Below are 142225 nucleotides of genomic sequence, written 5' to 3' on the forward strand. Positions count from 1 at the left end.
GGTGGGCTCATCTTTAATATATTTAATTTCACATGTCCTATAGGTCATGCTATAAGAACACAAAACCTGATGCACTCTCTCACCTATGAGTCAGATTCTTCCACTGAACCTTTGACCACGGTTCTTCCAGCCTGCCGCTTTGTGGAAGTCGTTACCTGGAAGAATGAGGAGAAGGTCAGGCAGACTCTGAGGTGTCTGTCAGGAAGAATGCAAAACTTTCTTTGATGGACTTTGATGGACTTACAGCAGACCATTAAAACTGAGGTTAAATATTCAGCCTCACTGATTTGTTCAAGTACTCGGCTGTGCCTGATTACAAATTTGAGGTTCTCGCACTTTTCTACATTGCAGTTCAAGTTAAAATATCCTTCTTCTTCATTTTGGAACACATTTAGCTTTATCTCTTCTAATAACTGGCAAAGCATTAAAGCACACCCACACAGTATTTTTCTCGTGATGATGTCAGGGATTTCAGAGAAACAAAACTCAAAGTGAGAGTATTGTACATTATTGTTTCCTGGTTCAGGTGATAATTCTCACTGAGGACTAATCAAGATATAATATCTGGTGTGTTTTTGAATGCTTAAATGATTCAAAGTTTAATGCTGAGTGGCTTAAAAAAATTAATCTGAAAATGGAAAAAGGACCTGATTGAGAATGAGTGAAAAAGCAGCCAATGACCCAAAAAATAAAAAAAATTGAAAGACCTTCAGAAATCCTGATGAACTATTACTCAAGACCACTTAAAAAATTTACAAGAACGGCTGGTTGGCAAAATTGAAAGGAGCCAGCTGAGGTGGTTCGGGCATCTGACAAGGATGCCCCCTGGGCGCCTCCTGGGTGAGGTGTTCTGGGCATGTCCCACCGGGAGGAGGCCCCGGGGCAGACCCAGGACACGCTGGAGAGATTATATCTCTTGGCTGGCCTGGGAACGCCTTGGTGTTCCCCCGGATAAGCTGGAGGAGGTGGCTGGGGAGAGGGAGGTCTGGGCCTCTTTGCTTAGGCTGCTGCCCCCGCGACCCGGCCTCGGATAAAGCGGATGAAGATGGATGGATGGATGGAAATGATGAGCAGGTCAAGACTTTTGCACAACACTGTCCTCATATAGACTGGTCGAAGGTTTCCAGCTGGTGCTACAGAACCTTTACAGAACCAGGTTCTTCACCACACAGAGCATCTTTACTTCCTGTCGGCTGATGAACTGGAGACCATGGAGATCAAGTACAGCAACGTGTCCCTGGCATCATTCATTAATCCTCCTCAGCAGCTGATTCTTCTTTGTAGTATAAAAGGATGTGAAGAGATTTATTCTAAAGACACTTCTTCAGCTGAGAGTCAGAGAGTAGAAACACACACGCTGCAGTTTTTACTTGCAGAGCGCTCACACCAGAGTGGGGGCCCTGTGATGTGCGCTCTGTTCTTGCACTTGTCTTTATTTATATACAAAAATAATACAACAGTGAATACGTCTATTGATAGACACAGAAATGTTAGTGCGTATGTAGGTGTATGTATGTGTGATTCTGAAGGACGCGGCCCCTCTTGTTGTTAGGGAGCATAGATAAAAGTGTCCAGCTCTCCTCCTCCTGGTAGGGAGTGAAACTGCTTGTTCAGCGCTGTGGGAAAGAATTTATAAAACAGAACAAGTCTTGTAGTGGACAACAGTCTAAGTCATACAAGGTCATCATGCTGTATTCTATCACATGTAAACTTATATCATTAAAAGCTTATACTGACTACTAAGTACAATTTTCCACTGACAAAGGACACATTTCTTTACAGTTTCATTTACTTCAATTAAGCACAGGCACCTGTTCCCTTTAATCTCTTCAGCAGTTGAAGTGTTACAGAGCGCTAAGATTAACTAAAGTTTCAGCTTCACGAAATTAAATCTGTGTAACGTGATCATTTGGACAGAATAAGAGAAGGTGATGAATCAAAGATGACTTTTTGAACCTGAAAAAGGCCTCGACCTCATCTCCAAAGCTTTAATGTAGCGTTAATGTTAGTGCACTTCACTGTGTGTGCACAGTGTGCTGCTCTCATTTTGTTTTAAAATATTAATTCATGAGCTGCAGCTCGTTTGCTTAACTGACAGTCGTAGCTCTCAATTCTGCTGGTCATTCAGTCAAACTGCTTATGAGATCTATACAGAACTACAACACTACAAAGAGTGTGTGAGCATCACTGTCATGCTGCATTCTGTTTAAACCTGCTGATGGCAGCTTAAAAGTAACATTTAAACTCTTTTTTTCAGACTCATTGTGGTTACATGACAACATTACAATGGTGTTTTGCAGAGTATACACTAATATTGACTCACCCCAGCTCTAAAGTAGACCTTATGAAGGCAATATAACACTTTTCAGTTTGCCCACAAAGCACTTAAGAACATCCAGAGTGTTCCTGCAATGACGACAGTGATTTCAGAGAAACAAAACTGAAAGTCAGAGTGTTGTACATTAAGGTTTCCTGGTTTGAGTGCTGAGAGCTTATAAACATGTAATGTCTGTTTGTTTTTACTGAAATAAAGTCCTACATAGTAGATACGCCTTCAGTGGTTAGCAGAAGTGATCACATAACACACACAGCGCTGTTTAGAAAGCTGTGAGAGTTGTGGTAAAACCAGGAAGGAGGGGAGGAGTTAGGCTGACCACATGATCAGGAATCCTCATAAATTCTGTCAGACCTCCCAAAACTGCCCTTTTTGATCAGCGCATCAGCTCTGCTACCTCGAAGGTAAGTTTCTTTGTTTATTTGAAGCTTTTCTTTGAATTATAATCCAGTCACAAGAAGGAAAAATCTGACTTATTCCTTCTTGTGATTATAATTACTAGAGAAATGTCACAAGGGTTAAAGATACAAATAAGAGTTTGTGGGGCAGCTCAGACAGTCAGATGGGGGAAAAAAAACCATGGCTGAATCAGCACAAAACACTCAGGGTTAAAGCTATTAGACAAAAAGAAGCCAAACTATTAATGTAAATGTGTTAGTTTTTCATACATCTATAAATCTCTCTATATGTCTATATGAATACAGAGCTCTCTCCCTCTGTCACGATCTCTTGGTGAGTGCAGATCGTGTGAGGTTGGTACGAGGACCCAAACATAGACCGCAGGGACAAGGTAGTGGTTAACTAAGGGCGTGCTGTTTATTTAGGCAGATTTTCAAAATGTGAACTCAGACAGGAAAAATCCAAAATAACAAAAAACCAAAACGAGAAACACCTAAACTGGGAGAACTAAATAAGTAAACACAAAACACTAGAATAATCTTGGAGGCAACACGGAAACACGAGGAGGGATTCACTGGAAGAAACACAGACAACTCCCGGGAGGAACACAACACACCGACGAAGACCAAGGCAAAACTGACACAATAAATACACACAAGAGGGTGATCGGGGAAGTGGAAACACACGGGGGGAACAGCTGGGACAAATTAAAGGTGACGAGACAGAGCGACGCAAAGCAGAACACATTGAACATGGGACGCAAGACTGTCAAAATAAAACAGGAAACACACAGGCTTGACACAGCAGCCGGCGTGAACAGGGAGGGAAAAGATGAAACACGAGGAGAGGAGCAGGGCAAGACAGGTGAGACTAAACACGGTGACACGACTAAGACACAGAGCGGGCAAAAAGAGATGAAAACATGGAGACACAAGACACACGGAGGGGCGAGAGACAAATGCAAACACACGGGGAGGAGACAAACACACAAGAGAAACCTCAGGGAATAAATCCTTATAAAGGAAAAACCAAAAATCTCAATACAAATATGATACAAAGAGCAGCATGCAATAAGCTTAGGATGCTCCTGACACCCTCTCTCATGTAGATGCACGGACTACTCAGTATTTGGGTAAAACTATATTACATTTTGAATATGAATGGCACAACATGACTGCGTCATTTATATTCCCAACAAGTCATCTCACGGCATTCAGTTTCTTTTGTGTAAGACCTTAAGAGGAACAGAAAGTTGAGTCAGGAAACTTCTGTAAAACTGCAGGGCGGTAACCTGCTTGGACATGCAGACAACAGTGAATGATGCAAAACAACGAGGTGTGTCTGTCATGATATGGGGCTAGCAGCTTTCAGCGTCATTCAAAGTGCTGTAAGATTGTAATATTGTAACACGTAATATTGTTTTTTCTCAGGTTGAAGTCATCACATCTTATCAGCGTGCACTGAATGCACAGTCAATCAACCGTGTATCTCAGTGTATACCATCTATACCAACACCACTGATGTTGCTTGACCTCAAAGTCAATTCAGCATGTACCCTTGGGATCCACAAAAGGCAAGAATCTTATAACAGTTTGGATATTAACTATAACTGTTTCTAAATAGTATGCAGTTAGGATCATAGGTATTGGGAGAGTTTTTCCTCTGTATACCACCACAGTGAATTAAAGCAATCAAGATGTGGTTGAAGTTCAGACCTTTAGCTTTAATTTAAGGTGTTTAACAGAAGTATTGCATAACCTGAATTGCAGTCATTTTTTACACTTTGTTGTAAAATTACAAAGTAATACTTTTAGATCTGTTTTCATAGACTGCATTTCCTCAAATCAAGTTGAAAATAATCTCAAATCTTTGTCTTTTTTCAGGCCGGAAAGGCAAATGAGAAAGATGAGAAAGCTGGCACGTTACAGCTGCGAGGCTGTTCGCACCAAAGGTGGGTTGGAAGTGAAAAATCTAATGTAGTGTACTATTTTAAAAAACAACTGTAAACTCAAAGTTTGTCTGGGTGTTTGGGTGTTCTAGTGGAGCGTATTATTACATGATTTACATGTTACATGCAGCCCTAGTTTTATATATAATATATATCACAGGTTCTGGTTAACAAACTGCTTCTGAATGTCACGTAGAAAGAGACAGGCGACTCAGTCGCAGACTCGGTACGGCAGTTCAGTGCGTTTATTTACAATGAGTGAGCAAATGTGCCAGGGAGTTAGTGGTCCAAGGGGGGGTCCAACCTGTCCAATATTTACAGTGCTCTCAACCACACAACTGGTGGGGTCCAAAACCTGTGCACAGAGATAGTGGGAGGTCAGGCAAAGCACAACGAGGGACAATGTCACACAAACACAGAGAAACGATAGTCAGGGTTGCAGTTCAACAATCCAGCGAAGACAGGATTCAACCTCAGCTTAATAGTGGTCTTATCAGCCAGGTGGTCAGGAACAGGTGGAGCCTCACAGGTGCGCACAATCAAAGGCGGGATGAGAGACGAGCCCAAGGACCCGGGGCAAAACACCAGACACAGAGAGCAGAGAAACCGAACCCCTGACACTGAAAGTGTCTCTGTGGGACCAGAATCATTTTGTTTTTACATTTTGAAGTTGTGAGCAACATTTAATTACATAGAGAGACAAATTATTTTGAAAATTAAGTCAAATCTTATTTTGAATTTGACTCCAGCAAATTATTGTGTCTGCACTCAAGCAGCTTGTTTTTTTCTTGTCCAATGAGAAGCTTTGTTTTGTTTTGTAATAGTACAAACATAGTAAAAATAGATTTTTTTTTTTTCAGTTTAATATCATTGGATTGTGTTTTTATTTATTTCCAAAGTGTTTTAACCTTTCGGGAAATGTTGCTTAACGTGGTCGTTGCTGCATTGTGACATCTCTTTGATCATTTGGACAAATCAACCTTTGAATTCCAGTTTCTAGCAGCTGTAAATGTTCTCATCACGCCTTTTTGTCCTCTCTTTCTTTAGTGAAGAGATCTGCACCCTGGCACCAGAAAATAGAAGATAAGTTCAAATTCACTTTCAAATACAAGTTATATAAATTTAAAAAATCAACCCAGATCAGCACCTTTACTAGCAAAAAAGCGCAACAATTATATTTTGGAAATCTTTTACAAAAATCATTTGCAAATGGCAAAAAGTTTGAATTCAAAATTAAAGAAGCTGAAAACTCTACCCATAAAAATGGCCATAATAATCTTCTTGTATCCAAAAATAGTCACTTCCTCAAAAGAAAGTTGTCGTTTCCAGATGATCTTGCTGTTAAACCAAAAAGAAATCCTGCCTATCCAAACTCTATCAATCCTTTCCATTCAAAGATTCTCCACATATCTGGTAATCAAATTATTTTTTTCTCTGAAGTTCAAATTTTCAATACACACATTTTTTCCGAGATGTTGACAGCAGCCGAAGCAAAACATCGAAATAAAATTCTACCAAATTTACACCACAACAAACGTAATACTTGTAGTACGGAAGAGCAGCAAAAAATGAAGCTGTTTAAGGATGAAAGTGAATCGATTTGTCAACAGAATAAAAAGGAAGAGAAATTTTATCATTCAATCAAAGAAATGCAGAAAACAATTCCAGAAAAAATTGCAAGTGTTGATCCAAACAGATTTTTTCCATTTCTGAAAGAATACCTTCAGAGTAATGAACAAAAGCAGTATGCATTTGCTATTGTTGTCATGAAACATAGTAAAAATATCATTGTATCTCCAGCATTTGAGCCAGATTATAAAAAAAAGGAAATTCCTGGAAAAATAAAGCACAGCGAGCCTCGTTTATGTGAAGCTTTGGAACCTTTTTTGCAACAGTTTGGAATTTTAGTGGAGGATATTCTGATTTATACATTCAATAGTCCTTGTTTAGGTTGTACTTGTGTCTACTTCTCGAAAAAGCTTATCTCTGGCGCTTTAAATATGGATTTTCCACAACTGTAGCATTCACACAATTTTACGGATTAAGTGGACAAAATTGCTTCCAAACTCTCACCTGCTCATCTACCAACATGTTAGGTCCATGCGGTGCATTTTATAAAAGCATTGAAAGATGTAAGTGTGATCCCTTCAAACTGAAGTCTTTCACAGTCACATGTAAAATCTTTCAAAATATCAGGAAACTTAGTGAAAAAGAAGAAAAAGAGAGCTGCCGTAAGAAAATTGAATCTTATGTGTCTGTGCTGAAAACACTGGCAAAAAACTCCTTTTGTTCACGTGAAACACATTTACAACGTGGTGAAAACACAATTTATTCTTTCGTATTTCCCCCAATGATCCAAGATGCATGTAGAGACAGTCTTTTAAGGGACTGGTTAAGCACTGGTGAACGACAGTGCCATGTCAAACATGAGACAAAAAATCACCCTGAATTTTAAAGTTGGGTTAGTTGAAATTATTAACCAAAATCTTAAGTCCTCTTGTGGGAACAACAGACCTCTAAAGCTTTGCCACATCCCTCTGAATCTGCAATGATTGAGACGACTCTAAAAAAATCTAATTAAAATAATTTTATGTGTCTGTGCTGAAAATAATGCAAAAATTATCCTTTTGTCCACATGAAACACATTTACAATGTGGAGAAAACACAATTTGTCTTTCATATTTCCCCCAATGATCCAAGATGAATGTAGAGACAGTCTTTTAAGGGACAGGTGTGAACTGGTGAACGACAGTCAAACATTAGAGAAAAAACACATGAATTCCAATTTCATAATAGTTGTGGGAACAATACTCCCTCTAATTTATAAAATTATATATCTATAAATCTAGAATTGGATGTATAATAAATAATGTATATTCATTTATTCTAAATAAATGAAAAAAATTAAAAAACATTTTTTTAAAAAAATATTAAATTATATATCATAAGATATATAATTTAATAGATATTTATATACGTCCAGAGTAACAGCCGTAGACCGCAGTTTGCCGCCTGTCAGGTAGTCAGTAATCCAGGGGAGCTGAACTCTGAGAGCAAACAGCCTGGTGACTGTAACGTGCCGAGGGGCTCACGTGGATCTGTGGCTGAATCTGGAGCTGAGACTGGAGGTGTTCAACGAGGACTCCTACGAGGTAGCAGAGCTGATGCGCTGATCATTAATGGCCGAGGCTGCTCACACCAAAGGTGGGTTGATGAGTTATAAACTGTAACAATATCTTGTAGCTTGGAACAGAAAAATCTCATCTTTGTTCTCTGTCTTGCTGCCTCCTCCTGTTGGTTTGTGTGTTAGTGAGTGGCAGGATTCTCCAGTCCAGTGAGCACAGCTCCATCAGCTGGTGGAGTTCAGTCAACACACCTGCTCTCAACAACCAGCAGTGTGCTCAAACATCGGTTTCTCCTCCATCCTACACGATGTTTTACACTCCAGAAGCAGTAAATCAGGATTACATCACCTCTCTGTAGAAGGAAACTCTCCTAGTGTCCTTATTTTGGATTCTTGTGTCCTTCTCAGTTCCTTCCTGGTGTGTGTGCTGGACTGGATCCTCTGGCTCGGTGCCATCCTTTACTTAATAAAAATCATTGAAACTTGTGTCACTCGTCTGAGTCTGCATTTAAATCCATGTGTTCTGGTTCCCCATGTCAAAGATGTGAGCCACAACCACAAACCAAACTAAATTTAGTAAAGGTGAACATTTCAGGGGGAACAGGTTTTAAAACCATAATAAAACAAAAATCCAAATTCCAGTAAAACAACAAATCTGCTAGTAACAGATACATTAATGAATTTGTAACTTATAAAAATTAGCTTGCTAAATTATGAAAAAAGTCCAGCACTCCTACAAAGTTCAATTTTTGAGCTCACAATAATAAAAACCTTCCAAATGTTATATAGTTACATTTCACAATAAAGGTATAAGCCAAACCCAGCATCAGCGCTGTCAAATCTAATTAGTTCTCAGAACTCGAAAAAATTATGCAAACTCGCTGCCTCAAAAAAACTAAGCGAGGCTTACTTAAAATGACTAAGTTAGGGCAACTTATTCATTCTAAACTACCCCATACTAGCAATTTATTACAAAGCAGCTGGTGCCTCCTGTTGGACACGAGACCACATCAATTGTTCTCAAACTTTTTACATCATTCCCCACATGTCAGAAAGAAATAGTTTCACTCCCCATCTAAACAAAACAATGACAGAAAAGGCTAGCAGCAACTTTATTTAGATAATAAACTTATTCACAATAATTCCTTCGCTAATTTTTGTTTTCAATAAACAACTTTCATTTCAAAAAACTATTTGTAACTTTTGTCACTAGACTACTTCATTAGTCTGCACCACTTAAAGTTAAACAGAATGTGAACATTGCCAGACGTCTTCATGCATTCTTAATCAGATTTATTAAATAAAGTAATAAATCAGATTTACTTACAGCTAAGTAAATCTCCAAAAGATAATTCTGTTCATCTGGATGCAGCATTTTCAGTGGGAGAAACATTTCGTCACTCATCTAAGTGACTTCTTCAGTCTCAGCTGACTGCAGGTTTCCCCAAACCTTATAAACAGTACATTTGCATAATGACTGAAACCAGCCCACTGAAGGAACAATGGGCTGGGAGGTCAGTTCCTTCATCTTAATTATGCAAATTCTCCTGACCATTGATCAACAACCACTGATCAATGGCCATGAGTACCATTAACAGAAAGTTCACCCCACTTTGCAGTTATGTATTTGTAAAAAATGTTTGGAATCATGTATGATTTTCATTCCACTTCTCACGTGTGCACCACTTTGTGTTGGTCTTTCACGTGGAATTCCAATAAAATTGATTGATGTTTGTGGCTGTAATGTGACAAAATGTGTTAAAGTTCAAGGGGGCCGAATACTTTTGCAAGCCACTTCATATAATATATAAGTTCAAACACACTCAAGGTATGCAGCAGGGCAATGATTCGAGTCCACTTCTGAATTACCTCAACAAAACAAAACATAAATAAATACATTAATAAAAAAATACAATTAAAAAAACAGACAAACAAAGGATTTGGAGAGGCCTAGCCAAAGTATATTCTAAAATACTGGTGGTAAAATGAAAATATATAGGGAAGAATTTAAAGTAAGAGTTTAGCAAAGACAAAGTGGGTGTACAGTCTGTTGTTGGTGTAACAACAGAGGAATAAATCAGCTGAGCCTGTCGATCTTCAGGACCAGCAACCTATACACATCTGTTTGGCTCTCTGAGGTAATGCAGAGCTCAGATGGAGCCAGTGTGGGTGAAGGGAATAGCCCAGCTTTAACAAACTTGGTGTTTAGGTGTGTTCCTTGGATCCGCTGATAACATAATCAAAAACCTGTGCATCCTTTCAAGTCAAATCTTACCAGTCACACCTGTTAACGGTAGCTCTTCCATATATCGGTGCATTTACTAATCAAACGGGTTAATGAGGGGTCTGGACAGTAGGCCTCAAGTGACTCTTATACTTAGAAGGCTGGCGTAATCGGTAAGAGTTATTTATATAAATAAAGATTACTACTCAGATTTCTTGTCCTATTTCACAGAAGTCCACAATGTCCACAATTTAGACTTTAATTGCAGGATATTTTATTAGAGCAACTTAGTGAGGGCAAAGAAAACTCAAAATCAAATAATAATAATCAGAAAACAATAATAAAGTCAGCTGAATCATTTTATCTCATTAACCTACTGTAGGAGCCTACATGCAGTTTAATTTGAAATGTATGCTTTTATTTTGATAGTGCAGAAAAACAGGAAATTGGGCGAGAGGAGAGTGGAGCCACATGGTTTTTTGACCTGGCAATCTCTCTTCATTTTGAATTGAGCTTTATAAGTTTTCATAATTTGGAATTCTGTTGCTGTGTACCTGTTTGGACTTTTGAAGTAAATATTGAGAAACTATCAAGGAGCGGAGCGTCAAGCTAAGGCTCCATTCGCAGGAAACCTACATTAGTCAAAAAACTGTAAGTTTTAAATTGCTTTGCCCTTTTACAATTTGCTGAGGTGCATGTGTATTGATTAGTTTGGAATTTTGCTGCCCATGGATGAAGTCAAAGGAGCTTGCAAAGAAAAGTGTCTGGACTTCTTTAAGTTACTTGAAGACGTTTCACCTCTCATCCGAGAAGCTTCTTCAGTTCTAAGGTCAAATGGTGGAGAGTCCCAGATATAAACCTAGTGGGAGTATCCCCCCACAGGGGGACAAAAGGACCACCTGATGATCCTCTTAGCGATTAGAGGATCATCAGGGGGTCCTTTTGTCCAACCGTCTTAGCTGTGGGCAAAAAGATGACAATCAATAAAATTCTAAAAGATAATTTATTGACAAATAATCAAAAGATAAAAGATAAAACAGTCCAGTGTCCCATTTATGAATCAAGTAAAACGCACAGTCCCAAGGCCAGAGCCAGCTATGCCACACTGCCAGTTGCACTCCACGTGTTGAACCTCAACAGGGTTAGAAGTTGTCTTCTGAGACCCACCACCCTGCAAGTATATAGCCAGTGGTCACTCCAGCCTCTGTGTGGCATATAATAGGCCCTGGCCTGCACAGAGAGACAAAATGACACATTCACTATAGAATTCATAGCGCAAAACCCATCCAGCCCAAACATATCAGATTTCATCACATTACATACCTGCACAGAGAGACAAAGCACAGCAGTGTTTGTAGTGTGGGCTATAAGTAGACCAGTGTATCAGTAACACCTGCCTCTAATTAGTCCAACCCCATTACAGCCATTGGCTCACCAAAAATGTGACACACACACACACAACCACTCCCAACCCAGTGCAACTTCACGCAACAATATGGAGCTGAATTAACACAGGCACATTAGTCTACCATATTACAAATACAAAGAACCATGAGCTGTGTTGTGTGACTGCAAGGCCAGCTCTCTTTCGGCCATGCCGGAAGGAGCTGTGCATTTTATAGCTTTATAGACTCTACAATAATGTCATAAATGAAATGCATTGAATTGATTGCTTTAAAATATCAACTTAAGCTCTCAAAAGTCAACAAAAAGCATAAAATATATAACATAAACTAACTGTTAACTTCTTCAACAGGTTTGACCAGCCCACAACCCCCCCCCACCACCACCCACCCACCCTCACCTTTACTACAGAGCCCTCTCCCCACTCCCCTACCTCCCTCCTCCTTCCAATCATCTCCCAGTGTCACAGTGGAACAGGTCAGGATACAGGTCAAACACAACAAGCTGAAAGTCAGTGATGCTGCTCGGTTTGCAGTCCTGAACATCACGGCACAAGCAGGATTCACTGCACTGTTAATGTTAGCTATGTTATATTGCTGCCTCTGTTCGGTTGTGTCGAGCCAAACGGACTTTAACGTGTGTTTGAACGAGCTGACGGTTCACTCGTTAAGCTGAAAGAAAGATGCTTTAATCACAGCAGTCACACATGTGTCCACTGTACCATCTGGAACTCTTCTTGTTTACACTCGTAACAACACAAACACTAAATCCTCCTGTTTGTAGCAGTGTGTACACCTGAGACTTTAACCTGTCTGTCTGTCTGCACTCTCTCTCTGTTTCTTTCTCTCTGATTGTGGAATAAAAGTATGAACATGTGTTTATAAGTTACACTTGTGTTTGAATCCTGCAGCTTATCACACATTTGATTTCCATGTGTGACAACTGCAAGTGTCCAGAGTGAGGACAGACTGAGGGACCCACTGCTGCACATCATCTGTGAGGCTTTGCAGCCCTGATGATCCACCAGGACAAACTCAGCAGTGTGTGAGGAAGAGGAGGAGGAAGAGCCAGCAGCAGCTGACAGATGGAGAGAATAGACAGACTGTTCCCTGTTTGTGAAGGACTGCTAGAAAAGTTTAACATAACTGTCTGTCCTGAATCAGTCTCATTAAGTAATATTAATATAATTATATCAGTGTTTTCAGTGTGGGAGAAAAATATCAAAATCCAAAAAACAAAGAAAGAAAAAACATACTGTGTACAAACAAGCTCTCATAAATTTTATTTAAAAAGCAGACTTCTGTTACTACTCAGTAAGATATAAACTCATGATCACATTCAGTGTCTGACAAAAACAAAAAAAGGAAGAATTTTCCAAGCTCAGGTGTAAATCCATGTCATTTAAGGTCACACGTTTTCACAGCTTTGCCAGGATCAAAGTTTAATATTCAGAAACCTAAAGTCTGTATCAGCAGCAGAATGGAGCTAAAAATAAATGTTGGTTCCACTTCTATGAAGCTTTGAGTATTTTGGATTAGTAGCACTGCTGTGTTTGTTGCATCATATTGCTGTAATTGTTTATATGCTTTATATATTCTGAGGTAAGTTGATCTATAGTGTTACATCATATTCTATAAGGATGTTATGTGTTTGTAGACTTTCTGCCCAGTTTGACCCATTTAGCAGAAGTCAGCCTGTTTAAGGCTCTGATATCTATTCTGTATGACTTAAAGCAGTTATGACATGGTCTGATTTTCTCACCCAATAAAGGAATGTTTCATAAATCAGCCTACTCTTCATTCTATCAGAAACAGTTATCACAGCTTGTACATTTTCTTTTTACACATATATGTAAGCATTGAGCCAAATTTAGTAATGCCAACATATTAAAAGAAAAATATTTGTCTCTTATATATGATACATATATATATACACTGTCAAAGATACTTGAGTGTCTTTGAGTGAAGATTTAAGGTGATAGGACATATAAATAACTGCAACTTGAATCTGTACTGAAGCTCAGTGTTTGACACAGAGTTCATGTTCACTGCTGTAATAGCTAATAATGATTAATATAATAACTATAATATTGGCCATATTATATTTCCATTACCACAGTGAGATGACTTTAGTCTCATGAACAACATTAGCTAATTGTTATTTACTAACTAATCTTAAAATGACTGTTCAGTACAGAAATGAAGCCCAAAAATTATGTTTTACAGTCCTGTGGTCTCAGCCTCAGATACTTATCAAATCACACAAAGCTCATGTAGAAACAAATGAACAAAATATGTTCTCCTCCATTTCTGTCAAACAAACTGTATGAAACGGTGTTACTTTTTTCAGTAACGAGTAATCTAACTAATTACTATTCCTATCGTTACAACGCCGTTACAGTTACTAACAAGAAAATGCGGTCTGTTACTATTTTTCAACAAACAGGCGGTTGAAGCTGTGTTCAGCTCACCACATCTTATATCAGTTGCACGGAAGTAGCTGTAAGTAATCTGGGCGCTACAGCTTTAAGCAGCTGCGCGCTCCCGCGGATGGTAATCACGATCACTGTCTAGCACAACAGCTGGACATAAGGGGGCAAAACAATCGCATGAGTGCTGCTGCTTGACTGAGGAAGAATAAAGTAGTCGCGGTGAGCCAATCACATGACCACTTAAAGACAAAGCAACAAGGTGATTTATACCAGTTTATAAATTGTGTTGATCGGCCACGTAAAACCAGAGTCATGATAAACAAGATATACGCGGCGCTTTTTCCTCAATAGTTTCATCACGTTTACTGTCTAAAGACAGCGCGGCGAGACCTCTCTGCTTATGAGCAAAAATTAAAAAACCCGGGATGTTTTAAGAGTGACGGCGAGAGAGAGAGAGAGAGAGAGAGAGAGAGAGCAGAAAAAGAGAGAGAGCGAGTTTTGAGATGTGAGAGATTTGAGGCGACTGCTGTCTCCAGGTAGAAACAGGAGTGATACACCTGCTGCTGTCCGACCTGCAGGTATCAGGCTGTGATGTTCTCCTTTATAGTGGACACAAATTTTTGGAGTGGCACAAATAATTTGTGGCATCTTATTGAAGAACAGCTGATTGTTCTGTAAATAGTTTGAAATGGTTCTTTAAAAAAATCAAGCTAAAAGGTAAATGGATGCAAGTAACTTTGTTGTTTGCAAAACTTGTGCTTAGGATTTTAAAATTGACATTTATATTTGCATTCAAAGTTATGGAATATGATCATTAAACATGTTTGTGGTTGTTACAGTAAAAATATAACTTTTTCTACTCTGAGTTTATGTTTTTTGTCTGATTTTAGATCAATTGTGTTAATACAGTTTGTCAAAATGAAAACATAACTGTAAATTCAGACACCTGAGATTGTGCTGAAAAGGATGATACCAAACAAGGTAAAGTAAATCGTTTTTAAAGGTGAAATGTAGAGGAAAAATCAAAAGTAGTTAAAAATGGCCAATTATACCCTGGACCCCAGAGGGTTAAACGGTTTTTAAAGTAACGCAATAGTTACTTTTCAAGTAATTAATTACTTTTAGAATATCAGTTACTAACTCAGTTACTTTCTTGAAGAAGTAACTAGTAACTATAATTAATTACTTTTTCAAAGTAACTTGCCCAACACTGCTGAAAAATCACTAAAAACGAGTCAAATATTAAACACATCAAAACGCAGCAGTTCAGTCATATTCAAATTACAACTAATGGCCATAGGAAACTTTTATTAGCTGAGGAAATAAAATAAATTATTCAGGGTTTATTTTAAGCTTTTCAAAGTTTCAGTTTTAGTTCAGATTTTTCTTTTTTTTGTTGGAATGTGTTGTTAGTCAAAACTTCGAGACAATTTAAACTTGTGTTATCTTGCCAAAGCACCATTCTGATGAAAACGCAACATTTGACTCCCAGCTTCTAGTTTCCAGCCCCGTGTTATTTACAGTAGTAACATCTCTCACGTGAACGCGTTAGATGCTGAACACAAGTTTGCGCATGTAGGTTTTTACAGGATAAACAGGTTTATTACAGTCAAGTCTGTCGCTGTACACTGACAAACACAGATACCACAGATGTTTCAGAGACATCACTTTAAAACCGAGAATGAAAATGACTTTCATTTTCCTCAACACCTGAGCAGGGAGGCTGATGACATCCACTGACTGGTAAATAACCAAACTCAATCTTTAATCCTGTGTTCCTGTATGACATTACATTTTGTATTGTATTTACTTTTGTTAAAGAATTTTATTTATTTATCTTTTCTTCTTTACTGCATTTCCAAGCTAAAAGCAGGCTGTTTCTTTGAGCTAAATCTCCTGTTTGTTGACTGTTTAAGGGAATTACATGGGAGCAACTGCGAGAGGAAAAAGCTGTGCGAGATGCACATTTGACATTAAATCAGAACATGTTGGTAAAGCATAAATGCCTGGCCCTCGATGAGAATCTCATTTGCCAGTGAAACTGAATGTGAAAATCTGAATGTGTAAACAATGTCAGGTTTTACTGTTCTGGTCATAGCTGTTATTTATTAAAGTTTGTCAATGAGTTCATTAGATTTCTGTTTACTGTGCCGTCTACATCCACAGATTGAAGTGCTAATGTCTCCAAAGTCTATAATGTACTGCAGTAACTGCAATAAGAAAGAAAATGAGGGGTTTTTTTCAATATCACTTTATTTTTACACCAGTTTCTGTTCTGAAAAGGCAAGCAGCATAATTAAGAACGTGTCATTGGCATGAAAGCTCACGTTTATGAGAAACAAGTGGAGTGTCTACGCCCAAAAGCAAATACAATTTCCTACAAGGCATTCTTCTTTTAGACAAAGAAACTCACAGTGAACCACTGTGTCTCATCTTAATTAGTTTCACACTATCTGAACATTAAAATGATCGATTCAAAGTTTTTCCAGATCATCTATATCCAAGCAGCCTCTCCTAATAATTCTGCTCCTAAAGCACAAAAGAACGACCGAAACAAATCAAGATGGTGTCTTCTGAAGTTTGTCTTTTTACCACCAACTCCTCTCTTAATGTCGGCACATGAAGTAGGAAAATAGATCATGAAATAGCAGTGTGAGGCCGGCAGATCACATCCTCCAGTGCAAGGGGAGTTTTTGATGTCCATCACAAACATTAATGAAGAAAAATAGTTTCACTTTTCATTTAAACTAAGTGTTGAAGACTTGTTTTTAACACAGGGATTATAAATGTGCATCCTGTGAGCCAGAACCACCAGTGGTTCCAGTTTAGCCTGCAGGATGCCTTAGCAAAGGATGGAGACGTATTTATAGCTCTTGATACATTGTTTGAATCCTAAAGACAAATAGTGGTGCTGGTTAGTCATAAAATACTGTAAACCACTGTGATCTGCAAACTGTAATGGAAGCAGTGGAAATTTATTTTATTTCAAATGTTCTTCTGACGTCACACATAAAACATCTCATACTGTGGATAATTGTTTAAGCTTTTTTAACTTGGGTCTGTTTTGACTTTTAACGAAAGACAAAAATGTTGTGTTTTATCTACAACTTGAAAAATGAAAAATGTTCAGCTGTTCATAGGAGAGATTTCGTTGTTTGCGTGATGCAAAAACAGCCTTAAAGGTAATCTTCACAGACACAGAGATGACAGGCTCTGGTGAATACTTGAGTTAAAGAATATGTCTGAGATCAGTACTTATGAAATTGATTGTATACAAGACGGGAAAAGCCCATCCAACCCCCTGAGCATGATGAAATGCAGCACGCAGAGGCAGGGGCAAGAACAAAAGGTGAGCACAAGAAACAAACAGATGCACTGACAGCTGACAAGGAGGACGCAGGACTTTATACACATGTGTAGAACGGGTGGGGCAGACAATCACAAAGGGCCCGAGTGGAAGCTCCGCTATATGCAGTGTTGGGAAGGTTACTTTTAAAATGTATTCCATTACAGAATACAGAATACATGCCCCAAAATGTATTCTGTAACGTATTCCGTTACGTTACTCAATGACAGTAACGTATTCTGAATACTTTGGATTACTTAATATATTGTGGCGAGTTCAGACAAGGAGGAGACGGAGGTATTGTTTGGTCTTGCTTCCCGTGAGCTAGCCAGGGAGCACAGCCGTTTATTACATTTGCAGAAGAACACACTGCCACTAGCTAACTGCTCAGCGCGGCAACCACAACACACATAGGGCGCCCTCTGACCCCGGAAGGACACACCGTCGCAGCGAGAGGGCGTCACCCGTCACCATGGCAACATACACAAAACATAACTGTACAAGCAGAACCCCGAACAGCCCTGACCCGCTACAATATTATCATGCTTTTTACAACAACGTGAATGTACTATTGCTGTGTGATTTATTACTATTACTGAAGGTCCGCGACTCCGAACTGTAGTAAAGGGACCTCTGACTAATGCTGGGCTCACACTGTGCGATTTTTGGCCCATTTTGAGCCGATTTTTGAGTCGTGCGATCGTTTTTTGGCCTTCATCGTGCGTCGTGCATCGTGTAGTATACGTGGGGTAACGAGAAGCGATTGACACCTCACGACCAGCTCCCGATCATCAATCGCTTGGTCGTGAGGGTGTCACCGCAGTTTGCCACACTGCGCACGCGCAAACACAAATGTCAGCGAAAAAGACGGCGTAGCACGGCAGTGCAGCGTGTGATCTGGACACAAGCGATAGAGGCACAACCTGTAGAACCATCCGAGCCCTTTCGATGTGGCCTCACAAAATTATCACGACCACAACAACCGTGAAAATAGTTGGATCGACACTGCTGCTCAATCACAGCTGCCTGACCAATGTTTTTCATTAGCAATTTAGCAAAGTTGATGGTGGTGGTGTGTCTGTGTGAGTGAAAGACGGAGAGGGAGAGCGAGCGACAGAATTTCTGTTATAACCTTCATTTTTATGGACGCACAGTGTGAGCACTCACGTCGCATCAGAACATCGGGCCGTATAGTGTGAGACCCTGCATCGTGACCTATGAACTTCTAACCCCTGCGAGTCAATCGTACAGTTTGAGCAGGAGCTGAATCGCGCGACTGAAAAAATCGCACAGTGTAAACCCAGCATAATACGGCGGGGTCCCTGTCGGCTGGTAGCCGAAAAATAGCTCTACTTTGTTGTGTGGGTCAACTTTTCTTGCGACAGACAGAGAGAGGCGTTGAAAGGCTGCTCCAACGGAACTTGTTGTTTTCGGAGGAAAACACGAACACAGTGTACAGTCGAGTCTTAATAGCTTACTTACAACTGGGCTCGTCAGGCACTCTTCTTGGCTGCAGTGGTTATTATTATATTTACATGCTTCCAGCTCCCGTTTTTGCTCGATGACTGCTCGTACCTTTCCACTCCCCTTTTTCTCCCTCCTAGCGCTCACAGACACATAACGTGTATGGCAGTCCATTCTCCCAGCAGCACGGACTACACTGAACATGATGCTACATTCTTTAGAGCTATGCTTGTAGCATTCTGCCTGTTAGCTTAGCACAACAACAACAACAACGAAAAGGCGCTCTCTCACTCAGGAAACACACAGTGGCAGAGAGAGAGAGAGCGTCGCCCTGTAACCATGGCAACCGTAACGCTGCCGCCTGGAACAAAAGAAAACAGTCCTGACCCGCGACAAAATGAAACAGGAAAGTACCCCAGTGTATTCCATTTATTTCAACAAAGTAACTGTATTCTGAATACCACCTTTTTAAACGGTAACTGTAACGGAATACAGTTACTCATATTTTGTATTCTAAATACGTAACGGCGGTACATGTATTCCGTTACTCCCCAACACTGACTATATGTTACTGTAGGGTGGGGGTAGGGAACTCCAGGCCTCGAGAGCCGGTGTCCTGCAGGTGTTAGATGTGTCCTTGATCCAACACAGCTGATTTAAATGTTAAACTACCTCCTCAACATGTCTTGAAGTTCTCTAGAGGCCTGGTAATGAACTAATCATTTGATTCAGGTGTGGTGACCCAGGGTGAGATCTAAAACCTGCAGGACACTGGCTCTCAAGGACCAACGTTCCCTACCCCTGCTGTAGGGTCTTTACCTCACAATATAAAGTACATTGAATTGAATTGAATTGAATTCAAATGAACTCCCTCATCAGTGTAGTATATATCATGCATACATAAAAGTATGCAGCACTTGGTTACTTATAGCATTGTATTGCTATTATTGTCGAGACCCCCCTTATCTAAAGCTGACCTTTGCGTTTGCTCGTGAGCTCTGGGTGGTAATAAAGGAAATAACTGTGATGCTCTTCCACCAGGCTGCTGCACCTGGACTTCCACAGAGCGATCTAAAAGAGGCAGACTGGAAGCAGTGCAGAGGTGCACAAAGAGACCACCTTGAAGGGAAATCAAGTCTAAAAAATAGGTATGATTTTTTTTTACTTGTACGGGCAGTTTTCCACTTTGTAACCACACATTCTACTTTTTCTAAGAATGTCTTGGGCAGGAGAAGTTGGAAAAGGTTACCAAAGATATTGTAAAACATATCCTTAAGTCACTTTGCATTATATCTCTCACATTCAGTCTGAACACACCTTCATACGTCTGACTGGAAGATTTATGACTTTAGTTTGCCTAACTAGCTTGACACAGCCATGACTCTGCTAGTAGTGTCACGAGAGCTGACATGAGATTTTAACCCTTTTTGTTGTGTGCACACATGAGGGCACATACATATAACTTGTGGAAAACTGCCATGTAGGGCCTTTAGCGGGCTGTATGAATAAGCGAAGAGGAAGTGACATATTGAGAATATTCGACAGTACAGTGCACTCCAGGCAGTCGCTGTTTCGCAGGTTTGGGCCCTGGAGCCCTTCTTCTGTGCCTGTAGCAGCCAGACAGCTAAAATCATTCTTATAGAAGTAAGTATCGGGGTCAACTGTACTGGGATGGGGGTCGTGGACTCAGATCCCACCACCCTTTAGTCGTTCAGGGCAGCCTGTGCACTTCTTCAGCCCTACATAGCGGGGCTAATAGCCCCTTACACACATACTTTCCAAAAGGATAAAGTTTGTATCAGGTTCAGCTCAGTTTAGTTCAGTCTGTTTGAGTTTACTTCACCGTAACACCATTACAGTCACGTTAACTGTTTTACTTTCTCTGCAGCTGATCATGGACTACGCTGAAGGTATCTTGTCACTTACCACAACCATCAAAAAGATGGCTGACACTATGAAGTCCAATAAGGAGCGCTGCAGAAGGATTACAGAAAGAGTCAAAGCCGTGGAAAGGCTGGTTTTAAACATCACACAGAGTGATCCAAGCCAAATATCTGATACTGTTGATGGAGCTCTGAGGGAACTCTACGTCATCTTGAATTCTGCCAAGGATCTGATAGCAAAATTCTCACAAACCAAGTCTGTTAAGACCTTCTTCAAGGCTGGAAATATTGAAGAAAAGTTCAGCGAGGTGAACCAAAGGCTCACAGAGAACTTCCAGGTCCTTTCTGGTGCTCTGCAGATTGAGCACACCACCATGCTGCAAAAGGTGTATGAAGCTGTTTCGAGACAAAATACTGAGGAAGAGGTTTGCAGTATGATGGCTAATACTAGTCTCACACCCCTGATGCTTCCCTCTTCTCCAGTGTCAAGTCCCACAGCTTCTATATTTCCCCCTTCTCCAGTGTCACGCCCGCTATATCCTGAGCTTCCTCCCACACCTGTGTCCAGTCCTACAGCTTCTGTGCTTCCGCCTCTTCCACTGCCCAGTCCTATAGGTTTTATACTTCCACCTGCTCCATTGTCCAGTCCTACAGCTTCTATGAGTCAGCCTGCTCCATTGTCAGGGTCTCTATATCCTCAGCTTCCTCCCACACCAGTGTCTAGCCCTACAAATCTTATACTTCCCTCCATGCCAGTGTCTGCACCTTTTGCAGCCCAGCCTCTCTACAATACTACAACATCTCACTTTATCGTTAACAACAACATAGCCTCCACCCCTGTCATTCAAGCCATTTCCCAGGGGTCAGTCACTGACAACGCGAACACCATGCCTGTCTTCAGAACTGTTCGCTCAAAACCCACCAGCTCATGTGGTCAAGAAGCTATGTTAAACTAAAAAAAACCCACAAAGGTTTTCCTAAGGAAGTTTGTTTAACTTGTTTACAGTTAAGAATGAAACTAAACATAAGACTGCAGTCAAGGTCAATTTGGGACCATCTTGCAATGGGTTCACATCAACCACATCGTGAGTGAAGCCTTCTTTTCGATGTCAGCTACACAGTTATGCTGAGTTTTGTGACTATTTGGTCATTTTAATCTTTAAAGCGGACCCATTATCACTCATTTGTATTTGTCTGTGTTTCTCCTGATTGGCTGCCATTGTGAACAAAGTTGGTGCAGCTGGTGGCTGGGACTTCTGCCCGACATGACCTTATTAGGGTTATACCCTCTCACTGGTGTCACATGCAGCAAAGAATAGAAAAAACACCATGTGAAGCATCATGAAGGCTGAGCTTTGTGCTCACAGAGATTACTTGTACTTACCCAGATCATCATTTGAAACTTTGGTTTAAAAGTTTAAAATGAGCATCCACCATCGAAACGCGACATATAAGTGGTCACATCTGACTGCAAAAAACAAATATACAAGCAGCTAAAATTCAAATATTGATGCTCTAAGTGACAGCATGGTGTGTGTTTACATCTTTTATATACAATCTGTGGTTACGACTTAATAAGGCAATTTTATGATTTAAAAAAATCCAGAAAGGCTAGCAGCTAATAGATAATAATAAAAAGAGTTGTGAGTACTTTGTTTTGGGAAAATATCTTCTTAGATTGGGGGGAATCACTTCTGTAATCTCTCCTGAAACGTCTTCAGCCTGTAGCATAGTTATGCTTGGTGACTGGGAAATAGTGAATGTAACTTCAGTCTTGGAAAATTGTTTCGTGTAAGAAACTAGTGCAAGTAGCTTCTGTTGCTTTCTGTTGCATTTCTTTTCAGTTTGATATATTTTGCTTTATTATTCTTAAGTAATTTACAACTTGTTTTGCTGGTGAACCTATAATAAATCATTTGTACGTTCATCCAATCAAATTCAAGCTGTCTGAGCATTTTATCTGAAGACTTTATGGATTCAGCTGGCCATCCTCTCACCTCTCATCCAGTTACGGTCACTTCTGCTGCCAAAATAACAGCAACATTCCAGTTTGCTAAAACACTAACGCTGAGGCTTCAGAATGAATCAAACCTATATTCAATCATTCATTCAAGTTTATAGCGACAGAAAGTTTTGCAATAAATAAAAATACTGTCTAAATACGTTAAGCACTCTGTTCTACATGGAGTGATTTTACAGTTATCTTTAAGTCCATCTCTTAGAAGCTAAATGTAATCTTTTACTCCATTCAGTGTACCTGCATGATGGTTATGCACACCACTTACAGCTGTGAGATTTTCATTGCAATGTTTTGCAAACATCACAGGTATTACTACTTTAGAAAAATCACTGCATGGCGGATAACACATATTTTGGTGACCATTTTCCTGAAACATTTGGTACTCACTGTGTTTAACAGACACATCTTGACCAAGTAGAATGTGACTTGTTGGTATTTCAGTGTATTTTTGCTCTCACCTGGCTGGCTGTCAAAAAGTTAATGAGATATTCTGATCAGTGTTAAACATAATTTACTATCAGCAAAATCACATACAAATAACTCACACCATTATGGAATTATGGTTCTGTGTTCAACCATCAAAATCCCTACTTTCAAATCATGCAGCTTGATGGTTTGAGTTATCTTCTCACATTCACACTGTCACCCACTAATCTACCAAAGTTGAAGTTGGATCATGCGCACACACAATATTCAGACATGTGAACATTCAGTTTTTCTAGTGAAACTAGATTTCTCATTTATATACTGATCAAAGAATAAATAATAAAAATGCTTTATTATTAGGAAATAAGGAGAAGCTCTGTTTTCTTAATCACATAAGGCTGGATGAGAGGACTTTCTTTTTCTTTCGCATAAGAACTTCAGAGAAATAGAAAGTTGAGTCAGGAAACGTCTATAAGATGAGGGAGGTATCCTGTTTGCACATGCAGAGAGTGAATGATGCAAAAACAATGAGGTGTGTCAGTGATGATATGAGGCTAAGAGCTTTCAGTGTCATTCAAAGCTGTTGAAAACATCAGTGTACACCCACACCAAGTTCTCGAAACTCCGATGTTGCCTGACTGAAAAGTCAAAGAAAATCAACATATACTTTCTGTGATTCACAAAAAGCACACATCTTATAACATCTCAGTTTGGATATTAACTGTAATTGTTTCTAAATAGTGTGGAGTTAGTCAGTATAAGTATTTGGACATCTGTATACCATCTTTGCTTCTGTATACCACCACAGTGGATTCTAACCTAAGCAATCAAGATGTGTTTGTTTTTTTCCATATACTGTATATATGATCTATTGAAATCTGAGACAATATTTTAAGGTGGGAATGGAGGTCACATGTTTCTCCTTTCTAAATGATCCAAAATGTAACAATAAAGACTTCTTGCTTTAGCAAAACCAAGTGGTAGTTAAAACCTAGACACTAAGATCAGTTCTGGGGCCTCCTGCTGGACACAAGAACAAATGAAAATCAGTTGATTCCAGTTTCAAAATAAACTGCTAACAGAACAGAAACACGTTTGTTCTGACAGAAAGAGAAAACCTGCGTTAGGATGTTGTGACTGGATGAACAAACCAGCTAAATAAATCATTGATGTGCTCAAAACTGTTTGTGTGTGCGTCACAGTGAAAGTGGAGAGCTTCTGTACATTGGATGTGCAGCTGTCAAAAGTCAAAAGGTCAAATTTCAGGTCAAAAAACTCTCATTGTCTCAGTCTTTTGTCTTCTCTGGGATCTTAATGATGTCACAGAGAAACAGTATCAGTGATATCCACAATGCCACAGGCACAGAAGCCCCCCCCCAACTAGTTATTTAACCCTCTGTTTATAATGGGCAACCAATGAGAATGTTGCTTTAAAGAGGGGAGGAGCTAAAACATGTCAGCTCAGCTAGGTGATGGACTGAGCAGCTGCATCAAGGCCCAGTATAAGAAAAAAGTTGATCTTGAGCTCTTATCCATGCAAAGCTACTATAGTAGATTCGACTAATAAAAATACAGACCTGGAAATGAGCAAAATAACCCCAACTCCAATATTTTTAGCTGTAAACGTATAACCTACACCTGACAGATGAAACATAACAAGAAATGCTCAGTAAAACAGGTCCTGATTGCCAAGTGAAAAACTTGGACGTGAGGTGGGACTCTAGAAAAGCAAAGTCAGCCGTGGCTCGTATTTAAGTTTGAGGCGGGGATGACCTGACGCTCCAGCTCACTTTCAAGTGTCGCCTTGTGAAGGATGGACTGACAGAACTCTGGCATGTTGACTTTGCAGGCCTATGTCAGCACGAGGTTCAACTCTGGAAAGTAACAAACACATAAAAGTGTATTTTTTTGTGAGTGTGTGTGTACCCCTGCCGTCTGTCCATGCTGTTTATTTGTGCCCTTGGTCTCTCCCCATTCTTTTCATTGTATAGTTTTTTTTTTTAGTGGGTTTGTCATTCCTTTTGTTTATAAGGATCATTTGTGTTTAAGCTTCATTTTGTTTGTAATATAGGTTGTATTGTTTCTATTTATCCTGATGTCATTTGTTATGTCCTCCACCACTCTCTGTTTGTCTTTTGCCTTCCAAGTCCTGCTTCTTAGGTTATGTTTGGCTATGGCCTCTGTGTGTCTTGTCTATATAGTATTTAGTTAATCTCCTTTTATATTCCTATTCTGTTCCTCCAGTCTTGTCATTGTGTGTGTGTGTGTGTGTGTGTGTGTCTTTGACCTGTGTTACATTGTTCCTCATGTTTTGAAGTCTCCCTGTGTTTCCTACTGTGTATATCAGCCTAACATCATAAAACATGATGAGTGATGCAGTAATGCACTTTGGTATTTTGGATATCTGAAGTATGTTAGCGTCATACTAGATCTTTTTCTGTTCCTTTCTTTATGGAGCACCTTTTTGATCTCCTTTCAAGTAAATATGGCCCCATCCAAATTCAAAAAACCAACAAGGTGGCTGCTAATACAGTGTCTAAAACCACTAGATGATGATCTGTCTTTTATATACAGTTTGTGGCAGCTGTTCCCAAACTTAACAGCTTGCACACATAAAATTCATCCTCCCAGCAGAAGATTATTTAAATACAGATGATTCAACCTCATAGTCAGTGCAAAACCTATTTACTGCATACTCCTTTGGTAAGTTGTGTTTGTTTGCAGTAGTGCTGTTGCTCACGTTACCTGTGAATGCTGAACACAAGGTTACGCATGTTGGTTTTTACAGGATAAACAGGTTTATTACAGTCAAGTCTGTCGCTGTAGACGGACATAACACAAATGCCAGAAATGTTTGAGACATCACTTTAAAACCTGCAAAAATGAAATTGAGCTTCATTTTCCTCAACACCTGAGCAGGAAGGCTGATGACACGCACTGACCGGTAAAGAACCAAACTCAATCTTTAATCTTCTGCATGGTATTAATCTTCTCCTGTATGTCATTAGATTTTATATTGTATTTATTTTTATTTAAGAAGCTAAATCCTGCCCTTCAGTAACTTTAATTTTGTCCATTTTTAATCAGTTTTGGCCTGCCAGGTTCTAGCCGGGTGTACTGAGGCAGTGCACTAGGCAGACTGAGAGATGAGACTATAATGGGCAAAGAGAAATGCGTGTATGCATTTGCCTTGATACAATTTTTGTTTTCAGGAAACATATTTTTGTCTTTATTTTTTTTCTGTTTTAATTCACCCAGCAGCAAAAAGCGGAGTTTTGCAGAGATCAGAGGCTGTAGAGACTCACTGTTTGTTGACTGTTTCAGGGAATTACACGGGAAATACTGTGAGAGGAAAAAGCTGCGTGAGACACATTTTGCATTAAATCGGAGCATTTCAATAAAGCATACATGCCTGGACCTCGATGAGAATCTCATTTCCCAGTGAAACTGAAGGTGACACCCCTGTTTTAAACTATCTGACTGTGGATACAGCTTTACAGTCCCAATTCTAGCTGTTATTTTCTAAAACTTGCCATTAAATTCTTCACATTTTTATTTACTGTGTCATCTTCCTCCACAGATTTGAAGCTTTAATGCTTCAATAATCGCTAATGTATTCCTTTTACTCTTACACCAGTCTTGGCCCTGACAAGGCAAATAGCATAATCGAGTAGCTGTCATTAAAAAAATAAAATAAAATCAGTCTTGTAATTTAAAACTCTTCATCATGTCCTGCCATGAATGCTTTCTTAATGCTTGCATTTTTTAAAGAAACGGGTAGAGTTTCTACACTGTTAAAGGACTGATTCAGTTTTTCCATCTATATCCAAAAGGCCCGTCCTAATCCCACTTAAACAATCAGAGACAGACACAAATCGAGAAGGTGTCTTCTGAAGTTTGTCTTTTTACCACCAAATTCTCTCTTTATGTCCACTCATGAAGTGGGGGAAATGGATCACGTATTGACAGTATGAGGCCAGCAAACTTTTCACAACATAGTTTCACTTTTCATTTGAACTAAGCCTTGAAGTCTTTTTTTGAATGCAGGATGCTGTTGCACAGGATGGAAATTTCTCTCTAGCTCTAGATGTGCTGTTTGAATTCTAAAGACAAAGAACAGTTGTGCTGGTCAATTATGAAAGGATGTGCAAGTAAACGTTTCGTACTTCTGTAATCTGCTGAAATGAAAGCAAAAAATATCATTTATGACTGAAACTGCACCCAATTTTCCTGTGACATCTCACGCTGTTGTTGTGGGAATAAGATGTCTTACACTGTGGTTTATTGTTTTAGCTTTTTTCAAAATTTGGGGTCTGGTTTGGGTCTGTTTTTAATCTAAACAAAACCGTTTTATCCCCAGTATGAAAAATAAGCTGTTGACAGGAGGCTGTTGTGGTTTTCATGCTAAAAAAAATGCCTTATCTTAAAGGCAGTCCTCACAGACAGACCGAAGAGCCGATTCTGGTGAAGACTACTTAAATGATGTGTCTGAGATCAAAGCTTGTGATGCTGATTGTTCATAAGATGGGAAAAATCCCATCAGTTGTTGAATTCAATTTGCTCCAAAGAATGACAAAAAAATATATAATCTGACTTTGCTGAAGCAACCGCAGGAAGGTAAAAATCTCTTTAAAGAGAGATCTGAGAACAAAAAAACATTCAACACACATTTGCCAGACAAGAACTTTAAAAAGTATTCGAAAGGCAGTCGAGTATTTGCAGAAAGTTTGCGCCAATGCAGCACACAGAAGCGCTTAAAGAACAAAAAGTGAACTTTCAATGGCTAATATGAAAACACCCGAGTTGCACAAAGTACAAAGGGCTAAAACAAAACAGGTAAAAAAGCAAACTGATGAACTGAGAGCCAACAAGGAAAGAGTTAAGACTGTATACAGCATTGCATACAATCATAAAGAACAGTGACAAAGGAAGCAAAAACATCGGAGGCATACAAACGAAGTTGTTATCAAAAAACAAGGACAGATGATTAAACTGATGAGCAGGAAAAACCGCGAGAACAAATACAAGAAAACATGTGAAACAAAATATGAAGACACCCAAAAGAGAATTAATACGATGCCAGGAATGCCTCCAAAACCAGACTCAGGGTTGAGCTTTGAATACCTTGGATAACTTACCAGTTCCTCATAATAATTAAAGCGAGAATATAGTAGAAGGGTGGAGTGACAACTGTTGGTTTTAAAGGAAAAGAGAAAGAGAATGCTTGAATGGTAAATGGACTGATTCTTATATAGCGCTTTTCTACTCTCCCAGAGTGCTCAAAGCACTCTATACAACATGCCTCATTCACCCATTCAAGCACTTCTAAACACAAGTGCAAACTAACCTACATTCACACTCCGATGAAGGCATCGGAGGGCAATTTGGGGTTAGTATCTTGCCCAAGGATACTTGACATGCAGACTGGGAAGACAAAGATCGAACCACCGACCTTCCGATCAGTAGCTGATCTGCTCTACCACCTGAGCCAAAACCACGCCATAACTTGAAACTTTGTGTACACTTTGTCCTGAAGAACTAATTTTTTTCAAAGAATACAGGCGGGCTCAAAATGTGATTTTGGCCCACAAGTCCAGCGGATGAGTGGCATCTCCACATAGATGTGGCCTATATCATACATATAAGATAAATAAATGAAAGACTGCTGTGGTTGAAACTGGAAAAAAAGTATTTCCATCTCTGACCTTTGCCTTTGCTCATGAGCTCTGGGCGGTTAGGAAATAAATAACTTTTATCCTCTTATGATCCACCAGGTTTCTGGGCTTGGACTTCTACAGAGGGATCTAAAAACAGCAGACTAGAAGGAGTGCAGAAGTGCACAAGGAGACAACCTTGAAGATAAATCAAATTTTAAAAAGGTAGGATTTTTTTGTTTGTATAGGCAGTTTCCCACTTCATGACCACACATTGTATTTTTCTAAGAAATTTGGGGGATTTCCCAGACAAAAGTGGAAAACGTCGCATATCCTTCCAGTTACTTTGCATATAAGCTGTCACATTCAGTCTGAACACACCTTCACACGTCCAACTGAAAGATTTCTGACTTTAAGGAGGTGCACAAGGAGACAACTTTGAAGAGAAATCAAATCTTTTTTTTAAAAAAAAGGTTTTTATTTGTATTGGTAGTTCCCATTTTGTATTCACACATTGTATTTTTCAGAGGTGTGGACTCGAGTCACATGACTTGGACTCGAGTCAGACTCGAGTCATTAATTTTATGACTTTAGACTTGACTTGAAAAAATGTTCTAAGACTTGTGACTTGACTTGGACTTTTACACCAATGACCTGGGACTTGAATTGGACTTGAACCGGTTTACTTGAAAAGACTTGATATTTCACCCCAAATATAAAATTTAACATATTATATTTAGCATATTATATAGAGATTGAAAATGTGACGTCATTCAGGGGTAAAACCGCAAAGGATTCTGGGAACTCGTGGCAAGAGGTACTAGCGCACGCAGGCTTTCAATTGAAATCAGTTACACAGCGATAAAAAGAAACACAAAAAATGGCAAGAAGCTGTTGTATTATTAACTGCAATAGCCGGTCGCATGACAGCCGACGGGTAAAGAGATCGGTTGTTATCGGATTACGTCGTTGAAGAGAAATTGTTCGAGCCATGTTTCCGAAGTAACAAAGAGGCGACTGGATTGCAGCCATTCAAAGATCAAATATAACGTCCCAGAACACTCCAGCTCACAGGTTAGTCTGCTCAAGCATTTACACGAAGGTCAGTCTGCTGTTGTAGTTAATGCGTCATTTTCATAACATAATTGGTGATATAGGTTACAAATAAGTCTGGCGCTGAACAGAAATTGTCGCGCTATTTCACTATTCACTATTTATTGTGCATAAATAGTGAATTGTCCTGACACAATATTGTGTTTCGCTTCTGTTATTATGGTACATTGACAAAAACATATACTTTTATTCACAGGGTAAAACAGTTGTTTTGTATCACCAATTGCCCAGTACGATTACAGCATACAATATTATTGTCACTGCTACATTTCTGTGATGCGAACCAGAAATTATTTCCACTACTAATTAATTACCATTGAGCTCAAAGGTCCCATTAATAAACGGTTAACGAATGTGTATTTATGACGACGATTTGTGAGACTGGTAAACTTATGATATGTACGATGGTCTTTACTTTCTACACGGTGCATTTCAAGGTCCTGTACCCATCCGTCGGTAAACTGTACCTGGGCTTGTTGCAGTGACCTGAAGTTACTAAAAACTTCACGAGTGTATGCACTCACTCAAAGAACCGTATGATTATAAATATGCATATAAATATGCTACGATGAGATAGCTGACTTCATCTAACTAGCAAATGTTGTCCAGGCTACATTGGTGATGCAGTTTTTTTTAATGTGTATGATATTTTTGTCATGCGATTTTAAAGCCAGTCCTACAACCGCATCCAAGAATAACATGCAGCTTATCTCAGAACCGTCGGTGAAAATTATTCTAGGAGCTAGGTTTAATTGAGCTGCATTTTATAGAGGTGCAATTTCACAATTTGTGTATATTTTCTAAGTTCACTATTTCGTCATGTGTTGAGAAAAACACAGATTTAAAAATTACATGGTCTAATATTTACATTTAGCATAACTGCAACATTATTTTTTCGTTTTTTTTTAAAGACTCGAAAGGACTTGAAATTCAAAATTTCAGACTTGTGACTTTACTTGGACTTTTACACCAGTGACTTGAGACTCGACTCTGACTCTCTCTGTGTGAGGATCTAAACGTATTCTACGCTAGATTCGACGCAGCGAACACCATGAGACCGGACAGTGTGCGCACCGCGGATGACGTCAGTGCGCACACTGTGTCTGAGGAGGATGTGCGGAAGTGCTTCAGGAAGGTGAACGCACGCAAAGCTACTGGTCAGGACGGGATTCCCGGCCACGTCCTCAAGTCATGCGCGGCTCAGCTGGCTGGAGTGTTCACGCACATCTTCAACCTTTCCCTCTCTCTGTCTGTAGTCCCAGCCTGCTTCAAAATGGCCACCATCGTCCCTGTACCCAAATCCTCCACCATCTCCTCATTGAACGACTGGCGACCTGTAGCCCTGACCCCCATCGTAAGCAAATGCTTCGAGAAGCTGGTCAGGGACTTCATCTGCTCTGCACTACCCGACTCACTGGACCCTCTACAGTTCGCATACCGCCACAACAGGTCCACTGATGATGCCATAGCCCTGACACTACACACTGCCCTGTCACACCTGGAGAAGAGAGACACGTATGTGAGGATGCTGTTTGTAGATTACAGCTCAGCATTCAATACCATCGTTCCCTCGAAGCTGGACAGGAAACTGCAGGATCTAGGACTGAGCAGCTCCCTCTGCAGCTGGATCCTTAGCTTCCTGTCTGACAGACGCCAGGTGGTCAGACTGGGCAGCATCACCTCATCCCCCATTACACTGAACACTGGTGCTCCACAGGGGTGTGTACTGAGCCCTCTCCTGTACTCACTCTACACCTACGACTGCACAGCCACCAACAGCTCCAACATCATTGTGAAGTTTGCGGACGACACTACAGTGGTAGGTCTTATCACCAACAGTGATGAGACAGCTTACAGGGAGGAGGTCAGCGCCCTGACCCACTGGTGTCAAGACAACCATCTCACCCTCAACGTCGCAAAGACAAAGGAGTTGATAGTGGACTTCCGGAGGTGCAGAGAAGTACACACCCCCATCACCATCAACGGCGCTGCTGTGGAGAGAGTGAGCAGCTTCCGGTTCCTTGGTGTACATCTGGCTGAGGATCTTACGTGGTCAGTACACACAAACAAAACAGTGAAGAAGGCGCAGCAGCGCCTCTTCTTTCTCAGGAGACTGAAAAGATTCGGCATGAGCCCCCGCATCCTCAGGACCTTCTATCACTGTGCCATTGAGAGCATCCTCACTGGATGCATCACCACCTGGTATGGCAACAGCACCGCCTACAACTGCAAAGCTCTCCAGCGAGTAGTGCGGTGCTCTGAACGGATAATTGGAGGTGAGCTTCCCTCCCTCCAAGACATCTACAGGAAGCGCTGCCTGAGGAAAGCGGGGAGGATCATCAAGGACTCCAGTCACCCCAGCCATAAACTGTTCAGACTACTTCCATCAGGAAGGAGGTTCTGCAGCATCCGGTCCCGAACCAGCAGACTGAGAGACAGCTTCTTCCATCAGGCCATCAGACTGCTGAACACTTCATAGACACCTCAGCTTCACTACTGGAACTTCAACATTATGCACTCCACACTGTATATAAATGCCACTTGTTTTGCACATATTCAACTCTGTATATTTTATATATTTTATTTTATTTTTTTTTTATTTTTTTTACTATTTAATTTGTAAAAATGTGTATACACACACACACACACACACACACACACACACACACACACACGTAGGAAAATATTTAGTATACACATCCAGAAATGCATACACTATTATATATTGTACATATATTTATTAGTTTCAGGTCGGCCATTCTTGTATTTTGCTCGTTTGTGTTGTTGTGTTTGCACATCTCTGTTGCTTGTGGGGCTCGCACACAAGAATTTCACTCGCATGTGCTGTGCCAATGTGCCTGCACATGTGATGTGACAATAAAAGTGATTTGATTTGATTTGATTTTGATTTGACTTGCCTGACATTACTTGAGACTTGACTTGTGACTTGAGGATAAAGACTTGAGACTTACTTGAGACTTGCAAAACAATGACTTGGTCCCACCTCTGGTATTTTTCCAAGAAGGTGAAAGGGGAAAGGGTTGCAGTGGCAAAAACAAAACATATCCTTCCAGTCACTTTCAGTCTGAACACACCGTAATACGTCTGACTGGAAGGTTTATGGCATTAATTGGCTTAACATAGGCACATCCCAGCTTATCATGAGTGCTGAAATGAGATTTTAACCCTTTTTGTTGTGTGCACATACAAACTTTATCCTTTTGGAAAATTTCAGGTTCAGCTCAGTTTAGCTCAGTCTGTTTGAGTTTACTTCACCGTAGCACCACTACAATCACGTTAACTGTTTTACTTTCTGTGCAGCTGATCATGGACTACGCTGAAGGTATCTTGTCACTTACCACAACCATCAAAAAGATGGTTGACACTATGAAGTCCAATAAGGAGTACTGCAGTCGGATTGCAGACAGAGTCAAAGCTGTTGAAGGACTGGTTTTAAACATCAGACAGAGGGATCCAAGCCAAATCTCTGATACTGTCGATGGAGCTCTGAGGGAACTCTACGTCATCTTGAACTCTGCCAAGAATCTGATGGCAAAATTCTCTCAAACCAAGGCTGTTAAGGGTTTCTTTAGGTCTAGCAGCATTGAAGAAAAGTTCAGCGAGGTGAACCAAAGGCTCACAGAGAACTTCCAGGTCCTTTCTGGTGCTCTGCAGATTGAGCACACCACCATGCTGCAAAAGGTGTATGAAGCTGTTTCGAGACAAAATACTGAGGAAGAGGTTTGCAGTATGATGGCTAATACTAGTCTCACAACCCCCCTGTTTCCCCCTGCCCCGGTGTCAAGTCCTACAGTTCCTATGCTTCCCTTTGCCCCGATGTCAAGTCCTACAATTCCTATGCCTCAGCCTGCACAAGTGTCAAGTCCTACAGTTCCTATGCTTCCCTTTGCCCCGATGTCAAGTCCTACAGTTCCTATGCCTCAGCCTGCACAAGTGTCAAGTCCTACAGTTCCTATGCCTCAGCCTGCACAAGTGTCAAGTCCTACAGTTCCTATGCTTCCCTTTGCCCCGATGTCAAGTCCTTCAGTTCCTATGTTTCAGCCTGCTCCAGTGTCACACCCCCAACATCCTCAGCTTCCTCCTACACCTATTTCTAGCCCTACAGGTCCTATATTTTCATCCATACCAATGTCTAACCCTACAGCTGCCATGCCTGTCACCTACGTTATGTCCCCTATGTCGGTGCCTACACCTTATGTGAGACAGCCTGTCTACAATACTACAACATCCCGCTTTATCGTCACCAACAACATAGCCTCCAGACCTGTCATGCAAGCCATTTCTCAGGGGTCAGTCACTGGCATCAGAACTGTTGCTCCAATCACTCTTCCAGCCCAAAACACGCCCATTGTGTCAGCTTATGTGGTCAAGAATGCTTTTTTACGTTAAAACAAGACAAAGGTTTTGCTAATGGAATTTGCTTACACTGAATACAGTTAAGATACTGCTTTCAAGAGTGCAGTCAGGCTCAACTTAGGACCATCTTGCTCATCTTCACATCAACCACATGTTTCCTGGTTGGCTGCCCTTGTGAACACAAAGTTTGTGTAGCTGGTAGCCGGGGCTTCTGTGCCTGACATGAACATATTATGGTTATTCTCTCTCACTGGTATCCTATGCAGCAAGGAATAGAAAAAAACTGTGTGAAACTGAGTGTTTAATTGAGCTTTGGACTTACAGGGATTACTTGTACATACCCAGATCAACATTTGAAAGTTTGGACATGTTTGAAATGAACATCCACCATTGGAACAGGATATATGACAGAAAACCTGCACGCTCTTTGGACACAGCTTGCTAATTAAGCTAGCTAGCATGAGGTGATTATTGTGCCCTCCACCCTCTCATTCACTGGATCATCCAGTGGTCACATCTGACTGCAAAAAACAAATATACAAGCAGCCCGAATACAATCACTGAGGCTCTAGCTGACATCATGGTGTCCACATCCATCGTTTATATACAGTCTATGGTTACAACTTAATACGATTATTTTATATGACCTTGTGTATTTTTATGATGTATTTTGAGATATTCAGGAAGACTAGTAGCAACTACATAATAAACAAAGATTACTGACTTTTTGGGGAAAATATCTTCTTGGATTTTGGAAAAAAAAAAAATCACTTCTGTAGTCTCTCCTGGAAGGTCTTCAGCGTGTAGCATAGTTATCCTTGGTGACTGGGTTTCACAAACTGGTGACATCCTACCCTCTTTGTTTTAAATTTTTCACTATTAACAATAGTTTCTTTTTGATAATAATGTTTGTTACATTTGTAGTGTTTGTTTTTCTGTTGCATTTATTCTGGTGGCTCCATAGGATAGTTTGCTGGTTTGCCAGACAAGCAAAGGACTCGTTATTAAAGCCTGGGAGGATTGTAAACCCCTTTGTCACATATGGCATCTGCTGCCAAAAATCTGCCAAATCAAATATGTGGAGCTACCCGCTGTAAATAAGTGAGTGGATGGAAGTAGCTTCTCTTCTTTTCTGATGCATTTGTTTTGCCATTAGAAATATTAAAGCAATATTATTTTTATGTAGTTTACAACTTGTTTTGCTGGTGAGTCTATAATAAATCAAGAAATCTCCATGTCTGCCTGTTCTTTTTTTATCGTTCTCAAAAGCTTCAAGCTGTCTGTTTTATCTGAACACTTCAGCTGAACATCCTCTCACCTCTCATCCAATTATGGTCACTTCTGAAAATAACAGCAACATAACAGTGGTTAATTTATTCAATTTTAGGGTGACAGAAAGACAGCAGCAGAAATACAGAGTAAGAAGCGGAGAATGGAGGCTACAGAAAACAGCTACAGCTCAAAAGGCTGTTTCTTTATGTGCAGCCAGTTTCATGGTAGAAGAATGAAATTAATGACAGAGGTAACGACATGACCAAACCAGTTTTTTAAAATGAAACTTCCTGCACAGTAAGTCGACCTGTTTTATTGAAATCCCTCACCTGCAGTAGCGAGTTACAGGTTGTTGTGAACTGGATGCTAGAATACATTATTTCTGCTTCAACATTTGTTATTAAAGTTAATACTCTTTTTGATTATCTGTTGAGAACTTTACGTGAACCAAACTGTCAGTGAAATGCCTGATGTGTCTGGTGTAATATATCCTGAATAATGAAGAAAACTATGGATGTTTTTGTCTTTACACCACATTTGACTCTGACAAGACAGACAGCATAATTATGCATATACATGTCATTTTCATAAATCAATCTTGTCACTTAAAACTCTTTGACATTTCCCAACATGAATGCTTCCTGTATGCTTGCATTTAGGAGAAATGGGTGGCATTTCTAGGCTCGAAGGTAAATATCATTTCCGTGAAGGCATTCTTTTCGAAAAACAAACTCACTGTAAAGGGTTAAAGGTACAAATGTGCATGCAGCACTGTGACTTATCCTGCTTAGTTTTATACTAGTTGAACATTTAAATGTTCCAAGTTTATCGATGTAATCTATATTTAAACAGCCCCTCCTGATTACCCCCTCCTAATGCACATATAGCTCTCTGTCTGAGACACAGACAGTCTCACATCAGACACCAAGAGGGTATCTCCCAAAAACTGCCCTATGACCAACAAATAACTCTTCATGTCCCTGCATGAAATGGGCCTGTGAGGCCTGCAGATCATGTCTTCAAGGGAGCTCTTAGTGTCCATCACAAACGCAGGTGAAGAAAACTAGTTTCACTTTCCATATCAGCAAAGCAGATTTTGCTGATATCACTTAAGCAAATTAAGTAATAAAATATAGTTTTCTTTTTCTTTAATTGATTGATGGATTGAAGAATTTATTGCAGTTGCCTGCCAGCAAAATTAGATCTCTTTATACATATAATACACAAACATCACAATGGGGAAACAGGTCAGAACAGTTAGCACAAAGAACATAATGAAATGTATAACACAGAAGGTAATGGGGTAATGCATATAAAACGAACACTCTTCCTATTTTCAAGTTACAAAAAAGAGCTATAAGAATTATAAACCAATCAAACTATATAGAACCAACTAACATTTTGTTTATTAATCTGAATACCCTGAAATTTTATGATTTAGTTGAATATAAAATGGCACAGATAATGTATAAAGCACAAAATAACTTGCTTTGCCCCAGTACTCAGAAGCTGTTCAAAGTCAGAGAGAGTCAATATGACTTAAGGGGAACAGATTTCTTTAAAAAAAACAAGATAAGGACAAATATAAAGCAGAGATGTGTTTCTGTTAGAGGAGTTAACCTGTGGAATAGTTATGACAGCGATTTAAAAAGGTGTAATTCATTTTCCTTGTTTAAAAATATGTTTAAAAATAGAGTATTAGAAAAATATATAAATCAAGAATGAAAAGAGCAAAAAAAACAAAAGAAAAAAAACAAAAAAACCTCTTGATTCTTTTGCTTTGATGTAGTTACTTATCTAAGGTGGAAAGTTTTTTGGGGTTTTTTCTTGTTTGTTTTTGCTTTGTTTTATTATTTGCTTCGAGCCCTGTGTACAGGAGCTGCATGCAAAAAGATCTTTTGTTAAAAGGGTTGGTGTAATAAGCAAATGCTTCAGCCAAAACCTTTTGATTAGCCTTGTCTCATGCTTTCTTGCTTTGTGGTAGATCTTTGTTCTGTCTTCACTGAGATATTTGAATGCTAATCAATAAAATCAAATCAAACAAACAAGACTGTGTCACTAGGGATGGGTATCGTTTAGGTTTTATCCGATACCAGTACCAAACCAGTACTTTTGAAACGGTGCCGGTGCTTGAACCGGTGCTTAAAGAATGGAGAACACAAACTTTGTCCAAAAACCTCTCATGTTTAGCTGTTTTTTTGTAAAAAGACAAAGTACTCTTTCCAACACTATATACTAACTGAACAAATATACTAAGTGAACAGTTAGCATATCTCTGTATTTAATGACGCTAATCTGTTGCACATCCATTCAGACTCAGGCTTTCTGCATAGCCGGTTGATGCAAGTCCTTCCTTACTGTCCAACCTCACATGCACATCACATTCACTATAAGGATTTTCCTTTGCCATCACTCTCATTGCCAAGTCTCCCAGTAGTGCTGTCTACTTCCTTCTTTTTTAGCCTCTTCCTTTAAATACTTTACTTTCACCACCAAGTTTCCTTGCCTTCTCTCCTCTGTCCAGAGAATACAACAAACACCTTCTTGGCAGTTTCCGTCACCACTCCAGCTGTACTTTCCCAGCACACAACAACCTTGTTGTTTATTCCTGCATGACTTCACATTCTTAATAAGATGACAGGAGAATACAGTTACTTCAGTAAAATTATTAATATGACATTAAGATAATAGATTACAAGTAAGAAGCTGACATTTAAAATCCTAATTAAGTAAAAGTTTTTCATGATTATTATATTTATCTTTATTATTTTATACTTTATAAATATCATCAGCATAATACTTGGGAAAACTTTGAGTACTTTAGCAGCCTAGCAGAATTGTGACAGTGAGTAGAACTGAATATGAAGTAAAAATATGAGCCTTTTTATTGTAAATATTAACATAATATTTAATTATCTGTTAAACCAACCACATTTAATGAGCAACACATTCACAAAAAGATGAGCAGCCCAAGATGTCTTAAGGAAAATAACAGGAAAGGTTTTCCACATTTATTACATCTACTGACTTTTACATCACAATCAATTTACAGATCAAGGTCGATCTATGAAGGCACAAACACTTCACCTGCAGTCTGATTTGGACATTAAACAATGCGACTGACAAAATTGGAAACTTTTATTTTACTGCATATTGATTGAGGAAGCCATATCCTTCCACTGTTTACTAAAATATGTCTGCATTTTTCAGTGTAAGACACTTTTAGATGTTCAGAGTTAAGTGTCATGCCTGAGATACTCGCTCACAGATTTGCACTGAATTGTCAGCAGACTCTAAAGACCATCTGGGGAATCTGCTGCTGTTACCTACAACTAGCCAATCATGAAGGCAGTCCTCTCCTCAGGGACCTGCTATTGTGGCGCCTCTACTCAGGACCAGTTTAATATCAATTCAAATAGAGACCCTCGACATCTATCTAGGTTCAGAAGGAGGTTTTGATTTGGGACTCACAAAAGGAGCTGGCTTGAAAGTGAACAACTGGCACCTTCATTGGCTCAGTACAACTCATAAACACATACAATCACAGTCAACCAAATTGCACACTAATAGTGCTTTTTAAGGGTGAATAGATGGAAATCAAAACAAAATAAAATAAGACACTGAAACAAAAAGACTGACTGAATTGTCCTTTAAAGTTTGTTGAAACCCAAACAGGTGTACTGTAAGGGAAATGTCCCTGTGCAGAACCTATTACCTACTGCCCAGGAAGGACTAACAGTGCATCGGCTTATCTGAAATTCAAGGTAGGGCTTGAATCAGTTCTTCAGGCAATCCCCATAATCCGATCACATGGCTGGTCACACCATTTCACCATCATCCAGGATCTCTTTTGGACTGGGCTCAGTGGTTCTCCAGAATCCTCTCTAGCAGTTCAAAGAACAATCAACACAAATAGTGCACACCAATGAATTTCCATTGCATTTTGTGCTCATTAACCTCTTTTCCTCCAAAAGGATATTATCAAATATTATCCAAATACTTAAGAATCTACTTGGATTCCAAATGTATTAATAACAAATGGTATTTCTTTTAGCTTTAACAAGTAACCAGAGTTACAGTCACAAATTATTTTATCACAATTATGTCACAGTAAAGAACATAAGCAGCTTAAACAGTAATAACCACTGTTTACAATGAAAGTGACATTTATCAATCTTACATCTTAACAAGCAAATGCAACTTAATTTACAGTACAAACACTTGAAATGTGCTGTTTCTATTAAAACTGAACCATTTTAATACAGACAGAGCAAGTACTTATATTTGAATACCTCCCTGATTGTGATATGGCTTGGGGGGCAAATAGCAGCTAGCATCACACCTAGCATCGGCAGTAACATCAGTAGCTTAAAACGTTCAACACTTACACCACACTGTATGAACAACGAGACAAATAAAACGACACAAAGCTCCCGATTGTTTGTTTTCCAAAGGTTTCTGAGCTTAATCGGTTAGTAAAATAAGCTTAACAGGAAGCTAACGGAAGGATTTGACTCACCGGGAATTTCCAACACAAATAACTCGACTGATGTTATTCCCTTATTGGTCAGAGTTCGGGGCCTAATAAAACAGTAGTTTAATAGTATTGATATGTAAAAATAATTTGGTCTCATTAACTGGTTTGCAGCACCGCATACCGAGATATTTTCTGCCCGTGCTCACACACACTTGACCGTCATTTGAGGGAAACTCTCACAGGAAGAGACAGACACTGCTTCCTGCGCACGAGACGCAAGACTGCATTAAAGCGCCCCCTTGTGACAATAGTAGGCTATAGCTTTAGATGACAAAACGGGATTTTGTAGGCCTAAATTTCGCGCAGTTACACTGTGCTATCAAGTTGCTTGACCATTACACAACTTAAATTTAGTCCCAACTTATCACATATGATTAGGTGGTGTATTTGTGAATCAATACAAGTTTGTGACATGTTCTTTTAAACGACTCAACCTAATAAATTAACAAGACACTGTGCTACATCGAGAAATATAGAAACCAGGATATTATTATTATTATTATTATTATTGCTGCTCAACAGTAGCCGGGGGTGGAGCTTAGCAAATGCGTCAGACGCATTTAGAATGCGTTTTGTTCAAATGAATGTTGTCATAGCATCTATGGAAACAAACACATTTTGAAGAATGCTGGCAGAGCTGGTACATGCACTTTGGATTACAGAGGAGAAAAAGAGAGGAGAGGAAAGAAAAAAAGATTATTTTTTAAGGTAAGGACCGCTCGACAAGTGACATTTGCTAAAGTGGAATTATTAAGGGGACATGCAGTGTTCACGTCAATGTTAAACTTTTCTAAACACAGTGTGGAGGGGCTCGGAGTGGGTAATCTGGTGCGCGTGCGAGAGGTGGTCCGGATTGAGTGGTGGCTGGTTGTGGTGCCTTCTCGCGCGCGTGTAAAGAGGCTCTGGGTGGCGTAATCTTGTGTGCATGGGAGAGGTGGTCCGGATTGAGTGGTGGCTGGGTGTGGCACCCTCTCGCGCGCGTGCAAGAGGGGCTCTGGGTGGCGTAATCTTGCGTGCATGCGAGAGGTGGTCCGGATTGAGTGGTGGCTGGGTGTGGCACCCTCTCGCGCGCGTGCAAGAGGGGCTCTGGGTGGCGTAATCTTGCGTGCATGCGAGAGGTGGTCCGGATTGAGTGGTGGCTGGGTGTGGCACCCTCTCGCGCGCGTGCAAGAGGGCTCTGGGTGGCGTAATCTTGTGTGCATGCGAGAGGTGGTCCGGATTGAGTGGTGGCTGGGTGTGGCACCCTCTCGCACGCGCAGGAGGGGCTCGGAGTGGGTAATCTCGTATGCCTGCGAGGATGAGCTTGAATTGTATATGATGGCGTGGGAGCAGGGCCATTTCGCGCATACGTTCCTGAGTGCGCATGCGAGAGGTGTCCTGGATTGAGTGGTGGCTGGGTGTGGCACCCTCTCGCGCGCGTGCAAGAGGGCTCTGGGTGGCGTAATCTTGCGTGCATGCGAGAGGTGGTCCGGATTGAGTGGTGGCTGGGTGTGGCACCCTCTCGCGCGCGTGCAAGAGGGCTCTGGGTGGCGTAATCTTGCGTGCATGCGAGAGGTGGTCCGGATTGAGTGGTGGCTGGGTGTGGCACCCTCTCGCGCGCGTGCAAGAGGGGCTCTGGGTGGCGTAATCTTGCGTGCATGCGAGAGGTGGTCCGGATTGAGTGGTGGCTGGGTGTGGCACCCTCTCGCGCGCGTGCAAGAGGGCTCTGGGTGGCGTAATCTTGCGTGCATGCGAGAGGTGGTCCGGATTGAGTGGTGGCTGGGTGTGGCACCCTCTCGCGCGCGTGCAAGAGGGCTCTGGGTGGCGTAATCTTGCGTGCATGCGAGAGGTGGTCCGGATTGAGTGGTGGCTGGGTGTGGCACCCTCTCGCGCGCGTGCAAGAGGGCTCTGGGTGGCGTAATCTTGCGTGCATGCGAGAGGTGGTCCGGATTGAGTGGTGGCTGGGTGTGGCACCCTCTCGCGCGCGTGCAAGAGGGCTCTGGGTGGCGTAATCTTGCGTGCATGCGAGAGGTGGTCCGGATTGAGTGGTGGCTGGGTGTGGCACCCTCTCGCGCGCGTGCAAGAGGGGCTCTGGGTGGCGTAATCTTGCGTGCATGCGAGAGGTGGTCCGGATTGAGTGGTGGCTGGGTGTGGCACCCTCTCGCGCGCGTGCAAGAGGGCTCTGGGTGGCGTAATCTTGCGTGCATGCGAGAGGTGGTCCGGATTGAGTGGTGGCTGGGTGTGGCACCCTCTCGCGCGCGTGCAAGAGGGCTCTGGGTGGCGTAATCTTGCGTGCATGCGAGAGGTGGTCCGGATTGAGTGGTGGCTGGGTGTGGCACCCTCTCGCGCGCGTGCAAGAGGGCTCTGGGTGGCGTAATCTTGCGTGCATGCGAGAGGTGGTCCGGATTGAGTGGTGGCTGGGTGTGGCACCCTCTCGCGCGCGTGCAAGAGGGCTCTGGGTGGCGTAATCTTGCGTGCATGCGAGAGGTGGTCCGGATTGAGTGGTGGCTGGGTGTGGCACCCTCTCGCGCGCGTGCAAGAGGGCTCTGGGTGGCGTAATCTTGCGTGCATGCGAGAGGTGGTCCGGATTGAGTGGTGGCTGGGTGTGGCACCCTCTCGCGCGCGTGCAAGAGGGCTCTGGGTGGCGTAATCTTGCGTGCATGCGAGAGGTGGTCCGGATTGAGTGGTGGCTGGGTGTGGCACCCTCTCGCGCGCGTGCAAGAGGGGCTCTGGGTGGCGTAATCTTGCGTGCATGCGAGAGGTGGTCCGGATTGAGTGGTGGCTGGGTGTGGCACCCTCTCGCGCGCGTGCAAGAGGGGCTCTGGGTGGCGTAATCTTGCGTGCATGCGAGAGGTGGTCCGGATTGAGTGGTGGCTGGGTGTGGCACCCTCTCGCGCGCGTGCAAGAGGGGCTCTGGGTGGCGTAATCTTGCGTGCATGCGAGAGGTGGTCCGGATTGAGTGGTGGCTGGGTGTGGCACCCTCTCGCGCGCGTGCAAGAGGGCTCTGGGTGGCGTAATCTTGTGTGCATGCGAGAGGTGGTCCGGATTGAGTGGTGGCTGGGTGTGGCACCCTCTCGCACGCGCAGGAGGGGCTCGGAGTGGGTAATCTCGTATGCCTGCGAGGATGAGCTTGAATTGTATATGATGGCGTGGGAGCAGGGCCCTTTCGCGCATACGTTCCTGAGTGCGCATGCGAGAGGTGTCCTGGATTGAGTGGTGGCTGGGTGTGGCACCCTCTCGCGCGCGTGCAAGAGGGCTCTGGGTGGCGTAATCTTGCGTGCATGCGAGAGGTGGTCCGGATTGAGTGGTGGCTGGGTGTGGCACCCTCTCGCGCGCGTGCAAGAGGGCTCTGGGTGGCGTAATCTTGCGTGCATGCGAGAGGTGGTCCGGATTGAGTGGTGGCTGGGTGTGGCACCCTCTCGCACGTGTGCAAGAGGGGCTCTGGGTGGCGTAATCTTGCGTGCATGCGAGAGGTGGTCCGGATTGAGTGGTGGCTGGGTGTGGCACCCTCTCGCGCGCGTGCAAGAGGGCTCTGGGTGGCGTAATCTTGCGTGCATGCGAGAGGTGGTCCGGATTGAGTGGTGGCTGGGTGTGGCACCCTCTCGCGCGCGTGCAAGAGGGCTCTGGGTGGCGTAATCTTGCGTGCATGCGAGAGGTGGTCCGGATTGAGTGGTGGCTGGGTGTGGCACCCTCTCGCGCGCGTGCAAGAGGGCTCTGGGTGGCGTAATCTTGCGTGCATGCGAGAGGTGGTCCGAATTGAGTGGTGGCTGGGTGTGGCACCCTCTCGCGCGCGTGCAAGAGGGGCTCTGGGTGGCGTAATCTTGCGTGCATGCGAGAGGTGGTCCGAATTGAGTGGTGGCTGGGTGTGGCACCCTCTCGCGCGCGTGCAAGAGGGCTCTGGGTGGCGTAATCTTGCGTGCATGCGAGAGGTGGTCCGGATTGAGTGGTGGCTGGGTGTGGCACCCTCTCGCGCGCGTGCAAGAGGGCTCTGGGTGGCGTAATCTTGCGTGCATGCGAGAGGTGGTCCGGATTGAGTGGTGGCTGGGTGTGGCACCCTCTCGCGCGCGTGCAAGAGGGCTCTGGGTGGCGTAATCTTGCGTGCATGCGAGAGGTGGTCCGGATTGAGTGGTGGCTGGGTGTGGCACCCTCTCGCGCGCGTGCAAGAGGGGCTCTGGGTGGCGTAATCTTGCGTGCATGCGAGAGGTGGTCCGAATTGAGTGGTGGCTGGGTGTGGCACCCTCTCGCGCGCGTGCAAGAGGGCTCTGGGTGGCGTAATCTTGCGTGCATGCGAGAGGTGGTCCGGATTGAGTGGTGGCTGGGTGTGGCACCCTCTCGCGCGCGTGCAAGAGGGCTCTGGGTGGCGTAATCTTGCGTGCATGCGAGAGGTGGTCCGGATTGAGTGGTGGCTGGGTGTGGCACCCTCTCGCGCGCGTGCAAGAGGGCTCTGGGTGGCGTAATCTTGCGTGCATGCGAGAGGTGGTCCGGATTGAGTGGTGGCTGGGTGTGGCACCCTCTCGCGCGCGTGCAAGAGGGCTCTGGGTGGCGTAATCTTGCGTGCATGCGAGAGGTGGTCCGGATTGAGTGGTGGCTGGGTGTGGCACCCTCTCGCGCGCGTGCAAGAGGGCTCTGGGTGGCGTAATCTTGCGTGCATGCGAGAGGTGGTCCGGATTGAGTGGTGGCTGGGTGTGGCACCCTCTCGCGCGCGTGCAAGAGGGCTCTGGGTGGCGTAATCTTGCGTGCATGCGAGAGGTGGTCCGGATTGAGTGGTGGCTGGGTGTGGCACCCTCTCGCGCGCGTGCAAGAGGGCTCTGGGTGGCGTAATCTTGCGTGCATGCGAGAGGTGGTCCGGATTGAGTGGTGGCTGGGTGTGGCACCCTCTCGCATGCGCAGGAGGGGCTCAGAGTGGGTAATCTTGTGCACCTGGATTTTATGTGGGAGCAGCGCCCTTTCGCACATTAGCGAGAGGGCGCTGCTCCCACGCGTTTTTCCTGTCCCTGCAGGAGCAACAGGACCTGCCGGACGAGCATGAGCAGCATTCTTCACCTGATGGAAGAGACAGGAGCAGCAGCCATCATTAATAAATGCAACATCATATCAAAATAATAAAATCAATCAGTGTCATTCATAAAGTTGAAGTTGTGTCACTTCAGTCTTCAGCACTTCCTCAAAACATGAAGAAATCCTTTCTCCTTACAAATATCTCTGCCTAAAGGTTTTATGACAACATGATTCTTTGATTAAAATTCATTGTTTACGTTTATTGGTAAATATTGACCCTTGAACCACATCTTCACACTTCAACAACACTGATACACACTGTGAATGTGTATGCCAGTGTTGGTGGTCATCTCAAGTTCACTGTACAGATAAATCCTGTGAGTCTTTGGCACACCTTTGCCTTCATTGAACGTCTTCTTCCTTTTGATCAACTGATGGTCAAGCGTGTGGTGTTCCTGTGGATAACCAATCCTCCTGACATCACCACCGCGTTGCTTTTATAGGAAAATATGTGAAAGGAAAAATGACACAACAGCAACAAAGACAAAACAATGTTTACAATTATCCATCCATCCATTCGCTTCCGCTTATCCTTTTCAGGGTCGCGGGGGGCGCTGGAGCCTATCCCAGCTGTCACAGGGCGAAAGGCGGGGTACACCCTCGACAGGTCGCCAGTCTGTCGCAGGGCCAACACACAGGGACAGACAACCATTCACACTCACTCGCACATTCACACCTAGTGGCAATTTGGATTATCCAATTAACCTATCCCCACAAGCTGCATGTCTTTGGACGGTGGGAGGAAGCCAGAGTACCCGGAGAGAACCCACACAAACACGGGGAGAACATGCAAACTCCACACAGAAAGACCCCGGCCTGATGGTGGAATTGAACTCAGGACCTTCTTGCTGTGCGGCAACAGTGCTAACCACCATGCCACCGTGCCGCCTCTGTTTACAATTAAATACATGAAATACTTTTAGGTTCATGGTCATTCAGTTGGCCAAAGAACCCATCTACTTATACAAAAATCCAAGAGCAACACAATGTTTGGAGTAAAGCACTTTTAAGCGGTGGTTAAATATACAAATAGATTAGTAAATAGTGACAAAGTAAATTTATGTTCATGTGTGTGTGTCAGTGTAATTCAATGTAGTCTGATATTTTCAACAAACTTCAGTGCTCTTTGAAAATTCCCCAAAGTATGCTTGTCATGGTCCCCGTGTCTCTCTGGCTGGCTCAAGCTGGCGACAGGTTTTTCTCTCTCTCTCTCTCGCTCCTGTCTGCCTGGGCGGAGCTCGTTACGGGCTCTTGCTCTTGGCCCACGCACCTGTGTGATTGTCACCACCTGCTGCTGGATCTGGCTGATTCTCTCAGTTGCTATTTAATGATTAAATAGCATTGATTTAACTGTACATATCTATAGCACTGAGATGTTCCCCGTTGTAAATAAACTGTCTTCTTTTGTTTGCAAAGAACTCTGTCGAGTCCGTATGGTAGCCATGACAGTGTTGTTCAGAAGAAAAAGGAAAAGATGAAATCTCTACATGGGCCAAATCTGAGTCAGGCTAGTTTGTTTATTAAGGATGTTCTTTGTTTCATACAGTAAAACAAAAACAGTTTATTATGCTTTATTTAGTGAGGAGGCAAAGATTTGGGTTTATGTTTAAAGGAGAAAAACGTTGCTAAAGTGAAGTAAAACAGGCTGATAATCAAATAAAGACACAGTGCGGAAACGGAACATGATAAATGTCAGTGTTACACATTTAAAATATACCACCATTCGTCTGTGTTTAAGTATCCTAATATCTTAGACCGTATTTAAATTCACTGAGATATTAAATGAAAACGATCCAGCACTTACGTACAGATATTTTTCACTCTAGCAGACACTTGTGTTAAACAGATCCTTTAATTTTAGTACAGGTTCTGTAATGTAAGTACAGAAAATTAAAAAGTAGCTCTTCTGATGACATTTCTGGGGTCTCCTCCTCCTGTGTGACCAAACATAACATGTATCAGCTGCTCACTATCATAGATGGTGTCCAGAAACAATAGGGACTTTCTAAATAACTGCCAAACTTTCTGTGGAAATCCTTTTCTTGGTGTGTCTGCGTGTGTATGAGACAAAGAGACAGTTAGAATCCATATTAATTTTATGTGAAATTAAATATTAAATTGAGTGTTTAGAGCAGTCTGAAGCCTCGGTATTTAGCTTAAAGGAAATACTTGTACAGACACAGACCTTTTATTTTTTTAGTGTGTGGCTAAAACACAGCTGACCACTTTTGCTACACTTGCTGAGAGACTGAAATCGTTATTAATCAGGAAGCCTCCATCCCCCACAGTGATTTCTACTTCTGCTTCCAGGATAAAGCAGTGTAATCCAGGCCTGTCAGAGGAGCACAGGGGACCAGGAAAGGCGTGTTTATCTGTCAGACAGAAACAGGAAGCAACGAGGAGCAGTGCCACAGTTCAAGGCGATAGAGGCGGTTTCATTTTCTTATAGCATTTAAACTCGGCACACACCTGCACAAAGACAGGAAGACAGGTAAACTAGCTTTCTGCTTTCTTCTTATCTTGCTCTCACAGCAGGTCTTTTCCCATTTGATGACTCTGTGAAGAAACAAGTTTAAACATTTACAGAAAAGCTGCACTTCCTGCCGTGTAGTGATTCTGTTGTGTGTACGTCAGGAAGTGTGCGTACTCCAGGGTCGTTTTTTCTTGTTCTTTGATTTTGTTTAAACTGAACCCTCAGTGAGAATTTGAGGGAAATCTTCTCTGAGTGTCTGCTGCAGCACAGTTTTAACTCTTTCACAGAGGAAGAATGAGGGGGGAGTACATCAAAGTGTTGGACACCTGTTACTTTCAGATTTCTGTTTGAGACTGGATCAGTTTAAGCATAAACATCACGGTTCAGGTAAACAAAAATCATTGGGTATTGTGTAAGAGCGGTCAAAACAGAGAAGTTAGAGAAATCCAGAGGGACTATATTTGCAGGCGCGTCTGTGGTTAAGTCTGAAAAAGTCTAAATTATTTCAGCTCTTCAATAGTTTTCATTAGCCATTTTTAAAATGATGGTTGGTTTCTTCATTTCAATTTAGTTTTAATTCATTCCAGACTCTGGAAATCGATGCATCACGTTTCTCTACAAAAACGATACTAATGCTTAAGGAAAAGAGCTATGATTCTAGATCGAAGTTAGACCTGTTTGATTTTTTCTTGTTACTTCAACTCATTAAAAATAAATAATATTGTACTCAGATTTTTTTTTTCAGTTTCAGTTTATTCTGTATAAACTGTCCATCCTCTCATTCTCTTTAGCTTGTCATGGACTTTGTAGATCCCATCCTGTCCATCGCCTCACAGATCTATGACCTGGTTGAGAATGTGAAGGCCAATAAAAAGCGCTGCCGACGTGTTTGTAACCGAGTCAAAGCCTTGGAGGAGCTGGTGAAGTCCATCAAACAGACGCCTCCAGGGGTAGAGAAACCTCTGAGAGAACTGTCCGTCACGCTTCAATCAGCACAGGAACTTATCAGAAAATATGCCTCAGCCAATTTGGTGGAGCGCATCCTAAACTCCAGCAACCATGGAGACGAGTTCAACAGTGTGAACGAACGGCTCAACGATGCCTTCCAGGTGCTGTCTGGAGCTTTGCAGGTGGAGCAGGGGAACATGCTGTATGAGGTATTTAAACAGACGACCAGAGAGAAAGAAGATCAGTTGGATGGGAGGGAGGACGACGCAGAACTGAAGACATGTGAGGGGAAACTGATTATGGATTTGCTTTTGTAGAGAGATTTGAGCAGAAACAATTAACTACTTGGTCTCAAATGTGATACTTGTCCATTGTTATGCAGGGATGAGTGGACCAAGAGAGCAGGATCTTTACCAGAAAGTTTCCTAATTTTGTTTACAGCTAACAAGTGTGTGTCTATGAAGAGGACTGAAAGTCAGACCCACAATCTTAAAATGAGTTCTTGAGTGAATTGGGAGCCAGTGCAGCTGGAGCAGCAACAGATTTGGTCAGAAGCCTTTCAGCAGAGATCTGAACAACCTGCAGACAATCCAGGGAGCTTTTGCTTAGACAAGTAAACAGTGAATTACAATAATCCAAACGTGATGAAATAAGTGCATTACTAACATTTCCCCATTCTAGAGTGATATAATGGGACTTAACATTGCAATATTTCTTACGTGATATAAACAAGAGTGAACCAAAGATTTATAAAGAGAGCCGGGGATTTATAATTACTAATAATTAAATGCAGAGAGGTGTATAAACATTTAGTGAGTGAAAAAAAGTGACTGAAGAAGAAACACTCACTGCATCATGGGAATCTCCCAGCAGTCCACACCTATTGCAGAATAACTAAGGGAGGATTCAGGGTCACCTGGTCCAGCCCTAACTATATGCTTTAGCAAAAAGGAAAGTTTGAAGCCTAATCTTAAAAGTAGAGATAGTGTCTGTCTCCCGAATCCAAACTGGAAGCTGGTTCCACAGAAGAGGGGCCTGAAAACTGAAGGCTCTGCCTCCCATTCTACTTTTAAATACTCTAGGAACAACAAGTAGGCCTGCAGTGTGAGAGTGAAGTGCTCTAATAGGGTGATATGGTACTACAAAGGTTCCTTGGAGCGTCTGCAGATCGTTCAGAATGCTGCAGCAAGACTTCTGACGAAAGTTTCTAAATATTCACATATAACACCGTTGCTTAAGCAGTTACATTGGCTTCCTGTCGAATCTAGAGTCCATTTTAAGATTTTGGTTTTAACTTTTAAGGCTCTTCGACAACAAGCACCACCATATATTATTGAACTTTTGCAGCCCTATGCCCCTAGTAGGTCTCTGAGGTCGAGTAGTCAGGGCCTACTTGTCATTCAGTATACGAGACTGAAAACTAGGGGTGATAGAGCTTTTGCTACTGTGGCCGCTCGACTTTGGAACTCCCTTCCTCAGGACCTACGATCCGTTGATTCATTGATTACTTTTAAAAAACAGCTAAAAACTTATCTTTTTAAAATTGCTTTTTGTTAACTTTGTTTGTTTTTTGTCTTTTAATCTGTTATATCTGTAAAGCACTTTGTGATGTCTATCTAGAAATGTGCTATATAAATAAAATTTTACTTTACTTTACTTACTTACAAGGTCATTAAGAGAAGATGGGGCCTGATTATTTAAGACCTTGTATGTGAGGAGCAGGATTTTGAATTCTGGATTTAACAGGAAGCCAATGAAGGGAAGCCAAAACAGGAGAAATCTGCTCTCTCTTTCTAGTCCCTGTCAGGACTAAAAAGTCCAGCCTGGAAGTAATAAATGCATGAAGTAGTTTTTCAGCGTCACTCTGAGACAGGATATTTCTCATTTTAGAGATGTTGCACAAATGGAAGAAAGCAGTCTTACATATTTGTTTAATGTGTGCGTTGAAGGACATGTCCTGGTAAAAAGTGACTCCAAGGTTCCTCACAGTGTTACTGGAGGCCAAGGTAATGCCATCCAGAGTAAGAATCTGTTTAGATACCATATTTCTAAGACTTTCTGGGCCGAGTAAAATAACCTCAGTTTTATCTGAAATCAGAGGCAACAAATTAGAGGTCATCTATAATTAACCTTACTGTGTGAAGAAGAACTTATATGAACAAAGTTGAGGCTTTTAGATAGTTATAATTCAAATTGGCATGTGTCAGGTATACTGCATTTGTCCAAAACGGCTGTAAGCTGCTTAGCTACAGCCTTTTTATAAAATCTTAGCAATAAACTGTAATTTTGAGATTGGTCTTTATCTGCCAAGAAGTGAAGGACCAAGCTTGTTTGTTTTGGGTTTTTTTTTTTTATCTGTGGATGACAGCATTCTTAAAATAAGGAGGGATTTGGCCAGAGAGCAGTGAGGTGCTGATTATAGTGAGCACTCAGGGACCACTAGCCTGAAAGACATTTTTCAACAAAGACACAGATAAAATGTTGAGAACAGGAAGTTGTTTTTTTTCTTTCAAGAAAAAACATTTTCACAATATTTGAGGTAAAGCAGGAGTAACGATATCAGTAATGTTGTCAAATTAGATCCTAGAGTTTGGATGGGGAATCAGAGTATGGCTTTCTCTGTTTGCTCTTCAGTGCTCCTGGACTACATGAAGGATCAGCAAGAGAAAACCAACACCATGCTGAAACAGTTTGAGCATCTTAAAGTCAACGTGGAAAAAGTCGTGGAGATGTGTGAGTGCAGCACATATAGAGTTTCATTATGGATAAAAACAACTAAATCTGAAAAAACAAAAGCCCACCTGACCCCGTCAAAATCAGATGAATTTCTCATCTACAGACCATTGGAGTATATAGGGATGGGTCAGCCTCATAGGGTAACGTGAATTTATTTATTTAAAAGGGACAGCGCAGTTTAACATAGTTCAAGTGCAAGCCATGAAACTGATGTGCCGCACAGGTTTATAGCTACTGCTAATTTTCAACAATTGTCCCTTGTTGGGCTTACAATCTAAATAGATACATTTTACAATAAAACATACATTTTCATAAAACCAAACTACATCATAAATACAATTACAGTTACTCGACAATAATTTTAAATAAAATTAAAATCATTAGTTAAAATGACTACATCTTTGATTTCCCTTTAACCTTCAATGTAAAAGATCTAATGTCTGTAATCAATTTGATATCGGTTGGAAGTGTGCTCCACAGATGGCGAGCCTTTATAGAAAAAGCTGACTGACCGAATGTAGATCTGCGATATAATATCTTGCAGTTGCCGTTCACCTTACTCCTAGTAATACGAATACTTATGAAGTATTTAATTTACTTCATAAGTAAATTAAATATTCAGATGAAAAAGCCATTTAAGCTCTTTTAAAAGGAGTGATTAAAAACTTTACATCCATGTCACAAATTAACAACTTGTCCTGTATTCAGGACAATTTTTCCATAACTAACTTTGGCCATTGGGCTCTATCAGTGTCTGACTAAACTGCAGCAGTTTAATGTCTGTGATGCAGACAAACAAAAACAACGACTGGGAATCTGGATTTTTAATCACTGGAGGAAACTCCCAAAAGGCTCATACCACCATGAATTTGGGCAAACAAAACAAACAAACTGCTGAACTGTGAATGGTTTATGTTTTGGTTTTTTTGCCTGTTTTACCTTTTTATTATTTGTTATGTGTAGCACTTTGTGAATCTGTCTAGAAAGGTGCTACATAAATTTAAAAAAATGTATTATTTATATAATTTACTGACAAGTTTTTTTTTCTTCTTTTTACAGTGAATAAGCCCAGCATCACTAGTGTGGACATCCGAATGATTAAACCACAGGAGCTAAAGTACAAACATCCCAAAAAGCCCTTCATGGAAACAGCAACCTCAGAGGTCTACAAAGGAGAATATCGTGGATTCACAGTTGCCATCAAGAGATATATCGACCCTGTGAACACCAACCTAGGGTCTGTGCCACAGTCCAGCTGCATACTGAGAAAAAAAATTATTTTTTTTTATACATAAAATAAGCAGTTCTATATAGTCAGAAGCCACCAATGAACTTAAATTCATTTGCAGACTTTGTTTATTCAGAAATACATTAAAATATTGGCTAGAAGAGAAATCTGTCTCCTAGAAACAAGGATTAAAGAATAATTTGATATGAAGGAGTTTAAACTAAACTTAAATTTGAGCTCAAACATTAGAATACTGTTTACGTGTATTTACATCGGTATGTATTCATTGTCACCATAAAGGGTTGTTTTTTTTTTACCATTTGCAGAAAGGTGCAGTCCATTTTCAACAAAGAAGTCGACACCATGAAGAGATTTGAGTCGCCCAACATCCTGCGAATGTTTGGTATCAGTATCCTGGGTGAGAATGGTGAGTTGAATGTAGCCTGTCAGTAACGTTGCAGACAGACAGAGGTGGTAAAACTTAGAGTCTGCAATGCAAAAGTCTTTACTTTGTCCCAGCTGATGTTTGGGAATATATGGTCTCATACAAATGTTCTTATTGAAGGATTCTGGTGGCATCCTCTAGGTCATTTGGTGCCAGCAGGTACCCATGTCATTGCTATCTGTCAGAGCTGATGAGTCTCCTGCAGGGAACAGTGCCATGGAGTTTGCACAAGCACTTTGTAACAAAACCACAGCAGACCCGATGATGTTTGCGTGCTTTTTAGCATTAACTTTATTTACACAGTCGGTCACTGTTTGCAGGAACCTGAGGTGAAGAGACAACTATCTGACAAGGACTCAGGGAGAAGACGCAGACTATATACAGGAACAGGGATAATAAGGCATTCATAAACTCAATCAAGACATTGTGCTTGTTTGACAGAGCATATGATAAAGACTGAATCGTTCTTGTGGTCCTGTATCTGTTTAAAAAAACAACAACAAGAGACAAGGAACAATTGGACCGTCCAATTTCCTAACATGCCACAGTTCCTTGTAGCATGTTAAGACATTGGACAGTCAGTGGCTATACTAAAGTTATCTTATGTTATAATGTTTTTATTATAGCATGCTGATGTCAGTTTTCATGTCCCCGTATATTGTTGTGATATCTGGGTAAGGTAAAGTTTTTACTGATTTTTGCATTTGGTGTGGCCTTGACCCGATTTTCATCTAAACAAATAGACAGACAGGCAAACAAATAAGGAAATAAGCAAATGGGAATGATTACATACCCCCTCCCTTTTGGGGGAGAACAAAAAAGAGAAGTAAAAACAAAGAAAGTCACATGAGAAGCTACAGTCCCCTTAAAAAACAAGTTTTCACAGAACTCTGTGCAGTCCTATAAAGACTTTCTGTAAAAATAAAACAGGAAGTAAAACAGGAAGTAAAATGAAGTAATTTTTCAAAATTATGAAGGAAGTGAAAATTAGAGATTACAACAAAAGATGGGGAAAAGTTTGCTATGAACTTGTAATAACTTGTCCTTGTGACTACCTGTAGGACCCAACCCTCAGTTCTTCATCATCATGGAGTACTGCGAGAAAGGAAGTCTTCGTCAGGTTCTGGACTCTGACTGCAGGCTGTCCTGGATCAGGAAAGCTCGTATGTGTTTCGATGCAGCACAAGGACTCTATCGGTCAGTGTTTCTGCTTTATTGACAAATTATTATATTATAAATAATTATTATAATTGCTTTTTTTTTTAATCTTAGAAAGCACATTTAAAAAACTCCAAACCAAACAGCAGGTGAGTCGCTGAGCCTGAGATGAGAATGTGTAGTTTATCCACTAATGTTTTTAACTGTCATATTTTAGACTACACAATACAGAAGAAAAATCTAAGGTGCACGGGTGCATCAACAGCAGCAAGTTCTTGGTGGCTGAAGGCTACACCGTCAAGGTACTGAGGGCAGTGCATGCTGGGATTCCTTGCAGTCCAAATTGAACAGCAGCAGCACTGATGATGTTGTTGTTCTTTTTAGCTCGGAGGTTTTGAGCTGGCAAAAACAGAGACATCTCTGAAAAAGGTGAAGAAATCTACCAATGACGACGCAATCAGGTCCCTGTGCTACTACTCTCCCGAGAGGCTCAACAACATCAACCATCCTTACAGCAAAGAGTGTGAGATGTACAGGTGAGCACCAGCCTGGGATATACTTCCACTCACACCAGCATTAAATGAGTTTTTGTTCAGCTGAAATGATGTGAAAAAGTTTTAGCACACTTACTGATTTATTATTTTTTGAATATTTGTCACGATGGCATGTTTAAATTTTTATATTAGACAAAGATAAGTTGAGCAAATCCAAAATGGTGTTTAAGTATGTCACGGTCTTGGTTACGAATGACGGAAGAAGGGAGCGGGAGATCGACAGACGGTTTGGTGTTACGGCTGCAGTGAGGCAGACACTGTACCGGTCTGTCGTGGTGAAGAAAGAGCTGAGTATAAAAGCGAAGCTCTCAATTTACCGGTTGATCTACGTCCCTTCCCTCACCTATGGTCACAAGCTGTGGGTAGTGACCGAAAGAACTGTAGTAACTGGATACAAGCAGCAGAAATGGGCTTCCTCTGAAGGGTGTCTGGCCTCTCCCTGAGAGATTGGATGAGAAGTTCAGCCATCTGGGAGGGGCTCAGAGTGGAGCTGCTGCTCCTCCACATTAAATCGAGCCAGTTGAGGTGGTTCAGGCATCTGACACAGATGCCTCCCGTGTGGCTCGTCAGCAGTGTTGGGCAAGTTACTTATAAAAAGTAATTAATTATAGTTACTAGTTACTTCTTCAAAAAAAGTAACTGAGTTACAATATTCTAAAAGTAATTAATTACTTGAAAAGTAACTATTGCGTTACTTTAAAAAACGTTTAACCCTCTGGGGTCCAGGGTATAATTGGCCATTTTTAACTACTTTTGATTTTCCCTCCACATTTTACCTTGTCTGGTATCATCCTTTTCAGCACAACCTCACGTGTCTGAATTTACAGTTGTGTTTTCATTTTGACATACTGTATTAACACAACTGATCTAATATCAGACAAAAAACATAAAATCAGAGTAGAAAAAGTTATATTTTTACTGTAACAACCACAAACATGTTTAATGATCATATTTCATAACTTTAAATGCAAATATAAATGTCAATTTTAAAATGCGCAAGTTTTGCAAACAAAGTTATTTGCATCCATTTACCTTTTACCTTGATTTTTTAAATAACCATTTCAAACTATTTACAGAACAATCAGCTGTTCTTCAATAAGATGCCACACAAATTATTTGTGCCACTCCAAAAATTTGTGTCCACTATAAAGGAGAACATCACAGCCTGATACCTGCAGGTCGAACAGCAGCAGGTGTACACACAACACAAAACTATCCACAACACTACACACTAACTACACAAGACAACACATTAACTACACACTCCAAACACGCTAAACGTCACAGATTTCTCACATCTCAAAACTCTCCCTCTCTCTCTCTCTCGCCGTCACTCCTAAAACTTCCCCTGTTTTTTTGTTTGTTTGTTTTTTTGCTCATAAGCAGAGAGGTCTCGCTGAGCTGTCTTTAGACAGTAAACGTGACGAAACTATTGAGGAAAAAACGCCGCGTATATCTTGTTTATCATGACTCTGGTTTTACGTGGCCTATCAACACAATTTATAAACTGATATATATCACCTTGCTGCTTTGTCCTGAAGTGGTCGTGTGATTGGCTTACCACGACTACTTTATTCTTCCTCAGTCAAACAGCAGCACTCATGCGAATGTTTTGCCCCCTTATGTCCAGCTGTTGTGCTAGACAGTGATCGTGATTACCGTCCGCGGGAGCGCGCAGCTGCTTAAAGCTGTAGCGCCCAGATTACTTGCAGCTACTTCCGTGCAACTGATATAAGATGCGGTGAGCTGAACACAGCTTCGACCGTCTGTTTGTTGAAGAATAGTAACGGACCGCATTTTCTTGTTAGTAACTGTAACAGCGTTGTAACGATAGGAATAGTAATTAGTTAGATTACTCGTTACTGAAAAAAGTAACGCCGTTAGTAACGCCGTTACTTGTAACGCCGTTATTCCCATCACTGCTCATCGGTGAGGTGTTCCGGGCATGTCTCATGGGGAGGAGGCCCCATGGCAGACCCAGGAAAAGCTGGAGAGCTTATATCTCTCGGCTGGCCTGGGAACACCTTGGTGTTCCCCCGGAAAAGCTGGTGGAAGCAGTTGGGGAGGAGGTCTGGGCTTCTCTGCTTAGGCTGCTGCCCCTGCAACCCAGCCTCGGATAAGCGAAAGAGTATGGATGGATGATAGAAACTAAACTGAAACTAAACATAAAAATTTGAAACTAAACTGAAACTAGCAAACTCACTCTGGAAACTAAATGAAATTAAACTGAACTAAATAGAAACCAAATAGAAAAACTATAATATCCCTGATTTACAAGGTGGAACTGCTGGTGTGTTTCCACAACATCATCCTGCTGCATAACCTGGGTGAGTTTTAGGGCATGAACTGATCATGCCCTAATGCTTTAGAAAACGTTCCTTCTAAAACGTTCCTATTTTCATTGTTGTCTTTCAGCTTTGGAATCGTCCTGTGGGAAGTCGCAACCCGTAAGAAACCCTTTGAAGGTTTGTATCTGCTGAAAATCAACTTGTATTATCCTGGTATTAAACACTTCAAATAAGGCAGGTGGACTTCATTTTCTTTTGGGAAGACATTTGAACTGTATTCCAAGACGCTTATTCTGCTCTAAAAGCTGATTGAGCTACTATCTTAATGTCTCTGTATTACTGTAAGGGCTTTACTTAAAAATATACAAGGTGAAGGTGATTGCTGTGGTAATTTGGAGCTATATAAATAAAATTTAATTGAATCGAATTGAATAGATAATGGCACGGCATGGTAATGCTTGCTTCGGCAAGCGCGTACGCTAAATTGGATACGATACAGAGAAGATTAGCATGGCCCCTGCGCAAATTCGTAATGTCTCACAGAGCTGTCACACCTTGGCACATGTGACAGCAGTGGCCCAGGCCTTGATTCATACCTTGGTTCATGTGAAGTTTAATGACTCACATGCATACAGAAGTGAAATGTCTTCGCAAACCAAAAAGAAATCCCATCGACTTCATTTTGAGTGCCTAACACTACCATGAACCTGGATCACTGAGAACTTGTGCAGTCAGGCATCTGTACCAAGTTGTCTGTACATGTTTTCCAGGTTTTTCAGATGAAGAAATTTATAGGAAGGTGTTAGAAGAGAAGTGCAAAGAGCCGCTTCCCGATGACTGTCATGCAGAACTGGGCCAGCTAATAAACGAGTGCCGAGACTTCGATAGCTTCCAGAGGCCTTCAGCTGGAGGTGATAATAATAATAATGACTCCATCAGTATGTTCAGTTATCTTTCTGTGACTGTCGGGGTTCAGTTCACTAAATTTCTAACAATATTTTGTCTTCTGTAGTACTGGTGGATAGACTGCGCAGTGTGGTGGCACAGTTAGAGGACCAATGAAACTCTTCATCTGCCTTTCTGCTGGCCAGGCTCATCCTCAGGGGAGGAAATGCAGCTTTGAATAAAACTGGACTTTAACTTGTGGGCCACTAAATTGTATTTATATTCTACCTTTAGGGTACCTGGGTCGTTGACACAGTGATTTCAGTTTTGTACCTTTTTATTAGTGTTCTCATCTTAGTTTACTTTTGTGAAGATTTTGATTTTTGTTTTGCATTTCTATTTTTTCCCCAGTTCTTCTTGGTGTGTGTTTATGTGGTTCTCAAGTTTTGGCTTCCTTACTCCCTCTATTCTGTGTCCAGTCAGGCTGTGTCTGCCCTGATCCCACGTCTCTGTTCCCTCTGTTGCAGTGCCTGCTTGTGAGTCTGTGTCTGTAAGTTCAGTCTGTGTTTCCTGTTTTACTTTGAAAGTCTGTGTCTCATGTTAATGTGTCTGGTTTTGCTTCCTTTGTCTCGTTAGGCCTGATTTGCCCCAGCTGTGTTTCCCTCCTGTTTCCCATTCCCTCTGTGTATTTAAGCCCTGTGTTTCTCTTTGTCCGGGTTGCGATCTACCCTCGTTTCATGCTGTGTGTTCCGCCCGCCCGTTCAGGTTATTGTAGTGATGGGTAGATGAGGCCTTGTGAAGTGTTTCAGCACATTCCCCAAACAAATCAAATCAAATCACTTTTATTGTCACATCACATGTGCAGGTACGTTGGTACAGCACATGTGAGTGAAATTCTTGTGTGCGAGCTTCACAAGCAACAGAGTTGTGCAAAATACAATAATGTAAACAAGCAAAATACAAGAATGGCTACATCTGAAACTAATAAATATATGTACAATATATAATAGTATATGCATTTCTGGATGTGTATACTAAATATTTTTCTACGTGTGTGTGTGTGTGTGTGTGTACCGTATTTTCACGACCATAAGGCGCACTGTGCTAAAAGGCGCAGTCTCAGTTATGTGTGCCCTTACTGTATTTAACACACACATAAGGCGCACTGGACCATAGGGCGCATACAAGTACCGTATGCGTATTTAAAAATAAAGCGGGAGCAAACCTGAATTCGGTACCTTACTCACATTTCTATTGCCGGTAATCGTCATCATCAACAACACACAAGCATACAAGTGTGCATATTTAAAAATAAAGCAGGAGCAAAACTGAGTTTGGTACTCACATTTTTATTACCAATAATCGTCATCATCAACAACACACAAGCATACAAGTGTGCGTATTTAAAAATAAAGCAGGAGCAAAACAAAGTTTGGTACTCACATTTTTATCATCAATCAAACCCATCGAAGTCCTCATCCTCTGTGTCTGAATTGAACAGCTGCGCTAAATCTCCATCAAACATGCCAGGTTCACTGTCTTCACCGTCAGAGTCACTTTCCGTGCCGTGCGGCTCCTCGGAAACGATGCCGGCTTTTGCGAAAGCTCGAACAACAGTGCCAGCAGACATGTTAGCCCAAGCATCTACAATCCATTGGCAAATTGTGGCGTAACTCGCCCGGCGCTGCCTTCCACTCTTAGTGAAACTGTGGTCTCCACCGGTCATCCATCGCTCCCAGGCCGCTCGCAGCCTTACTTTGAACGGGCGGTTCACACCGATGTCCAGCGGTTGGAGTTCCTTTGTCAGGCCTCCCGGAATGACAGCAAGCTCACAGTTCATTTGCTTCACAAGTTTTTTCACATCGGCTGTGAGATGGGCACGCATAGAGTCACAGATCAACAGCGATGGTGATGCGTGGAAAAAACCACCTGGTCTCCTTACATACACCTCCCTCAGCCAGTTTTTCATCATTTCCTCATCCATCCAGCCCTTTTCATTTGCCTTAATGATGATTTCTGCTGGAAACTTCTCTTTAGGCAAAGTCTTTCGCTTAAAAATCACCATAGGCGGCAGTTTCTGTCCATTAGCATGGCAGCCAAGCACAACAGTAAAAGAAGACTTTTCATACCCCGTTGTACGTATCGCTACCGTGCTGGTCCCCTTCTTCTCCACAGTGTGACTCACCGGGATGTCAAAAGTGAGCGGGACCTCGTCCATGTTTGTGATGTGGCTGGGCTGGATGTTTTTGTCGCCGATGTGTTTGCTGCAGTAGGAGCGGAAGATGGCCAGCTTTTCCTTATAATCCGCTGGAAGTTGCTGCGCTACCGTAGTCCTGGTCCGGATGGAAAAATGGCACCGTTTCATAAAACGAAAGCACCAAGACGGACCTCCTTGGAAATGTTCAATGTTCATCTCTTCAGCTAGTGAAACTGCTTTTAGCCGAATGGTGACCGTCGAAACACTTCTCCCGCTCGCTCTTTGCTCGATGATCCACCGCTCGAGTCTTTCCTCCAACTCGAGCCACCTCGCCTTATGTCCGCGGAAACTCAGCTGCGTTTTCTTGACCTGCCGGAGCTTGTTTTCCAGCTTCCTCCATTTGCGAACCATCGATTCGTTAATCTTAAATTCTCTCGCCGCTGCTCGATTTCCATGTTCCTCCGCGTAGCTGATGGCCTTCAGTTTAAACTGTGCTTCGTAAGCGTGTCTCTTTGCCATTTTCAGGGTTGTTAAAACAACGATGTCCTGCATAATGCACATACCTGTTCTTTTATACAGGTATGTGCGATTGTCCCGGTATATACGATCAACGCCCACACTTCACCCTTTAACGTTCTCATGGTGTTCTCTACTACGTCCTCCTTACAACACATAGGGCGCACCGCGCTATAGGGCGCGCCGCACTTTTTGAAGAAAATCTAAGACTTTTAAGTGCGCCTTATGGTCGTGAAAATACGGTACACATATTTTACAAATTAAATAGAGTAAACAATAAATAAAATATATAAAAATATACAGAGTTGAGACATGTGCAAAGCAGTGGCATTACTGTACAGTATGGAGTGCATAATGTTGAAGTTCCAGTAGTGAAGCTGAGGTGTCTATGAAGTGTTCAGCAGTCTGATGGCCTGATGGAAGAAGCTGTCTCTCAGTCTGCTGGTACGGGACCGGATGCTGCAGAACCTCCTTCCTGAGGGAAGTAGTCTGAACAGTTTATGGCTGGGGTGACTGGAGTCCTTGATGATCCTCCCCGCTTTCCTCAGGCATCGCGATGTCTTGGAGGGAGGGAAGCTCACCTCCAATTATCCGTTCAGAGCACCGCACTACTCGCTGGAGAGCTTTGCAGTTGTAGGCGGTGCTGTTGCCATACCAGGTGGTGATGCATCCAGTGAGGATGCTCTCAATGGCACAGTGATAGAAGGTCCTGAGGATGCGGGGGCTCATGCCAAATCTTTGTATCGATACTGCGTCGACACAGTGTTGCTATTTTGCTCCATACTGACACCTGCTGGACCTTAAATATCATTGCAGGCAACTTACTTGAGACTCACAACAGACACTGATTCAATGACCTAGTCATATTTGTATACACTGTCCATGGAATCATTTTATATCTTTTACATTGCAAATATTGTAGACATCTTTAAATATATTGTGAATCACATTAAGCAAAAATTAAAACGAAAGTATTATGAATGTAATGTTACCCATTTAAATGTAATTGACTCTTCAGAAAATTGACTATTCAGAAAAATAAGTTTATCCAATGTTTTTGCCTTCAGTCTATTGCGTTTTTTGGACACCATCTCCCTAGCTTTGGAAAAAAACACGCTCACAGGGCACAACTGTAAAGCCAGGTGGAAAAGGTTCAGATAAGATGTCCTCCTAGTCCCCCAGTACGTTAAAGGATCCTCTGATCTTGGAATGTTCCTCTCCAACATTCTCCACAATACTAAGGGATTGGCTGTCCTTTATAATAAAATTCAGGACTGCCTGGTCAAAAACAGTCTTCCTAGATGCTTGATTTCAAAATAATAAAACACATATTTAAAAAAAAAAAAATGATGATAATGCTGCTCAATGTCTATATAGGACAACCTGTGTTCATTCTCGGTGTGTTTGTCTCCTCATTTTCATGTTTGGCTCTGTAATGCCTAAACACTGAGGAGGTGCTTTTGTTTGTGTAAGAAGCTCCGCAGAACAGATGCGACATTTAACCTGCATAAAATGAAATAAATATTTTATACTGCAGGTCATATTGCTGTTTTTCCTGTTTCCAGATAGATTACACTGAAACAAAGACAGACAAACAGTTACCTTATTTGCAGTTAAAAGATCAAAATGATCCCACACAGCAGAAACATTTCTTTCTCTTTCGGGCTCCATTTTTTTATGGAGAGATATGTTGTTGTTGTTTTTTTTTTACCTTTGCGAGAGTAATTTTGTGGGGTTTTTTGTTGGCGACTCATTCCGTTGGCAGATGCGGATGCGGTACCTTTTAAACACATTTTGGCGAGTTGGCAATGAGCGAAACAGCAGCTGTATCGATCACGTGACTTTTTCTTAAAGTGACGCGCGCGCCGATACAGGTTTGCTCTGTGAGCTTGATACAAGCGTCGGTGTGTCAGTGTTGCTAGACCCATCACTAGGTTATTGTTATTTTCAGTTTAGTATTTGTATTCTCAGTTTTGCTAGTTCTCTGTTTGCCATCTAGCAATAAATCTGAGTTTGAGTTTACTTTCTGCCTCTGAGTGTCTGCGCACTGGGTCCTCCTTACCACCACTCCTGCCTGCACACAGCCTTCAGTTGACAGAAGATCGCGACCAGAACATGGACCCCCGCAGACATTTTCACCTCGGAGTACAACGCTGAGATGAAGCGGATGGTGAGCCTGCTCGACCGCATCGCCCAATCCCCAGATTTGAGGACCATGGCAGTCGGGCTGAGTGCAGTGGATGCCATCATTCGGCATAACGTCTGTTGTCCTGGTGCAGCCACAACAACTTGGTGTTGAACGCCCAGACGACAATGGAGAGACTGCAGCATGTTGTGCGCTCTGCTGAGAAGGTGATTGGCTCCAGACTCCCATCTGTGCAGGACCTGTATACCTCTAGGACACTGGGGCGTGCAGCTTCACAGCTGACCCTTCTCACCGTAGACACAGTCTGACCTGCTCCCCTCAGGCAGGAGGGTCCAGTCCATTCGGACCAGAACCTCTCGTCATAAGAACAATTTCTTCCCCTCTGCTGTTGGACTGATGAACAATAACCATAAGACTGTTCCCACCACAAACACATGACCCTATACTGTGTTCTCTGCATCTGTTCCATTTTTGCACTGATCATCACCTGCATTCATGTACGTATCAATCTGCTTAGCATTTTTTATTTTATTTAAGTGTTTGTCTTATAGTATGTTTCACACAAGGTACCGCAGCAATTTCATAATGTTGTAAGTCTGTTAAACATCTGGAAATAAACCCTTTCTGATTCTGATTCAGCTGCACTTCTACACTAAAAGTTTTGGTAAAATGCTCCCACCTAGTGGTGAAAGTTCTCATCATCATTTACAGACTGTTTTAAAAAATGCACCTTTTTAAATACAGAAAATATTTTGACCTTTGATAAGTTATATAACGGGACTCGCAGACGAATTACTAAAAAAAGTAACTTAGTATTACTTTTAGTGATAAAAAGCAATAGTTTGTTTTGTTTTTTTTCCTTGTCACGCTGATGTTGATGTACTCGGAGCTGCTCAGTCCTGCAGTTTGTCAAAGCCGGGCCTTCAGGCACACAAGATTTGTAATGTGTTTTTCTGAACCAAGACACCTGCAGTCCCTTTAAACAGTAAGCATGTCTATTAATGCTCACTCTTTCTAAATATTTAGCAGCAATGATATTTTAAGCCGTGTTTAAAACTTTTATTTAGTTCACTCCTGAGTGTTTTGCATTTAATAAAGATCTTTTTAGATTTTTAGCTCGATACCAGTTTCAATCTTTGAAATAAGAAGGATACTTAAGCGTATCACCCCAGTCACCCCTCAGGTGTTCTCGTACCCGTTAGTGCATGAACTTGCATTAGAGAACTCTACTTTTCCTACCACGGTCTGTATGTGTCATCTACAACTTTATGTACTTTATGCGCTTTCACAGTGGTCACACTATCTTGCAAATTTCTAAGACTTTGTTCAACATTGACAGTGTCTTTTAACTCAAACAGGTAGACTTCTGCCACTCCTCTGGGGTGAAGCCCTCCAAATGCAGAATCTTCTGTACTGCAGGTATAAAAACACCCATTCCAGTCTTTTTGTCAGCTATGAAAAAGTAATATTTTTCAAGTGGAGAACGGCATGAATGTTTCATTTTACACCTTACGCAAATATCTTGGTGGTGCATTGGATAATTGCATTTAGAACAGAGCATAGGGTGAGTTTGATAAGCTCCAAAATTGCTGTGTGCAACAGGCTGTCTGTCTCGTCGTGGTGCTGAAAAGTTGGTTCCTGGGGCTGGAGATTCAAGGGACCGCAGACTTTTTTAAGTGCTATTTGTCCAGAGTTTTGGCAACCCAGTCGAGATCCGTTGGCTCTCAGACATTGGTACAGAAAACATTACTTCTTTTTTTTTTTCCTCCAGAGAATCTTGCACTCAACCTGATGTTTTGTTTTGTTTTTTTCAGAAATGTAGATCTATCTAGTCATCATCAGGTTTTATATCACTTGAGTGTATGAGGAATATGTAGTTTCATTTAATAATGGATTCTTTGAATTGTACATAAAAATGAATTTTACTCATGGCTGGTAAAAATGATTTGTATGCGTATGCAGAATAAAATGTTTTTATGGATACTTTTATTAAAGCTGTACCGGGCACCAAACATAACTACCAAAAAAAACAAAAACAAAACAAGTCACGGATTTATTCAAAATCTGAGTAGTGGTATGCTTTTAATCCGTTTTTTGACAATGTGACTCTGTTTCACATACCATCAACTTAAAAATGACTTTCCTGGCTCTTTGAACACTCTCTAACATGGGCTATTGTTTGCAAAGACCAAAAGTTTGTCGGTGTGTGACATGATTTCCTTTACGGAAAGACATGAAAATTAAGGAAGATACATGAAAAATACACACTCCTTGTTTTTTGACTTCTGAGTCATGACTTACATCCTGAAAGATCTGTTTAAACTGTAAGGATCCAGGGAAGTTCCTCTAATTCACAGAATAGGGGTGAAAACTTCACATTCTTTTTCTTGTTGATGTAAAAACAAATGAGAATTAAAACCCTGTGTTGCCCCAGGGCTTTTGAGTCACCGAGATATTTGAAAATATTCCTTCACACACTCCCCTGCTGCCGATACTGTAGTAATACAGCGAGATGATTGTTTATCTTATTGTCATCTATGTTTCAAAGACATTATGTTCTGATTTTATGGAGTTGCATTTTGCCCTACCCTTTCAAGAGTATTGTTAAAGTTTATAGTTATAGTATGTTTTTATAAATATATTTATAAAAGACCTGGGCTGCTTGCTGAAAAATGGGACCAGGGTTTCCCCCACACTGAGGTGTGGCTTGTAGTAAACAACAGGTTCAGCTTGATTCACATAACGGGGGTTGAAAACATTCTTTGTCTTACCGATGTAACAGACAAAAACAATGAATACTAAGGACCTTGATGAGCAGGGCTTTTGAATGGAGTCCTTTAATGCAGTTTCATTACACACATAAGATAAGATAAAGATATTTTAAGATCTGTGGTTATCTGCAGAGACCACGTTGTAGAGCAGGGGTCCCCAATCCCAGTCCACGAGGGCCGATGTCCCTGCAGGTTTTAGCTCTCACCCTGGGTCAATACACATGAATCACATGATTAGCTCATTACCAGGCCTCTGGAGAACTTCAAGACATGTTGAGAAGGTAATTTATCCATTTAAATCAGCTGTGGTGGGACACATCTAAAACCTGCAGGGACACCGGCCCTTGTAGACTGGGATTGGGGACTCCTATTTGGACAAAGAGACAGATGGTATGAAAGAGGAGTGAAAGAAGCCATCTATGTCCACTGTGAACACAATCTTTGGACAGAGATGGTGGTTTACCACACCAACTGTCTGCCATCTACAATCCAGTTTTGAAATCCCTTCCCAGGTGCCACTCACATTCTGAGCCTTTTGACCTCAGGAAATCACATGATCGGGTGGATCTAGGTCACACAGCAGGTTTCCCCCAAAACCTTGGCTGATTGTGACCTACACCCATTTTCACACCTTGGCTCATGTGATTAGGTAAACAGACCATCAGGGGGTCCATGTCTCTCTCCACCATTTGACCTTAGAACTGAAGAAGCTTCTGGGATGAGAGGTGAAACTATGTATTAGTTGCTTTTTTTCCTGAACACCAGCAGGAGACTGACTGAGAGAAATGCCTTTAGTCATCCACTTTGAGCATTCTGAACATTGAATGTTCAAATCCATACTTTATTATTTTTTATAAATAAGTTAGAAACGATCTTCGTTTTATATTTTCATTTTGCTTTTCTTACTACATTAGTATAACCACTGAATCGCTGATTCCACACGCTGACGCACGTGTGCAGGTGAAGAAGCCGAAACTTTCCTATTACTACTTTTAAATGCAAAAATTTTCCACATAATAATATAATACAGCGTTTCGTTATCTTTTGCTTTTTTATTTTCTATTTTCATTTAAATTTGGAAAACAATTTCAGGTCAGAAGGATAAAATTTGATACTCTGAAATCACACATCGACGATCCTCTGTTGACCGGAAGATAATCGTCTTATTTACAAACGATCTTCGGCAGTGACGTCGCGGCAGGCTGGAGCGGGCGGAGCGGACTGGCGCCGGGAGATTCGAGCTCTGAAGGCGGGTCTGCCTGACTGCATTAACCGCTGTGAGAAGAAGTAGTAACTCGTCAACACAGCAGCTGGACCCTCTAGATTTGCTTCTTCGACTTGCTACTGCCATGTTGCTAACTACTGTGGAAGTTGAGACCGGGATCGGCAGCTGTTAAACCCTCACAGGTAGGTAGGGTTCGCTCCTAACCGCGCCGCGACGACTACCCGAGCACAGCACAGCCAAGCTGGCTAACAGCGCTAATAACGAGCCTACTAACGTTTACTCTTCTTTTTTGTGTACGTACAATAGTTACCATTACCTTTGGTAATACGCCAATATGTTTAAGCACTAAGCATAAGAGTAAATTTACATTAAAGCGTTTTTACTGAATCGCTCCACTCCAATGCTAGCTAACTTTAGCTCCGTGGTTATCTGGAGGTAAAACGGAAATCACAGAAAACAACAGGTGTTCTCTCCAGATTGTAAAACGTTGCTCTTGTGCCGATAAGTAACAGTCAAGGTGAAGCTGTGTGGAGTTTGAATAGCAGTGACTGTTGGCGGTTTTCTTGCTCCGAGGCCTCTATGACCTCGGGCTTTAGTTCGGGGCTCAACCGAAGAAGGCGCCTGCGTCTCCCGGGGAGCGCAGCGAAGAGTATCCGCTGGAACGACATGGTAGACACTTTTCAGGAATGGTTTTTCAGCTGTTTGTTGATAATGACTGCTTTAACTGTAGGTTATCCACATTTTAGCTTAGTGATGCTTTTAAAATCAGACCTAACGCGTTGTTCCAATCCTCCTCATGTCCACAACCGACTTTAAGGCTTTGCCAGGTTAAGATGCAGATAGATCTTTTTGCGTCACCTAAGTTTCCCACCACAGTCTTGTAGTCTTCCTCATCACTCTTTCTGTTACATCCCACTGCTGCAGAATAATCAGACAATTTCTGAAGGTGGCAGGTCTCTGTGCAGTAGCTGAAGTCTGTGGTGGAGAGGCGCTGGTCCCTGCAGGGACCAGGGTTGCTGACCACATTGTCTCTCACACACTGTGTGTGTCCACCTCCCTCATCTAAGCTTATCGCCTATGACAGATGGTGTTAAAGTCACTGGAGAAGTTAAAAAATATTATTTAAAAAAAACAAACTTTTTTTTTTTCTTGAACTGTGCTTGTTAGCTTGTCCAGGTGGGTGTAGAGATAGTTGAGCAGGTAGAGACTGGCTGAAGGGGGTCACAAACGGGCTGATCATGGACCTGTGCTGATAGTGCCACAGGTCTGTCTTGGGCAAAGCCACAAGGTATGTGACCTCTGTGACCTCTTCCACTGCATGGGGACCTTTTCCATATTCGGGCTTGTCCTAAAGATGCAATGGAACCACATAACTGGGTAGCGCAAGCTCTGAGGACTACTGGCCCCATCTGACTCTGCATCTGGTCAGCAGTGTGGTGACAGATGGGGGGAGGAGTTGTAAAATTCGGAAAACGCAGTGAGCCTGTGAGGAGGGGCAAAAATGTGGGAGGGTTGAAGGTGTATGGGAGGAAGGCTCAGTGTGGGGAAGGAGGGAGCTGCAGCCACAGGTTTTAAGCTGTTAAAGAGCAGAATTGGTTCACAGATTTGGTTTGGCTCACTCCACTACTCCTGGGTAGCCTCTCCACTCCAGACTTCACTCATGATGTGCTGCTTCCACTCCACATTATTTCTGTAGTTTCCGTTGGCATGCATTTGTTTTCACTTCCCTTTGACTTGTTCATACGTTCTCCCTGCTGAAGGCTATATTCTTTGTTTTAAGCAGGACATTTGTTACCCCCCCCCCCCCCCCCCCCTTTTCTTGTTTGGATAAAACTTGACAGTCTCTGTAGTTGAGATCTCCTCATTCCAAGTTATCGCAGGCAGCCTCTGGTTTTTTTTTTTTTTTTTTTTTTTTTCTTTCCTTCTTCTTTTGTGCCTCTTTAAGGTGGCCCCCAGAGACAAAGCACATACAAACTCCAAAAAGCACGTGCAAACTCCAAAACACAACGGAAGTGCTCCAGAACGCTAGGGACAGTGTTGAGCTCGATTTGTAAAATAAAGTGCAAGTTTGTTGCAAACGCTTGGAGTTGGATACCGGCAGAAAACACCTGCAAGAATAGAACAACCACGCTTTATAAGAAAGGTAATGTGCAAACTGTTGTTTGTTTGATATGTTTTTAATTACTATGAACACTTGGTTTATGGTGGAGTCAAATCTGACGTTAGCTAACAGTCAGTGTGCTTTGCTCAGAGAGAAGCTCAACACTGCCCCTAGCGTCCTGGAGCACTTCCGCTGTGTTTTGGAGTTTGTACGTGCTTTGTCTCTAGGGGCCACCGTACCTCTTGACTAGCGGGACGTACCTGAGGGTGAGGAGAACCGAGCTGTGATCTGTTTCCAATGGACAACCTGGTCAGGTGCACGAGAGGCACTAGAAATTTGCTTGTTTACTGTCCAGTGTGCAGGGATGAGTCAGATTAAACATGTGAAAGGTTTTGTTGTGGAATTTGGCTTTTTAGGGTTTTATAAAGAATAAAGTTTGCAGGGATCACCCAGTGGAAACTTCTATAGCAGAAGGGAAATAAGGATTATTGTTTAAAGCCGGTGGGTTTAATGAGCCACACAGCGCAAACTAGGGCTGATATATATTAGGGGTGCAACGATATTCGTATCGATATTGAACCGTTCGATACAGTGCTTTCGGTTCGGTACGCATATGTATCGAACAATACAAAAGTTTTTATTTATTTTATCAACTTTTCTTCTGATGATGCCGTCTCTGTTGAGTGCTCAGTGGATCTGCGTTTGACTACTTCGCCCAGGCTGCACTGTCGAGTGCAGATCCACTGAGCGCAGCGCAAGCTAGCAAGACAGAAGCTAAGCTCGTTGCAACATGGCAACTGCCTCAATGCTACCCGAAATTGAACCTCCCCCACCCTCATTCAGATCTGGCGTTTGGAACTATCTTGGTTTTCATGTGAGGTATGACCCTGATGGTAAGCGCGTCATGGACAAAAGTAAAACAGTATGTCGGATGTGCCATGCAATGCTCAATTGGTGGGAACTAGTGCATTAGCGCAGTTTGCTTGTTAACGTGTTGACGCCGTCCAGCCCCACGCATGGGGCGATCCGCGGTAACTCGTTAACGGAGTTTTGCGGCGTTATGGCGTTAATGTCATTTTAACGAGATTAACGTTGACAGCACTAGTGGGAACACAACGAATATGACTGCACATTTATTCCGACAGCATCCTAGTGCAAAGACAAGTGGAAGCAGACAAAAACAACAAGCACGCATGCTACAAACTTTACCCGAGTCATTTAGACAGCCGTTAGCACATGATTCTCCTTATGGGGACCTGATATGTTTAATATGCTGCTGAGAATATAGCCCAGAAGAAGCGTATAGTATAGCTTTTATTTTGGAAAGAGCCATTTCTCTGTAATAAACTCTCTTTTCCAAAGATGAGATAAATCTATCTCGATCAGATAGATTTATTTATTTATTTTTAATTATTTTGTTGTTTCAGCAACATTAAATTTTAAAAACTGTACTTTTGAGTTAAAATATATATTTATAATTTTAATAAATGTGAAATTAAAAAGGCATGAACATCGAAAAACTGAAAGTTTGTGTTTGTGGAAGGCGCAGTTTTTGGCTTTCCTCATATTCCAAAACGTGCTTAGTTTTGAGGTGATAAAACACATGACTTGTATTCCCTTTCTTCGCTATTACTGTTGCCCAGCATAATTTGCAAATGATATTTTTCTGCTCAACCTCTGACTGCTTAAACCCAAACCAGGTCCATATGACCAACGTTGCACCGGTCTTCTTTATGCGCACCACCTCCTCCACCCCACCTGTAAGCTCCATGATAGCTTGCAGCCACTGCGATGGTTTCAACCAAAACAGGCGCATCAACATGAGCTATCACGGTACAGCGATACAGTAAAAATCTCTACCATTGGCCAAATTCATATAGTTTCTACTGTATACCGTTTACCCTACACTTAGCCGTTTGGACGAGTTTACACATCAGCCACGATTAGTCTGCATGTAGTTGCTGAACAGAAAATAATGTAGTTTCCTGTGTTGTTTTTTTGGCTTTTTGATACACATAATGCTACCCTGCAGATGGAGGCCATGGAGGTAGACTCTCCTGTGGAGCTGCAGGGGATTGGGCAGCCAGAGGGTGGCGTTGCAGCTCCTGCAGGCGATGCTGAGAACGCCAACGCTGCTCTCGTCATGTCCGACTCTGGCAGCAGCACTGAAGTAGATGATGATGATGATGATGATGGCAGCGCCGAGGGACAGGCGGCAGCTTATACTCCTCCAAGGCTTCCTGCCACTTGGGCGTTTAGTCAGAGGGCGGTGGGCGGGGCTACATCTACGCCGCCAATACGAAGGAGAGTCAGGTAAGCTGGACAGCACAGAAGAAACATCACATGTGCTTTGTGTGCTTCATCAAGGTGATAAACCTGTGTTTGTGGTGCAGGCAGGGCCTCAGAGTGCACTATCCGAGCCAGACTGCAGCGCCTTCTAGAGGCTTTCCAGACTTCCTGCTGCGAGCGCCGGCTGCCAGCACAGCAGAGCCAGAGTCGGGCAGCGCCACTGAGATTAGTGAGTCTGAGGATGAGGCAGAGGGTGAAGAAGAGAGCACGGCTGCTGCTGCAGAGGCCGTCGACCCTGTGCCACCTGCTGGGTCTGACCTCAGCGCCACTGTCCAACCTGCTCAACCACAGGAAGCCGCTACGACCAGTGAGTCTCAGCTGAATCCATTTCAAGAAATCACCCTGATTAAAGCTTTATCATAAAGCTGCAGCTGGGCTTATGATACATGAAGGTAACCAATGAGCGTCCACGATTATTTTTATCTCCGTTCAGACTCCAGTGCCACAGCAGAAGCCGAGAGGGCAGAAGCTCAAGTCCAGGGTGTTCAGGTAGCTTTCAGACATTTTTCTTTTGTGCTTGTGCTTTTTACACATGTAAAACTATTTTTTTTTTAATATATTTTAAAATTGTTTTTAGGATAACTTTATTAAAAAATTATTTGGTTGTAAAAAAGAAAAATCTCAGGATTAGTATGCAGTTACTGCTGAAGAAAAGTCGCTTTCCTTATGTTTGCTGTGATGTTTGGTGTCTTCTTAAAGTGTGCTTGGGTTTACCACACACAGAGTGAGTTGGTCCTCAGTTGGTGGAGGGGCCTGGTCACCGACCATGGGGTACCAGCCCTCGCTTCATCCTCTCTTAATTGGGTTCACAAGCTCTGTGAACTTGTAGTTATCATCTGCAGTGACCTATAACCACCATGACACGGATGGATTACACTAAATTGTGTCTTTTAGCTGTTTTCCAAAGTGGTCTCACTGTCTTCATTCTAGCACCCACAAAAACCAGGGTTTCTTTATTGCATCAAAAACAAAACAAGAAAAATATGTTTACCATCATCATTTTGTAACAAGTGTAGTCTTGTACAGTATTCCTGGACTGGAAATTGTCCTCGGAGAAGACCAGCTCCGTACAACACCAAGTCACTGATGCGTTCTTTGATAAGTGTGCAGTTGGTGTTAAATTTCCTTCCACAACAGTAAAGTCTTAGAAATCCAACTTCTGCTTAAATATTAATAATTAATTAATTAAAGGAAGACATAATGTCAAGAATTTATGTCAAAACTATTTATGCATTATGTGGAAAATATATCAACTCAAGCCTCACGCGGGTGCTGATGCGTTTCTGTAATGCCACTTTCCACAACAAGGTGGTGCAACAAGTGAGTGTAACCTTACTTTGAGCCTTTGAAACACATCGACAGGCTAAAAAGGACTCGCATTCACTGATAAAACACTGTCCCCTGTTTGTTTGTTTGTTTTTTGTTTTGTTTTTTAGGATATTTACAAAAACGATCATTAACTGTTGATCCTCCCTGCTTCCAGGTGTCCTCAGCAGTTCTGTCTCCCAGTGACGAGAATGAAGGTGACACCTGCACCATCTGCTTCGAAGCGTGGACGACGGCCGGCGAGCACAGACTCGCCGCTCTGCGGTGTGGTCACCTCTTCGGTTACACCTGTATCCAGCGCTGGCTGAAAGCTCAGAGCCCTTCTGCTAAATGTCCGCAGGTGAGAAGGAAGAGAAATCCCATCGACCACCGGTGGAAGATTGAAGGTTAAAATATATTTGATGGTCTTTTGTTTTTGTTTTTTGTGATTTTAGTGCAACAAGAAAGCAAAGCGTTCCGACATCGTGCTCCTGTATGCTCCAAAACTGAGAGCGCTTGACAACACGGAGCAAGAGAGCTTAAAGAAGTGAGTGATCGCCTTCTCTGCTCTCTGCACCATATCCGTTTAGCTGTGCTAACGAGGAACACTGCTCTCCTCCAGCAGGACGAATCCTGAGTGAACTCTGTTTATAAACTGTTAAATATTTGCTTAAGAAATGAAAGATAAACCATTAAAGAATCATCACTTTAAATTGACAACAGCTGTCTCACTGCAGGTGCAAGTAAATTCTATATGTATTAATATTTAAAAGGATAATGTCTTACATTGGACACTGATAGATCAAATGAAAGAATCTGTTTGTAATCTGCAAACAGGGACTCTAAAAGATCTCTAGGTAGAGTGGTCGCCCCATGATCGGAAGGTCGGGGGTTCAAATCCACTGAGCTACTCTGAGGTACCCCTGAGCAAGGTACCGTCCCTACACACTGCTCCCCGGGTGCCTGCTTAGTGGCTGCCCACTGCTTCACTGAGTGACTGGGTCAATAAAGTATACACTATTATTATTATTATTATTATTATTATTATTATTATCATCATCTTATTGGGTCATTCCTCCACCCGACCCCCACAAAACTGGGATGCTGAACACAATGTCACGTCTGTCACTGTTATGGTTTCACTTCGGCTGTAAGACCACCTCTCGATTAAGTCACAGATTGTTCATTGAGAGATGTTGCAACAGTTTGAAAAACATGAGGATTTGTGGAAAACACTTGGATTTTGACTTCTCTTCCTGTATCAGCGCTGTAGTGGCCTCACCTGTTGTTCAGGAGAACACTGCAGTGACTACCTGCAGGTTAGCAGCTAGCATAAACAAGCGACTGTAAGATGATGTTGCGGTGGCATGCAAAGCAAACAGTGCAGAGGGTGTACTGGATTCTTAATGGCATCAGCAGAAAAGTTGCTTTGCCATCATGTTAAAAAAAAATCTAATTACAGTGACGGATCACAGAACCTGCAGCCAGCTCACAGTTGCCTGTTTGACAAGCCTGACAATGAAACTTAGGTCACGATGACAAAGCAAAAGAATGAATCTTTCAGTTTTTTCTTGCACACTTTTTCCCAGTCTGCATTCACAGGCCTGCTGTCAAAATGGCAAAAATTATGAATAATTGTCTAAAGCCAGCTTCAGCTGTCCTTGTTTGTGCTGTTCTTGTTAGATTTCAGTAGATCAGGATCAGTAACAATATAGTGACATGTTAGGTGGATTTAGTCTGTGGGTTGTTAGTCCCATGACTGATTCCCAACAACGTGTTTGTAGGTCTCTGGAGCAGGAGCAGTCGCTGAGGAGGAAGGCTGAACTGGAGTCGGCTCAGTACAAAATCAAACTGCAGGTCGTCACCAACAAATACGGACAAGCACAGCAGGAGCTGCAGGTATTTCATGTGTTTTTGTTTAAACACAATCAAAGTGCGTAAGTCTCCCTCTGCTTTAGTTTAGTGAAGAATGTGATGCTAATAATCTGCCTTCTCTCCCTCGTACAGGAGCTGAGAGCCCTCATAGCCGAGACGAGCAGGAACCTCTTTTCTTCCACGTCCTCGTCCTCCTCCCATGTCCTGAGCCTGTCTCAGAGGGCGGACGGCTCCAGGTTAGCTCAGTACAGCTTCTCCAAGGCGGTGCTGGTGTCTCAGGCCGGAGGCTGCAGGGTTTTATCGTACTGTGAACCTTTGAGCTGCCTGCTGGCCTCTCAGCCGTCGCCTCACACCACGCTGGTGCCCGGTGAGACATCCTTCTTTCCACTTGACAAGTGTGATTCTTTATCGCTCACACCAGACACGAAGAACAGTTTCACCCAGCATTAGTTGTGTAAATGTAGTCGCGTTAGACATTCACACATAATGAGAGAAGTTCCACTAATAGATCACCCGAGTTAGAGTGTGTGCGTGTGCGTGCGTGTGTGTGCGTGCGTGTGTGTGCGTGCGTGTGTGTGCGTGCGTGTGTGTGTGCGTGTGTGTGCGTGCGTGTGCGTGCGTGTGTGTGTGTGCGTGTGTGCGTGCGTGTGTGTGCGTGTGTGTGTGTGTGTGTGTGTGTGTTTTGAATCACTCAACTTCCTATTTTTCCTCTTTTCCTCCATTCAGGGTGCGGGGTAAAGAAGGTCAGTGTGGTGAACATGAGGGCGAGTCAGTACGTTCCCATCCACAGCAAACAGATCCGAGGTCTGTCCTTCAACAGGCAGAACGACAGCCTGCTGCTGTCTGCTGCATTGGACAACACTATCAAACTGACCAGGTACGAGCACGTCAGCATCTCCAGCCTCACAGAGGGTTGAGTCGTGCGCGCCTGTGAGTTAATGTGTTGTTGTTTTTTTCCAGCCTGCTGACCAACACGGTGGTTCAGACCTATAATGCGGGTAAACCAGTGTGGAGCTGCTGCTGGTGTTTGGACAACAGTAACTACATCTACGCCGGCCTGAGCAACGGCTCTGTGCTCATCTACGACACGAGAGACACCAGCACGCACGTGCAGGAGCTCGTGCCGCTGCGCTCCAGGTACACAAAAAACATAAAAAAGCAGAGCGAGTAAGACCAAAAGTTTTATTAAACCACGGTTTCACAAATTCACTCAACTTAAAAACTTTGAATTGTGGGTGTGTGATGTTTCCAGATGTCCGGTGGCATCTCTGTGTTACGTCCCGAGGGCAGCGTCCAGCTCGTTCCCATGTGGGGGGCTCCTTGCTGGCTCTCTGGAGGGCGGGTGTTTCTGGGAGCAGGTGAACGAGGCCACCTACAGGCCCCACGTCCTGCCCCTGGAGACCTCTGGCTGCACCGACATCCAGGTGGAGACGGAGAGTCGACACTGTCTCGTCACTTATAGGCCCGGTAAGACCCTGACCCCTCAGTTCCTGATAGAACACCACGGAGTGTAGGTAAAAGATGGAGGCGGTGTCACGTGATCTAAACTTTTCACCCTCTCATGGCACCTTTTGAGTAACCATCGTCTGTCCTGCAGGACGCTCCAATCCGTCTCTGCGCTGTGTTCTCATGGCGCTGACTCGAACCCCTCAGCAGGAGTCGAGTGAGCTGCCCAGCTGTTCCTGCGAGCCGGTGCAGACGTTCAATGCCGGCTCGTCCTGCAAACTGCTCACCAAGAACGCCGTCTTCAGGAGTCCAGACGGAGGCGGGACACTGGTCTGCGCCGGGGACGAGGCCTCCAACTCCACTATGGTCAGTCCTTTTACATTTGTCTGTTATTTGAAAGGGCAAATTATTATTTTATATTTTGATAAATGATCAGCTTTTATTTTAATTATTTTAATGAATTTAGTATTTTTTATTCATATTTGTTTTATATAAAATATTTGTGGTTTGCTTCGTTAAATTATTTTTGCATTCTAAATTAATTGAAATGTATACATCTAAATACCATATCATTTTTGTTGGTTTTTTGTGTAATTTCAATTATTTTAAATACAATTTAATAATTTAATAATTACATGTATTAAATGATGTATTAAAATAAATAAATGTATTAAATTAAAGAAATATATTAAATGATTTTATTTATTAAATGTAATAATTATTCAATTCCAATTACATTTTGTAATATTTAGTAACATCAAGTGTCCGAGAGTTTATGTTCTTTAATCCTTTAAAGCCGTAACTATTTTTAAATCCCGGTAGCACTGCAACCACGTGAGCTAGCGCAATAATTTTTTTTTTTTGCATATGAAACCAGAGGAGTTGTACTTACATCTTATGCCATCAGCTTGTCCTAGGTCATGGTTTCCTTCCACATATAGCTTTGCAAAAACTGCATAAAAAGCACTTGCGGCAACAAAAACATAATATTCCAGATGCTTTGCTGATCGGATCAGCTGTTCATAACACTTCCTATGTTGGAATAGACGTCAGCGTGACCTATTGCATGGCCGCCATGACCTGCCCGAAACCGGAAGTGACGTCATTTTCGCGGAAATGTAGTTTTTTTTTACCATCAGGGCCTCATGAGCCTATACTGGTGTTTTTAAAAGTTATGTTTGAGTTTATGAGTTTCTGTGTCGTTTCTGGGTTGCTTGGAACTCATATTGCACTGCTGGAAATAGTTTATTTTGATGCATATGCTGCTTTTTTGCAAATTTGCATTATAATATTTATTTTCGTTTTTCCTGCAGTATATAAAAATTGGTGTATTTCAAAAATAAAACTATGAAGACACTTAAAATAAATGTCCTGTTGTTGGAAACTATTTTGTGCAACTTTTTTGTATTTACAGTTTTGAGGGATAAGCCTCTTAAATTTCTCTAACTAGAAATATATGATAAAAAAACAAAAACTATTTTCAATTTTTTGTAGTTTATTGCACTTTTTTGCAATTTATGTAATTACTATGCACTTAATGCATACATATTAAAATTTAGGCTGTAATGGTTGTATTTATGTATATCAACTTGAAATGCTCCCACAAATGGCTCCACAGCATGTAAAAATATAACATAAGCTCTGGCGGACTTGGTTCTATGGTAGGTCTTAAAGGGTTAAATATTCCTTAAAAATTAAGGAAAATCAGTGATTCTCTTTTAACCCAGATTTTTTTTTTTTGATTGAATAATTTTTAAATTTAATTTTTATTTTTATGAAATATTACCCCAAATTCTTTTTAATTGTGCTCGTATTTTGAGCACAGTTATTTTAATTGCTTGGTAAAGGTGTGCAAACTGTGGGTGTTCACAACAACCTGCTAAGAACTAAAGAAATCACAAAGGAGGTTTTTGGTGCAACGCCCTCTTTAGATCCCATTTCACCTCCACAGGCCGGAGGTTGCCACAGGGTCTCTGACTGACACTGAGGCCTTAGCTAATCACTCACTCACTTAACACCTTACTTATGTGCTTGCATATTTAGTTACTGACCTACTTACACAATTAATTATTTACTGAATGACTCACAGTCACACTTACTGAGACTTGCTTATTTGATAGTTTAGATAATTTTTTTTCTTGAATGTTTCTTTTTAAACTTATATATGATCATTTCTGATGAGTCAGTTTCCAGTTTTGACTTTGCCAAAGGTGATGTTGTCTTTAGATTTTAAAATTGTATTAATATTCTTATTTTTTCTTGATTAAGCTTGAAGCTTAAATGTTTCCTTCTGTCTGATTTGTCATCTCGGTCTCCTTTTCCTCCTCAGGTGTGGGACGCCAGCAGCGGCGGTCTGCGCCAGAAGCTTCCGGCCGACCTCCCGGTGCTGGACATCAGCCCGTTTTCTGTGAACGGCGAGCACTTTTTGGCATCGCTTACGGAGAAAATGCTGAAGCTCTACAAGTGGGAGTGAAGTGGGAGGAGTGGGTGAACGCGACAAGAGCAGAAAACCAAGAGACAAACCTCAGTCCCACGAGGAGAGGACGCTGTCTGTGAGGAACTGTGGGAAATTTAATGCTGCTAAACTTTTACCTGTGCGTTTACACCGCTGAACAGGTTACCGCGAGTGATCGGACTGAGGAAGCGTTTCACACTCATCGCTTCTTCTTTTTGAAGTGATTCAAATTACGCAGGCGGATCATTTCTGTTCACCATATGAGTGTGATTTCAGGAGCCAAAGATCAGATTAATAATGTCTGTGTGTGAAAGAAAACATGAATGTAGCCCAAACTCGTCTATCTTTGTCATGAAAGTGAGTTCGGTTAGTTCAAGCAGGACTTTCCAACACCTGATGCTAAATTTATCAGATTTTCAGAGTTTCCCCAAAAATTCAACATAAGCCCCCCTTTTCTTTTTTTGTCCGCCTTTTAAAATTTTCAGGTTTTCATTTCTGTCAAACTCTGTCCATCTCTGTGGCTCGTTATCGGAGTCAGATTTTATTTAGCCCTCTGACACGGATCACAAAGTGCCAAAGTAATCTGCTGTCGTTTAAAAGTTTACTTTCTTTGTCTTTTTAAAGGAAGTTGTATATATGTATATTTGCCTCCAGTTGTTTGTGTACGCCTTCAAAAGTTAATAATAAAAATGTGTTATTTTTAAATAAAGTCGAAATGTTGGATTTAAACTGCTGTGTAATTTATTTATTTTTTTAACTTGTGTTCATATGTAGTATTTTTATTTTTTCCCCCAGATAATTTCAAGGGATTATCAGCTGTAGAAAAATTTCTTCTCCATTGGATTATCAGAGAACAGATCAGCTAAAATTATGATCTAGACTGATTTATGCTGAGGATCAAAGATGGATGCTGAACAGAAACTAGATTTAGTTTCAGATTGTGAGACTTTGAGTGTAAAATTGACCTGTGAATAGGTGTTGGTAGTTTCTACTGTTTCCCTGCTCTTTGACATTTGGTCTCTCAGCGTGACTATGGCGCTTACGATGGAGACTGACCACCAGATCAGTTGTTAGAGCCTCCTACATGAGATTAATGTGCTGACTAGAACTCTGTGGCCTGTCACCGTGGGATGGTTCAGTCTAGAAACTTTCAGTTTTTCTGCCAGCTGAGCAAATCAGCTAGATGCTGCCTTCATGGACTGCTCGTACATCTTATCATCTTAAAAGCTTTTTGTTGGAATTAAAAAAAAAATTTAAAAAAAAAAAAACTCCGACAAACGCTCCTCTTTTAAGGGATTTTTCTTTCTGTTTTTTATTGTTTAAAAAAAATTGGGCACTTCAAAACTATGACAATATACATAATTTGTCAGTTTTGAACCAAAAGTCTTGCGAACTGTAAAAAACTGGCTACATATAACCAGTGTTGGGACTAACCATTATTAAGTAATGTGTTACAGTAACTACGTTATTATTGTGGTGACGAGCACGGTAACTAGTTATTATGCCAAAATTAGGAACGCGTTAGTCGTTACTGGGATTACCGCGATAGTCTTGGAGCTTCCACAGATTAGCAAGTGGTGGAGGAGGGAAAGGGGAGGCAAGAGGAGAGCCGCTGGTGCAAGTGTGAACTGAACTTCACGTAAGAAGTTATGACCTGCAGTCTATCTGGGTCAGATATAAACCAAGTTTAGGTGGAGTTTATTTTCGTTATGCTGACTTTTTCCATACTGCGTGCTAGCTAGCATGACAGAGTTTCTACAGCTGGGTGGGTGCTATGATGTTACTGATGTTGAACTTTATTTTGTTCATAAGATTAATTATTAGAGTTTCCAACCGTCCGGTAAAAAGCAGAATCGTCTGGTATTCAGAGAAAATATTATGCATTCCTATTGAGGTGAAAAGGAGCAGTTTGTCCCGTAATTCAGCTACAATGAAAAAGACACAAAGCTGCAGTTATTCTGTGTTTACGCTGCACAGCTGCCTCTTCTTCTCTCATTCTCTCCCCTCTCTCTCCTGTTTCTACTTCAATCATGAAAACTGATCAATGATCAGCTGATCAGCTTTTCTCTCTTGTTTATTTATCGTCCACTTTGTGCCAGAAAGAAGAAACCAGCGGATGTCGCGCTAAACAACAGCAGCACGTTTAAGCTTGATCAGCTGTTGTTAGAATTTATTTAATATTAATTTCTAGTATCAGCTGATGTTTGCTGGAGCCACAGCTGTAAAGGCTGCTGGTCATGATATGGTTTGGTTATCTGGTGAGAGGGAAACATGAAGATGAAACCAGGAGATGTTCTTACTGAATCATCAGAGCTGAACAGGTGATGGAGAAACAGGTTTACCTTTTAGGTGACATGAATGAGTTGAAGTTATGAACTGTTTCTGAGAGACAAATAACACCAGGATCCTTTTTCTACGTAGCTGACAGCTGGTAACTGTGCAGGGGCGGGTCTAGCAAAGTTTTGCCAGGGGGCCAGGTAGGGCATTAACAGGGAGAGGGGGGCACAAAGAAATACTTTTATTTCTTATTCTCATTTAAAATGTCTTGCTTTTAAAAAATAATTATCTGAATCTTACAACAAACGATTGATAGATTGATACATATATACCATCAGAACAGTGAACATCACTGTCACAACAGTGTTTATTTTCATTCAAAGGCTTTATGATTTTTACTATAATGGTGGGCCGGTCTCTAGTCAAAATTCCCGGGCCGATGTTTTGTCCCAGTCCAGCCCTGTATGCAGCTCATCTGCAGTCTGGTGTTACCTACATCTTCCTATTCAGAAGGCAGAATTTCAGAGTTCCGAGTACAATCGAAAGCACCACGACTGCAGTTTTTGTGTTGGATGTAAAAGGCGCACATGACGCTGTGACTTAGGCTAGAATCATGGCGGCGGTCAACGACGGTCCAGGCGTGGGATTTCTCTCGTGGAAATATGCACATTATTTTTTCCTTTCTATTGGTAGGTGGCACAGTGCACTTGTGGCAAGTAAGCAAGCTAGAAGACTGGCAAAGTTATGGAAGCAACACATTAACAAGAGAATTCTGAGTAAAACCAAAGTTACTTTCCCTAGTAACTAGTTACTTTGAAAGTAACGAGTAACTTGAAGTAACTGAGTTACTTTTGATAGAAGTAACTAGTAATGTAACTAAGTTACTCATTTAAAGTAACTTACCCAACACTGCATATAACAGTTCCTTTGTTTTGAAGAAAGTACACTGAACTACACCTACATTCTGCTTCAGACATTTATCAACCACAAGACGAGACCACATCATTCCTGTTTAAAGTAGTGCTTTCAGTCATCCTAAACCCACGCTCAGTTATCTGTGACTTATTGATTTATATTGCACAGACAGTAAGAACGGCATGCAACATCATTTCAATGCACGTTTGACTACTGTTTGTCCTTGTGTTATTCCTAAAATCTTAACTTTCTTATTAAAAAATATCCAGTCTGAACTCAGAGCTTGATTGATCCTGGGTGCCACATCACTTAAGTTTAAGTGGTTTCTTGTGTGCAGTACCACAGCTTTGGACACAGCTTATAATTTTTACATGTTTTCAGCTGTTCTTAAAGGTGCATGTAATAAGAAAACAACATTTTAAAAAAACCTCTGCGACTAGCATTTTAGTTGAAATTCCTACTCTAATTATTTAATTATTTTGAATTACCGGCTTAAGCTTATCATTTCTAATTAGTTAATGTTTTTATGTGTTTACCTTAAAGGAAACCGCAGAGTCGCTGTGTCGCGCTATCCTTAGCACAGGGATAGGGTAAAATGGAGGCAGATGATCGTATATGGTGACCCTTAAACGGAGCAGCCAAAAGAAGAAGAGTTCTGTTAATAAAGAGATCCACCATACCACTCCTGAGGGCTGAAAATGCCCAGCTAATGATATTTAATGATATTTGAGAAACACTGAGGTTTTGTTTCTGTTTCAATGCACACTTCGAAAAGTCTGCATGAAAATACCAATTACAATTATTTATTTCCATAACATCCAATATAACACTTTCATTTTAAGACATGAATCAGTTGAAAGTGCTCCAAACTTACCATTACATGTGTGTTTCACGTTCACACATCAGAGTGACTGAGAACGTCGTGCTGTGTTCTTTCCTGAAATAAAAACCATCCCCTGAAAACAGCCTGGATCCATCTCCGTTCTCAGGCTGATATGAATTTGAAATCAAATAAGTTATTGTGATCTTAACAAATGCAGCAGTCTTGTGACTGAAAGGTCTTTAATCATAACATACTTCCAGGCAGAGGAAACATGACCAAATGTGCAGCTTTAATCCGGACTGGGAGGTGTAAACAGATCTCACCAATTAAACTGGAACAGTAGTAACTGAACTGCTCTGAACCACACTGTATGATGTTTAGACATCAAGTTTACACGCAGTGTTCACAGGTTTTAATTTAACTAATTAACTTTATAAAAGATTAAACTTTACACTAAACTAATATCATAAAGAATGCCAGGAAGAGACATTTCCATGGCTGGATGACTCACAGCATGAACACACGAGGACTTATTAAATATTTATGAACTATTCACTAGAAGAAAACAATCTGTCTGGAACTTTATCCTCAGTGCCCATATTTCCGACAGCTCCTGAAAGCAGCAGCAGGCTGACTGGCTCTGTGAAGATGGCGGACTGCATACGTGTTCCTCTGCTCCTGCTCTTGATGTGCATCTTTTTGTTTGTACATCCGATTCAAGCTCAAAACAAAGCTATTTCCAAGCTTATTGCCGGTGTCGATAAAATGCAGAACCCAGTTGGAGGTCCGGTGCCCGCGGCGGGGAACCCTGGAGTCGATGAGAGGAACCAAGGCGCCGGGGCCTCGCTGTCTCGGAGGCGCTCTACCGGCTGGAAGTTGGCTGAGGAGGCGGTGTGCAGAGACGACCTGACCCGGCTTTGCCCCAAACACTCCTGGAACAATAACCTGGCGGTGTTGGAGTGTCTCCAGGACAGGAAAGAGGTATATTCGCGGGAATGGTAGCTTTAATCCCGGAGAAAGAGGCAGGGTGTGCCTGCAGAACGAGCTAAAGCTAGCTGCTAGCAACCAGACAACGTCACGCCAAACGCCAGGCAAAATTACAGCAATTTATGATTTTTTGTATCGTTTTTAATGTAACACCCAGTGCATGAGAGGACTCAAAACATTTTCATAGTCATTGAAGTTTAGTTTTCAATTCGGCGCGCTACAGTGCCAGGAATGCAAGGAACTGTGTCTCAACTGAATGCTTCAAATTGGAAAAGTGAGACGTGGATAAGAAAAAGAGAAACTGGTTACCATTTAAATAAAAGTTGGACTATTAACAGGCCGAATTTATCTGAATATATTACCGACTCAGATTAACTATAAACTTGGATCAGAGTACCTATAGGGATTTAATATTGGGCTAAAACTGGTGGATTGTTGGTGCTCTACGGAGTAGTTAAAACACCACGTATGTTTCGGATTAGCTAGCGGTTAAATGTCAAATTATCAAAGAAAAATGCTCCTTTGCTGGTATAACAGTCCGCAGAAACCCAGCGGCACTCTGGCGTGGACAGATAGGTAACCGAGTAACTTTTTAAACCGAGTGACTTTACATTAAAGCTGTTAACTGTTCGGCAGCAGTTGTCGCTAGCTCTGGTAGCCTTGGCGAGATGCTAACCCAGATAACGTTACCAAACCTGCTGCTGGGTGATTTTAAGCTTTTTGACTTTTAATTTCAGACCCCGGTGGTGATTGATAGGGGTGTTGTCCACCTAGTGTGCGGTTGTTATGTGTTAAAGATTGATGTGAGACAGACTGAAGTGTTAGGACTTATTTTGTCTGATGGTTTCCCCCCTGGGGAAGGCTGTTGGTGGCCTCTCTGTGCAACCCCGTTATTCTCTGTGGTTTTGGGGGTTGTGAGTGTTGACTTGGCGCTGTTAAAGGTACCTTTTGTAATTACCCCCTGGAAATGTGATTTCAGCTTTGACCACAAGAGGCAGCGTTTTATGTTGGGATGTTCTTAGATGTGCACCAATCTAAGAATAAACGTTTTTTGTTTTTTTGTTGTTGTTTTTTTTACAGTAAAAGTCATTTAAATCTAACCTTCGTACTCTTGCAGTAGCAGAGGAAGCTTGTGCTGAAAAGGAACCCAAAAATGCTTTACAGTACAGTGAGATATTAAATTGTGATGTTATCTTTAGTTCTAATAGAAATAAAAGTATATGTATTTTTATATATGTGTATCAATATGAAGATAACAAAACGGTTAATAAAACTCTGTAAGAAAGGTTTTCTTTTAGATTATCACAGTGGCTGGAGTTATGTACATCTGATGACTTTAATGACTGGCCTGGTTAAACAGGGAAGGTACCTGGTTTGACTAGCTGCATTGATGTCTAATCAGAGCAACACATTGACATTATGGATAGACGGTAGGATGATAGTTTTAGTAAAATTAGGATAAATAATAAATCTCCTCATCTTTGGTCTTTGAGAAAATGTGGGCATCTTACCACGGCTGTTTATGTCCTGCAAATAAATCCCTCTTTCATTCTCAGGAAGCTGTATGCCTTTATAAAACAATATGTAGAAAAAAGTAATGAGCTTTTTAACTTTATAATGCATTTTCACTTTCCAGGCAGTTGTTGGCTCTGATTGTACATAATTTAAAGCATTTTACAAAAGGGGCATAAGAACTATTCATTACAGTGGACGTGCTGCAGCTGGAAAGCACGAGGCCCTAATTTGCGAACCTATTCACCTATGAAATTAACTTAACTGGAGATCTACCAATACATTCTTTTCAAGTCCAGTTAAAAATATGGATATCTTGCCTTTGTCTACCTTGTCATACTGAGTACCAGACACCCTTCAGAGGAAACTCATTTCAGCTGCTTGTGTCCTCTGTCTCATCCTTTTAGTCTTTACCCACAGCTCGTGGCCGTAAAGAGTAGGAAGATAATCAGTAAATCCAGAGCTTTGCTTTCACAAAGATATTTGTTCCTCTGCACGGAGCCTGACTGTGTACGCCACTGTAAAAAATGAAGCATCTGAGAATACGCATTTATTTTTATTAGTAGAATGGTAAATAGCACAGCTCTCAGGTCTCTTTTCAGCTCAGTGTGAGAGCCTCTCACTGTCCTTGTTTCCTTTCCTTGTATCCTCATGCATCGATCAGTGCATGAGCACATTTTTATAGTCGTGCTGGAAAAGTACCAGCCTGAAAAAATGGAAAAGCTACATGAACATGTGGAAATTTAGATGTAAAACACAACTCCAGGTCAAAGTACATGAGCACATTCAGCATCTAATACTGAAAAGCGTGTTTGTGTGTGTTTGTCTTTTGGATAATGCCAAGCAAAGACCACAGTCCAAGCATCGCTATTTCTTTATGTTACCACCCACATTTTGATTTCTGAAGGACATTAATGCAGAAACATTTACCTCACAAATATCACTTTTTTATCATTGCTGTCACAAATCCCTCCCCCAAATAATTAGATAATAAAAAAGTATAAAAATAACAACAACATAGAATTGATTTGAATCGACTGGTCTGTTGTCGTGATGCTCAGTCGAGCTTTTTGAGCTGGGATCATGTTGATGTCAGATATAAATAAATGTTGGCTCGGTTAAATATTCAGTCAGGGGGAGATTTCAGGCCGGAGGAAGTAAGACGTGGAGAAGGCTGAACCGTGGATGAAGGAGAGTGGCCGTAGGTCTGATGCAATTGGAGGCAGAGGTCGGACGGCTCGACAAACATGAAATGTGTTGGAGCTGTGTGGTCAGTTTGAAAATGTAGGTGCTGCCCTGTTCAGTCTGTTCGTCCTTCTTTATTTTAGTGCAGCTGAAGCGACATCCTAATTAAACTTTCCCTAATACTCAACTTCTGTAATAATGAAGTTATTTACAGTTGGGTCTGTAATTTTTGGGCACATTTGACACATTTTTCGTAAAGCAAACAATCAAAATGTGATTATATATTATATTGAACGTTTTACAGTCTCTAATGAGTCTGAATCATTTATAAAACTTATAAAACCTCTAAAATTGCCTCTTAAATGTTCATTATTTTTAGAAATCTTACTGGTTATCATAAAAATTATATGCATGCACATTAAAAATATCTTTAATAAATGAGATCTTTAGCTTTGCTGCCACCGGTGCAGCAGATGGTTTAAACGTAATCAGGTTGATGTAGTTGAACTCGTGGTGGCTTCAGATTGATTTGGGAGACTGTTAGCACCGAGTCACGTTCATGGTCGCTTTTATTCATCTTCATCCAGATGTGTTCCAGAGAGAGTTGTTTTAAGGAATGTGTACTTCAGCTGCTTTGTTTAAGCTCATTCGACAGCTCCTTGTGAGAGACCTGTTGGTGTGGCAGCTTCTGGCTGCTCGCTCTCTCAGTTAAGCCCATTAGCTGTTTGTCTTCAGCAGATCTGCAGCAGACAGAGGCCTCTCTCTGTACGCCACAACAGCAGCTTAGAGCAGCTAAGACGGGTCCTCTCGCTGTGCCCATTATCTGCTTACTCACAATCACAAGACTGCGCCCTCTCGGCTGGTAAAAGTCATCCTGAAATCCTTTGTTTGTAGCCTGCTTATGAAAAATGTAGGGCAGTGAGCTGCTTATAGGTAGATTTTTAAGTGGACAGGATTTGGGAGATGGTAAAAAATGAATTTATGAAGGCGTTTTAATATTGAGTGTCAGTACAGATGGCCTGCATTCACCCAGAAGGCTGCGGTATTGTTGTCTTCTTGTTACTCATGTTCATCTACTGTTAAGGCCATTTACATGTAAAAATGTTCCAGTTCTAGCTTCTCTAAAGGGCTGCTTTTCACTGCAAATAATCTCTTTTGGGGTTTTAGACCCTGGGCACGAATTACCCCATCACCAGGTTAGTAATTGTTTGTGGTCATTTTTCAAGAAAAAAATGTGAAAAATTCCGAGTTGAACCTTTTACTCCTGTTTATCTTTTGGCTTTTGACTCTTTTCTGACAGAACAAAATGTCAGATTGCTCCTAGTTTCGAAATAATAAAAGTTATGGATAGCACTTTCTTAACGTTTTCAGACAGAAATTTAAAAGTATGTTAAGAAATACCAGAAATTTTAAAACGTGTTTAAAAAAAAATAAGTGAGAAGAGAAGAGATGAGAACGACACGAGAAGTGAGGAAGGAATGAAAACGAGCCCTCGCTGTTCTAAATGGCGGCAGGTTGATGATATTTTCTGTCTCGGCGCCATCTGCAGCGATTTCCGGAGGATTTTATTTAATTTGCATCAAGACCTTTCCATTCCTTTTTAATGTCACTGAGAACAGTGTTTAAGGTCATGACTTAAATTAATGTGATAGATGAAACAGTTTGTGTTTGTAGCAGGTGGAAAAAGACAAACTCGCACAGTCAGAGGATTTGACGCTTGTTTGATCTCAGCTGAAGTCTTTTGTTTTGTTTGCTCTGACTTCCTGTGAATGTTAATACCCATCTTTGCTTGGAATAATTTCTTTGTGCATCTGGACCAGCTGATTGGTTCTTCACTTCTTCTGTTTTGGAGTGGGTGGGGGTTGTTTTTGTCAAATTAATGCTCAGAACTCAATCTGTGGGCTAAGACAGTTTATGGAGGTTTACTTGTGTAGAAAATGTTATTTTTAGGCCTAAATTTCCCCACTGTTGCTGTACAAGATGTTTGATTCACTGTAAAATATGAAGCTTGTTGGGCCTTACATGCAGTATAATAAGTAATAAATACTGCAGTATTTTTGCAGTTTAACAGGGAAAAGGGAGAAAATCATTAAGTGATTGACCTAAGTTTCAGAGATTAAAAAAGTAAGAATTAAGACATAAAATACTGCAGGCTTTGGGGCATTAACACAGTACTATCATGAAAAATCAGTGAGTGCTACCCGTCCCCCTTGGAATCAGAAGCAAAATGCAAAATTTTACCTTCACAGTATTTGGTGCCGTTTATTTGTTTCTATCATGTTTGAACACTCATAGCTTCATAAGGACAGGAGGTATCTACATGAGATTTTCAGGGCTGAAAAACAAATTTAATCTCTTTAAAAACCGCAAACAAATCAGTTTTGGTTCAGCACAGTTTGTGCTGTAAATATGACCCTCTTTGGTCAGCTGGGATATTGTGATAGACTTTGGGTTTCCCAGTCATTTCTTGCAGGGATATTTTTGTCCCGTTCTCACTCCGCTGAGCGGACAAAGCAAATGACAGGAGGGGAAGTCGGCCTCCCGAACCCTCAGTGAGTCTCAGTTCTGCTGTTTTCACACTATGAGATGAACGCAGTCAGAACGAGCTTTTTTGGGGGCGGTGACAGCGGTGGAGGGGGGTTCTGATATCTTGCCTCTCTACGCCCACTCTGCATGCCCTGTAGCCTGCCCACATCATGTGTATAAGGCCCAGCTGGCACTCTGCAGGTGTGAGAGTGAGATTGAGAGCTGCTTTTAGACTCGGTGCATTTTTGTGTCTCCGTCCTGCCCACTGTCAGGGCTGCTGCTGGTGGTTGTGGTTTTGTGTACGTGGTGCAGAGGGAGTCCAGAGGGCGGAGGCCCCAGAGAGCGAAGGCTCTGCTCCGGCCTGTCCGCTGAGCCTCGTCTTGTTCCTCCGCCCAGCTCCATAATTACTAATTGGCACATTAAGGCTGCAGGAGCTGTGTTTACAACTGGAGTGCTGTGTTTGATGAGTTGGCAAAGATCAGAAGCTCCACAGAATCCAATCAGTGCATTTTTGAATTTATTAATTAAAAAACTAAAATTATTGTCAGGATTAGATTTTATTAGCAGTGATGCAAACACTGTACTACGGAGCTGTCCACTTTCCTATCCTCACATCAGAGAGAAGTTTTTGTTTCTTTCCATAAAATCTAATTTATAGAACTGTAACAATATTTCCCCCTTTAATAATCTTTGAACCATTCATCTTCCATACTGACATATCATTTAAACAACGGTAAAACACTTGCGTCTTTAACCTGGCTGTGGTGGCACAACACAAGTAAATAAAGCAGTGATACCTCAGCATCTCTGAAACTGAATTACTGCCTCTGTGCAGCTACTTTAATCTGATCTTTGATTATCCTAAACAAAGCGTGCAGGTATTTACTTTGTGTGAACACTACGTTATAAATACTGAGAAGGTACTCAACTGGCAGATAAAACAACGTCGTCAGCTTGACATCAAAGTTAGAGCCAGTGCTCCTCCATATTAAAGCTGGGGTCTGACTCGGGTATCTCCCAGGTGTGTTTCTGGCATATTCTACTGAGAGGAGGCTCCAGGGTGGATCCAGGGCATGCTGGTTAGATTACATCTCTTGCCTGGTTTGGGAACACCTTGTCCTCCACCTAGAATAGCTGGAGATAAATGGCTGAGGTAGCTGTGGGTGTGTCTGCATGGACCTGGATATGCAGCCGAAGATGAAAATGTCGATTTAATATCAATAAGTAGAAAAATGCTGAATATTGGCCCCAATAATTGGCCTAACAGTACCACTAGCTTTATCTGATTTAGATATCCATTTACTTGCAGGGTTTTATAATGCAACACAAATAAAAAGCAGACTAATGGAATAAAGTTCACCGATGTTCTTGGAGCTGGTCTGTAATTGGACCCGTCGGATAAATAAAGCAGCGATACCTCAGCATCTCTGAAACTGAATTACCGCCTCTGTGCAGCGACTTTAATGTGATCTTTGATTATCCCAAACAAAGCGGGCAGGTTTTACTTTGTGTGGATATTTTGTTCCTCAGCCAAGAAGGAGGAAAAAGGTTGCTAAGAAACATCATCCGGTGTTTCTGCGACGCTACTTTCAGGTTCAGCATTGACATTTGTCTAAAAATGATATTTCCTACTGTTGCGTTCACACCAACAGTGATAATATCTTTATGAACGCACGCGTGCATGTGTAGGCAGCGAGCACTCTGCTTGTTATCAGAAGCTTTGCGGTTTCCTACTGTTGTCTGCATTAGGATGTCATATTTAAATAGACGTGATGAATGTTGGTGTTTATGAGGGAGCACGCCTCTGCCACATGCTTTATGACAAATATAATGGAGCGACGGGGCTGCGCAGTTTATTTAAAATCAAAATTTAAAAAAAAGGATGACTTTGTGCTCTTGTTTCGTCGTTTACTTTTGGATTTCCTTTACAGCTGTATGGTTTTGCTGAGCCCCGCCCCCCTCCCATCAGCTACGGTGGGTTTATTTCAGCTCAAGACAACATGACAGGAAGAGAGAACGATATGTGTTTAGTGTAAGCAGCTAATGTGGCCAACAATAACATCTGTTGGCTTCTCTCCTACTTTCTGTGGTCACATGAATGACATTTTAATGCAACCAGATTCACAATAAAGCCATTCTCGCTTACATACTTTGTGTATTTCTTATCCAACAACAGTGCTTAGCATGAAATAATGGCAGTCACCTCCTGTCAACACTAGAATGACTATTTGGATAAAAAGTTTGAAGTCACATGAGGCTAAAGTTTCCTGTTCTTTAAGCAGTGTTTATGAATACTTCTCCAGGCTTCTTAAAGGACATCCAAAGCTTTTTTTTTTTTTTTTGGATGCTGGCTTTTGTTCTGTTCTCTGTCAAAATGATCCCACACAGTGCTTTAATATTGTTGAGGTCCAGGCTCTGGGAAGGCCAATCCATGACTGTTCCACTTTGCAATTTTATCCAGGTATACTCCATTGACAGTGTGTTTGGGATCATTGTGATGTTTAAAAATGTAGCTGTGACCAATCGCAAGCGTTCCTGATGGTATTGCTTAGAGTCTGCATCGTGTTTTATAGATGGCTGTAAACCGGGGGTGGCCAACTCCAGGCCTCGAGGGTCGGTGTCCTGCAGGTTTTAGATGTGTCCTCGAAATAAATGCAAAAGAACCAAGTTTTGTGTAAATACTGTGGTGTTATTCTGGCTTTTGGAATATAATTTAGAAAACTAATTGTTCAACAGTTATGGCTGAAGCATGACAAAGGAAATTTTAATAGGTGCAATTTCCTGTTTTAAGCTCCTCACTGTGTGATGAGGTGTCAGTGTTGTGAAATTGGAGGTAGTGGTAACGCACACATCAGTCACACTCCTGGCCCAAATACTCTCTGACTGCCTGTTTGGTCTAGACAAAAAAAAAGAGTGCACATCCTCTGCAGATAGCCATTTTAAAAATGTGAGAGAAGAAGCTAAAGCTTTAAAGTGGTTGTTTGCACTGGTTAATCTTTAACTGGCCAATAAAAATCCACCACACACAGCTTACAGGATGCAGTTCCTTGTTTGCTCAGGCTGACTGTTTCGATCTGTTTGCTTTCTTCTTGGTTGGCTCATGTCCACTGAAGGGTTTCGTTTGTAACACTTCCTCCTGCTGCGCTTTCTTCACGCACAGCCTGCTTTTGCGGATTCTTGTTTTCTCTCAGGAGTGTATGCAAATGTGTTGAGTTTTAGTTAAACATAATTTTTTCTTGTTTCCAGTAAACAGACTACTTTCCTTCCCTCCCCTGTTGTCTATATTTTAAGCTAAATAACTGAGAAGGTGTCAGAAATGGCCTTGTCCCCCCTCCGGATTCTCCTTTTCTCTCACATGATGTCATTTTTCTCCTATCTTTTCCTCTCACCCGTTTCCAATTATAGCTCAGCCTCACACCAGCTTCCCCAAGACAAAAGGAGGAGAGCTGATTAAGTTTAATTTAGCTGCAGCTGTTAAATGGGAAGGCAGCTTTAGCAGATTGTTCACATTTGGCGAGCGGAGCCTTAAAGCCGGCAAACAAAAAAGCTGAACATCTCAAATATGTGAATGGGTGTGTCTGAGGAGTGAGAGGGTTTATTTACTCTGGTGTTAGATCACAGTTGTAATGTGTGTTCAGCGAGTCTGCAAACTCAGAGATGGATTCATGGAACAATCGGGATTCAGGTCAGCTGCATGTGAACAGTTTGGCTTTTTGAAGCGATCAGATCCTGAGATAAAGTTGCACAGATGTCCACATGACTCACATTTTGTTCTGCAACAGTGTGATGGGATGCTTAGCTGTTCACGCCACCTTTGGACTGAGCGTGTGCAAATAAGGTTTTTTTTCCTGTAGGCTAGAAATGGAGGGGGAAAAGTGGAAAAACAAAAGTCCAGCAGTGTTTGATGTGGCGTCAGGCTGTCCAACTCTCTCCAGGTTTCTCCACCCAGCTTTGTACTGCTGTATGTTGACACACTCAACTTTCCAACAAAGCACTGATGGTCAGGAAGTGGGAGAAATATTGAAGTCTTAAGGGCTCAAAAAAAGAAGGCAGCTGGACTGCTTCAGGGTGACTTCACAAGACTGCCACGACCTGGATGACTGAGCAGCTCCAAAGACGAGAAATATTAAACTAAACTATTTTCTTTCCTTTCTAGTTTGGCAGCATTCACAACATATAGATAAATTAAACTCAGCTGCTTGTAAAGCTAATTTCTTGCGTGTGCTTTCACTATTATGATCTGACAACAAGAACTGTAAGCTCTTACATCGTTCTGTTGTGTCCAAAACAAAAATGGATATAGATTTAAAGAAAATCATGTACTCTCTGGGCAATATTTACTTTAATTTTGTATATATTCATTTTGTTTTCTTTTTTCCTTTAAAAACTTTAGTGCTGTAAAAATGAGAACAGTAGCACTTTGAGACTTTGATCTTGGTAATACTTTATTTAAAGATGGAGCACGTTTTGGGTTTAACATGAAACAAAGGCAGATATGAAATGTAAAAGTGAGATCAGATCTGACATATTTGGATGCAAACTGTAATGTGATATTTGGATTTGTCACATATCACAGTCATTTCCTAAATGCTGACAATACAACGACAGTTTAACTCGAACCCTTTATGTGAACTGCACATCTCAGCAGAGGGGATTTTTCTGCCTGTGTTCAGACTGCAGTACGTTGTGAATGGTTTGCGTTACTGTGATACGCCGAGTATCCCCGAAAAGCTCGTTTTCACTTCCTTCTGAAAACCAGTTTAATTTTGTCTCTACCAGAGAGGGTAACAGAGGTACAGTCGTTTAAAAAGGGTTTGTGAAACAGGCCCGCTGATGGATTCAAAAAAAAAAAAAAAAAGGGTTAAGCATAGTTTATAAGACATTTTGCGAAAGTTTGACCTTATTTGACCTTGAAGAAGAGGTCAGACGTCCAAAGTAATGTGGTATTTAGGATCGCCACATATCATTCCCTGTATCCCCAATCTGATTTACCAAAAAAATACAAAGTAGAAAAGTGGCATGTGTGGGCTTCTTTAAAACGTGTATTTTAAGGGCAAACACTGTGATAAATGGCTAACAGCATGGCTGACAAGGCAGTAACCAGCGCGGTTTCACAGTCATTTTCCTCCTCACGAGACAAGCATTAACCCTGCGCTGGCGATAATGCTCATCTCAGCCGTCTGAAATGAGCCTCCAGAAAGCAGCGGGTGATGTCACCGTAGCCTCATCCATCTTTCCCCTCTCTGGGGACTGAACTCTGCGATGTGAGAGAGAGGGGGGGAGATCGCTCTCACTTAGCTTTGTTTTAATTGGTGTCAGTTTGTAGATGCTGCTTGTTTTTCTCGTCCTGCTGTTCTGCGTCAGTCTGGTTCCCATTTACAAACAGAGTCCTCCCAGTGCTCTTTAAAACTCAACGGTACTATCGTGTACCGTCTCCCCCTCCCCCTCTTCACACTGCACTGTTTTTGTGAAGAGCATTGTCACACCAGTGTGTAAAATACGTTGTAAAAAGAGCACACAAACACACTGGCAGTTTATTCCTAGCTGACTGTGGCTACCATGTGGTAAATGGTCAAAGTCTTTGGTCATCTGCAGGGCTGTTATTTCACAGACCCACACAGTGAGTTTTCCTCTGGTCGAGGGTGGGGGCAGGAAGTCGGGGGAGGGGTCACCTCGGGTCAAAGCAGAGCTGCAGGAAAATGCCTCGGTGACCGCACTGAAGCAAGAAGCTGAATGCCTGAACGCACCATCCCACAACACACAAGACTGCAGTGGATTATGGGATGTTATAGATTGCAAAATTTAAGTAATTAGGTGTCCTCTCTGTTTAGTCTCAAATATTCAGACCCAATAATTAAACTTTCTGAAGAAGCTAAACTTTTTTTTTTTTTTCTCTTCCTCTTTCAGGACTCTGAAATCGCTACAGATTGCAACCATGTAAGTGTGTGGGGTTTTTTTTCTTCTCTCTCTACCCTCACACTCCACCTCCTAGCATGCACTATGATGTCTTATAATTTTATGACGCAATGATTTTCCACTAAAAGTATGCACGAGTTTTGTAATGATTCATATAAACAACCGATAGCCAACATCGGTACTACTGCATTTTTTCCCCCCCCGCTATCCAGAAGTTTGTCTCATTAATGAATGTCTGTCACATTAAATAACAGAAAGACTTTATAATATAAAATGATTGACATGTTAAAATGTTGTTTTTATTTTTTATTTGTCCTGTTTTTCTTTCTTGGGTTTTTTTCCTCCACTCTGTCCTTATTGGTGTAATTGTCATACCTCGTATCTTCTCTCCCCCAGCTGCTGTGGAACTATAAGCTGAACCTGACCACAGACCCAAAGTTTGAGTCTGTAGCGGTGGAGGTCTGCAAGACGACCATCTCTGAGGTCAGTCGCTAAAAACAAATCTCTGCAGCTCAACTTGATGGTCTTCATTCAAGCCTCCAAACGATTAAAAGAACATCAGATAAACTGGCAAATTTAGAAGTTTTAAGACAGCTGTGATTTTGGAGCAGACTTTAAAATCAGGAACTAGAGCTGTCAGCACAATGTTAAGAAACTGCAGCCAGTTTTTATGTCCAAAATGTCGAAGAGATGTCAGCGGAATCGGGGCCGGGGCTGGTCGGTACTTATGTGTAATACTACAAGGTGGTGGAGTTAGTCAGTGTAACCTTTATTGACCAGTTAAGTCATTAACCCTTTAAAACCGGTCGGAGCGGGCACGCTCTGTTTTGCGTTACTATTTTTAAATCCTTGTAGAACTGGAACCACGTGAGCTAGCGCAATAATTTTTTTTGCATATGAAACCGGAGGAGTTGTACTTGCATCTTATGGCATCAGCTTGTCCTCGGTCACGCTTTCCTTCCACATATGGCTTTGCAAAAACTGCATAAAAAAGCACTTGCAGCAACAAAAATATAATATTCCAGAAACACGCTTTGCCGATCCGATCAGCTGTTCATAACACTTCCTACGTTGGAATAGACGTCAGCGCGATCTATCGCATTTCCGCCATTACTTGCCAGAAACCGGAAGTGACGTCATTTTCGCGGAAAATGTAGTGTTTTTGTTTTGTTTTTTTTTTTTAACCTTCGCGGCATTATAAGCCTATAATGGTGTTTTTAAAAGGTATGTTTGACTTTATGCTTTTCTGAATAGTTTCTGGGATGCTGAGGACTCATATTGCACTGCTGGAAATAGTTTATTTTGATGCACATGCTGTTTTTTTTGCAAATTTGCATTATAATATTTATTTTCGTTTTTCCTGCAGTGTATAAAAATTGGTGTATCTCAAAAATAAAACTATGAAGACCATCAAAGTAAATTTCCTGTTGTTGGAAACTATTTTGTGCAACTTTTTTGTATTTACAGTTTTGAGGGATAAACCTCTTAAATTTCTCTAACTAGAAATATATGATAAAAAAACAAAAACGATTTTAAATTGTTTGTACTTTATTGCACTTTTTTGCACTTTATGTAGTTTCTATGGACTTAATGCATACATATTCTTAAAATTTGGGCTATAACCGTTGTATTGATGTATAGCAACTTGAAATGCTCCCACAAATGGCTCCACAGCATGTAAAAATATAAAGATAAGCTCTGGCGGACTTGGTTCTATGGTAGGTCTTAAAGGGTTAAAGCCGCTTTTCCAGATTAGTACCTACTCGGATCGGCAGGTTTTCACTTACAATTGAGTAACACGTAATGTGAGTGGTCGTCATAGCAACGCTGCCGAGCGTCCTATGACGTAATTAGTATGTGACACGAACGCTACAACATAGGTGGACGTTGACGATATCCCTGCTGCTCGGTCTGTGGCTTTCCGTCAGACTCGGGGAGCACGGTGTGTTGCCGGGTTTCAAAAATGGCAGTTTTGATTTTCGTGAACGAGGCGTCACTCGATGAGTTCAGCCAATCGGTGGACTCAAACGAAGGCAAATGTGTGAATCCATTTTTTTTTTTTTTTTTTTCTTCCTCCTTTCATCGTCTGCTCGTGTTCAATGCTTTCATTGCCATCGCAGTAGTTTTGTGTTTGTTGGTCTCTGTGCTTTGGGTCAAAATCATAGATCATAAAATTTCAGCTGGTTCCTGATCTGGAAGTGATGGGCATGTTGGAAAATATGAATGGTTAATTGGATTTTATTTAGTTAGTTTTAATTAATGGCTGCAGAGGGACAAACACATTTTTCTGCCATTGAAAAGTTGTCACACAGCACTGAGGAAAAACTGCTTACAGATATTTCTTTTCAGTCCCGGTGGTTTTCCTATGGAAGGGCAAAATCTGTTCACGACCCTCACCAATGTAAATCTTTAGCATGAATTACAGTAAGAGGTCCAAATCTAGAAACGATTGGAGTGCAGTACCAGGTAGCACGAAGAAAAGCGCATAGATACAAATAAATACATTTTTAAAAGTTCTCTATTTTTTTTCAATGAAAATCACAATTTCTAGATTTTTGTAGGAAAAAGGACATAAAAATAAAGCTGAGTTAATCAGAAGTGTTCAGACCTTGGTGTTCTGGACAGGTGACATGAGGTGCTTTTAAAGGCAGGTTTATGTTTCAGCTCTCACCGAAGTGTCGCCTTCGCTTTTCTCCATTCAGATTAAAGAATGTGCCGCGGAGGAGCTGGGGAAAGGTTACCTGGTTTCCTGCCTTGTAGATCACCGTGGCAACATCACCGACTACCAGTGCAACCAGTACATCACCAAGATGACCACCATTGTTTTCAGTGACTACCGGCTGATCTGCGGCTTCATGGGCAAGTGTCGCGATGACATCAACACGCTGAAATGTGGCAGCATCAGCACCGGAGAGAAGGTGAGGAGAAGGGATGTCTGACTTCAGAGAAAGAAGCTTGTTGTGTTTGACTAGCGCTGCTTGGTTATTGGTGGAGTAACATCTGTGTCGCTGACTCGTTGTTTTTGGCTCTTATTTACACTCATGTTGTTAGATGTATAAATAATGGGTTTGTATTCAGAACATTTGCTTGATTAGATAATTCTCTACTTTATTTTTCTTCTATTTTTTTTAGGAGATGGAGATGAGATTGTAGTCAGTAATGTTCTGCACATTGTTATATTGCCCATTAACTTGAGTCAATACCTACGAACCAATAATCTGCCATGTTTGTTGTTGTTTTTTTGGGGCGGGGGGAAATCATGCATTTCATTTGTATGAGCTGTTAAAAATGAATGTTATTAGTTTTTAATGTTTATTTCAACTTGTTTTTTCAGTTTGTACCCAACAGGTGCTTGCTTAGGATACTAATGTGAACCTATATCGTGACAATTATTGAAAACATTCAATACAATACAAAAAAGTGAAAATATTGACGCGAGCTCTAGTCGCAGGTTCATATAAATCGAAGCCCTAACTGTTATAAATTTGGTTGAATTAGACAAGATCTTGCAGGAGAAATTATAGCTGGTTGTCAGGAATCTTATGTTGATGTGTCCAAAGAAACTGCAGCACCAAATGGACTGCTGCACACACCACAGTTGAAGTAGTTTGTGCTGAATGAGCGCTCCCAGATGCCTCAGGATGTGTTTCTGATGCTGGAGGGTGAATTTGTGGTGCACGACTTGATTAATGTTTCAAATGGAAATCTCACAGTTGTTGCAGGCTTACAGCAGAGGTTTAAAAATGGCGGCCTCTCTGGAGGTGTGTCGATGTGTCAGAGAAGATGACATGAGATCTAACTACGCCGTAGCTGTACATCGAAGATTGTTTATAGTGCTGCTCATATTCTTACTGACCTGCTGGATTTTGGTCGGAGAGCAGATAAAACTCAAAGTGGACTGAGCTCAAATGAGAGAAGAGGAGTTTGTAGCAGCTTGTCAGCGAGCAGAGCGAATCGATCTTCCACTGAACGTGTTTCCCTGCCGCAGAGCTCCATAAGCTCCTCAGACACACACTTATTATCACGTTGGCACGATTAGAGCTCAGAGAGGATGATTTATCTGTCGGCGGGAGTGCTTTTAGTTTCATTATCAGAAATTTGTCACAGTGGCTCTGAGTGGAAATCGGACAGACCATGTTGGCGCTTTAACTTCTCGCACACTGAAACGACACGAGGCAGGATTGTTTATGAACTGATTCTCAAAATGAGAAAATGTGTTATTAACTCAGCTTTAACTTGATGTTAAACTTTAAAATCAAGCTTCAGCTCTTTACTTTGTGAAATTAATCAGAAATTTGTCTTCCACCTGTTGTTAAAACTAGATGGTTGAGATGAAACGACTGTTTGCACTCTCCTAGATTCCTGAAAATAAAAAGATGAAGCCCATCTGGACTCTTATCTAGTCCTTGATCTCACAGGCTTAAAAGACAAAGGAGGAAGCAAAAACTGAGGAAAAGGAGCGCACGCAGTAGCGAGTAAACCCATTGTTTTATAGATGAGGTGTTTATGTGGATTTGGACAGGAAAGCAAACCCTGAGCCTCCTGAGCATTTAGCTGACAAAGAACAAACGTTTTCCAAGAGCAGAAGCACAAAAGGTCGCTGAAACTGTGTTTTAATTAATTAATTTTCTGCAGCTGACCTCTGTATTTGGTGATATCTCACTATACAAAGCGGCCCGGCTTCTTGTAGATAGCTTGTTGATATCATTTCTTGGCTTATCTGTAGAACTGACAAAGGAGATGAGGTTGGTGTGTGTCATTGAGAACTGCATGACCCAGTGTGCATGTTCTCTTTGACACATTACATAATAGATGGAATAAATAAAAATAAACTGGTGCTGTTCAATTCAGTTTACACCAACTCCAATCAACTTTGAATAAGTATAAAGGAGACGTTTCAAATGCACCAACTTGTTTTGACCACCCACCTTTCCCACTGACTGATATGAGCATTTACCCACAATGCATTTCTTTAAGTTGCATTGTGGGTTTCTGTTCCTCACAGGCAGGAAACTGCTGCACTTGTAATAATTCATGATATTGGGGCACAAAGCTGGAAAAAGTGTAGATATCTGCTGTACTAATGAAGTAATCCAAATTAAAATAATGTTAAAATAGCTGCTGTCTGGAAACGAATCCTTGTCGTACCGGAGCTGAGCCACACCGGCAGTAGTAACTGTGGTACCTTTGCCCTCCTCACAGGACGTCCACTCTCAGGGCGAGGTGATCGCCTGTTTGGAAAAAGGTTTGGTTCGTGAAGCCGAGGACCAGGCGGGGGCGCACGTCATCAGGGAGGAATGTAAAAAGGCCATCATGAGAGTCGCCGAGCTCTCCTCCGACGACTTCCACCTGGACCGCTACCTCTACTTCTCCTGCAGAGACGACAGAGAACGCTTCTGTGAAAACGTAAGAATCCTTTATTCTAGAGCTCAGAGGATTCTTTTATTCAATTATTTTAAATTGATCAGTAATACTCTTAAATGTCACATTCTGGAAACACTTTCTAACGTTCTCTTCTCCCGATCTACCCTTTATTTTAAAAAATATTCTGCATCCTATTTAAAAAAAAAAAAAAAAAAAAAAACTGCTAAATTTGTATTATTTGTAAGCTGAAGTACCATCCAACTAGGGTCTTCTCAAATTAACGTCCCTTTGTTTCAAGATGAGCTAAAATGTGTTTCTCTGAATGTGCAGATTAGTCGAGACTATATGACGTTAGCACGAGAGGTTAACGATCAGAAAAATCCAGATGTTTTTATTTACTTTGAAAGTTAGAAGACAAACCTTTAAACTGTGAGGGAGAAATTACTTTGTGAACATTCAAATTAAAGTGAACTGACAGTACCTGACAGTATCAACTACCCAACTACATTATTAAACATTATAATGGAAGACATTATTCATTTGTTACTCGTTCAAAAAAAAGTTCTTCAGTGGATCCAAAGTGATAAACTATAAAGAAAGACTGCGGTTTTCCCACGTTGGTTTCTTTTCACTGACTCCTGAACTGAATTGAAAGTTCACGTTAAAGACGTCATAGTTATCTCAGACTGCAGGCTCGTTTGTGGTTCCTGGGACATTTAAAATTAGAATGTGAGGTAGAGCCTTCAGCTTTCAGGCCCCTGTGCTCCGAACCCAGCTCCCAGTTTGGATTCAGCTGCTCTACTTTTTAAGATTAAGCTTCAGTCTTTCTGTTTTTTGATAAAGCCTATAGTTGGTTAGTTAGTTGCTGCCTTCTGTGTCACATGGGATAAAGAGAAGTTGTAGTTGTTACCTAACATTAATAAAGCACCTTAAAATGACTAAATTTGAAAGTTGATGAACTTTTTCCTTTTTTTTTTTCTTTTCAGACTCTGGCTGGGGAAGGAAGAGTTTACAAATGCCTCTTCAATCACAAATTTGAGGATTCCATGTCTGAGAGGGTGAGTGCCATTTACTGTGTCCACATTTTATTTATAGAGATTTTTTTTTCCTCTACAAAATACTTAAAATGAACCTTTTCCGTCTCCTGGTGATGGGGGAAAAAGTCTTATAGTGATGATGGTTACAGAACAATGAAGTGTACAAATTGTGATGGATACGGCCTTCCTGCAGATTAAAAATCAGACTCGTTGAGCATTCAGTTGTGTAATAAGTGTCTGTGTATGTTGTGTGTCATCAGTGCCGCGAGGCGCTGACCACCAGACAGAAGCTGATTGCTCAGGACTACAAGGTCAGCTACTCGCTGGCCAAAGCCTGCAAGTCGGACCTGAGGAAGTACCACTGCAACGTGGACACCAGCATGCCCCGAGCGAGGGAAGCTCGCCTGTCCTACCTTCTGCTGTGTCTGGAGTCAGCCGTCCATCGAGGTGAGCAGACCTTTATCTGTCGCGCTTGGCTCCAGCAACTAATTAATGTCCCTTTTTGTTTGTGTGGCACTCAGAGGCCACTGAGAGCTCAATTACATGTCAGTCATTGCTCTGTTTCTCCACTACGAACCCGCTCCTGTTTATTTTGCTGAAGACTAGTCTGAGGCAGACAAAGTAAAAATGTCGAGTTTGTGTGAGGGTAGAAGGTTAGCTTCATTTAACCTCAGAAGTCAGTTTCCAGGTTGGTTCCTCGAGTTTTTGTGAAATGTGTTTGAATATTTTGTGCTTAAACAAGATACCACAGCTACAGTGTGTGTGTGTGTGTGTGTGTGTGTGTGTTTTTTTTTTTTCAGGTCGTGTGGTCAGCGGCGAGTGTCAGGGTGAGATGATGGATTACAGGCGGATGCTGATGGAGGATTTCTCTCTGAGTCCTGAGATCGTGCTGCACTGTCGCAGTGAGATTGAGAGTCACTGCTCCGGTCTGCACCGCAAAGGACGAACGCTGCACTGCCTAATGAGGGTCGGCCGAGGAGACATGGGCGCCATCGATCCCAGCTGTCAGAAGGCGGTGAGATGGCATTTATAATATTCACTGTATGGTTACAGAAACATTTACATAGATATCACTGTACAGATTTACCTGCATGAACACAGCTCTGTTTGACCTGCCCACAGCCATATTCCTACATGTCCCAGAATGTCGTGTAATGTCTTGCACTCACTTTTTGATTTTTATTATGATATTTTTTCCGTCCACAGCTGCAAACGTTGATCCAGGAAGCCGACCCCGGGGCCGACTACCGCATCGATCGGGCGCTTAACGAGGCCTGTGAGTCCGTCATCCAGACCGCATGCAAACACATCCGCAGCGGCGACCCCATGTGAGTCCTCGTGGAGGGAGAGGGATCCAGCAAATAGAAATCCTAAAATTTGACACAGTCGAAAGTGAAATGATCCCACCTGCTGTATGATCATGTGGAAAAAAACCTGAAGAAGAACCGACCGTTCAAGGTCTTATGGCTGCTGCGCCGTGTGGCTGAGATGTGAATGCGTTTGTGTTTCCTGATCCTTCAGGATCCTGTCGTGTCTCATGGAACATCTGTACACTGAGAAGATGGTGGAGGACTGCGAGCACAGACTGCTGGAGCTGCAGTACTTCATCGCCAGAGACTGGAAGTAAGTCCTGCCAACAGGCTGAAGAAAGTCTATTTTCGACATTAATGAGGTTCAGATGATCATCTTCAATTTAGTATATCAGTTTATTGGTATTTGGTCATTGATCATTTTAGTTGTATTGCATTTTAACAAGGCTGCTGTAAAAGTTTTCTTGGTTAGTTGATTGCCTCCATTTAATACTGCGACCATAGATGGTATAAAAACACTTGTTAGTAAAGTGCTGATTGGAAGCCTTGAGAGTTTTGCTGTTGCCATCTGCTTTGAAGTGAAAGTTGACAAGTGAGGATCTGAAGTGAACCTGAACTTAGGGAGGCATTTAGACGGGGTGGTTTTTCTCATAGATGTCTGTGGGACTGAAAGGATTTTTACAACCACAAGCACCGCCCCCCTAGTGTTTTTTTTTTTTTCTTCTTTTTTTTAAAAGTAGGTTTAAGACAGTTCTGCATTGGTTTTACGTTTCAGAGCCAGGATCTTCGTCTATCTTTTATTCTGTCTGTGCTTTAGTCCCAAAGAGACAGCTGCAAGTATTAATCTGCCTGTTACACCCTGTGTTGCTGCATAGGTTGGATCCGATCCTGTACAAGAAATGTCAGTCCGATGCATCCCGACTCTGCCACACTCACGGCTGGAATGAGACCAGCGAGTTGATGCCGCCTGGTGCCATTTTCTCATGCCTGTACCGCCACGCCTACCGCTCTCTGGAGCAGGGACGAAGGGTGAGTCTCTGCCGTTGATTTAATCTAATGATTAAATGTGAAGATTACAGCACTTGGAGATCTCCAAGTGCTGTTTTAGATTTGTTAATAGAACAGTTTGTTTCAGGAGAGGTAACTGTAAAGCACAAAAACCTGGCTTATAGGGCATTCATGCAGCCATAGGAGCTCTGTATTTACATTAGGAAAGTAGACTAATTTTATAAAGAGACTGTGCACTGTGGCTCAGTGAAGTGTTGCCTTAATTGTGTGACTGCTTACAGTATTGCAATTAGTACAGTGTACATTTTGTTTTCAAATGACCACTGCAGTTTTTTGGACTAATTTGGACATTTTTATGCCAAATAAGCGTTTTACAGGGGAATGTTTTGTATACTGTCAGTGGCTTGAAAGGCCTCTGAATTCAAATTAGTTAAAAAAGTGCATTTTTCTACAGTTTAGGCTTTTTAAATAAAAAGTCATTTAAATGTTCCTTGCTTTAAGTTTTCTGTGTCTGCACAGCTGTTTCTGTTTTTGTTCTCAAGGTTGTGACTTATCTGTAGGCTCAGCCTAAAAGTGCAGATACAGAAGTTAAACCCTTGTTTAGTCTGATGAATTTCTGCCAAATGTGAAAAATACTGGAAATGTTTGCAGTTTGAAGGAGGTGAAGACAGCTGTGACGAATTCAGATGAAGTGACTTTAATCTTTATTTATTAATATAAATGCACAAAGTTGCTTTAAGCCTGAACTGACAACAACTTGCATGTGTGAAGAGGTAAATGTAAGGTGCCAAATATATACAGGAAGTCTCTGACCACAGAATGCTCTCGTAGTTCCCCAGTGGTGAGTCTGAAGCGGAAAACCATGGTTCGATGGTGAGTACCTCTTACTGCTGCTGATCTCATGATGCTGCTCACAGAATCTCATCTTGGATGATTACTGGTGGTTTGTAGAGGAGAAGTGATTGTGTTGGATAATTCCCACCCACTCTCAGTGCATGTGGGAGCTGGCTTTTAATTGCTGAAGTGAGCTGCTGAACCCTGAAGTGAAGAATCAATATGACAATCCACTTACGGAAAACTTGGTGATGCTGATGATTCAGCTGCAGCAAAATTAAGCCTTTGATTAAAACAAGCAGTGTAGGAAACGCTGGCTGTGTTTAAGGTGATACTCCACCCAAAATGTGTTTTTTCCAGTCCTGCTGAGGCTTGTAACAAGTTGTGTGAAATTAGTTAAACACCCTATGATGTTACAGAGAGAACCTTGCTAATCAAATTACCCTCTGTGTAGCATCTGGCAGTGGTGGGGAGGAAGAATTCCCTTTTGACAGGAAGAAACGTCCATGAAAACCAGGAAGTTGCAGTACCTGGAATGTCCACTTGAGGCTTGAGTGTAGAGTCGGTCCCATAGACTAAACATGTTGTAAACATGTTTACAGCCTGCTGCAAAAAATGTTTTGGCCTGTATGGGAAGTTTCACACACCTTGAGCAGGTGTCTGTGCTCCAGCGGTCATTAATATCAATGCATTTTAGTAACCTGGGAATGTGCAGCTGCATTACAAGTACAGACTGGAGAAATACAGTGTGACAAAATCATTAATAGCTTTTTAAAGAGCTCAAATATCGCAAAGACCTGTATACAGTGCAACGCTGATAACGGAAGACTTGATTAGTAGAAAGGCAATGCTGCTCTCCGCCATTGTCGTCTTTGTTAATGAGAAATAAATGGCGAAAAACAAGTGCCACAAAAGTATTAACGTTTAATGTCAATATCACACTCACAATTTATCTGTTAATACTGAATTAAACGTACAAATCTAAAGGCTTTTGAGGATTAAATGTGAAGGACAAACACACTGAAAATCTTGGGTGGAGTATCATTTTACAGTGTCCGTGATTAACAGCAGCTGATACTTTGGTGGGTAATTTGATGACGATGTCGTCATCCTCCTCCTCTTGCAGCTCTCCCGGGACTGCAAGGTGGAGGTGCAGAGGATTCTCCACCAGAGGGCGCTGGATGTGAAGCTGGACCCTGAGCTGCAGAGGCGCTGCATGACTGACCTGGGAAAGTGGTGCAGCGAGAAAACGGAGGCCGGGCAGGAGCTGGAGTGCCTGCAGGACCACCTGGACGACCTGGTTGCTGACTGCAAGGAGGTGGTGGGAAACCTGACCGAGCTGGAGTCAGAGGTTAGCTTGTCTCCGTACACTGCAGTTTCTTTAAAGCGTGCAACGTGCAAAACATTAGGCACAAACATGAGACAACTGATGTTTCCAAGGTTCCTTTGAGGCATTAAAAGTATTAAAATCAAAGGAAGTAAGGGCTTGAAATGAGTTTTGCATAAATTTTCTGTATGTAGTTAAAGATGATTAAGGATGATTTAAAAAAAAAAAAGACTTGGCCCTTTTTTATAGGTGTTTACAAACCAGTTTCCAGTTGTCTGAAAAGTTGTATTATTTGCACTGAATTACTGGCAGGCAGCAGGTGAAGCACCAACCTGATAATTAACTTCTCAGTACAGTACGCAGACATTTGGACTGAAATAGTGAGTTTGAGCCGTCCCACTCTGATAAAAGCAGGTAAACCTGAACTGGCTGAAGTCATTTTGAGTTTGTGATTTCCGTCTGTAGGATATTCAGATTGAGGCGCTGCTGATGAGAGCTTGTGATCCCATCATTCAGGCCCACTGCCATGTAAGTATGAACTGATGAGCACATCTTCCTTCAAACTTCAATTCTTTGGACATTTTCTGTGTTTTGGTTGAATATACTAAGTTTGGTTGAGACTCTACAACAGCCTCCAAGCAAACTGATGTTCCTGTGACTGAAGCTGCGACGCGTAACGTTTTTCCTTAGCAGGTCAGAGACGCCATATACTCAACAATGGAATTGAAGCATGATGCACAAAAAGCTGAAGGTCTGCCAAGGAGGATATTTTGCAGTCTAGTTAAATTTAAAAAAAAATTCATCTGTAACAGCAAAATCAAATTTTCTCTTGTTGACAGTCCCCGTGCTCTTATTTTGAAAATTCTCTGCAAACCAGCAGTCCTTTCACAGCTCGTGTTTTCCTTCCAGTAGGTTCATCTTTTCACAGTTGTGAGACAGCCATTTCCAAAGCTGCCCTCTTATTTATTGCCACAGTGTTGTCTGGTTTATTAATATATATGTGCTTCTCCTTTTGTGCCCCCCTGAAGTTACAACTTTTGACTTCTGAGGGGTTATTTGTTTGTTTTTAGGATGTTGGGGGCTGGACTGAGATGGTCCCTGACCTGGGTTTTCCCATGTGTGGTCTAAGTTCTTGACCACAAAACAAAATTTCAAAGTTTCTGTGTTTGGTCAAAGCTGGCGCCACACGAAGAGCTCGCTGTACTTTGCTAAAATGCTCATGAACAAGTTCTTGTCACACTGAGAGGTTATTTTTGATCAGATGAATAAGACGGTGACTTTTATTTTTTTTTAACTCACTTGAACAATCTTGCATCTATGCAGTGTGCAGGAAATTATTAAGGCACTTTAGAGGAGAAGCACATTTTTCACAGCTCTTTCAAAGCATCTTCTGCTAAATACAGCATGTTGATTACTTTTGTCAGTTTCAACATATTTCAGAGGAAGTTGTCGATGAGTTCAGTCTTCCTTCTCCTTTTCTCTGTGCGCCTGGCAGGAGGTGGCTGATAACCAGATCGACTCTGGTGATCTGATGGAGTGTTTGGTTCAGAACAAACACCAGAAGGAGATGAATGAGAAGTGTGCCGTGGGAGTGACACACTTCCAGCTGGTGAGCAGACTGATGGAAATGTGTTGGTGCAGGAGTAGAAGAAGAATGAGCTCCTAATGTTTTGTTATGCAAAATCTTATCAGTTTAGAAAGGCTGTAATATTCCTGCAGCTTCTTGAAATCATTAATAACCAACTGCTCTGACTGCCCTTCTGCCTGTCCACAGATTCAGGTTAAAGATTTCCGTTTTTCCTACAAGTTCAAGACAGCCTGCAAGGAAGACGTCCTCAAACTGTGTCCCAACATCAAGAAGAAGTAAGACAAATACAGACTTGAGCAAAATCAGCCATAGAAGATATCACAAATACAAAAAGCACCAGTATGTCCAACAGTTGATTGGATATGTGACCATACAATCTGAATCTACTGTCTGATTGGGTTGTTTTTTTTCTAAACATACCCTCAGTTTTTAGGTGTTTGTGTTAGTGGTGTCCAGTCAGATACAGTCCTGTTAGACCTGCTGAGGTTTCCAGCTCTCTGTGTTTCAGAGTGTGACCGATGGCTGAATTATACTGTGAGCTGCCAGCAGCCTTTTTTCATCCAGCAGTCCAAACACTGAGGACAGTTTCACATGTAGGATATTTTTTAAAAGAAATTATCTGGATTCACAAGCCTTAGAACGGCACTCAGAAGTGATCACAGATCAGTGCTGAGTTGTTGTTTCTGGGTTTGAGAATGTAAATGTTGTAGAAACCTAAGATTGTAATAATAATAATAAATTTTATTTATGAGCGCCTTTCAAGTCGCCCAAGGACACTTTACAATAGGATAAAAACCTTAGTAAAACAATGGCAGAATAAGAACAATAAAATAAAAGCACAAGATAAAATGAACAAACAGTGGATTCACAGTGAATATGCAGATTTGAACAGATGAGTTTTGAGTTGGGATTTAAACTGGGGGAGAGAACCAATGTTTCTTATTTCAGGGGGCAGAGAGCTCCACAGCCTGGGAGCAGAGCAGCTGAAACACTACAGTTGGTGGAAATGTATATTTTTGCATTGATGTTGACCACTCAAAGCTCCTTGAACTGCATGCTATATTCACACAGATCTTTATTCTATGCATTGCATAATTAGCTATGGTGATACTCGTGTCCATTTGATGTCTGTGAAAATCATAACTCCCAAGTTATGATGATGGAAAAAGAGCTTTTCAGGTTTGCAAGCATGAACCTGTGGATGGATCTTTACTGGTTTCCTGTAGTTTAAGTCTGCAGATCACTGAGGGTCTCTCAAGCAGTCTGCTGCTTACTGGGCCTTCTCACCTCTGTCACCTGGCAGGCATGCCGCAGGCCAGCAGGGGTCTGCAGTTAATATTGAAAGATGGGTTTTAGACAGGCTAATCTGAACCTGGTGCTGGATTTGCAGACCCACTTCAGGGTCTGTTACATAGGTTTTTTTTTTTTCTACATACAATATAGGTTGAAAAGTGGGCTTCAACAGGAAGTTCACCGAGGGGAAAATTACAGCACTAGATTGCAGTGAACTGAATTCTGTCATCTTACTCCTCCTGACTGAAGTATGTAGTCTAGCTACGGTGGCTGCTCTAGGACAAATAGCTTTGGCTGCCATCCATCTGTAGTGAGTGTCGGCTGCCAGTTTGCTGTTTACATCAACTGGTGTCTATTCACTCTGGAGGAGGCTGTAGAACGAGTGTGTGTAAGATCGGTCGATGAGTAAGAGAAGCTCTCTTCTGACCGATAACAGCGACACTGAGGTGAACTGTTGAGCTTACTCCTCTGTGGGTAAGCTCAGCCGGTGTTAGTGAAGTTGTGGAGTGGATCTAACATGGTTGGATGTGGACACTTGTAATTAGACATGAATGTTTTTGTTTTGTTTTGCTTTTTTTTTTTTTTTTTTAAATAAACTCAGAAAATGACTGACTGCACCTTTAAAGATGAAAGAAGCACTAAGAGAAGTACAGGCAGCAGCTGCAGTGGAAAAGTAATTATTTAAACCTCTGTTTCACTTTGAAGCTGCTGAAGCCCACTTTACCAACGGTTGTTCTAAATATGTTGACACTGCCCCCTGGTGACAGTGCATAGCTACAGCATGTAGCTGTAGCTTTGTGTTTAAGCTTTGGGTCAGACGAATTCACACCCATGTTGGCCACTAAACTCCACTCTGTCCATCTCCAGCTGTGGTTTTCCCCAAAAACGTATTTGGTGTAATTTGCTTAATCGAGCTTCACTGTTACTCAGCAGTTTATTCTAAGACAGATCTTTCTACGTCATTTTTTTCTTTAATTAAAACTTTAAATTGGACACTTTCTGCTTTTCCTTACTTTTTTCTCATCTGCTGATCATACTGAATCTGACTGGTCGGGTGAACCTCTGTGACTTCCTGTCGTTGTCAGGGTGGATGTCGTGATCTGCCTCAGCACCACGGTGAGAAACGACACCCTGCAGGACGCCAAGGAGCAGCGAGTGTCTGTCAAGTGTCGTAAACAGCTGCGGGTGGAGGAGGTGGAGATGGTATGTTCTCTGACTCTCTGTCACAGTCGGGCAGTGTAACGTCCTCAGGTTTGCTGTTGGTTAGCGAGAAACCGCCCAGAAACGTATGAAACAGCCCAACATGCTGTTAAAAGAAAATGATTTTAGAACCTTTATTTTTAGGCTAAGTATGTTTGGTTTTCTGTGAGTTTATAAAAGAGATTTAACCCGTGTTTGTAAAAACAGTTAAAATATATTTCTTTATCAGGACGCATGTGCAGATGGTTCTAGTTCACAGCAACAGCAGCTGCACTTTTATAACACCTTTTTGTGCAGTTCACATCACACATGACTGACAAACCCAATAAGACACAAGAAAATGAACAAAAATGGATTAGAAGCAGTTAAAAAGAAATCAAATATAAAGTAATGCTTGGAAAAAGTGTTACGAAAAGAAAACGCTAATATATATAATGATAGAAAACATGCAGCACAAAGACTTAAGAAGTCAAAATATTAAGATGGAATAACACTTGGATACCCTGATGTCAGTAGGTGCGTATTGAAATGTAAATAGAGTAAACTGAGATGAGCAAATCTAGTTTATGTTCCTTTCACTTTTCCAAACCTGGAGTAAAAAGTAGCAGCAAACGGCATCGTCTAAGGTTCCTCCTGGGAGCATCTGGTGTTTTTTATCTTTTCCGGTGTGCTTTGTTGAAGCGAGCAGAGATCCTTCGTGTCTTTAAAGTTTTTATTTTGTGTCTGTTTCCTTTAAATTCTCCAAATCTGCCTCAAACGTCTGCAGTCAGAGGACATCCGTCTGGAACCGGAGCTGTACGACTCCTGCAAGACCGACATCAGCAGGCTGTGTCAGAACGTGGCCTTTGGGAATGCACAGGTCAACACACACACACACACACACACACACACACACACTAGTTAGTGAGTATGAAGGATCCTCCTGAGTTGAACCCAGAACGTTATTTTTGCCGTTCGCAGTTCTTCTGATATAATTAAAAACAACCTGTAAACACTCTGTGGTCCATGTTAGAACCAAACTTTAGCCGCCGCCGCCACAGTGCAGACAAAAGTGTTTCCTTAACACTGAACGAATGAAGAAAGAGCCGGCAGCTTTAAAACCTAAAATAATTTTACTGCCAGTAGATTTTACCTGTAACTTTGTTGGGAAATCCGTAAAATACAAAATACGAATGTAAGGAGTTGAAGAAAATTTTTAAACAATCTGAACTGTACAAAAAAGAATTTATTTATTCATTTATTTATTTATTGGCTTCATCTCTGCAGGTTATCGAGTGTCTGAAGGAGAACAAGCGTAAGCTGAGTTCGCAATGCCACCAGAAGGTCTTCAAGCTGCAGGAGGTGGAGATGGTTGATTCTGAACTTGACTATCAGCTGATGAGAGTCTGCAAGAACATGATCAGAGTAAGCAAGAGAAGAAAAACAAGATCAGTTCCCTTCACTCTGAATTGTGGACATGAATCTTAGGATCAGGACTATTTCTTAGCGAGTAATTCAGACCATGTAGCAGCGTGTTAATGGCTAACCTTATGTTGTGGATGGATCATCTCAGACATTCTCTTGGCTGAAGTCTTTTCATCATCACCATCTTGTTTCTGGGTTATGATGGTGTTTGTCTCTGCCCATTGGGAACACGTATCCTCCATCTTCTCTGTGCTGTTTTGTAATTTAACGAAGAATAAAACAGTTTTTCATCAAATGACCAGAAACATCACAGACTCGTTATCTTATCCTCTGGTGTCGGTGGCCCCTCAGAGGGTTTCTTTTGGTTAAATATGGGCCTCGGGGTGTGGGCGTTTCTTTAATTGTGGGTCCACGAGGGTTTGATGTTTGTTATTGTGATTGAGCCGAATGTAACGTGGCTGTTTGATGTGTTCAGCGCTTCTGTACAGAGTCAGATGGGAAGAACGTTCTTCAGTGTTTGAAGCAGAACAAGAACAGCGAGATGATGGATCCCAAATGCAAGCAGATGATAACCAAGCGACAGATCACCCAGAACACAGGTACACACACACACACACACACACACACACACACACACACACACACACACACACACACAAAATGGAAAGATTAATTAGAATAAAGCAGCTCAAGTCTAAATAAGCCGAGGTGGGAGAACAGATGAAGTGTTGCTTGTTAGCATGAGATCAGATTTTCATCTCTTATGCGTTTGTTTCCAGACTACAGGCTGAACCCGGTGCTGAGGAAGGCCTGCAAAGCCGACATCCCGAAGTTCTGTGACTCCATCCTAAAAAAGGCCAAGGATGAAACAGAGCTGGAGGGTCAGGTCATCTCGTGCCTCAAACTTAAATACGCTGACCAGGTGAGAGCCACGGCTGACTTTACCAAACCACAGTGTTAGATTAGTTTCACACCTCACATCCAGGTTTTACTGGCTCTAGGGACGCTGCTTCACTGAGCAAAAACATTCAAACTGATTTTATTTCAACAAATATGAACCTGTAATTTATTGGTTTCATCTGTTAGGTGTTGATCATACACTTCGGGGGTTATTCTGCTCATTTCCAGATCTATACTTTTATTCTTTGTCTCCAGTGAAGCAGCTTTAGTGCAGCTCCTCGGTTCATCCTCTGACTGAGACTAGCTGTTTAAGTCCCTCCCCCTTAAATCAGCTTTCTTCTTATTGGTTGCCTATTGTAAACAGAAGGTTTGAACAACCTCTATACCTGTGACATTATTTCTGATATGTCCTCATTGTCTGGGATCATCAGGATCTGAGCTTTTGGCTGCTGAATAATTATTTGAAACTTCAGAAATGTTTAATTTGAGCAACCCCGGATCTGCAAGAGAGTGTTGCTCTCTATCCACACAACTTTTAATCAATCATAATAAGATGAGAAGCGTTGGTGAGTCCGCCTGTAGATGGTGAAGGAGTTATTTGTGGAATAAAAGTTTATTTTTGTGTGTGTGGCAGCGTTTGTCTCCTGACTGCGAGGATCAGATCCGGGTCATCCTGCAGGAGTCGGCGTTGGACTACAGACTGGACCCTCAGCTGCAGATCCAGTGTGCAGAAGAGGTTTGCTGCTCTCCACTTTCACTGTGACACACACAGTTTATTCTTCCCATCACTCCATCCTAACTCAGGTGTTCATTTTGTGCCCGAGCACATGCGTCATAATTATTCTTATTGGGTAAATATTTAGGAATAAAAACAGCTGACATTCACTGTGATGTAGTCATGTCTCCAGCAGGAGGTGCCAGCTGCTTGGTAATAAATTACTGCACAGATATCAGCGGTACTTTACGTTCTACTTGCTTCTGGGTTCTTTTGGATCATTTAGAGGGGGGAAACATGGATATGACCTTCCTGTGCACCTTTACATTTGAAGGCATGCATGCAAATCTTGGGAGCAAAAAGCAGCTAAATATGTTCATGAAAACAACACAAGTGCTAAAATTAAACACAGAGTAAAAGTATGAATCTCTTTCATGCACACGTGTCGCTCCTACGCTTCGTTCTGTCAGAAGATGTCGAACAAACGATGACTGGATCGTGACTGAGGCAACAGATTTAAGAGAGAAATATCATCAGAGTTTAAAAATATGGATTATTGAAGCGCTGCTGAGAAGCCAGAATGTGACTCACAGTGAGCAGGCAGGAGCTCAGAGGGGCTCTGACAGCATTAATGGCTTTTTATTGATTATTGTGTGTTTGCAGATCTCCAGTCTGTGTACAGAGGAGGCAGCAGCTCAGGAGCAGACAGGACAGGTGGAGGAATGTCTGAAAATCAACCTGCTGAAGCTCAAGAAAGAAGGATGTAAGAAGGTAAAACAAGCTCACCGCTGCCTTCACTGACCACTCAAACAGACCATCATTTGGTTTTCAGTTTCATCTTCCAGCTGTAGACGCAAAGTAACCGTTTCTTTTATTGTTTCATTTTCATTTACAAACTCTTATTCTTGTGATAGGAATCAAGCGTACCTCTTTGAGTTACAGTGATGTAACTGTGGCTATTTTCTGGCATCAATGTTTAAATGAATCTTTTATAAAGAAAAGGAGGAATCGCACTACAGAATCAACTCTCATGATCCTTTCTTTCTAGAAGCTTTTCTAACAACACATTTATGCTCCTCCTCTCCCGCTCCCTCCTCTCCCACGCTGACCCCGCAGGAGGTGTTGAACATGCTGAAGGAGAGTAAGGCGGACATCTATGTCGACCCCGTCCTTCACACGGCCTGCGCTCTGGACATCAAACACCACTGTGCTGCCATCCCACCCGGCAAAGGACGCCGTGAGTCAAACTCACTCAGAAGTCATGTGACTCAGACACGAAAAACAAACGTCCCACTTTTTATTTCAACGACTGGCTGCTATTCAGCGGCCGTCAGAACAAAAGAAGGGCAAACTTTGCATTGCAGGAGTCAGCAAAATTAATGTTATTTATTTTTAATAATGCAGAGAAAAGGTAGCAGAAACAAACTGCTTCTTCTGCATAATACACAGAAACTACAATCCCCATCCAAATTCTGTTTGTCTTTCAGTTTATTTATATCTAATGGAAGTTTTGTGTCCCATCAGAAATGTCGTGCCTGATGGAAGCGCTGCAGGACAAACGTATTCGTCTGCAGCCCGAGTGCAAGAAGAGACTTCAGGATCGCATCGATATGTGGAGCTACGCTGCCAAGGTACACGCACCGAGCAGGGAAACACCTGTGACACACGTGCGCACATTTGAGGAGGGTGGAGGTCTGCAGGTGCTATCAATCAAGTTCAGCATAACAAGGACCGAGTTACATGATTTGGCTTCACTTAATCTATCGCAGGATCTTCCAAGAGTGGGAGTGCTATTTTCCAGAGCTCTGACTGGTGGTGATTTTGTATGTCTTGCTCTCTTATCGTCACATTACCTGCTCCAGAGTAAGTTAGGCCTGCAGCATAGGTTGCTATGTTAGTGGTCATTAAAACCAGCTTTAGGTTTAAACCTGAAAACACAAGATTAAACCTGAAGTTGTCGCCTTTGACCTTTTTGAGTCAGTTTTAAGAGACTTTTATTTTGAAATTGATTACTTTAATTCAGCATGCTTTTACCTCATAATTGGGCGATTGAACACATTTTTATTTTTTATCGAAATATTTTTGAATAAGTAATTTGCACAAAAGTTTAAAGGTGCTTTTAGTTTTCCTCTGAAATGACGCAGGCTTTTAATTCTTTCTCTCTGCCGTCCACCAGGTGGCGCCTGCTGAGGGACTTGGGGACTTGGCCATGCAGGTGATGACATCGCCGTCCAAGAACTACATCCTGACCGTGATCTGTGCCGGTGTGGCACTGCTCTTCATGATGGGGCTGTTCTGCGGCAGGTTCACCAAGCGAGTCACTCAGGAGCTCAAGGACAGGTAGACTCCGCCCCCCCCCTCTGGGGTCAGGACATATTTAACGACCGCAACTGAAAAAGACCTCCTCGCCATTTCACCCCTGATGCTCCTGAAAGTCCGCCGCATCGTCTTTACTTTCCTCCTGCAAGCTTTTTCACCCTCTCTCACAGCTGGGGGCATCTACATGGGAATGACATTACCCACAATCCTAGCTGTCAGAGATTTTCACACATTCTTATCTGATATATCTGGAGGGTTTTTTTGTTTGTTTTTTAACTCTTTCTCTTTTTGCTGTTGGTTTAAGGGGCAAGGATAGGGAGGGGAATTGGTAAGAATGTGGGGTCGGAGGTCAACGGTTATAAGTCAAGGTGAAAAAATGAAATGCGTAGGTGTAAATGTGTAGAATGCAGGGTGGGCAAATGCTCATGTGTAATAGAGCAGTTTAATGACTCCAGTATTTTATTGATAAGAGTGTGTGTTGCTGTGAAGGTATGTGTGTGTGAGCGCGAGTGTGTGTTGCTGTGAGGGTGTGTGTGAGATCCAAACTGTCTTTATGCCGCCAGATTGTTTTCTCCTTCTGCTTGAACAGGTTTTTGGAGTTTATTACACTTTTTTTCCCCCTTCCTTTTTTTTGTGCTGATTCATATTAGATTTTATCGCCAAGGGACTGCCAAGTGGGCGGTGCCAGCCAGCCCTCGACCGAGCCACAGATAAAGAGGCGAGGGTGGGGCCACAGAGTTGCACCTCACACACTTTGGCCAACTCGCTACAACCGGAATCACTTGTGGTTATTTTACTTGGGGTTTTTTTGTTTGTTTTCTCCAGATGGAGAAACCTCATCAATCCGGTGTCTTATTTTCCCACAGCACAGCCTGTGTCATAAATGCACCGTGTGTGTCCACCTGCTGCTCCCATCATTGCCATCTCGGGTGGGATTTTTTTTTTTTTTTTTTTTAAAACATCAGACTCTGCTCAGACTGGGATGGAAACCAGACGTTTTGATTGCCGCCCATCGCCGCGCAGAGTGGCTGTCGGTTTTGTGCTGGTTGGCACGAAAAAGCTGAGAAGCAATGCAGGAAAAAAAATAAAGACAAAAAAGAAACAATTCTAGATTACTATAGAGATGTGAACATTTTTGTGTAAAAATGATACTGGAATCATTGCACATTTTTCGTTTTTTTTTTTTTTTTTTTTTTTTAATATCTATAAATATATATATATTGTTTTGTCATAGCCTTATTTATTTGTTTACTTTTTTTTTTTTTTTTTTTTTTCATCTATGATTTGAATGTTCTCTGGTTGCCTTTTCTCCAGCGAGACTCCCTTCTTCCTGCAGGGGGGGGGTGGGAGGAGGGAGAGGAGAGGGAGGGCGGGGGGAGGCAGCAAAGGTGTGAACACCTCCAGGTGTCGAACTCCTTGAGGAACTAGTGGATTTTCACGTGGGACAGTGCGGATTTTGAAATGCTGCATGCTTCCAGCTCCGTATTTTTATTCTTGGGCTTGACCAGAGTCACTTTGCATGATTCCTGGTTCCAAATAATCTTTATTTGCTTCCTACTGGTTGACTGTTCCTCCTAAGAAAGAGGTCTGAGCAGCAGATGGGGTAAGGCTTGTGTGCCTGAGATGACCGGATTAAGGATATCTTCTCTTTTTCTCTCTCTCATCATACAGATCCAGGATGTAGAGCAGCCTGAAGCCTGAGCTTTCCAGTTATTGTACATACACTGGCCTCGTTATTAGAAACATTGTAATTTTTTTTTTTTTTTAATTTTAACATGAACATCCATCAGTTCAACAGAAGTTGTGTAGGTTCACCATGAGATATTGCCAGGTGCATACCAGTTTTTACCACGAGATGGGGCAACAAGGCAAGAGATTAAGAGCATGTTCTTAGTCTCTTAAGGGAAGGCAGAAACATTTCAGTACACCCCCTGGAAGAATTCTGCCCCCTGGTGGTGAAAGTGTTACAAATGTTACCTTTAACACTAACTGGCAGGTTATGCACACTCACACAGTTTACAACTCTCCCCTCTCGTCCAGATACGGTTACTCTGGCTCTGTAAAAGCATATACACAGACATATATAGTCTGTGGTTCTGTAGAGGAGGACGGATTGCTCGGAGGGCGTGTTTGCGACGCTCAGCCTGCAGGTCGATGCCCGCGGAGGCGTTCAGTCTCATATAAACACGTGTGAGCAAACACTAAATCAAGGGCCTCTCCTCTCCCTGCGTGAGCTGATCACATGTACATGTGTATGATACTGAGTGACGATAACTTACTGTAAACTACATGTACCGTTCCCCTTCTAACTGTTGAAGCTTGGCGTGGTGAGCACTGCCCTCTCTGCTTGTAAATGAGACGTTCTGCTTCATTGAAATGCCTTTTTTCCATCAGATTTTGTTTGTTTGTTTTTAAATCGAAGTGTGCCTAACCGCCGTCCCGCTGTACAGGACATCCCAGACGACCTGTTGCACCCAACAGAGGGTGACGTGTGGCGTATTTGACCGATCTTTTTGTAAAACTCTCTTGTTTGTTTGTTTGAATCCATTGAGCTCCTGATTGGTTTGAGGTTTTTTTGTCCACTTTTTTTCTTTTGTTGTTGTTGTACAGATGAAAAATTGGACAGTTTGTTAATGATAATAATAAAGTCTGCAAGGTTTCTACTCCACTGTTTCTTTATTTCAAGTCCGGCTCAACCAGAATTTACGCTGTGAAATGTAATATCTGTACATGTGGTAATACTTGAGCCCTGCACTAAAACATGTAGTGCTTTTTTTTTGTGCATCTATATAAACTTTGAGGAAATGTTTGATTCCAAGTGGGACAGATGTTTGTTTCTACAGTGAGGTATTTGTGTGACATCTGGATGTAAATGAATAGGAGCCAGAGCGGGTGTCCATGTATATGGCATATGTATATGTGTCTGCTTTTATAAATATGGAAAAATTGAGATTTGCTAAAAATGCACTTCGGTTGCTGAAGTGATATTTGTGTGGCATCAATGAATAAGTTTAAAATGCCTTCAGAACAGACCCTTACATTTAGGAAATAAGTTTCCTATTCTTTAGGTAATTATGGTAAAACTTTTCTTTGTTTTCACATCAGTTTGTGGGGCTTCAGCTCAGTTTTTTTGAAGCTTAAAAAAAAAATCCCAATTTAATTTTGAAAGGTTAAAAGTTCTCATCTTAAGAAACCGCTGTGTCCAAAAATCTGCGTGTGGTGTTGGAAGAGACCAGCTCGAGCAAAGTGTGGATCGGGCTGTACTTTCATGTAGTTCCAATTTGTACCACAAGGTGGCCCAACTATTTAAACTAGTGTTTGTGTAACCAGGCACATCATTAAAAACACTTTTTATATACCACACTGCCTCGGAGACAAATCAAAGCCTCATGAGACTAAAACTGTCCTCTGTGGTTGAAAGTTTGAGTTTGCAGTGGGCGATCACAAAAAATCAAAATCAAAACCATGTGGTGGCGTCCTTCGTTGTCAGACTGCAGCTCTCAAGCAAAATCCCATCAGTGGCCTCAAACATCAACATGCAGACAGTTGCAGTGCTGTGGCTTCACTCTCATCTCCAACTATAGAATCTCTCGGTTGCTCGCTGCACAATGCAGTACAAAGTTAAGCCCCAAAACGTGAATGAATGCAGTGAAACTTCCTCTGAATTAAAGGACATGTTTTGCGGTTGTGCAAAATAAATCACACACAGTACCTTTTACGTTACAGCCCACCATTGTTTTAGGCGTTTCGCTGTAATCTGGCTTCCCCTCTGCACCCTGCGGCTCCAGTGTTTTTCACTCTGGTCTTTCCTGCTTCTATTTGTGAACAGCACTCGCTCCATTATCCAGAACAATAGATCTTCACTCACAGAATGAAATGGTGCACAAAAGCCGGCGCGCCCAACAGTGATGCAGCCATGAATCCACCCATTTTCCCTTCAAACTGGGTGGGGGCGAGCACTGTCTAAACTGAAATACTGGGTGACATCACCTGTGTGTGCATCAGTGAAGGCCTGAACGAACACATCCAGGTGCTTTGATACACTCTCACAACTGAGAGTAGATCTTTACTTCCCCTAAGAACAGTTTTCTTCTGACTTTCACACTAAGCTTTATTAGGTAGGGCAACGTTTTAGGCGGACATGGATGTACCTGAACCATGAAAACGAAGTATTTTGAGTGCCTAACCTCTATCCTGCAGATGAACCTGGAAGCAAAGAGCATAAAGGTCAGAGTGGGATGTGAATAAGCGTGATAGCCTTAAACTTGCTCTGCCTAGTTTCCCTCCCTGACACAGGTTTGTGAGTCGTCAGTGGTGGACCACTTTTTCTAAAACTCTCCTGAACAAACCTGGCTGATGTGAGGTGCGTGACTCTCGAGTTTGGCGGTGTTTTGATTCGCGGTCACTTCCTTGTTGTTGCTAAGCAGCATTCATCTGGCCATTGCTGCAAAGACTAACAGAATTTCCACGAGGACGATAAATGTGATTTACGTATTTTCTCAATTTACTGAGCATTTCCTCATCTTTGCATTAAACTTGCTAAAACTACAATAACCAACTGCTTTGAATTAATGAGACCTTTAAAACCGCCTGCATATTTCTGGAGTGTTTTTGACACGTTACTAAGCTGAGACCACAACAAAGTACTTAAAGATGTGAAAGTATGAAGTGATTCCAATTAAACTAAAGGGGGGGAAATAAATGCAGGGAACGTTGTATTCCATCATGATATTCCCTTTGTCTCATGGTGGGGCTGATCTGGCACTGTGGATGCTTCTCCTCAAACATCCGTGCTGCGCTGTGCTCTCTGTACTCTGTGAGACTGTCTCTGCAGGCATGCAGGGTAAACATACATGTCTGCGTTTGCGCTGCCTGTTTTTATGTGTTCTGTCTGACCCGTGGAGGCTTCGGGCCGTCTCACACAGTCGTGTTAAATTCTTCAGCCCTGCAGACCCAAACACATGGAAGTCATAGACTGCACAAAAGACAAACTACAGTTTATGATTTTAACATTTCAAGACAAAAAAAACCACACCTTCCATTATTTACAGCTTTTAACTCGGCACATGTTAAAGGCTGACGCGATGTCGAGGTAAATGTGTTTATTCTGTAATAATACAAAGTTTGCAAACAGTATCCGCAAAGACCTTGAAGTTTTAATACAGAGTAAAAATGCTGAGTCTGCACAGCCACGGTGTATCAGCACCTCTGATGACGTTATCAGGTAAATCGCCGCAGGTTTTTCCAGAATCCTTCACCTTGCAAAGCCTGATGAATCATGAAATAATTGCCATATAAATTATTTTTACTTTATTCCATTCAGCGTTTTGGGGCAATTTATTTAGGAACAAAAATCGTCACACTGATGATGTAGAGGTCTCAAAAACTCATGTCAAATACGTTACAGGGTTGAATGCTTCTCAGTATTTGAATCATTGGAAAATCCAATAAAACGATTACTTAGACAATTTACAGATGGTTAGATGTGCTAAGCTGTGTTCGGGATTAAATGATGTCTTTTCATTATGCTGGATACATTTTTATGGTCTTACAGAGCTTCAAAAATGTTTTATGAAGGGAACATTTAACTAACTCGTTCCCAGAAGACAATATCTCGTTCCAGGTGTTCTCATTTCCCACAAGAGAATAACTTCTTTTCACAATACAATTACCCTGGGCAATAATTAAAAACAAAATCACACCAATACCTCCTGAGAACAAGATAATGAACTTGTTCCTGGAATTCATTTAACTTGTTCAAATGGCGGATAAAAGTTTCTTATCTCCTGCACACAGCTGGTTCCCAGAAGTAGTTTGATTCCTGCACACGAGTGAAGGTTGAGGTTTAGTTTGTCATCGCTGGAGTCAAGGTTGCTATCATGTGGTTAAAGTTAGGAAACAGAGTCACTGTTTTCATGAGATCCACAACATCCTCAGCACAAGAAAATATTAAAACACAAAATGCCTCATTTTTCTTACAGAGTTTGAGAAAACAGAACTTTTGAATAAGTGATGATATCAGCTTCAGTTGTTTGAACATGTTACAGAAACCTTTGTGCTTCCTTTCATGTTCATTTAGCTCAACTAGCTGGGTTAGGCTCCTGACCTGAATCAGTGGAAGTAAGATGATGGATGGTTGAATGGATGCGTTGTTTATGGTTTTTATTGTTCCAGTGAATGGACTGGAAAACAATAACCACAGTTGTAAACATAAAAAAAACAAATGTGGGCGACACATCCCTGCATTCTCTATAGATGTGTTTAAAAATTTAAAGTGACATGAACTTTGACCTGTAGTTTTTCAGAGGTGATGGAAGGACTTTCTCAAACATATAATTTGCGCAACCTTTAATTAACTGGTTTGGCTGAATTTGTGCTCCAGTTCGCTGACTTTTGTTTTGCCTCCAGGGTCACTGAATTTCCTCATTTCCAGCTCCATATTTTAATGATGGCATCCGTAGAGTAGCTCTATATGACTGAAGGAAGGTTTTGTATAAACATGTGTGTAAAAAGCAGTATTAAACCTTTTAATATGAACTAAACCAATAAGGAGAATGTACAGGTTGTACTCTAACATCCATACTTAGAATGGTGCACTAAGTAGTGCCAGTGTAGCGTAGCATCCTAGCAATCTAAGTCCAAGTTAGTGTTAGCTTTCTACAGAAGTGACTTTGGCAGAGAACAGACTCTTAAAAACGAACATGTAACAAACATTAGATTAGTTAGAATGTTTTTTTTTTTTTTTAAAGATTGTTTTTCAATACAAAATAATTTAAAATATTGAAGAATGTGATGCTAGGTGGGACCCAACAGAGCAAAGGTCTTTATAAAAACAAACAAACAACAACTTTAATTTATTCCTGTCAGTTCAGGGTTCTGATTAAGGCAACTGTCTCTGATTGGCTGTCCTTCCCAAAAACAAAAGTGTGTGGGAGGGACTTAAGATGACCATATTAGGAATATCTACTCTTGGTAACATCATTCCAACAGTAGAAAAAAAAACAACTTTGTGAAGCCTGAGCTTTTGTCTCACAAGGTTTACTTCTACATGTGCTCACCTCATTATCTGAAACTTATCTGGTTGTGTTCAAAAACAAAATATTACACATATGTCAAGAAAATGATGTAAGGCAGAGCAGGCCCACTTCAAAATCCTAAATACTAACTATTAGGTCTTCTTGGATCTGGCTATGTTATGCTCTATATACAAAATTCATATTTTTGAAAAGAACTAGAAAATTACAGTTAGTCACCTACAAAGAGGTCAAAAACACTCAGTGGTTCCACGTCCACTCTTCATCCTGCCCTGAAACGTCTTCATCAGTACAGTCAGAGTTCAGCTTATCTCCTTCTACAAACCCCGGGTAATCGTCATCGCTTCCTTTCTAAAACTCGTACGGAGACACGAACAGGGTGACCTTGGTGAGGTAGCGGCCCAGCAGGGTGTTGTGCTCCAGCTCGCTCATCTCCACCTCGGCTTCTAGCGTGGCCGGCCCCTTGATGGGCGTCACCAGGAGGAGGGTGCCCGTCTGTCTGCCCGAGCGCTGCACACTAAAGTGGCCCCGGCCGCGACCGCCGGCGAGGCCGAATCGCAGCGTGTCGCCCAGCACGCGAGCGGCAGACACCCGGAAGAGGATGCGCGGGGCGGACATGTTGGACACTACAGAGAGGAAGTGGAAGGAGATGGAGTTTGGTGCCTGAGTGCATGGCTTGTCTCCCAGCATGCACGGGTTCCTCTCACACCGCCTGAAAGAACACAAAGAGGGTAAACATTATTGGTTTTTAGTTATTCACAGGTTTTAGTCATTCTTATGGAACAACCGGCCTGCTCTCTGTCCTAATCTAAGATGAACAAGTACAAAAAACAGCAGACCGAGGCCTCAGGGCTTCAGCTGCCCTCAGCAGCACTGAATTGGATAAATGGAAGAAAAAGATTTCAACATACTCAATTACAGAAGGACAACTAACTAACATGTGATCAAAAAGATTTTCTAAAACTGGCTCACTTCTCCTTAAGACCATCTTTTTGGACATGTCCAGACAGCTTTCAGAATAGCGTCTACTTTTAAAGCACTACATGGACCCTGTGATGTCACCTCACACTTGAGGGTTATTGCAATCATAAAGAGTCCACCGTTCCCAAGCCTGAATGTGGCCTCATACATTCACATGCACTGCTTAAAAAAATCAAAGATCCAAATCAAATCAGTTTTATTTATATAGCACTTTGGTCCACAGTTGTTGTTTTTAAAAGTACTGTACAATAGAATAATCAGGTAACATTTAAAAGGAAAGGAAAATAATAAGAATAAAATAATGACAGACTCATACAGAATTAAAAGCCAAGGAGTAAAAATGGGTCTTTAAAATGCATGAAAACCCAGGAATGTCCTGATGTGCCTTCCTGAAGGAGTCGGATTACCTGTGAAACCTCTGTGAGGTCCACGTATCGCCTCAAGCTAAACCATTCCTGTTTTCGAGTTTTCTCATGGTTGCCCCTCTACTGCACCTGTCGTTAACTTTTTACACCAAAGCAACTGACACAACCAGCGTTTCTTAACTGACTAGATCGAGCTCACAGAAGGAATTGATGCTAAACTCTAATAAAAAAGTGTCATGTGTTAGTGCTACTTATATGATATGATAAGTTAGCTGATACAAATTTCAAAACTCATTTAATTTGTTTTTGATTGAAATTGAATATTACTTAAACTCTCTTAAATTGACTTCCAATAAAAAAGGTTTATCATTGATTGAAATTCATTCAGAAATAATCCTTCTTATTTCATTGTACTGTATATTGTTACTGTTATTTGCCCTGTATGTCTACTGTACAAACTGAACTGGAATGACTGACTGTTCGCTTTATAATTTCAAATAAAGTTCGAAAAAAAAGAAAAGAAAAAAAAGTTAGCTGATACAGCAAACCAGACAAAACATGATGATTAGAACGAGAGAGCGAGAGAGAAGAAACCTGTTTGGATGCTTGACATGATCTGAAAAATGTGAGAGAAGTGCAGATTATTAGTTAGAGAACATTAATTAAACTTTTCAAGCTATCGTTCTGTCTTTGTGATGACTCTTTTGAGGGCACCCATTGGTTTTGAATAACTCTTTTCACTTCCTGTAAAATGCTTTTATATTCATCACTCTGTGACGTATATCTTTTTAATCCAGTTTAATCTGATTAGCTTCAGCATGCTAATGCCTCCTACCACGTAAAGCTACACTTCATGGTTAGCTTGTGAGTCATAGTTAGCAAAAAAACATCTGAGGTCAGTCTTGGGTCAAAAACCTCTTCTACATCTCCAACAAAGTGTGGTTGCGGGTTGGAGCGCATTCTTGTATTCTTCATCTTCATCGACTTCCTGTCTCCTCTATAGTAGAATCCAGTCTGGTTGTTTATGGTTCTCCAGAGACGCCATGATTGTTTAGTCATCCCCAGAGTAATCTGTTAAAATCCTGAAATGATCCTAGTCTCCTGAAATGATACCCTGCTCTTGTACTCATGGGTAAGGACCTGCTTTTCTCAGAAATTGACACAAACACTGAAAGTGAACACATGATTTTGTTTGTTATATGCTGGAGAGAGTGCAGGCATTCTCTGCACTCTCCCAGATTCAGAGTTAGGTTTGGGACGGTGTTTTTTAGACATAAACATGCTGAAATGTTTGACAAAGTTAGTGTTTTCTGTCATATATCTTCTGTCCCAGTTGTGAACGTTCATATTAAACATAACAAAAGTTGAGTCATAATAACTCAGCATATGTACAAGTAACCTCTGTGAGCCAAAAGCTCAGATGGTCTGAAACATGGACTGCCACTAAACTCACAGTTTATATGTATATTTTTTCTCTAAGTGGTCAGAGAGAGTTATCCTTCATATGGTCATCTCAGTTATGGAACCCACATGCGGTTCAAAACCTTTACTAGGAATTCAATTTTCAATTATATTTTGATAGAGCGCCAAATCACAAAAACAATTGCCTTAGTGCGCTTTATATTGTAAAGGTAAAGACCCTACAATAATACATACAGAGAAAACCCCAACAATCATATGACCGTATGAGCAAGCGCTTTGGTGACAGTGGGAAGGAAAAACTCCCTTTTAACAGGAAGAAACCTCCGACAGGAATAGGCTCAGGAAGGGGCGGGGCCATCTTCTGCAGCCGGTTGGGGGTTGGGGTGAGTTAAAACAGCTCATTTCAGACAGAGCGTGAATGAATGAAAGGTTTATTTTGAACTGTGAATCATGCAAATCTTAAAAAAATATTTTAAACAAGATTTGACCTCAAGAGGCTTTTGTTAATGTTAATATTTGACGCATTTGTAAAATGGTATCAAGGGTTGATATTTGTTAAAGGTTTTGTATCAAAGTTAGAAATCCTTTTGTGATCGCACTAATGTGAGGAATTTCACTACATACAGTCTTTTATCGTTCCTCTGCTGCCATTTGTTCTAGTCTTATGCAAAATGATTCTTAGTTTTTAATTGATGTGTTAAAATTTTATAGTCAAAATACTTCAGAGTAACGTTTCCACTGCAAATCTTCTCAGAAAACATTTTGCAGAACCCTTGAACTAAGCCAAACACCCTGGAGAGCCTGTGTGCCTGCAATCTTCATGTTTTTTGTGACCAAAATACAGGAAACAGATGATACAACAGCTGTTTTCTGCAAACGTTTGTCTTGAATTTGTGGCTTGCTAAATCATCTTTATCCAAGTCCCTCTTTAGCTAGTGTGTCCAACAAAAGGCTCGCTCAGATTACATGCCTTTGACATCCTCTTTCAAATCGAAGATGAATGATGGGCAACTTTTACAGTAAGTTCTCCCAATAGTTTATTTTTTCTTTTGGTGGTTTTCCCCACAAAGAAGTGATCAAGTCAATCCTCATAAATATGATTCTCCTCACTATCAACCCAGTGCTTTGATGTGTGATAAATACATTATTTGCTTTTCATGCAATTACTGTATTGACTGTATTTGTCTTGCAGTTTCTTGGATTTGACTGGGGGAATTTTTGCAATTTGGCATCTCTGTGATTCCAGGTGTGGAAAAAGTACTTGAACAATCTGCTGTGGTAAACACGTCCAGTGCTGTAAACACGTTTCAAGGTTCTTGACCAATCAGCTAACTGGAGCCTGAAAACTCAGCAGTTCATCTGAGGCCAAACCTCAGCCTGACTCTCAGCCCAGATTCTACCAGAGCTAAGAGATGGGTGGAGGAGGGAAGTGGTTAACTGTGAGGTCGAGGTCATTGTTTGTCAAATATTTCTTTATCGCTGTCCCTGTCATTGACTTTATGTCTGATTCTTTTTCTTCTGAGGTGACAGGTTTATGGTTTTGATTGTGTCTTTGTGTTTCTGGGTGCTGTTTAATTGCACTCTCGATGTGTGATTTAAATTGAGTGTAGTTCAGGGCAGTCATTCTTTTGACTGCTTGTTCGCTAGTTTCAAATTCAGACTGTCAGTTTTGTTTTCATCCACAGTTGTTGGACAAATAGACAAAGTCCATAGAACTTGGAGAGTTTCCAGATGTTTTGCAACTCTCTGGATTGCCTCAAACAGCATGTGGACTGATTTTTGACCAATGGGACAAATATCACACCACTGAGCTCATTTGAATCACAGACAGATTGTTTTGGTTTTGGGGATCAAATCACACTCTAACCTTTTTTTATTCGAGTTAATATTAGTGAGTCCCACTCACACAGACTTAGAGACTGGTTGGCAATCATTTGGCAACCATCGGTTGATAGGAAAAAGTGTCTAGCACTCGACCCACTGCTGAGTGGTTGCTTCTAGTGTGAAACTGGTTGCAAACAGGTATTTGGTGCTGTACCAAAAACCTTTTTATTATTGTTAAGGCGCCACAGGTTGCCATGGTAACCAGTAGTTTGCATGGAAGATGCCAGTTTGTCTGTCCACCATCAAAAACTACTTGCCAAGTAGTGCTGAAACTGTGAAAAGTGAGCCGCAAACTGGAAACTCAGACTGTTTGCCTTTAAAGTAAATAGTGAGATTCGCAAACTTTCAGATTGTACAAACTAAAGGTTTATGTGGAGATATGGAGACACAAACAGGACACAGAAGGTAAGATAGAAGAGAACAGCTCAGAGGAAGGTTGAGGAGAAAAAGGGCGGTAAGTACTCTTACATGGACGATGTTTTGATGTACGTGGCGTTTTTCAAGCGAGGACACTCCACCGTCACGCACTGGAAACCTCCGTAGGTGTTCACACACAGCTGGTCTGCTGTGCAGTTGTGCATCCGGTTTTCACACTCGTCAATGTCTGAATGCGAAAGGTCAAAGGTGAGAGGTACAACTACAAGGGCGCAGACATCTTAAACATTCCCCAAATAGAACAGGATGACCTCTGAACTCTGACCTGTGCAGCCGCGGCCGTCTCTGGTCAGGTCGTACCCGGACGGACAGATGCAGTGGAAGCTGCCGGGTGTGTTCACGCACTGATGGACGCAGAGCAGGCCAGGCTGACCGAGGGGAAACAGATGGCACTCGTCGATATCTGAAACAGACACAAGCAAAATTCTAGTTGATTAATCGGTCGGTTGATTGAAAGAAAATTTACATCCAACAATTTTGGTTCTCAAGCGAAGATATTGAAAATCGATTTTTTTAACTGCTGAGAATGATCAGCGTTTTGTTAATGTGGTGGTTATTGGTATGGACTGATCACCTGTGCAGATGTTGTTGTCACGGCCTGATATGGTGAAGCCCACGTCACAGGTGCAGCGGGTGGAGCCCAGGAAGTGTGTGCAGTGAGAGGGTCGTACTGAAGAGGAGGGAGAGGATGACGTGGGTGACTGGTGAGAAAGTGAAGTTGCTGAAGAGGATGCTGACAGAGCAGCAGAAGCAGGAAATGATGACGAAGAGGAGGCGGAGGAGGAGGGAGAAGCGGGAGAGAAGGAGGGGAGGGAGTTGGCGGTGCTGTTGAGGTCTGAAAAGAAAAACCAGGTTTAAAAAAACCAGAAGCACAAAACTTTGAAGCAGAACTGTGATTGACCTCCAGAGACTCACGTCTGCACATGGGCTGCTGACCGCTCCACTTCAGAGACTCCAGACACACTCGGGTCCGAGGACCAATCAGCTCATAGCCGGACTTGCACAGGAAGTGGACCTCGTGTCCGATGCCAAACACCCTGCCCAGTCTGCGGCCGTGAGCGGGGGGATCCGGTTTGGGGCAGGATGCTGGAAGGCAAAACATTTCTGTCTGAGATAATCTTAATCCACCTGCTGGACCTCAGAAAAGTTATACACCAGCTCAAACCCTGTGGTCATCTGGAACAGACACCAGGAACTGACGGTGCTCCAGTGTGTCAGCCTCCCCTGCAGCTGCGCCACAAACCATGCCCTGCCACAGGGACACTACACCAAAAACTCCTCCCACTTTTACCATTTATTTTTTACCTATTTTAAAGACTGCCATGGTGCTGTTGTGCAGGATGCTAATCTTCTTCTTTAGGGATCGCAGGCTCTGCTGGTAGGACGTCTCATGGACCGCCAGCATCTTCTCCACCTGCCGCAGCGAGTTCAGCAGATCGTGAGTGGATGGACACTCCTGTGGGGGCGGGACAAGGAGGGGTTAGAGAAGGCCTTTCTCCATCTAATCTTTGTCTTTTTGGCACTTTTATAATAAGCCGAGTAAATTCTGGGGCCAGAACACCAAAACCATGAGCTGACTCAAGCTCAGATGTGCACAGTGGATGTGGGTGTATACTTCTAAATGCCTCCTATCACAATAAATATTCATTAATTACTATTAATTCTATCTTTAGGCCCAAATATGAAAACACAAAGTTTTTCCAAGGTTGTAATAATTTGTTTGGCTAGAGGCAGAAGATGACCATCACATTCTGTTTGCAGGTGTGAGGTCTGCACACAGAGGTGAGGTTTTTCAGAGCTGCATTTAAGCCTGGGTGAAAACTGAACCAGAAGCGGCCGCTCGCCTCACAATCACTGTTGAAACACAGCTTAACTCGGCGCTGCTGCCACACAGCGAACCTGTGGTTTGTGTTTTCGGTGTTTGGAGGCGTTCCTTTGGTTTCTTACAGGCAGTGAAGACTAAGGAGGGTGAACCTGAGCTCTGCGTGCTGAGCTGCAGCTACTATGTATTTAAACAGACTTTGGTGTTGGTGTGAGTAATCAAACTCTAATGACAATAAAAACAAGAATTTGTTCTTGCACTTTGATTGATTTGACCAGGGCTAAGGGTGTGTCATAGTCGTTGAATTTCTTTTTTTTAATTTTAGTTTTTTGGACATTATTTAAAAGTACACAAGATTAAAAAGTTCAAAGAGCTCCACTTGATTTAAATTTACCTGAATCAAATTGAAGGTCATGCTCCTGTGCACCTTTGCTCTGAGCAGAACTCCTAATGTGTCGTCTTATACTTTCTGATTCTAGCTGGACCTTCTCCAACATGTCAGAAAGATGAATCTTCAATTTGATCTTAATTTTTTGAAGCACACAAAGCTACAGTTTGAAGATATGTGTTTGTGATGCCTGAAATTCCAGGTCAGGTCATTTCTGCTGAATGTTCTGACTCAGAAACATCTGGATATTACAGATGCTGAGAAACATGTGTCCCTGCTGCTCTTTGCCTTCAGGTTGGAAAACTGGATTCTTGAAAACTGCTCAGTCTTAGTTGGAGACCGAGCTCTCATCATCAGTGATGATTGTCTGCATAAATGTTTAATTCAGTTTGAAAAACGAGTTGATGTTTGTGTTTAGCATAGAAGAATCTAAAAATATCAGCCATGCTTGAAGCTCTCAGGACATGCAAGAGAAGATGATTATGAACATCATATGGCCAAATGTACAGAGTTAAATGGATTTTTCTTTGTTATATCTATAATCATAGTGTGTGGTACTGCACTATGTTTCAATAAATAATCTCAAATATATTTTTAATCTAAAAAAGATCACGAGCTTTCTCTTGATCAGATCATGTTCCAACTTTTTTGACTCTCTAAGAAATAAAACCTGGATATAAAATCATTTTGATGTCAACTTTTACTCAAAAAACATTTAGACCCAAAATGCTGACTTAAGTAATTAGATTACATGTAAATCTACCATGTAATTTTGTTACATGACTACAATGTAAAAAAAAAAATTAAACTTACTTCATTTTGCTTGATTTTTTATTTGAACTTTATATGAACTTTTGATTTCTATATTTCATTTTCATTTTACTCAAAATTGTTCCTTCAGTGTCCTACTAAGTAGAGAGGGGTCAGCTGACATTTTAAACATGCATTATTTTAGCTTTAGGGGATGACTTTTTTTTCCAGGAATATCATCTCCAAGACTGGGAACATTAAAGTGTTATAGCCTAAAAGCTATAAAAGTAAAATGCAAACATGATAAGAACTATTCTTATGTATTTTATTTAAGAAAAACAGTCGTAATTTTTTTTAATTACATTAAATTCGATTGAATACATACATTATATTGAATTAGTCTTATGAGACCTTCGGTCCAAATATAGATGATTTCATGTTTTTCTTATTTTTTTAAAAAGCATGTCCAGGTCAGACACCGGTACCAACCTGAGCAGAAGAAGAATAAATCTGATGAAGGCTGATCATCATCATCATCAGCGTAATGACCCCAGCAGCCTTCATCCTGGAAAAAAACTCCATCCTCATGATGATCCGTCTTCAGCTCCTCTGCTGCGTCCTCAGAACTGAACCATCTCTTCTCCTGCTCTTTCTTTTCGAGGGCACTTGCCAAATTTCTCCTGCGCTCCCTCACAACCCTCCCTCCACCTCCACCTTCACCTCCACCCACCTCCCTGTCAGGCATGTTGGAGGTGGAAGCTGAAGCCAGAGGAGGAGGAGGAGGAGGAGAAGGAGGGCCCACATCTGGAACATGCTGTCCCTTCTTCTTTTTTTTTTATAAACCATCAGCAAATCCAGAAATAGACTTAAATTATAAGGAGAAGTCAGCTGGCAGTGGTGTCTTTTAATCATCCCCCGTTGTTGGGGAGTATTTCAGATTCGCTCTCCAGCTCAGGAATGTGGCTCCTGCTCCAATTACAGTCACTATAAAGCCCCACTTTTTTTGAAACCCCAAACTCGCCTCGTTGCAGCATAATGTCATGTTGCTCCTAAATGACAAGGCAGCGATATCTGAGGCAGAAGCCCCCGCCTCGGTTATCCCCCACTCAGAAAGAGAAAAAAAAGAGGTGTAGAGATCCTGGAAGAGATTTTAGAAAAGACCCTGCAGCTGCTACAAGTCCAAACTTCAACTTAAACTCAGAGTCATATATAAGGTATGATAATGGCAGAGTATGCATGCACACTATAATCTCCTATACAGCACCCTAAACACATGAAAATCCCCAAAAGGAAAAACACATCTGCTGAATTTGGAATTATAACGTTTAATTGGAAGTAAATAAAAAAGATGATTGAACTCCATCAAACAAGGCCTTGAATTTCCTTGAAGAGCCTGGAATTTCATGTGCAGTGAGCGCAGAGGGACACACACTCTTTCACGCATTTGTTAAAAACACAAAAGAACCATTTGCACAGCTATAAACTGTCTTTATGGAAGATTATTGGAAAAAACAAAAAGAAGCACATTTTGATTTTTAACATGCCTAAAATTAGAACACTGAGTCCACACAAGATATGTGCTTAAATAACAGATATGTCATCATAAGTAAACTAACAGAATACAAACCCCAAAAAGGGGGTTGGGTATTCATACCAGATGCCAGCTGGTATGAAATAGAGATGCTTTAGTTTTATTCTCTTATTATAGTTATTCTTTAATTATCATAATTAATGTTGGTCCAAGTTCAGCATTGCAAGTGAGCATATTGTTATGATGTCATAGTTTTGTGACATGTAAAAAAAACAAAAACGGCCAATGAGCACTCAGGAAAACATTGTAAATAAAAGGCTGTTAGGATTGGGGCTGGGGGTTGGGATGTGATCGTGCTTAGGGTTGTAGCGCTATAGTTAGGGTTAAGCTCTTCTGGTTAGGGTTTAGTGTGTGGTGTAACGGTGTGTCCACATCACAAAAGTATGACATCACAGAAATGTGAGTGGTCACTTGCAATGTGGAATGTGGACCAAGATTAAGTTTGATTATGCGGGAACAACACCCACATGGAGCTATCAGATTGTGCTTTGCTCATCAGCCAGTATCACCAAAGACAGACCTCCTGGAAAACAGGTGGAGCTGTGAAGCACTCACCGGAATGAAGTGAAAGGCTCATATTGTCATCTTTTTTTCAGGTTTTAAAACTTTTAACAGATTTTTTTTTTTATTACAGCAAGAAATTTGTTAAAATATTAATTTCATTGGTTTTCTGGATTGCTCTTACAAAACGGAGCATCTGAGTGGAGAGGTGTTGTTTTGTAATTATGTCTGTCTTTTAGGTGTTTTGTGGTGATCCTGATGTAGCTATAGCTGACTTCAGTTCTTAAGCGTTATAATCTTAAACTTTTAAAAACTAAACATATGTTGGCATTTTCGACTAGAACAAATGATGATGATCATCATGCAACAACATCAAAGTGTTATATTTCTGACACCACAGGAAATACATGCTTTTATTCTGGGACTTTTCTAGAACAGCTTGATTCTTATGATTATGAAAATAATCCTTCATCTTTTTTTGGGCTTTAAAGCAGTCCCTCAGTTTTCTCACATTAGCTGAAAAAACATTTGTTTTAGCACCTTTCTCTGTTAATAAGATATCATTCCTCTAATTGTTTAATATCAGGATTCGCCTTGGTTACACTTTATGACAGAAAGTAAAGAGAAGAAAAGTGACACAAAGTTAAATGTGATGAAAAAAAGTAAGTTATCCTGAATGTCGTGCTTGTGCCAATGAAAACTTTGCTACTGTTGGCAAACGACAAAGGAAGAGGAGAGGGGGAAGGCATGTTAGAAAGCAGTGAGCGAGCAGGAAAGTGTAGTGAGAGTAGGGACTGGATGTATCGTCTATGAGCAGTAAAGGGAGAGAGCTGGCTGATATTATATTGGAGCATACTTCATTGGACATGTAGCTGAAGGGAACAGGTGATAAGGAGATGTTGTGTAGTAGCTGATACAGGCTCTGGGTGGTGGGGAGAATTGCTAGATGGCTGGATAAGAATGGCTGTAGTGATGAGGGAAACTGCAAAGAAGGTGTTTGATGTGACCTTTGGACGGAGGAAAGGGGACAAGGAGACTTGGTTTTGGACTGAGGACATACAGGATCACTTAGGAAGAAGTTAGCAGAGAAAGAGCAGGATAGTCAGGGATTCAAAGAAAGTAGACAGGAGTACTGGGAGGTGATGTGTACAGTGAGGAAAGATTGAAGAAAGCATGGGCAGCAGGTTAGGGTGGTTAATGATAGAGACAGAAATGTGCTAACGAGAGAAGAGAAGAAAGTTACAGAGAAGTAGATGGGTGGAAGACAGTTAGAGAATCAGGAACTGCAGAGGGTTAGTAACAAGGAAATGAGGGCGGCTATGGAAAGGATAAAGAGTGGAAAATTATCCATATGACATACCTGTGGAGTATTGGAGAAATCTAGGAGAGAGGGGAATCATCTTTTTGACCTGATTGTTTAAAACAACCTTGGAGTATGAGAGGATGTCTGAGGAATGTACAGTGGGGCAAAAAAGTATTTAGTCAGCCACCGATTGTGCAAGTTCCCCCACCTAAAATGATGACAGAGGTCAGTAATTTGCACCAGAGGTACACTTCAACTGTGAGAGACAGAATGTGAAAAAAAAATCCATGAATCCACATGGTAGGATTTGTAAAGAATTTATTCGTAAATCAGGGTGGAAAATAAGTATTTGGTCAATAACAAAAATACAACTCAATACTTTGTAACATAACCTTTGTTGGCAATAACAGAGGTCAAACGTTTACTATAGGTCTTTACCAGGTTTGCACACACAGTAGCTGGTATTTTGGCCCATTCCTCCATGCAGATCTTCTCAAGAGCAGTGACGTTTTGGGGCTGTCGCCGAGCAACATGGACTTTCAACTCCCGCCACAGATTTTCTATGGGGTTGAGGTCTGGAGACTGGCTAGGCCACTCCAGGACTTTCAAATGCTTCTTACGGAGCCACTCCTTTGTTGCCCGGGCGGTGTGTTTTGGATCATTGTCATGTTGGAAGACCCAGCCTCGTTTCATCTTCAAAGTTCTCACTGATGGAAGGAGGTTTTGGCTCAAAATCTCACGATACATGGCCCCATTCATTCTGTCCTTAACACGGATCAGTCGTCCTGTCCCCTTGGCAGAAAAACAGCCCCATAGCATGATGTTTCCACCCCCATGCTTCACAGTAGGTATGGTGTTCTTGGGATGCAACTCAGTATTCTTCTTCCTCCAAACACGACGAGTTGAGTTTATACCAAAAAGTTCTACTTTGGTTTCATCTGACCACATGACATTCTCCCAATCCTCTGCTGTATCATCCATGTGCTCTCTGGCAAACTTCAGACGGGCCTGGACATGCACTGGCTTCAGCAGCGGAACACGTCTGGCACTGTGGGATTTGATTCCCTGCCGTTGTAGTGTGTTACTGATGGTGACCTTTGTTACTTTGGTCCCAGCTCTCTGCAGGTCATTCACCAGGTCCCCCCGTGTGGTTCTGGGATCTTTGCTCACCGTTCTCATGATCATTTTGACCCCACGGGATGAGATCTTGCGTGGAGCCCCAGATCGAGGGAGATTATCAGTGGTCTTGTATGTCTTCCATTTTCTGATGATTGCTCCCACAGTTGATTTTTTCACACCAAGCTGCTTGCCTATTGTAGATTCACTCTTCCCAGTCTGGTGCAGGTCTACAATACTTTTCCTGGTGTCCTTCGAAAGCTCTTTGGTCTTAGCCATGGCGGAGTTTGGAGTCTGACTGTTTGAGGCTGTGGACAGGTGTCTTTTATACAGATGATGAGTTCAAACAGGTGCCATTCATACAGGTAACGAGTGGGGGACAGAAAAGCTTCTTACAGAAGACGTTACAGGTCTGTGAGAGCCAGAGATTTTCCTTGTTTGAGGTGACCAAATACTTATTTTCCACCCTAATTTACAAATAAATTCTTTACAAATCCTACCATGTGGATTCATGGATTTTTCTTTCACATTCTGTCTCTCACAGTTGAAGTGTACCTCTGGTGCAAATTACTGACCTCTGTCATCATTTTAAGTGGGGGAACTTGCACAATCGGTGGCTGACTAAATACTTTTTTGCCCCACTGTAGAAGTGTACTCGTACTGATTTTCAGAGACAAGCGTGATGTGCAGAGCTGTAGTAACTACAGAGGGATAAAGCTGATGAGCCATGGCATGTGGAAGGAAAAGAGTTGTTGAGGTTAGGTTAAGAAGAGATGTGATCCATTTTAAAATTATTTTATTTGTTTTTAAGTCTCTTAATGGTCTTGCCCTTTCTTATTTGTTTGATCTGCTTCAGACAAATAAGAAAGGGCAGCACTGCGGTCAGCTGTTATGTTGTTTTTAAAGTGCTTTAGAAATAAAGTGAAAGTGAAAGTAAAGTGAAAGTGATGATCAGTGAGCAGCAGTATGGCTTCATGCTGAGAAGAGATGCCATGTTTGCATACATATTATTGGGTGCCAAGAAAGATGTGGTGCTGCATCAGGAAGTCGGGAGTGGCAGAGAAGTCTAAGGCTGGTGGAGGACAATCTGCCGTGCAGAAGGAAGAGAAGAAGACCACAGAGAAGATTGATGCATGTTTTGATGGAGGATATACAGAGGGTTGGTGTGACAGAGGATGATGGTACAGATGGAGTGAGATGGAGGCAGATGATCCAATGTGGTAATCCTTAACCGGAACAGCTAAAACAAGAGGAAGAAACAGTCTGGCTTGACAAATTATGGATGTTGGTTGGTGTCCACCAGGTGGAGCTTGAGTCTTTTCAGAAAACCAAAGAATTCAGGTCTCTTCACAAACATGTGGCACCACCGCACTTTGGAAAATGATAATTTACTTTGGCAAAGTTGCTGATTATAGTTTGATGCTTTGATCCAAACCACATGAGAACTGAGAGTTCTGAAAACAAAGATGATTTACTCACGTTTGTCTTTTCAGGCAGAAGCAAACTGACGGATGGTTTTCTGTGTTTCTGATGTTTGTTTGAGGTTTTTGCTGTTGTTTCCTTATTGGTTCTGGATACATTTTGCAATCAGTCAGTTTCTGGCCTGTAATTTTTTAATACAGCTTGCAGGGACTCAGTGGAAATAAATTGTGTTTAACCAGGATTATATGAGTTATGACATCTGCTTTCCAAGTGTGTCCTGCCCAAGACAGGAAACAGTGGTGAATTATATGAACAGAAATTCACACGTAATGAGTTTACAAATGTGGATGACTAAAAGAGTAAGATTAAAAAAAACACTTCAAATGAGGGAATGTAATTGAGAATTGTTTTTGATTTGAGGCTACAGATTGTTTTTATGTGTTTGAAGCTACCTGGTACCTAGACCTGAATCTTGTTCCATTTTAAAAACATCTAGGCTGGGCTGTGCCTTTGGAGGTGGTCCTGAGGGTCTTGATCCACACTGTAATGATGTGAGTCATTAAGGGTCACATCATGAGCCAAGACTTTAAATATTTGTGAGACATCTCTTTACCCTGACATCATGTGAGTTATTGAGGTCACATGGGTCAGGATAGGTGCAGATGCGGAGCTGGGTCTTATCCTGCTGAGGTGGATCTCCTGTGTTGTGCCACGTGCTTGTGGAGTGGTTGTTTGGTTTCTCCTTTGCAAATGTCTTAGTACTACTTACTGCACTACATTGTTCAGCTTGTGTTTGGATGTTTCATCCTTGGGTTTTTGTCTGAGTTGTTGCTGGGTCTGAAGTGCACTGGGATTTTGGAAGTTCCTCCTCAAAAAGGTCAAAAGAAATTGATGGCATTGGGCCAGCGGTCCCCAACTTTGTTGCGCCACGGACCGGTTTAATGTCAGACAATATTTCCACGGACCGGCCTTTAAGGTGTCGCGGATAAATGCAACAAAATAAAATGATACGACCAAGACAAAAACTGTGTATTTTGTATGTACAATAATAAACATGAATTCACTGTGTAATTGTGCAACTTTATTAGCAGCATCCACCTGAAATGCGCCAACAATATTGAGAGTAACATCCTCCTCTCTGCCCCTTAATGCTCTCTGGTCACTATAGTAATGCGTAAATATTTCTTTCAAAGTAAGACACACAACTACAACACGGGAAAAGACCCAGGGCAACCAAGTTAATGATAAAAACCCTGAAAACCAACTCTTGCTCAGTTCTGTTTTTACCCCCTAAAGTTGGGACTGTAAATTAAAATTCAGCTTCTAGGCTCCTTATTTAAGTTTCAAGACATAAGATCCGGTTCACCCAACAGTGCCAAAGTGGTGATTAAACTCCAGAAGTGTTGACCCACACGATGACTGTCACAGTGGCCTTCAGATAAATCAGTGGGGAATGCAGCCCAGAATACATACACTAATCAAGGAATCCAAACACATAGTTTATTTTTGCCATTTTTGTAGTTAAATGCCAACTCATAAAACATTGTGCCATGAAAAGAAACAAACCAGCCCCACCAACATTTCTTTTTTAATTTTTACATGAATGGTGGAGTAAGTTTGTTGGACATCTACCAGGTCCCCATCAGTCTACCAGAGGTTGGTAATGGCTTTTGTTTGCCACAAGCCTAAATAGGTACATTTTCAAAAACTGGATAATATTAGCTTGCAAATGGCTTTTCATTGATTCAATTAAGATGACAGTTTTTCCATTACTGGGGCTCCAAACAAGCAAAACTTCTTTAAATATGGATTGAACTTAAACTAAACAAACCTTAAATAGATGGGTTGTTAATGATTCGAGAGATGTTAATGGCTGGGGACTTACGGTGGAATTTCTTACAATAGTTTGTGTTAATTTTAATAAAACTAACATCATTGATACCTGTGAAGTGTAACCCTTCACAGATGAAAACATGTTATGATCTCTCTGTACATTTTGGTTTATTTCTGTAACATTTCAGATTTCTAAAAACATTTCTAAACTCTGTAAGTAGAATCAAATAATTTATGGATTTAGGGTTTTTTTTTGGATACTTTATCTTTTGTTGCAGATTCCCTCCTGCATGCTGACAGTGTGTGTGTGTGTGTGTGTGTGTGTGTGTGTGTGTGTGTGTGTGTGTGTGTGTGTGTGTGTGTGTGTGTGTGTGTGTGTGTATGTGTGAGAGAGAGAGAGAAAAGCTTTGCAGGTGTAATTTTGCATATTTTCTATTTGGCTCCACTCAGCAGAGAGATTAGCAGCAGGTAGAGTGACAGGTGGATTAAAATGGACTGCATCTCTGGCTCGAGTAAAAAAAATAAATATTAATTAGACCTTCATTATAGAGCAGTTACTTGAATTGTCATTGCAGCAGTGCTGATGGTTTAACTCCTGTGTTGATGTTGTTCTGTTCATGCTATTAACTGCAATAAATGCCGTTATTAGACAGCAAAATATTAAATGAAACTTTAAATGAAATGAAAACAAAAACTTAAATTGAAGTGTTCCAGTGTTCCTACTGGAAGGAAGACCATGAGGCAGTTCCAGAAATGCTGGAAAGATTATGTCTTTTGGCTTGCCCATCCATCCATCTATCCATCCATCCATCCATTGAGACTGGTGCGCCCAGGATGGATGGATGGATGGAAAATTTTACACATCTATTCATGCATCCATTTTCTGCTGCTTATCCAAAGGAGCAGCAGTTTCTAAGAAATGCCCAGCTCTGGCTTTCCCGGCTGCCTCCTCCGGCTCTTCTGGCAGAACACTGAGGTTTTCCAAAGCCAGCTGAGAGACATCATCTGCCTGTTTCTGCCCCTGATTCACTTCCATTTAAACATACCTGAAACACCTCACCTGGAAGACATTCTAGTCAGATGAAGAAGCAGCTGAACTGAATCCTTTCAGTGTAGGAGCACCTCCACTCAGAGGTCCTCATTGACTGAGCTCCTCACCCCGAGCCTGGCCACCCTTCAGAGCGAGCTCATTTCCCCTGCTTGTTTCTGAAAGTGTCTCGTTCCTTCATCCACTGCCCAGAGTTTCTGTCTAAAGCTGAGTGTAGGAAGGTAGAATGAGTTTTTACCCCGCCAACCTTCGACCTTGAGCTACTTGAACTCCTCCACTTGGGACAGCAACTCATCTCTAACCTATAGTGGGGCTTCATCCCATTCATCCCCGGCCAAGAATCACAGCTACAAAATGAATAAAACTGCTCCAGCTGAGCGTCAATCCAACAGATTTTTTTAAAATCTGCAGCTTCTCTGCAGACAAACACATTTGATTTTTCAAATTAGTCCATAAAATTAGCCTTTCTTGTGTGTTATCCCACACCTCTTGTGGTCTGATGGGTAATTGCTCATTGAAATGCATGTGGGGAGGCCGTTAGCCAGCTGCTGACATGAGGCTGACTCCAAGATAAATAAAGCAGCCCAGGAGACAGCCCCGCTCTCCTCATCATCATATCTTAATTGGAAAGGACAGCTTTAATTAAAATGAAACCATTTAATGTATTTTGTAATTAAAGATGAGTTAGATGGCGACTGCTGGGTTGGGCCAGCAGGGCCACTGAAACAGAAGCAGGCTTTGATTTCATCAACACATTAGAGTTAAATCTCCTATTTATTCTTTTCTTAGATAAATATCATCCTGTTAGGAATTTAAAGACATTGAACTCTGAGATGGATTATGGCTTGAAACATTAATTCAGAAGAACATTGGAAGAAGCAAAAACTGCAGTTCCCCTAATTTCCACTTGAAGCTCCAGCAGTGGGTTGTTCCCCTTGACTCCCATTAACCATCTTTAACCTGGCTACAAAAAACAGCTTAGTTTGCATTATTAGGGGTGTGGCCTCTTTGATTGACATGTGGATGGTGACCCAGCTGCTAACTGCAAGGCTTCACCTCAGCTAATTGGAGCCCCTGGAACCTCTGGAACATCTTTTTATGTGGATATCATCTGGAGGTTAAAATAGTGACTTCTGGTTTCCAAATCACAAAACATGATGTCAGCCAAAACGCTGATGTTGAAAAATGGGTGATGTTACATTTATTAGTCCCTGAATCCTCCCTTCGTTATGCTGCAATAGGTGTAGGCTGCTGGGGGATTCCCATAATGCATTGAGTATTTATTTTCACCCACTATGTGTTAATAGACCTCTCTGCATTGAATCATATCTGTCACTCTGTCTCTCTTCCACAGCATGTCTTTATCTTGTCTTCCTTCTCTCACCCCAACCGGTCGCAGCAGATGGCCCCGCCCCTCCCTGAGCCTGGTTCTGCTGGAGGTTTCTTCCTGTTAAAAGGGAGTTTTTCCTTCCCACTGTCGCCAAAGTGCTTGCTCATAGGGGGTCATTTGATTGTTGGGTTTTTCTCACCTTGAGGTGACTTATGTTGTGATTTGGTGCTGTATAAATAAATTGAATTGAATCTTTCAGTTTACTATCAAACTGTAATTAATACAGCTCTCCAGCTGCACTCTGGCTCAGGATAATCATATTTGTTCTGTCTAGAAAATGAATTCTCTATATATGTGGGGGAATAATTACAAAACTCAAATAACAATTCTCCCTTTTGGTTTGCGATCACCTCCTCCCAGAATGCAGTAGTGTTGCAGAACAGTGGGTTTTGCTTTAACAGGCAGAAAAGCATGAACTTCAATTTCTGCTAGCCTTCAACAACCTTGATTTCATCCACTAGGTGGCGTGACATCTCCATCAGCCAAACACTGAGGCTCACCTGCCTGCTGTTACAGCTAAAGGTACACAACAAATGGAAATACATCTTAAACTTTAAAGTACAAGTTAAGTGAAATGTGCCTTTGAATAATATTTCATTCCACTGATTCTGTGTGTCCTTCTCTACAACACTTGAAGCGGTGATTTCACATCTTTCTCTTTTGCATGCACACTCACTCTTCCTCCCCACTTTCCCGCAGACAAATAATTTGGTCCTGCCTCCTCCATCCCTCTGCTGTTAGGTGGTACAGCCCACTGCCATACTCAGCAGTCAGCCTCTCTCTCGGAGGAGGAGGATTCACACTCTGGTTTTATTTCTCTCCTCCTTTCCTTCTCCTCTTGCTATGACCCATTTGATGAGCGGCTGCCACCAAGACCGATGTGAGTAACAGACACACGCAGACACAGAGTTACATGAGTGTGTTTTTGAGAGAGTGAAGAACGATGTGGTTAGGGTTCACCGGGAGTGCAGTGATGTGCAGGTGTGCATCTCAGGTGTGACCAAGTGTTCATGTGATGGAAACAACTCATGGAGCAAGAGCTGGGCTGAAACTAGATGCTTTGCCCTTTACACTGATGTGAGGAGTGGGCTGAAAGAGCTTTAGCTGTGGCTCAGGAGGTTTAGCAGATCATCTACTGATCAGAAGGTTGAAGGTTTGATTCCTGTCTGCTTCGGTCTGCATGTTAAAGTATCCGTGGGTAAGATACTGAAACCTGAGTTGCTTCTGATGTGTTCATTGGAGTGTGAATGATAGATAGAAATAAAGCACTTAGACATAGAAAAAAATGCTTGAATGAATGTGTGTGTGAAGCAGTGAATGTGACATGTTGTATAAAAGTGCTTTGAGTGCTCGAGCAGAAAAGTGACATGTAAAAACCAGTCCATTCACATGAGGATCAGTGGTCTCAGCGTGTGAGTGTGTTGATGGACATGAAATACGTGTGTTTGATCTCATTCTTCACTGAAAGACTAAATTGTGCCTCTTCATCGCTCTAAAGTGAGATGCTGTCACATCACTTGTCTGAATGGGTGTCTGTGCAGGTGTTAGACAGCATTCAGAAACACAGTGCTGTTTCTCAAAATCAGAAATCAGTCATTTACAGCATTTTTAAGCCAGGATGTGTTTTTTGTGCCCATGTGAACTTATTCAAGAAGTATTGTGGATATGGTCTGCTGCTGATTTCAGCTTCCGAACATGCTTTGTTGGTGCAGAACGTTTTTGACACGGCACAGACAGAAACTAGGTTACTTTTAAAATAACGTGAACATGTTAAAAATAACATTTTTTATGTAAGCATCATAATCTTTAAGGATTGGTATGACTAAAGGCGGCACAACAGTGATGAATCTCAGCTTGTCTGAGCCTCTTCTTGTCCACATGTCAAAGAAAACAAACTCAAATACCTCCTGATGGTACTCAAAGTGTTTGTGTGAGTCTAAAATATATCAAATACTATTAACATTCACCTTAGAAGAGAAACAAAAAGACATAAAAATGACCAACATGTTCTGATCTCAGGACCTCGGATGCTGTTGTTCTGTCAGATGTCTCCGGTGTCTCTGACTCACAGGTAAGGCGTCCTTTGGTGTTTCTGCTTTGACACACCCACCCAGCGATAACAGGTTCATTTATATTAAGAGGGTTTAAATCAAACTTTCTTTTTTATAATCGGACTTTTGGCTAGGTTTAAGACCTGAAAACTACTTGCTTAGATTCAGGAAATGGTCACTGTTTGGGTTAAAATGTTCTCCTTCTCAGCATTAACCATGCATGTTGGTGTGTCAGGCATAAATGGATGCCTGGTGCTTTAATTGGAGATTCCAGCAGTTTTGACATAAGCAAAGTGTTGTGACGCCCTGAGAGTGGGAGTGGGCTAAAACAACAGTTCACTCTGGTGGAGCTGC

General features: G+C 41.6%; 6 protein-coding genes, 2 long non-coding RNA genes and 1 other non-coding gene across 20 annotated transcripts in view; 6 read left to right on the forward strand and 3 right to left on the reverse strand.

The window, feature by feature from the left end:
• The first annotated feature begins 2631 nt into the window (after positions 1-2631).
• Positions 2632-8270, forward strand: LOC120743346. 2 transcript variants are annotated; one of them, XM_040046969.1, is made up of 6 exons: positions 2632-2739; positions 4165-4307; positions 4618-4685; positions 5730-7073; positions 7414-7886; positions 7993-8270. In XM_040046969.1, exons 2-4 carry the CDS (start codon positions 4255-4257, stop codon positions 6701-6703), a joined length of 1095 nt encoding a protein of 364 aa, XP_039902903.1. In that variant the 5' UTR covers positions 2632-2739; positions 4165-4254; the 3' UTR covers positions 6704-7073; positions 7414-7886; positions 7993-8270. The 2 variants fall into 2 exon arrangements, with proteins under 2 accessions (XP_039902903.1, XP_039902902.1); XM_040046968.1 differs by having other exon boundaries at positions 5730-7886; positions 7993-8133.
• Positions 8271-25166: 16896 nt separating this feature from the next.
• On the forward strand, positions 25167-58309 carry LOC120743364 (mixed lineage kinase domain-like protein). Of its 2 annotated transcripts, none has more exons than XM_040046996.1 (13): positions 25167-25948; positions 28779-28883; positions 47305-47485; positions 48259-48697; positions 51050-51148; positions 52211-52388; positions 52706-52806; positions 53886-54021; positions 54200-54284; positions 54367-54518; positions 56952-57001; positions 57595-57735; positions 57837-58309. In XM_040046996.1, exons 4-13 carry the CDS (start codon positions 48265-48267, stop codon positions 57884-57886), a joined length of 1425 nt encoding a protein of 474 aa, XP_039902930.1. In that variant the 5' UTR covers positions 25167-25948; positions 28779-28883; positions 47305-47485; positions 48259-48264; the 3' UTR covers positions 57887-58309. The 2 variants fall into 2 exon arrangements, with proteins under 2 accessions (XP_039902930.1, XP_039902931.1); XM_040046997.1 differs by having other exon boundaries at positions 25168-25948; positions 52706-52797.
• Positions 37881-40214, reverse strand: LOC120743365. 2 transcript variants are annotated; one of them, XR_005698166.1, is made up of 3 exons: positions 40079-40189; positions 39940-40001; positions 37881-39304 (listed from the first exon to the last, which is right to left on the reverse strand). It is a non-coding gene; the product is annotated as an uncharacterized LOC120743365 (long non-coding RNA). The 2 variants fall into 2 exon arrangements; XR_005698165.1 differs by having other exon boundaries at positions 39940-40214.
• On the forward strand, positions 57281-57384 carry LOC120743379. Its single transcript, XR_005698170.1, has one exon. It is a non-coding gene; the product is annotated as a U6 spliceosomal RNA (small nuclear RNA).
• Positions 58310-66120: 7811 nt separating the features above from the next.
• Positions 66121-78824, forward strand: rfwd3 (ring finger and WD repeat domain 3). 2 transcript variants are annotated; one of them, XM_040046907.1, is made up of 15 exons: positions 66121-66299; positions 66432-66746; positions 68510-68707; positions 70698-70978; positions 71059-71321; positions 71448-71503; positions 72498-72680; positions 72775-72866; positions 74104-74218; positions 74327-74561; positions 74921-75071; positions 75155-75331; positions 75447-75661; positions 75792-76006; positions 77970-78824. In XM_040046907.1, exons 4-15 carry the CDS (start codon positions 70698-70700, stop codon positions 78111-78113), a joined length of 2127 nt encoding a protein of 708 aa, XP_039902841.1. In that variant the 5' UTR covers positions 66121-66299; positions 66432-66746; positions 68510-68707; the 3' UTR covers positions 78114-78824. The 2 variants fall into 2 exon arrangements, with proteins under 2 accessions (XP_039902841.1, XP_039902840.1); XM_040046906.1 differs by lacking the exon at positions 68510-68707.
• LOC120743309 lies at positions 75363-82588 on the reverse strand. Its single transcript, XR_005698149.1, has 3 exons — positions 82162-82588; positions 81824-81911; positions 75363-76026 (listed from the first exon to the last, which is right to left on the reverse strand). It is a non-coding gene; the product is annotated as an uncharacterized LOC120743309 (long non-coding RNA).
• A 120-nt stretch (positions 82589-82708) lies between these two features.
• LOC120743306 (Golgi apparatus protein 1-like) lies at positions 82709-117198 on the forward strand. 5 transcript variants are annotated; one of them, XM_040046901.1, is made up of 28 exons: positions 82709-83091; positions 94228-94257; positions 94633-94719; positions 96939-97154; positions 99439-99642; positions 100587-100658; positions 100898-101084; positions 101438-101652; positions 101844-101965; positions 102159-102260; positions 102823-102976; positions 103787-103828; positions 104916-105140; positions 105582-105644; positions 106612-106725; positions 106891-106979; positions 109083-109200; positions 109964-110056; positions 110464-110601; positions 111077-111200; positions 111381-111523; positions 112136-112237; positions 112880-112987; positions 113333-113453; positions 113741-113847; positions 114393-114556; positions 115186-115259; positions 115361-115611. In XM_040046901.1, exons 1-27 carry the CDS (start codon positions 82759-82761, stop codon positions 115247-115249), a joined length of 3537 nt encoding a protein of 1178 aa, XP_039902835.1. In that variant the 5' UTR covers positions 82709-82758; the 3' UTR covers positions 115250-115259; positions 115361-115611. The 5 variants fall into 5 exon arrangements, with proteins under 5 accessions (XP_039902835.1, XP_039902837.1, XP_039902834.1 ...); XM_040046903.1 differs by lacking the exons at positions 115186-115259; positions 115361-115611 and adding an exon at positions 116207-117198; XM_040046900.1 differs by having other exon boundaries at positions 115186-115611.
• Positions 117199-119622: 2424 nt separating this feature from the next.
• On the reverse strand, positions 119623-130340 carry LOC120743308 (fibulin-7-like). Of its 2 annotated transcripts, none has more exons than XM_040046909.1 (7): positions 130106-130340; positions 127962-128112; positions 127572-127742; positions 127231-127326; positions 126922-127059; positions 126690-126825; positions 119623-122281 (listed from the first exon to the last, which is right to left on the reverse strand). In XM_040046909.1, exons 1-7 carry the CDS (start codon positions 130202-130204, stop codon positions 121921-121923), a joined length of 1152 nt encoding a protein of 383 aa, XP_039902843.1. In that variant the 5' UTR covers positions 130205-130340; the 3' UTR covers positions 119623-121920. The 2 variants fall into 2 exon arrangements, with proteins under 2 accessions (XP_039902843.1, XP_039902842.1); XM_040046908.1 differs by having other exon boundaries at positions 127231-127491; positions 130106-130339.
• Positions 130341-140393: 10053 nt separating this feature from the next.
• Positions 140394-142225, forward strand: part of LOC120743342 (RNA-binding Raly-like protein) — a 59709-nt gene continuing 57877 nt past the window's right edge. For 2 of the 3 annotated variants that reach the window (XM_040046955.1, XM_040046954.1), the window contains exon 1: positions 140394-140700. In XM_040046955.1, coding sequence (XP_039902889.1) covers positions 140664-140700 — 37 coding nt within the window. In that variant the 5' untranslated portion in view covers positions 140394-140663. The remainder of the gene's footprint in view (positions 140701-142225) is intronic. The other variant, XM_040046953.1, reaches the window with a different exon arrangement.

The sequence above is a fragment of the Simochromis diagramma genome, unplaced genomic scaffold (assembly GCF_900408965.1).
Source record: "Simochromis diagramma unplaced genomic scaffold, fSimDia1.1 OVJJ01000106.1, whole genome shotgun sequence".
Classification (NCBI taxonomy): Eukaryota; Metazoa; Chordata; class Actinopteri; order Cichliformes; family Cichlidae; genus Simochromis; species Simochromis diagramma.

What these genes read in the sequence shown, in the direction of transcription:
- LOC120743308 (XM_040046908.1), bottom strand. Translation starts at nt 130,204, where the DNA reads ATGAGGATGGAGTTTTTTTCCAGGATGAAGGCTGCTGGGGTCATTACG. An exon ending in TCAGCAGCCCATGTGCAGAC is followed by an intron (nt 127,492 to 127,571) that starts GTGAGTCTCTGG and finishes TTTTCTTTTCAG; the next exon opens with ACCTCAACAGCACCGCCAAC. An exon ending in TACATCAAAACATCGTCCAT is followed by an intron (nt 122,282 to 126,689) that starts GTAAGAGTACTT and finishes GTGTTCTTTCAG; the next exon opens with GCGGTGTGAGAGGAACCCGT.
- rfwd3 (XM_040046907.1), top strand. Translation starts at nt 70,698, where the DNA reads ATGGAGGCCATGGAGGTAGACTCTCCTGTGGAGCTGCAGGGGATTGGG. An exon ending in TCACACCACGCTGGTGCCCG is followed by an intron (nt 74,562 to 74,920) that starts GTGAGACATCCT and finishes TCCTCCATTCAG; the next exon opens with GGTGCGGGGTAAAGAAGGTC. An exon ending in AGGCCTCCAACTCCACTATG is followed by an intron (nt 76,007 to 77,969) that starts GTCAGTCCTTTT and finishes TTTCCTCCTCAG; the next exon opens with GTGTGGGACGCCAGCAGCGG.
- LOC120743346 (XM_040046969.1), top strand. Translation starts at nt 4,255, where the DNA reads ATGTTGCTTGACCTCAAAGTCAATTCAGCATGTACCCTTGGGATCCAC. An exon ending in ACCCTTGGGATCCACAAAAG is followed by an intron (nt 4,308 to 4,617) that starts GCAAGAATCTTA and finishes GTCTTTTTTCAG; the next exon opens with GCCGGAAAGGCAAATGAGAA. An exon ending in CGAGGCTGTTCGCACCAAAG is followed by an intron (nt 4,686 to 5,729) that starts GTGGGTTGGAAG and finishes CTCTTTCTTTAG; the next exon opens with TGAAGAGATCTGCACCCTGG.
- LOC120743306 (XM_040046900.1), top strand. Translation starts at nt 82,759, where the DNA reads ATGGCGGACTGCATACGTGTTCCTCTGCTCCTGCTCTTGATGTGCATC. An exon ending in GAGTGACACACTTCCAGCTG is followed by an intron (nt 106,726 to 106,890) that starts GTGAGCAGACTG and finishes GCCTGTCCACAG; the next exon opens with ATTCAGGTTAAAGATTTCCG. An exon ending in AGAAAGAAGGATGTAAGAAG is followed by an intron (nt 112,988 to 113,332) that starts GTAAAACAAGCT and finishes CTGACCCCGCAG; the next exon opens with GAGGTGTTGAACATGCTGAA.
- LOC120743364 (XM_040046996.1), top strand. Translation starts at nt 48,265, where the DNA reads ATGGACTTTGTAGATCCCATCCTGTCCATCGCCTCACAGATCTATGAC. An exon ending in CCTGTGAACACCAACCTAGG is followed by an intron (nt 52,389 to 52,705) that starts GTCTGTGCCACA and finishes TACCATTTGCAG; the next exon opens with AAAGGTGCAGTCCATTTTCA. An exon ending in GCAGCACAAGGACTCTATCG is followed by an intron (nt 54,022 to 54,199) that starts GTCAGTGTTTCT and finishes GTCATATTTTAG; the next exon opens with ACTACACAATACAGAAGAAA.